This window comes from Hyperolius riggenbachi, chromosome 2 (genome assembly GCF_040937935.1).
Source record: "Hyperolius riggenbachi isolate aHypRig1 chromosome 2, aHypRig1.pri, whole genome shotgun sequence".
Taxonomy (NCBI): domain Eukaryota; kingdom Metazoa; phylum Chordata; class Amphibia; order Anura; family Hyperoliidae; genus Hyperolius; species Hyperolius riggenbachi.
The window spans coordinates 563655611-563799789 of NC_090647.1; the positions used below are offsets into that span (position 1 = coordinate 563655611).

A 144179-nucleotide genomic window follows, 5' to 3' on the forward strand; every position below is an offset into this window, starting at 1 on the left:
CAATTACATTGATACAACTCCTGTATGGAGTCCCTCATTTAAATGAAAAAAGTAAGCAGTTAAGGAAGAACTATAACCAAGGACTGAACTTCATCCTAATCAGTAGCTGATACCCCATTTCCCACCAGAAATCTTTACATTTTCTCAAATAGATCATCAGAGGGCTCTGTATGGCTGATATTGTGGTGAAATCCCTCCCACAGTGTGATATCATGACCATGTGGGAAATGATGGCTTTTGCCAACTGCCAAGCAAGCAATATCTGTCTCTATGCATAGAACTCTCAGTAACGAACATTCTGTACAGATCACCTGCCAGAACTAAAGATGTCACCACCAGTCATACATTTCAGAATGTAAATCAGGGAGAGGAAAGATTTTACAATGGGCAAACACTGACTAAATAATCTATAAATGAATTTTGTAAAAAAAAAAAAAAAAATTCATTATTTTCACTACAGTTCCTCTTCAAAATCTGACAGTACTGACAGGTTTTGGACTAGTCCATCTCTTTTTGGGGGATTCTCAGGGTTTTCTTTGTTTTCAGAAGCATTTCCTGAACGGCAGTTTAATTGCCAAATAGTAAGATACCAGCCAATCTCCCTAATCGCTAGCACACTATTTTGTCAGTTTGATTGAGCAACTGCCATTCAGGAAATGGTTTTGAAAACAAAGGAATCCCAGAGAATCCCTCACAGGGGCATAGCAATAGGGGGTGCAGAGGTTGCGACCGCATCGGGGCCCTGAAGGGCCCTCCCTCAACTGCAGTATTAGCTCTCTATTGGTCCTGTGCTCATAATAGTCACTTCTATAGATGCTTTGATTAACAAACTGTTCCCCCATCCCCTTTTTGCACCTCTGACACTGTAGTTGCCATTGGCAGGTTTTGGTGCACCGTATCAATTGTTATGTATAGAGTGCTTGGGGGGCCCCATTGTAAAACTTGCATCGGGGCCCACAACTCCTTAGCTATGCCACTAATCCCTCATGAGGAGATGGACTAGTCCAGGCATGGGCAAACTCGGCCCTCCGGCTGTTACGGAACTACAAATCCCACAATGCATTGCAGCTGTCTGACAGCCACAGTCATGACTCAAAGGCAAATGCATTGTGGGACTTGTAGTTCCGTAACAGCTGGAGGGCCGAGTTTGACCATGCCTGGACTAGTCCAAAACCTGTCGGTTCTGTCAGATTTTGACTTCTTACTTTTTTTGCTGGAGGGGTCCTTTAACTAGGTGTAAAAATGTTTTGTGGGGAAATCAAAGTTTCAGTTTTTGCAAAAAAAAAAAAAAATATCCTTGTCATAGCATTATATGTGTAGTCTCCTACTTACAGCTGGTTTCCATTCCGGGAAATTGTTTGTAAGTTGAACTTGTTTTGTAACTTGAGTCCTGTGTTATGTGTGGATAAATGATTTACTTCCGGACAGCTATGGATTTGGACAGAGTATAAACTGTATTTTTTATTGTTTTCAATGGGCTTTTAAAGGATACCCGAGGTGACATGTGACATGATGAGATAGACCTGGGTATGTACAGAGCCAAGCACACAAATAACTAGGCTGTGTCCCTTTTTTTCTTTCTCTGCCTGAAAGAGTTAAATATCAGGTATGTAAGTGGCTGACTCAGTCCTGACTCAGACAGGAAGTGACTACAGTGTGACCCTCACTGATAAGAAATTCCAACTATAAAACACTTTCCTAGCAGAAAATGGCTTCTGAGAGCAGGAAAGAGATAAAAAGGGGATTCTCTTATCAGTGAGGGTCACACTGTAGTCACTTCCTGTCTGAGTCGGGACTGAGTTAGCCACTTACATACCTGATATTTAACTCTTTCAGGCAGAGAAAGAAAAAAAGGGACACAGCATAGTTATTTGTGTGCTAGACACTGTACATACATATGTCTATCTCATCATGTCACCTGTCACTTTGGGTATCCTTTAAAGTGTTTTAAAGAGGAACTCCAGTGAAAATAATGTAATAAAAAAGTGCTTCATTTTTACAATTATGTATAAATGATTTAGTCAGTGTTTGCCCATTGTAAAACATTTTAAATCCCTGATTTATATTCTGACATTTATCACATGGTGACATTTTTACTGCTGGCAAGTGATGTAGCTGCTGCATGCTGTTTTGGCAATTGGAAACAGCTGTAAACAGCTATTTCCCACAATGTAACAGGGTTCACAGACATGAAACTGCCAGAAGTACCACGGTACTCAGAACTTCTTGTGGGAGGGGTTTCACCACAATATCAGCCATACAGCGCCCCCTGATGGTCTGTTTGTGAAAAGGAATAGATTTCTCATGTAAAAGGGGGTATCAGCTACTGATTGGGATACAGTTCAATTATTGGTCGGAGTTTATCTTTAAACTACTTATGACAAATATATGTAACACAATGTATTGTATATTTTGTACATGAAGAAAACTTTGTTTCTCTGAAATGTTGTAGTGTGAGTTGTTTGTTTGTTTTGTTTGTAAGTAGAGGACTGTCTGTACAGATCCTCACTGACCTACAGCTGCCTGCTCTCTCCTTTCCTCTGAGTCAGTCTGAAGCCATGATAGGCTATTCATCACTAGGCAGGTGTGGTATAGTCAGAGTGCATTGCTTCAGCCAGAGCCCATACAGATGAACATGCAAACTGCACAGCTGCTTAGAGATATCTACACTAATCCCCAGTTGTAAATGTGCACGGATGCACAACTCAGCTGCCGGACACAACAGTGTGACAGTTGTGGGGCGTGCAGGTACATCTGGTGACACTTGCACTCTGGGAGGCAGGCTTTCGGTGGCGGTGGCATTCACGTTGTAGGTGGTGGTTGTGGTGAGCGCAGGGTTTGGGTGGCGTAGGTGGTGGAAATATGAGAAATACAACTTTACGAGGGAAGAATGGTAAACACTGAGGAAATGGAAAATAATGATAAGTGGATAATAAAACCAGTGAACAAGGGAGGGGGGATGGTGGTGTGGGAAAAAACGATTTGTATGTCTCCGAGCTAGAAAGACAGATAGGAGATTCCGACACTTACACACCACTACCCCCAGATCCAATGGAAGGTTACCAGAATAAGTGGTCTTAATGCAAAAATCTTGGATAAAAAGGAATATGAATATCTACTGTAGATATAAATGATGGAATTGGAGGAGTACGTAGAAATATTTCTTCATCCATTAATGAGTGAAATTACATCATTTTTGAAGGACTCATTAGAAGTTTTGAATAGCCTAAAGGATATAGTGTGGGAAGAGGGAGGTGAGCCATACGTTTTATGTACAGCTGATGTTCGCTCACTTTATACATGCATTCCACAGAAGAAAATGATGGAAGTGATGGAGAAGAAAGAAAGAACTACATCCTGACCAGATAGATTTCATCTTGGAATCTAATGTTTCCATTTTACATAACTATTTTTGGTTCGAGAACAAGTTTTTTTCTGCAATGGAGGGGTGTGGCTATGGGCACGAAATACGCACCGAGCTGTGCAAAAAATATATGGCCGGATAGAAACAGGAAGTTATAGACCAACTACGATCAGGGCCCTTGATTTATTGGAGAAGATTCGTAGAAGACTGTCTGTTCGTTTGGAATGGAAGTGAGGAGGACTTGAAAACTTTTATACAACAAACCATTGATAATGATTGGAATCTGGGCTTTGATGTACATCAGTGATTCTCAACCTTTTCAGTACATGAACCCCTTTGTGGGTCATCCCCAAGCCAATGTACCCCACTATGTTTTACGTAAGCCGAAACATAATTACACATTGGTTGACCCAGAAATACACATAATTGGTAGCATCTCCTTCACAAAAGAACACATAATTAGGCAGTGGTTGCCTCCCGAAATAGGCATAATTAGTGATTTCTCCCCTAAAAAAAACACATTAGGCAGCCTTTCCCTCATAAAATATATGGGGCAGCGTTCCCCTTTAAACTTTTTTCTCTTTCCCCCTAGTTAGCGCTCTAATTCAATGTTCCTTTACCTGGATTCCATGGAGCCCTGGGGGTATATTGGAACCTTTCAGGGGGGCCCTCAGGGGCCGCAGACAAAATGGCAGATCTCGCCCTCAGGTTTGAAGGCGCAGCGTCCGGCACGGCTGTGTGACTCTTGGCGGAAGTCCAGCAGAAGGGCTATGGGAAAAATGGCATCCAAAGACCAGCACGAGAGACACAAATGAGCTCCAGTGCTGGGCTTAGGACGCCATTTTCCCATAACCCTTCTGCCGGACTTCCGAAGAGACTCAAACAGCCATGCCGGACGCTGCATCTACAAACCTGGGGGCGTGATCCTCCATTTTGTTGTAGCCCCTGGGGGACCCCCTGACAGATTTCACTGTACCCCCAGGGGTCCACCGAACATAGGTTGAGAAACAGTGAATCAGAGTAATACAGAGTGCCCTCTGCTGTCTGGCGTAGGGATCACCACAGCAATTCAATTACACAATTGGACCAATCATATTGGACCATACGCGCTCCAGGAGAATCAGTGGACTGCTTGGCTGGCTGAGGGCTCCCCCGTGTTTGTGGGTTTTCTCCAGGCACTCCAGTTTCCTTTCACATCCCAAAAACATAGCAGGTGGTGAGTGGTGGTCCACTTTGCTGCCTGTATGGTCCGATTGCCTCGCACGACTGTAAAGTGGAAATGAGGGTGTGCTGCTTTATGGGGGACAGATAGGCAGTACCTGGTCTCCCTGGGGTGAGTCGGTCACTCAGAGATGGGAAGTGACAGAGTTCGCCAGCAGTCAGGTCCAGTATCCCTCAGTCAGCCTGGACAATGCTTAAAGGATATCTGAGGTGACATGTGACATGATGAGATAGACATGTGTATGTACAGTGCCTAGCACACAAATACCTAGGCTGTGTTCCTTTTTTTCCTTCCTCTGCCTGAAAGAGTTAAACATCAGGTATGTAAGTGGCTGACTCAGTCCTGACTGGAAGTGACTACAGTGTGACCCTCACTGATCATAAATTCCTCTTATCTCTTTCCTGCTCTCAGAAGCCATTTTCTGCTAGGAAAGTGTTACATAGTTACATAGTTACATAGTTACTTTGGTTGAAAAAAGACATACGTCCATCGAGTTCAACCAGTACAAAGTACAACACCAGCCTGCTCCCTCACATATCCCTGTTGATCCAGAGGAAGGCGAAAAAACCCTTACAAGGTAAAAATTCCTTCCCGACTCCAGATGGCAATCAGATAAAATCCCTGGATCAACATCATTGGCATTACCTAGTAATTGTAGCCATGGATGTCATTCAACGCAAGGAAAGCATCTAAGCCCCCTTTAAATGCAGGTATAGAGTTTGCCATAACGACTTCCTGTGGCAATGCATTCCACATCTTAATCACTCTTACTGTAAAGAACCCTTTCCTAAATAAATGGCTAAAACGTTTTTCCTCCATGCGCAGATCATGTCCTCTAGTCCTTTGAGAAGGCCTAGGGACAAAAAGCTCATCCGCCAAGCTATTATATTGCCCTCTGATGTATTTATACATGTTAATTAGATCTCCTCTAAGGCGTCTTTTCTCTAGACTAAATAAACCCAGTTTATCTAACCTTTCTTGGTAAGTGAGACCTTCCATCCCACGTATCAATTTTGTTGCTCGTCTCTGCACCTGCTCTAGAACTGCAATATCTTTTTTGTAATGTGGTGCCCAGAACTGAATTCCATATTCCAGATGTGGCCTTACTAGAGAGTTAAACAGGGGCAATATTATGCTAGCATCTCGAGTTTTTATTTCCCTTTTAATGCATCCCAAAATTTTGTTAGCTTTAGCTGCAGCGGCTTGGCATTGAGTACGATTATTTAACTTGTTGTCGATGAGTACTCCTAAGTCCTTCTCCAAGTTTGATGTCCCCAACTGTATCCCATTTATTTTGTATGGTGTTAGACCATTGGTACGACCAAAATGCATGACTTTACATTTGTCAACATTGAATTTCATCTGCCATGTATGTGCCCATATAGCCATCCTATCCAGATCCTGTTGCAATATAACACTATCTTCCTTAGAGTTGATGATTCTGCACAATTTTGTATCATCTGCAAAAATAGCAACATTGCTCACTACTGTATCCACTAGGTCATTAATAAATAAATTGAAGAGCACTGGACCCAGTACAGACCCCTGTGGGACCCCACTGCTAACAGTCTCCCATTTTGAGTACGATCCATTGACCACAACTCTTTGTTTTCTGTCCATTAGCCAGTTCCCTATCCATGCACACAGACTCTTCCCCAGTCCTTGCATCCTCATCTTTTGCACCAGACTTTTGTGGGGAACAGTGTCGAAGGCCTTAGCAAAGTCTAAGTATATCACATCTACAGCATTCCCAATATCCATATTAGCATTCACTACCTCATAAAAGCTGAGCATGTTAGTCAAACAGGACCTGTCTTTAGTAAACCCATGTTGATGCTGAGAAATAAGATTATTTTCTACTATGAAGTCATGTATAGTATCTCTTAGTAACCCCTCAAATAGTTTGCATACAACTGATGTTAAGCTTACAGGTCTATAATTTCCTGGATCTGATTTTTTGCCCTTCTTAAATAATGGGAAAACGTGGGCTGTACGCCAATCCACTGGGACTCTGCCAGTTGCAAGAGAGTCACAAAAGATAAGATAAAGGGGTTTATCTATAACTGAACTTAATTCCCTTAGGACCCGAGGATGCATGCCATCCGGGCCAGGTGCCTTGTCTATTTTTAATTTATTTAGTCTTGCCTTTACTTCTTCCTGCGTTAAGTATTTAATATTACAGTTAGAAGATTGAGACTCTTCCGCCTCTGTAATTTGCAACAGTGCTGTTTCCTTTGTAAAGACAGAAGCAAAGAAAGCATTTAATAACTCTGCCTTACCTTGGTCATCCACCATTGAGTTTCCACCTTCATCCTTTAGGAGTCCTATACAGTCAACCTTTCTTTTTTTAGAGTTGATGTACTTGTAAAACTTTTTTGGGTTAGATTTGATATCCCTAGCGATTTGATTTTCAGCTTCGATCTTTGCTAGCCTAATTTCTTTTTTACAATTTTTATTGCACTCCTTGTAATTGCTGAGTGCAGCCTCGGACCCCTCCTGTTTTAGGACCTTATAGGCATTCTTTTTCCTCTTCATTTTATCTCTAACCTTTCTATTCATCCATAGAGGCCTTTTTTTATTCCTAGACATTTTGTTTCCATATGGGATATACATACTACAATATTGATTGAGAATATGTTTAAAAGCTTGCCATTTCCCTTCAGTGTCCTCCCCTTGTAGTACATTATCCCAGTTCACCAAACTTAGTGCCTGCCTAATTTGATTGAACTTTGCTTTTCTAAAATTCATAGTTTTAGTGGTCCCGCTGCCCCGTGGCCTATCAGTCACCAGATCAAACGTTATCATGTTGTGATCACTATTTCCCAAATGTTCTTGAACCTGCACATTTGATACATTATCTGGTCTATTCGAAATGATCAGATCCAGTAACGCATTCCCCCTAGTTGGTTCCGTTACCATTTGAGTCAAGTAATTGTCCTGTAGTGCTGCCAGAAATCTGCTGCTTTTACCAGAATGGGTAGCCTCAATACCCCAGTCAATGTCTGGAAAGTTGAAGTCGCCCATAACTATGACCTCATTTTTACTTGCCGCTTTTTCAATTTGCTGTAGTAATTGCAGTTCTGCAGCTTCATTAATATGAGGTGGTCTGTAGCATACCCCAATAAGCAATTGGCAACTTTTATTTCCACCATGAATATTTACCCAAACGGACTCCACATCTTCGCAATCTTCCTCCATCTCATCGTTGAGGACAGCTGTAAAAGAATTCTTAACAAAGAGACAAACCCCTCCACCTTTTTTCCCTGTTCTATCCCTCCTGAACACATTGTATCCTTTTAAATTGGCTATCCAGTCATGACTTTCATCCATCCATGTCTCGGTTATTCCCACAATGTCATAGCCTTTGTCATTAATACATAGCCTTTGTTTTATAGTTGGAATTTCTTATCAGTGAGGGTCACACTGTAGTCACTTCCTGTCTGAGTCAGGACTGAGTCAGCCACTTACATACCTGATATTTAACTCTTTCAGGCAGAGAAAGAAAAAAAGGAACACAGCATAGTTATTTGTGTGCTAGGCACTGTACATACACATGTCTATCGCATCATGTCACATGTCACTTCGGGTATCCTTTAAAAGCCCATTAAAAATCAATAAAAAATACAGTTTATACTCTGTCCAAATCCATAGCTGTCCGGAAGTAAATCATTTATCCACACATAACACAGGACTCAAGTTACAAAACAAGTTCAACTTACAAACAATTTCCCGGAACGGAAACCAGCTGTATGTCATGTCACATGTCACTTCGGGTATTCTTTAATCATGTAATCACTTCTAATTACAACAGAATGATCTATATCTTGTATTTTTGCCACCAGTTAGGCTTTCTTAGGGAGCTACATTATGCTAAGAATTATTTTATTCTCAATGCATTTTATTTTTACACTTAAGTATCCCTTTAAACAATCTGACACCAGTGTTATAATATTATTATTAGTTTTTATAGAGCGGTCATTCAGCGGAGTAACAAGCATGGGCACATGAAGACACAGATAATGCTGTAAACATAATTATAAAAATTGGCAAAAAAATATAAATATATATAATAAGTTACATTTGTATAAAATAGACAGCAACCTGTGATACAAAAAGGAAGAGAGCCCTGCCCTTGTGAGCTTACACTCAGTCTAGAAACCGGGAGGAAACAAGAGGTGGGGCAATTCATGCATGCAATACAATTCTATCTATCCTGTGTAATTCTGTGGCACAGGTTTGTTAAGATTTCTCCATCAGGGTTCTATGTGTGGTCGGGATTTATAGCTTGATCTCACTTCCATCTCCTCAGGACAGGTGTAAGAGTTCTGCTGGAAACCAATGCTGATGGCTGAGATTTTAGTAACGCTTCTGTGAAAATAAAAAAAAATATCACATTGGAAATGATGGAGAAATAGCAGCTCTCGGTTTCTCCAGAAATGTGCAAAACAGTTAAAGCTTAGAGTCTTGTGTCTGAATCAGATGTGCTGGGTTGGTGAATGTCAGGCACAGAGGCATTCTGAATGTTTGGTACAGAGTCAGGCTGTGGGACTGTCACACAACCGTCCTGGGTGACAGGTAGACAGCCATTGTGGGTGACAGTCACACAGTCATTCTGGCCCGTGGGTAGGCAGGCCTCCTGGCTGATGCGCGGGCAGCCGTTCTGGGTGATGCGTGGGCAGCCGTTCTGGGTGATGGGCGGGCAGCCGTTATGGGTGATGGGCGGGCAGCCGTTCTGGATGTTGGGCCGGCAGCCTTTCTGGGTGGCAGACAAGCTGTCATCCTGAGATACAGGACTATATCCATTTTCCATGACATTTAGCGGTCCAGTTACTGGGGTCACATGGCTGCTCTCTCTCCTTCTGCGCTGGATCTGAGAATATAAAAGCCAGAGTGAGAGGTCAACTGACAGCACAGAACACTCCCATAAATCACACAGTATATATACGGCTCACATCTGAATACCAAGTTCTGGGGGCTTTGTCTCATCAGACGAGAGCGGATATCTGTCCCCTTCACTAGCTAGTAGGTCAGACTGCTGAAGCCTCTGCATTTTGTGTATGAGCGGAACTACCACTGGGATGTGTGTGGACCGTACTTGCACATGCCCGTTGTGGATGTGTGTGGACCGTACTCGAACATGCCCAGTGTGGATGTGCACTGACTGTACTCGCACATGCCCAGTGTGGATGTGCACTTACTGTACTCGCACATGCCCAATGTGGATGTGTGTGGACCGTACTCGCACATGCTCAATGTGGATGTGTGTGGACCGTACTTGCACATGCCCAGTGTGGATGTGTCCGGACTGTACTCGACCATGCCCAGTGTGGATATGTGTGGACTGTACTCGCACATGCCCAGTGTGGATGTGTGTGGACCGTACTCGCACATGCCCAGTGTGGATGTGTCTGGACTGTACTCGACCATGCCCAGTGTGGATGTGTGTGGACTGTACTCGCACATGCCCAGTGTGGATGTGTGTGGACTGTACTCGCACATGCCCAGTGTGGATATGTGTGGACTGTACTCGCACATGCCCAGTGTGGATGTGTGCGGACTGTACTCGCACATGCCCATTGTAGATGTGTGCGGACCGTACTCGCACATGCCCAGTGTGGATGTGCACTGACTGTACTCGCACATGCCCAGTGTGGATGTGTGTGGACCGTACTCGCACATGCCCAGTGTGGATGTGCACTGACTGTACTCGCACATGCCCAAAGTGTGTGGACTGTACTTGCACAATGTCCGATGTGTGTGGACCGTACTTGCACATGCCCAGTGTGGATGTGTGTGGACCATACTCGCACATGCCCAGTGTGGATGTGTGTGGACCATACTCGCACATGCCCAGTGTGGATGTGTGTGGACCGTACTTGCACATGCCCAGTGTGGATGTGTGTGGACTGTACTCGCACATGCCCAGTGTGGATGTGTGTGGACTGTACTCGCACATGCCCAGTGTGGATGTGTGTGGACCGTACTCGCACATGCCCAGTGTGGAAATGTGTGGACTGTACTCGCACATGCCCATTGTGGAGGTGTTTGGACTGTACTTGCACATGCCCAGTGTGGATGTGTGTGGACCATACTCGCACATGCCCAGTGTGGATGTGTGTGTGTGGACCGTACTCACACATGCCAAGTGTGGATGTGTGTGGACCGTACTCACACATGCCCAGTGTGGATGTGTGTAGACCATACTCGCATATGCCCATTGTGGATGCGTGTGGACCGTACTCGCACATGCCAAGTGTGGATGTGCACTGACTGTACTCGCACATGCCCAGTGTGGATGTGTGTGAACCGTACTCGCACATGCCAAGTGTGGATGTGCACTGACTGTACTCACACATGCCCAGTGTGGATGTGCACTGACTGTACTCACACATGCCCAATGTGTGTGGACTGTACTTCCACATGCCCGATGTGTGTGGACCGTACTTGCACATGCCCAGTGTGGATGTGTGTGGACCATACTCGCACATGCCCAGTGTGGATGTGTGTGAACCGTACTCGCACATGCCAAGTGTGGATGTGCACTGACTGTACTCACACATGCCCAGTGTGGATGTGCACTGACTGTACTCACACATGCCCAATGTGTGTGGACTGTACTTGCACATGCCCGATGTGTGTGGACCGTACTTGCACATGCCCAGTGTGGATGTGTGTGGACCATACTCGCACATGCCCAGTGTGGATGTGTGTGGACCATACTCGCACATGCCCAGTGTGGATGTGTGTGGACCATACTCGCACATGCCCAGTGTGGATGTGCACTGACTGTACTCGCACATGCCCAGTGTGAATGTGTGCGGATCGTACTCGCACATGCCCAGTGTAGATGTGTGCAGACTGTACTCGCACATGCCCAGTTTGGATGTTTGGACCGTACTCGCACATGCCCAGTGTGGATGTGTTTGGAGCGTACTCGCACATGCCCAGTGTGGATGTGTTTGGACCATACTCGCACATGCCCAGTGTGGATGTGTTTGGACCATACTCGCACATGCCCAGTGTGGTTGTGTGTGGGCTGTATTCGCACGTGCCCAGTGTAGATGTGTGTGGACTGTACTCGCACATGCCCAGTGTGGATGTGCACTGACTGTACTCGCACATGCCCAGTGTGGATGTGTGTGGACCGTACTCGCACATGCCCAGTGTGGATGTGTGTGGACCGTACTCGCACATGCCCAGTGTGGATGTGTGTGGACCATACTCGCACATGCCCAGTGTGGATGTGTGTGGACCGTACTAGCACATGCCCAGTGTGGATGTGTGTGGACTGTACTCGCACATGCCCAGTGTGGATGTGTGTGGACTGTACTCGCACATGCCCAGTGTGGTTGTGTGTGGACTGTACTCGCACATGCCCAGTGTGGATGTGTGTGGACTGTACTCACACATGCCCAGTGTGGATGTGCACTGACTGTACTCGCACATGCCCAGTGTGGATGTGTGTGGACCGTACTCGCACATGCCCAGTGTGGATGTGTGTGGACCGTACTCGCACATGCCCAGTGTGGTTGTGTAGACTGTACTCGCACATGCCCAGTGTGAATGTGCACTGAGTGCACTCGCACATGCCCAGTGTGGATGTGTGTGGACTGTCCTTGCACATGCCCAGTGTGGATGTGTGTGGACTGTACTTGCACATGCCCAGTGTGGTTGTGTGTGGACTGTACTCGCACATGCCCAGTGTGGATGTGTGTGGACTGTACTTACACATGCCCAGTGTGGATGTGCACTGACTGTACTCGCACATGCCCAGTGTGGATGTGTGTGGACCGTACTCGCACATGCCCAGTGTGAATGTGTGCAGACCGTACTCACACATGCCCAGTGTAGATGTGTGCGGACCATACTCGCACATGCCCAGTGTAGATGTGTGCGACCGTACTCGCACATGCCCAGTGTAGATGTGTGCGGACCACCGTACTCGCACATGCCCAGTGTAGATGTGTGCGGACCACCGTACTCGCACATGCCCAGTGTGGATGTGTGTGGACCGTACTCGCACATGCCCAGTGTGGATGTGTGTGGACCGTACTCGCACATGCCCAGTGTGGTTGTGTGGACTGTACTCGCACATGCCCAGTGTGAATGTGCACTGAGTGCACTCGCACATGCCCAGTGTGGATGTGTGTGGACTGTGCTTGCACATGCCCAGTGTGGATGTGTGTGGACTGTACTTGCACATGCCCAGTGTGGTTGTGTGTGGACTGTACTCGCACATGCCCAGTGTGGATGTGTGTGGACTGTACTCACACATGCCCAGTGTGGATGTGCACTGACTGTACTCGCACATGCCCAGTGTGGATGTGTGTGGACCGTACTCGCACATGCCCAGTGTGAATGTGTGCGGACCGTACTCACACATTCCCAGTGTGGATATGTGTGGACTGTACTCACACATGCCCAGTGTGGGTGTGTGCAGACCGTACTCACACATGCCCAGTGTGGATGTGTGTGGACCGTACTCGCACATGCCCAGTGTGGATGTGTGTGGACCGTACTCGCACATGCCCAGTGTGGATGTGTTTGGAGCGTACTCGCACATGCCCAGTGTGGATGTGTTTGGACCATACTCGCACATGCCCAGTGTGGATGTGTTTGGACCATACTCGCACATGCCCAGTGTGGTTGTGTGTGGGCTGTATTCGCACGTGCCCAGTGTAGATGTGTGTGGACTGTACTCGCACATGCCCAGTGTGGATGTGCACTGACTGTACTCGCACATGCCCAGTGTGGATGTGTGTGGACCGTACTCGCACATGCCCAGTGTGGATGTGTGTGGACCGTACTCGCACATGCCCAGTGTGGATGTGTGTGGACCATACTCGCACATGTCCAGTGTGGATGTGTGTGGACCATACTCGCACATGCCCAGTGTGGATGTGTGTGGACCGTACTCGCACATGCCCAGTGTGGATGTGTGTGGACTGTACTCGCACATGCCCAGTGTGGATGTGTGTGGACTGTACTCGCACATGCCCAGTGTGGTTGTGTGTGGACTGTACTCGCACATGCCCAGTGTGGATGTGTGTGGACTGTACTCGCACATGCCCAGTGTGGATGTGCACTGACTGTACTCGCACATGCCCAGTGTGGATGTGTGTGGACCGTACTCGCACATGCCCAGTGTGAATGTGTGGACTGTACTCACACATGCCCAGTGTGGGTGTGTGCAGACCGTACTCACACATGCCCAGTGTAGATGTGTGCGGACCGTACTCGCACATGCCCAGTGTAGAAGTGTGCGGACCACCGTACTCGCACATGCCCAGTGTGGACCGTACTCGCACATGCCCAGTGTGGATGTGTGTGGACCGTACTCGCACATGCCCAGTGTGGTTGTGTGGACTGTACTCGCACATGCCCAGTGTGGATGTGCACTGAGTGCACTCGCACATGCCCAGTGTGGATGTGTGTGGACTGTCCTTGCACATGCCCAGTGTGGATGTGTGTGGACTGTACTTGCACATGCCCAGTGTGGTTGTGTGTGGACTGTACTCACACATGCCCAGTGTGGATGTGTGTGGACTGTACTTACACATGCCCAGTGTGGATGTGCACTGACTGTACTCGCACATGCCCAGTGTGGATGTGTGTGGACCGTACTCGCACATGCCCAGTGTGAATGTGTGCAGACCGTACTCGCACATGCCCAGTGTAGATGTGTGCGACCGTACTCGCACATGCCCAGTGTAGATGTGTGCGGACCACCGTACTCGCACATGCCCAGTGTGGATGTGTGTGGACCGTACTCGCACATGCCCAGTGTGGATGTGTGTGGACCGTACTCGCACATGCCCAGTGTGGTTGTGTGTGGACTGTACTCGCACATGCCCAGTGTGAATGTGCACTGACTGCACTCGCACATGCCCAGTGTGGATGTGTGTGGACTGTACTCGCACATGCCCAGTGTGGGTGTGTGCGGACCGTACTCGCACATGCCCAGTGTGGGTGTGTGCGGACCGTACTCGCACATGCCCAGTGTAGATGTGTGCGGACCATACTCGCACATGCCCAGTGTAGATGTGTGCAGACCATACTCGCACATGCCCAGTGTAGATGTGTGCGGACCGTACTCGCACATGCCCAGTGTAGATGTGTGCAGACTGTACTCGCACATGCCCAGTGTGGATGTTTGGACCATACTCGCACATGCCCAGTGTGGATGTGTGCGGACCGTACTCGCACATGCCCAGTGTAGATGTGTGCAGACTGTACTCACACATGCCCAGTGTGGATGTTTGGACCATACTCACACATGCACAGTGTGGATGTGTTTGGAGCGTACTCGCACATGCCCAGTGTGGATGTGTTTGGAGCGTACTCGCACATGCCCAGTGTGGATGTGTTTGGACCGTACTCGAACATGCCCAGTGTTGATGTGTGCGGACCGTACTCGCACATGCCCGGTGTGGATATGTGTGGACTGTACTCACACATGCCCAGTGTGGATGTGTTTGGAGCGTACTCGCACATGCCCAGTGTGGATGTGTTTGGAGCGTACTCGCACATGCCCAGTGTGGATGTGTTTGGAGCGTAGTAGCACATGCCCAGTGTGGATGTGTTTGGACCGTACTCGAACATGCCCAGTGTGGATGTGTGCGGACCGTACTCGCACATGCCCAGTGTGGATATGTGTGGACTGTACTCACACATGCCCAGTGTGGATGTGTTTGGAGCGTAGTCGCACATGCCCAGTGTGGATGTGTTTGGAGCGTACTCGCACATGCCCAGTGTGGATGTGTTTGGAGCGTACTCGAACATGCCCAGTGTGGATGTGTGCGGACCGTACTCGCACATGCCCAGTGTGGATATGTGTGGACTGTACTCACACATGCCCAGTGTGGATGTGTTTGGAGCGTACTCGCACATGCCCAGTGTGGATGTGTTTGGAGCGTACTCGCACATGCCCAGTGTGGATGTGTTTGGAGCGTACTCGCACATGCCCAGTGTGGATGTGTTTGGAGCGTACTCGAACATGCCCAGTGTGGATGTGTGCGGACCGTACTCGCACATGCCCAGTGTGGATGTGTGTGGACCGTACTCGCACATGCCCAGTGTGGATGTGTGTGGACCGTTCTCGCACATGCCCAGTGTGGATGTGTGTGGACCATACTCGCACATGCCCAGTGTGGATGTGTGTGGACCATACTCGCACATGCCCAGTGTGGATGTGTGTGGACCATACTCGCACATGCCCAGTGTGGATGTGTGTGGACCATACTCGCACATGCCCAGTGTGGATGTGTGTGGACTGTACTCGCACATGCCCAGTGTGGTTGTGTGTGGACTGTACTCGCACATGCCCAGTGTGGATGTGTGTGGACTGTACTCACACATGCCCAGTGTGGATGTGCACTGACTGTACTCGCACATGCCCAGTGTGGATGTGTGTGGACCGTACTCGCACATGCCCAGTGTGGATGTGTGTGGACCGTACTCACACATGCCCAGTGTGGGTGTGTGCAGACCGTACTCGCACATGCCCAGTGTAGTTGTGTGTGGACTGTACTCGCACATGCCCAGTGTGGATGTGTGTGGACTGTACTCACACATGCCCAGTGTGGATGTGCACTGACTGTACTCGCACATGCCCAGTGTGGATGTGTGTGGACCGTACTCGCACATGCCCAGTGTGGATGTGTGTGGACCGTACTCGCACATGCCCAGTGTGGTTGTGTGGACTGTACTCGCACATGCCCAGTGTGAATGTGCACTGAGTGCACTCGCACATGCCCAGTGTGGATGTGTGTGGACTGTCCTTGCACATGCCCAGTGTGGATGTGTGTGAACTGTACTTGCACATGCCCAGTGTGGTTGTGTGTGGACTGTACTCGCACATGCCCAGTGTGGATGTGTGTGGACTGTACTTACACATGCCCAGTGTGGATGTGCACTGACTGTACTCGCACATGCCCAGTGTGGATGTGTGTGGACCGTACTCGCACATGCCCAGTGTGAATGTGTGCAGACCGTACTCACACATGCCCAGTGTAGATGTGTGCGGACCATACTCGCACATGCCCAGTGTAGATGTGTGCGACCGTACTCGCACATGCCCAGTGTAGATGTGTGCGGACCACCGTACTCGCACATGCCCAGTGTGGATGTGTGTGGACCGTACTCGCACATGCCCAGTGTGGATGTGTGTGGACCGTACTCGCACATGCCCAGTGTGGTTGTGTGTGGACTGTACTCGCACATGCCCAGTGTGAATGTGCACTGACTGCACTCGCACATGCCCAGTGTGGATGTGTGTGGACTGTACTCGCACATGCCCAGTGTGGGTGTGTGCGGACCGTACTCGCACATGCCCAGTGTAGATGTGTGCGGACCATACTCGCACATGCCCAGTGTAGATGTGTGCGGACCATACTCGCACATGCCCAGTGTAGATGTGTGCGGACCGTACTCGCACATGCCCAGTGTAGATGTGTGCAAACTGTACTCGCACATGCCCAGTGTGGATGTTTGGACCATACTCGCACATGCCCAGTGTGGATGTGTGCGGACCGTACTCGCACATGCCCAGTGTAGATGTGTGCAGACTGTACTCGCACATGCCCAGTGTGGATGTTTGGACCATACTCACACATGCCCAGTGTGGATGTGTTTGGAGCGTACTCGCACATGCCCAGTGTGGATGTGTTTGGAGCGTACTCGCACATGCCCAGTGTGGATGTGTTTGGAGCGTACTCGCACATGCCCAGTGTGGATGTGTTTGGACCGTACTCGAACATGCCCAGTGTGGATGTGTGCGGACCGTACTCGCACATGCCCAGTGTGGATATGTGTGGACTGTACTCACACATGCCCAGTGTGGATGTGTTTGGAGCGTACTCGCACATGCCCAGTGTGGATGTGTTTGGAGCGTACTCGCACATGCCCAGTGTGGATGTGTGTGGACTGTACTCGCACATGCCCAGTGTGGTTGTGTGTGGACTGTACTCGCACATGCCCAGTGTGGATGTGTGTGGACTGTACTCACACATGCCCAGTGTGGATGTGCACTGACTGTACTCGCACATGCCCAGTGTGGATGTGTGTGGACCGTACTCGCACATGCCCAGTGTGGATGTGTGTGGACCGTACTCACACATGCCCAGTGTGGGTGTGTGCAGACCGTACTCGCACATGCCCAGTGTAGTTGTGTGTGGACTGTACTCGCACATGCCCAGTGTGGATGTGTGTGGACTGTACTCACACATGCCCAGTGTGGATGTGCACTGACTGTACTCGCACATGCCCAGTGTGGATGTGTGTGGACCGTACTCGCACATGCCCAGTGTGGATGTGTGTGGACCGTACTCGCACATGCCCAGTGTGGTTGTGTGGACTGTACTCGCACATGCCCAGTGTGAATGTGCACTGAGTGCACTCGCACATGCCCAGTGTGGATGTGTGTGGACTGTCCTTGCACATGCCCAGTGTGGATGTGTGTGAACTGTACTTGCACATGCCCAGTGTGGTTGTGTGTGGACTGTACTCGCACATGCCCAGTGTGGATGTGTGTGGACTGTACTTACACATGCCCAGTGTGGATGTGCACTGACTGTACTCGCACATGCCCAGTGTGGATGTGTGTGGACCGTACTCGCACATGCCCAGTGTGAATGTGTGCAGACCGTACTCACACATGCCCAGTGTAGATGTGTGCGGACCATACTCGCACATGCCCAGTGTAGATGTGTGCGACCGTACTCGCACATGCCCAGTGTAGATGTGTGCGGACCACCGTACTCGCACATGCCCAGTGTGGATGTGTGTGGACCGTACTCGCACATGCCCAGTGTGGATGTGTGTGGACCGTACTCGCACATGCCCAGTGTGGTTGTGTGTGGACTGTACTCGCACATGCCCAGTGTGAATGTGCACTGACTGCACTCGCACATGCCCAGTGTGGATGTGTGTGGACTGTACTCGCACATGCCCAGTGTGGGTGTGTGCGGACCGTACTCGCACATGCCCAGTGTAGATGTGTGCGGACCATACTCGCACATGCCCAGTGTAGATGTGTGCGGACCATACTCGCACATGCCCAGTGTAGATGTGTGCGGACCGTACTCGCACATGCCCAGTGTAGATGTGTGCAAACTGTACTCGCACATGCCCAGTGTGGATGTTTGGACCATACTCGCACATGCCCAGTGTGGATGTGTGCGGACCGTACTCGCACATGCCCAGTGTAGATGTGTGCAGACTGTACTCGCACATGCCCAGTGTGGATGTTTGGACCATACTCACACATGCCCAGTGTGGATGTGTTTGGAGCGTACTCGCACATGCCCAGTGTGGATGTGTTTGGAGCGTACTCGCACATGCCCAGTGTGGATGTGTTTGGAGCGTACTCGCACATGCCCAGTGTGGATGTGTTTGGACCGTACTCGAACATGCCCAGTGTGGATGTGTGCGGACCGTACTCGCACATGCCCAGTGTGGATATGTGTGGACTGTACTCACACATGCCCAGTGTGGATGTGTTTGGAGCGTACTCGCACATGCCCAGTGTGGATGTGTTTGGAGCGTACTCGCACATGCCCAGTGTGGATGTGTTTGGAGCGTAGTCGCACATGCCCAGTGTGGATGTGTTTGGACCGTACTCGAACATGCCCAGTGTGGATGTGTGCGGACCGTACTCGCACATGCCCAGTGTGGATGTGTTTGGACCGTACTCGAACATGCCCAGTGTGGATGTGTGCGGACCGTACTCGCACATGCCCAGTGTGGATATGTGTGGACTGTACTCACACATGCCCAGTGTGGATGTGTTTGGAGCGTACTCGCACATGCCCAGTGTGGATGTGTTTGGAGCGTACTCGCACATGCCCAGTGTGGATGTGTTTGGAGCGTACTCGCACATGCCCAGTGTGGATGTGTTTGGAGCGTACTCGAACATGCCCAGTGTGGATGTGTTTGGAGCGTACTCGCACATGCCCAGTGTGGATGTGTTTGGAGCGTACTCGCACATGCCCAGTGTGGATGTGTTTGGAGCGTACTCGCACATGCCCAGTGTGGATGTGTTTGGAGCGTACTCGCACATGCCCAGTGTGGATGTGTTTGGAGCGTACTCGAACATGCCCAGTGTGGATGTGTGCGGACCGTACTCGCACATGCCCAGTGTGGATATGTGTGGACTGTACTCACACATGCCCAGTGTGGATGTGTTTGGAGCGTACTGGCACATGCCCAGTGTGGATGTGTGTGGACCGTACTCGCACATGCCCAGTGTGGGCATGTTCACCCATTCATGTTCCTGGATGTCCGGGAACGAAAGCCAGCACTGGGTGCTCTCGTATGTGGATGTGCCCGCAGACGCTCATGCAGCCTTCAACAGAGAATGATTGCTGCAATAGCAAGTAGTGCAAGCATTCGATAAAAGTTAAGATAAAAAAAAAAGGTTTTAGTTATGTTAAATAAAATATATAGGTAATATAGGCCCATATGCAATTCACTTTTTCACCTGAGTTTTCACCTAGGAGATAATTTTTCATCTTCTATTTAAAATAACTTTCCAGTACTTTTAAACTAAAAAAGTACCAAAAGTAAATGAAAAAGTACTATCAAAATTATTTTGAGTATTTTCTTGCTTTCTGCTGGCTTAAAATGGATTTTATCGACAATTTTAAAAATATCACCTAGGAGAAAACTCAGGTGAAAAAGTTAATTGCATGTGGCCCTTAATCTCTTATCTACCCTGTTTTAAAAGAACAGGCAATTGTTTGTGATTTCATGGGGGCAGCTATCTTTGTCATGGGGGCAGCTATCTTTTTGGTTGAATGGAGGTGACAAGGAGCATGAGACACAGTTCCAACTGTCCTGTGTCCTGATAACCTCTCCCAGCTGCACACGCTAGGCTTCAAATCTCAAATTCAACATTAATGTAAAAAAATTTGCACAAAAACAGCAGAAGGGGAACAACATCAGAAATCCCATCATGCTTTGCACAGCATCAGGGGAAAATGCCTGGGCAGTTTTCTTCTGTGCAGCTAAAAATGAGGCTTGGGTAAGAAAAACAAAGCTCTGATGTTGTGAAACTGTTTGAAACTGTAGCTACAGAGGCGCTCTAGCTCACATATGACTTGCTGCTGTGTTCTCCTACCTCAGAATTGCCTGGTGGGGCGGGATGTGTGCCCGTGGAACGCGTTGCACTGTTTTTGGAGACTAATAGATATCTTTTTTACATTGTTTACGGCTTGAATTCAGCCTGGTCATTTTATGTGGGGGTGGTGGATCCACCCACCCCCTCCTTTTATACGTTTTTAACTTATCTTATCCTATTTTGGCGCCTCTATTCACCAATTTTACTCATATCTTGCTGATCTATTTGGCTGCAAGAGTGTCTGAATCACACCAGAAACAAGCATGCAGCTAACAGATCAGGTGTTTCTGACATCAGATGTTTTGTCAGCGGATCAGTGAATAATGGCGCACAGAGCCTATACATAAAAATGGCGCCGCATTAAAAAGATACGCTTATCGCTATTTATCGTTAGTACTGCATAATAATGGCGCACAGGGAAAAAAGAAGAAAAATGGCACACACTAACGTTATTTATCAATAGTGGCACACACTAACGTTATTTATCAATTGTGCAGTTAATTTGCCAAACAGCAGACATTATTGCGCACAGTAACGTTATTTATCAATAGCACCCTACATAAGCCAAACTGCAGACGTTATTTAACTGCAAAAAGGTGATTGGATTTAATGTAACACTGTCAAGGTTAGGGTTAGGCACCGCCAGGGGGTCTTAGGGTTAGGCACCATCAGGGGGGTCTTAGGGTTAGGCACCACCTGGGGTGTGGTTATGGTTAGGCAGCACCTGGGGGGTGGTTAGGGTTAGGCACCACCAGGGGGGTGGTTAGGGTTAGGCACCACCAGGGGGGTCTTAGGGTTAGGCACCACCTGGGGGGTGGTTAGGGTTAGGCACCACCAGTGGGGTGGTTAGGGTTAGGCACCACCAGTGGGGTGGTTAGGGTTAGGCACCACCAGTGGGGTGGTTAGGGTTAGACACCACCAGGGGGGTCTTAGGGTTAGGCACCGCTAGGGGGGTCTAAGGGTTAGGCACCATCAGGGGGGTCTTAGGGTTAGGCACCATCAGGGGGGTGGTTAGGGTTAGGCACCACCAGGGGGGGTTTAGGGGTTAGGCACCACCAGGGGGTGGTTAGGGTTAGGCACCACCAGGGGGGTCTTAGGGTTAGGCACCACCATGGGGGTCTTAGGGTTAGGCACCACCAGGGGGGTCTTAGGGTTAGGCACCACCTGGGGGGTGGTTAGGGTTAGGCAACACCAGGGGGGTTTTAGGGTTAGGCACCACCAGGGGGGTCTTAGGGTTAGGCACCTTCAGGGGCGTTTTAGGATTAGGCACCACCGGGGGGGGTTTAGGGGTTAGGCACCACCAGGGGGGGTTAGGGGTTAGGGATAGGTACAGAGAGGATTCTGTGTTAACGCTAAATAACAATAAGGCTTTAACGCTAAATAACAATAAGGCTTTAACGTTAAATAGCGATAAGCGGCAAACGGATTAGCGGCAACATCATGCGCCATTATTGGCAGGCGCCATTTTCAGATGGATCCTTTGTCAGATCTGTCCGCTACATGCTTGTTCAGGGTCTATGGCTGAAAGTATTAGAGGCAGAGGATCAGCAGGACTGCCAGGCAGCTGGTATTGGTTAAGGGATACCTGAGATGACAAGTGACATGATGAGATAGACATGTGTATGTACAGTGCCTAGCACACAAATAACTAGGCTGTGTTCCTTTTTTTCTTTCTCTGCCTGAAAGAGTTAAACATCAGGTATGTAAGTGGCAGTTCCTGTCAGAAGAACTGGGTCAGACTATAGCAGTGATGGCTAACCTTGGCACTCCAGCTGTGACAAAACTACAAATCCCATCATGCCTCTGCCTCCCCAAGTTATGCTTGGAGTTGTCAGAGTATTGCAATGCCTCATGGGACTTGTAGTTCCAGCACAGCTGGAGTGCCAAGGTTAGCCATCACTGGACTATAGCATAACCCTCACTGAAAAGAAGTTCAAACTATAAAACACTTTTCTAGTAGAAAATGGCTTCTGAGAGCAGGAAAGAGATAAAAAGAGTCAATAGTTCATAGATTTTAGCTCTGGCATACTTCACTAAATGTGTCATTGAGCAAAAAACAATAAAACAGTAAAAACTTAAAAAGCAGATTTAAATATAAAATAATACTGTAGAATATTTAAAAAAGTCGTTTTTAGAAGGAGGATAGATACAATTGTTTATTCCATTAGTATATTTTCACCCCAGGTGTCCTTTAAAGAGACTCTGCAACAAAAATGTCAGCCTTTTTTCTTCTATTCTATAAGTTTCTGTACCTTTTCTAATGTGCTCTGGATTACTGCAGCCTTTTCTAGTTGCACTGTCTCTGTAACATATATAATCTTCTTTTCTTTGTCAAGCTTTGTCGACCCCGAGAGGAATGCACTGCCTCTGCTGTGATAGACGTTATACACGCCCTCTGCACACACCCCTCAGGCTCTGTGTGTGTGATTTATTTATTGCTCTCAGTTTCACCTTGTCTGTAGACTGGAGTGCAGATAATTCACTATGTAATACAAACCTGCAGTACAGTATACTGTAACACGATATAGAAATATATATATATATATTTGTTATAACTGTATACTGTTATATACTGGGTACCACATACAGTACAGCACTAGTATCTGTTCATACATAGCACCAGTATATGATGTTTTGTAAATTTGTATTTGGTGTGTGTTGGAGGAGGGGTAGTCTTGTACAGCGAGTATATCTCAAACGCTATATTTTAACTGGATAAGTTGGAGGGGGTCGTCTTATACGCTGGAATATATACACACACACACGGGGTCGTCTTATACGCTGGAATACACACACACACACACACACACACACACACACACACACACACACACACACACCTTATACACACACACACACACCTTATACACACACACACACCTTATATACACACACACACCTTATATACACACACACACACACACACCTTATATACACACACACACACACACACACACACACACCTTATATACACACACACACACACCTTATACACACATACACACACACACACACACACACACAGTACACGTACACACGCACACACACACACACACACCTTATACACACACACACACACCTTATACACACATACACACACACGGGGTCGTCTTATACGCTGGAATACACACACACACACACACACACACACACACACACACACACACCTTATACACACACACACACACACCTTATATACACACACACACACACACACCTTATATACACACACACACACACACACACCTTATACACACATACACACACACACACAGTACACGTACACACGCACACACACACACCTTATACACACACACACACACCTTATACACACATACACACACACACACACACACACACACACACACACAGTACACGTACACACGCACACACACGCACACACACACACACACACACACACACACCTTATACACACACACACACACACACACACACACACACACACACACACACACACACACACTATACACACACACACAATGTGTGCTCCGCATCGCAACACCTTCCTGGTTAGCAGCCATGTTTTTTGTTTGTAAACACTGCCTAAAACTGGCAATTAAAAGCCAGGATCGCGGTGGGGACCGGCAGAAACAGCACAGAGGGGCCCAGGAGATCACAGTGACTCGATTGGTATGTTTTTTATTGTAGAAATATAGTACAGATTCTCTTTAAGGGCCCATTCACACCTGAGCGGGAATCGCACGATTCCCGCTCGCGGCAAACCGCTAGCGGTTCTGCAAGAACCGCTACACATTGTAGCTAGTGGCCGTGTTCTCACTGCCACGGTTGCGGTTAGCGATAACCGCAACCGCGTTGCATGCAGCGGTTTGCCGGCGACGAGCGTTCCGCGATTTGCGATCGTGATTAGCGTGCATAGCACGCTAATCGCGATCGCTCCAAAACCGCCGCAGTGTCCAGTGATTTTTCCGCGCTAATCGCGGGAAAATCACTCCCGCAGAACGCCGGCGGGAATCGCCGGCGTTCTGCGATTGTAAGTGTGAATGGGCCCTTAAGGGAAATAAATATGGCTGTCTCCATATCCCTCTCACTTCAGGTGTTCTTTAAGATCCAAGGACATATTTAATGATTGCCGCCTGTATCGATCCGATTCAATTATTAGGGTAACAGTTCCGGGGTCCCAATGCCATATATATCGCCTAACAATGCATCTGTACATTATAAAGGGTCCCCAAACGGCCACCCTATCAATCAGATCCTACAAACACGTCTGGAGATACTGCTCATCTAGTAATTAGGCACAAGTGGTGTCAATTAACCACTTGCCGACCGCACACTTATACCGTGCGTCGGCAAAGTGGCAGCTGCAGGACCAGCGACGCAGTACTGCGTCGCCAGCTGCAGGCTGATTAATCAGGAAGCAGCCGCTCACGCGAGCGGCTGCTTCCTGTCAATTCACGGCGGGGGGGCTCCGTGAATAGCCTGCGGGCCGCCGATGGCGGCTCGCAGGCTAAATGTAAACACAAGCGGAAATAATCCGCTTTGTTTACATTGTACGGCGCTGCTGCACAGCAGCGCCGTAAGGCAGATCGGCGATCCCCGGCCAATCAGCGGACGGGGATCACCGCCATGCGACAGGGGACGTCCTGTCACTGGCTGCACAGGATGGATAGCGTCCTGTGCAGCCCCGATCCCCAGAGGAGACAGATAGGAGAGGGAGGGGGAGAATGTCGCCGCGGAGGGGGGCTTTGAGGTGCCCCCCCCCCCGCAACACCCATCAGGCAGGAGCGATCAGACCCCCCCAGCACATCATCCCCCTAGTGGGGAAAAAAGGGGGGCGATCTGATCGCTCTGCGTGCACCCTGATCTGTGCTGGGGGCTGCAGAGCCCATCCAGCACAGATCCCAACAAACAGCGCTGGTCCTTAAGGGGGGGTAAAGGGTGGGTCCTCAAGTGGTTAAAACTGGGACGGAGCAAAAAATATATTTTGAGGCATTTTATAGCAGTGGCACTGCACTGGGGGGACATAAAAATATAAAAAAAAAACATGTATTTTCTGCATTCATGTCTATTTTCCCCTGTAAAGTGCCTATAAAATATTAAACAGAAAAAGCCTGGATTGTCCTGAAAAAAAACAACGCTATATCATTCACTTAGATGGCATAAGTGATTAAAATGTTATTGCTGTATCCATAGTGACACAATGTTATTGCTGTATCCAAAGTGTCATAATTGTCACCTGAACTGCTTAGTAATCCTGTTTCTCCTCGCCTTGTGTGTAAGCACTGTGTTATCTGTCAAGTGCTTCAAAAAAACTGCAAAATATTTCCTTGTACAAAAGTGAGATCAGATGACCATAAATAGCAGATCTGGTGGATGGCCGTGACTTGCCATGCAGCTGCTGTCTCAGAAGAGTGCGAAAGTACAAACTCTCACAGAATAACCACAAAGATTACACAAAACGCTACCCGGCGCCACAACAAAGAGGGCTGAGATTAGATAAAGTGAACATTGCTTATTTTTTAGCAATACAGTAGAATCCCTTTAGGCCTGTTTCTACTAGACGCGTTGCTATGCAGAAACCGCTCCGCATCACAACGCAAAGAAACTGCAACCAATTCACTTCAACGGAGTAGTTTCCATTCACGCGAATTGGCCTATGCGATGCGACACGGGGGATATTATGGATAGCATGCTGCAGTTTTCCGCAGCACGCATCTGAGCCCCCCCATAGCCGCCAATGGGAAAACGCATGACACCACATTCAGTTGTCCGGACGACAATTAGAAGTACCTGCGGAGGGATGCAAGGCGATGCGACAATCACCTTGCATCTACAACGCTAGTGGAAACGGGCTCTTATAGTAAACACCAATGGACCAGGAAAAATGGTTTACTATATCAGAATTGGTCATACATTGTATAGTCATACAGACGCATTTACTGGGACCTGAGGACTGAGTTTACTATATGCAGAGGTTTACTATTTCAGAGTTTACCATAACAAGATTCTGTTGTATTCAGTTATAAATGATTTAGTTAGTGTTCGCCCATTGTAAAATCTTACCTCTCCCTGATTTACGTTCTGATATTTATCACATATACTGCATCCTACTACTGTATATGTCACTGCAGTGCCTCTTTAAAGTGGACCTCACCTCTTGCACAGAACAGAAGGAAAACAGAGAAATGCACCCTGTATGTATTTAGAGAGTTCAGCCTATCTAATTCCCCCTCATCTGTGACTAATCACAAGCTGTGATTTCATCCCTTAGCTGTGTCAGCTGACTGCCATGGCAGAGAAGCTAATTGGTAAACACAGGATGTTAACAATATGTCAGCTTCCATTAAAGCAAGAAGTAGAAACAGTTCAGAGTTATTGTAGGATTTGTATCAGCTGTAACAGACATTTTTTCTTTAAAGGTTATTATGCTGTTATCTTTTAGAGCAGAGAGGAAGTTCTGAGTTCAGGTCCACTTAAAGTGCTGAATAGCAGCGAGTGAAGTGTAAAAAGCAGCCATGGCAACGGGATGTAAAATCTGGTTTATTCAGCTCCCAAACGGAGAAATAATGACCTCCTGAACCTTGCAGCACTATACTATTAGGAGAGTTTTCACAGCCAGACGGACCTTTTATCTCCTGTAATTGGTTTTACAGGAGAGCTGCTGCGTTCAGCTGCAGGTCTGACTGCTGGATTATTATCTCTGGCAATTAAAAAAATAAACAGTGAGCACAGGCAAGTTCTAAGTAGGACCGGTACTATATGTACCCATGTTTTTCTCTCCATGAACTTGATGCATGTCACTGCGGCAATATTGCCGTGGTAACACTCGTTAGTAACATGCATTACTATAGTAACGGTCATATTACTCAAGCACAGCAAAATGCGCTAATAGCGTAGCCCGTGGTACAATGCTACCGGTAGTAATGGTAACATTGCTGTGTGCTGTCTGTGCACGCAATAGTACCACTGTTACGTGTATCAGGACTTTGTCACATCGTGGGCAGCACGGTGGCGTAGTGGTTAGCGCTCTCGCATAGCAGCGCTGGGTCCCTGGTTTTAATGCCAGCCAGGGCACTATCTGCAAGGAGTTTGTATGTTCTCCCCGTGTCTGCATGGGTTTCCTCTGGGCACTCAGTTTTCCTCCCACATCCCAAAAACATACAGATAAGTTAAATGGCTTCCCCGTAAATTGTCCCTAGACTATGATACATGCACTACACAATACATACATAGACATATACTATGGTAGGGATTAGATTGTGAGCCCCTTTGAGGGAGTCAGTGACAAGACAATATACTCTGTACAGCGCTGCGGAAGATGTCAGCGCTATAAAAATACTTAAATGTCACTTCAGTTTCTCTTTAAACTGCCACAGAGATTATTATTATTATTATTTTTTATTTATATAGCGCCAACATCTTCCGTAGCGCTGTAGAGATGCAGCTCATGTAAATTTGAACAGAAACCAAGTAGCGGACAAGCACCATCAAAAATAATAATATAACTTGTTCGGCTAAACCTGTATAGCAGTATAGCAAACGTTGTGTGCAGAAAGGCCAGCCATAGCTGCAGCAATTAACACAAAGAAAAAAGAGTTGGCCCTGCATGAACCGCAGCACAAGGTATTGAAGTACAAAAATTAGCCTTTATTTAAACCATACCAACAATAAAACCATTTAAAAACAATCACACAATAAAAGTAATGCCCTCAACAATTGCACTATAAATACTGAATAGTATAACTATAAACACCTGCAAGGTATATATATTGATAATACAGTTGTATGCCAGTAGCAGTATAGGAGTGAGAGAATGGAACAGAAGAGATCCAAATATAGAAGTGGATCAGCCTGTCAAGGTGAAGTAGGCCAAGTGAAAAGGTGATATACGAGGTGGATAGGACGCCCAAGTGTAGGGGCCAAACGAGGCCAAGAAGTAGAAGGATATGGAACTCAGAAAGTCGAGCGTGAGTGAAGAGCTTACCAGCATACAGCTGTACGGAGGGACTAGCGTGTGGAGGCCATCGCGATTCGCCGCAGTGAGCGGCTTCTTCCGGGCAACTTGCCTCCACACGCTAGTCCCTCCGTACAGCTGTATGCTGGTAAGCTCTTCACTCACCCTCGACTTTCCGAGTTCCATATCCTTCTACTTCTTGGCCTCGTTTGGCCCCTACACTTGGGCGTCCTATCCACCTCGTATATCACCTTTTCACTTGGCCTACTTCACCTTGACAGGCTGATCCACTTCTATATTTGGATCTCTTCTGTTCCATTCTCTCACTCCTATACTGCTACTGGCATACAACTGTATTATCAATATATATACCTTGCAGGTGTTTATAGTTATACTATTCAGTATTTATAGTGCAATTGTTGAGGGCATTACTTTTATTGTGTGATTGTTTTTAAATGGTTTTATTGTTGGTATGGTTTAAATAAAGGCTAATTTTTGTACTTCAATACCTTGTGCTGCGGTTCATGCAGGGCCAACTCTTTTTTCTTTGTGTTAATTGTAGAGATGCAGCTCATCAATGGCAGTCAGAGGAGTAAAATATTATGTACTAATGTGCTGAGTGTTCTCATTCATGAGTTTTGTGGTCATGTGTGGGTGGCGTTTCCTTCCCTATCACCTGACTACAGCTGCACACTGTGATGAGGTTATCTCTGAGTCACCTATACACCCAACACCGACATAACATTCATCAGAGGTTCCCACATTTTCTCGGGTTGTGAGCTACTTAAAAAAAATAAAAATTTAGCAAGTAAAAATGATCTACCTATGTACAACTTTAGGAGCATTATTGTATATACAGAATGGAAAATGTAGTGCGGTCGGGATCTACCATGAAGGCCTTTGTGATGTACTGGTGGATCGCAATCTACTCATGGGGCACCCCTCATCCCTGCTGTATATTCTCCATATTTAAAGTGGACCTGAACTCTTGCACTGGACAGAAGGAAATGCACCCTGTATGTATTCAGAGAGTTTAGCCTGTCAAATTCCCGCTCAACTGTGACTAATCACAAGTGTAAAGTGATCTCTCAGCTATTCCAGCTCAGAAATCTCGGCTGTCCTTGGCAGAGCAGCTAATTGGTAAACACAGTCAATTAACAATATCTGTTTCCATGAAAGCAGGAAGTAGACACACTGCAGATTTATTGCAGGAATTGTATCAGCCGTAACAAAGAAATGTTTTTTTCATTAAAGGTTATCATGCTGTTGCTGATCTTTTACAGCAGAGAGGAAGTTCTGAGTTTAGGTCCGCTTGAAGTCCGCACAGTTATACATTGCACTGACTTCAGAATGATTTAAAGTGCACTGTAGCTGCAATTCAGAAAACAGCCCATACAGCTGTCAGTGTGGCCTCTAAACAGCTGTACACAAGCTTTGTATTCTGCTCTCTGACCCCCCCCCCATACTCCTTCCATGACTTCTGAAGGAGCAGTTCAGTGCAGTGCAGTAATGTTGGATCTTGCTTGTGTATACTCCAGTAACACCTTTATATACTGACTCTGAACACCTTGCCATGGGTCACATGACCGCCGGTACTCTGGCGGTAAAGAAAACCATTTTTTCGCTTTATTGAAGTTGGTAAGTATGTACCATTTACCATGCTTTTAGCAGATAAGAGAATCCAAACACTGCAGTACCTCCGGATGTAAATGTTACTCACCCGATATATAAGGAAGATGATCCCTCCTACCACAAGTATTGCGACCACGGAAACAGGAGCAGCGATGGCAGCAGTTCCTCCTGTACTACTCTGGGGTGGATCAGGCGCTGATAGGGAATAATAAACAAAGTGTTATTTATGTGACAAACATACAGCTCATCAGTGACCTCTACAAAGTTTATTGAATAAATGTAATTCTCAGGCTTATATGTGGACTAATACAAGGAACCGCTGGGCCTCTCACCAGCCTGTTATAGTGTCCCCAAAATGGGAAGGATAAGCTTCAACTCTACTCCCGGGATAACCTATTGGCCAGTGTCCCTCTATAACAAACTCCGCCCTTCATTATATGCCACACCCCTGTCATCCTGCTGGCCAATAGTGAAAGGGAGACAGAAGGAGATCGGTTGGAGACACAATGAGAAGAAGGGGGAATGGAGAGGGATGGGTGGTGCCAGTGGCATAGCTAGCGACTATGGAGCCCCATAGCAAAACCTTCATGGGGCCCTCAGATACAGGCACTCTTGAACAATGCCACCTGCCCTATGGATATTGTGTTAATTGGGCAATTTACATTATCATGCTATCTTCACTGCACATAGTACATGGGCTCTGAGACAAAGTGAGAAACATAAATAAGTTAAAAGTGAAAAATACATCAAGTACCACCTGGTTCCCCTCTGCTCCTGGGCCCCATAGCAGCTGCTATGGCTACTGCTACACCCCTGACCTAGGATGTAGAAGATAATGAGGGGGTGGGACAATTAGACAAGACAAATAACATTTATATTGCGCTTTACTCCTTGCGGACTCAAAGCGCCAGAGCAGAGCAGCAGCCACTAGGGCGCGCTCTATTGGCAGTAGCAGCATTAGGGAGACTTGCCAAAGGTCTCCTACTGAATAGGTGCTGGCTTACTGAACAGGCAGAGCCGAGATTTGAACCCTGGTCTCCTGTGTCAGAGGCAGAGCCCTTAACCATTACACCATCAGCAATTACAAGTGACACAGATAGTGAAGCTGGGTTACTATTCGGTGTCACCCTCACACTAACACTGCGTAGACATGGATGTCACATGTAACACAATGGGCATCATTCACAGAGCTTTTTCACCCGTTTTCCTCAGGTCTTCACCTTTTCTATGTTACATTTTTTAATCTCACAAAGTGCAAAAATATAAAAGATTTAAGGTAAAATGTGTGAATCGCAGCACTTCCTGAATACTGTGATTGGTCGTAATGATGAGCCGCGGTCCCGCCCACGTGACGGCGCTTCCGATCAATGACGGGGCAGCAGCGGGTGCATTTAAATCAGCGTGCATTAGAGAGGAACGTTCCCACTATTAGCGCAATACTACAGATTAGGAATCCTGGCCGGAATCTAATTGATCTAATCACCTGCGGCAACAATCGGGCTCCGTAGACTTGGAAGCCCAATAGCCCCCGGCAGCTATCAGGCACATGAAGCAACCGGATGTGGCCATGGGCGTCCGCAGAAAATTTTCCAGGGGGGGGGGGGCAAAAAGTGGGGAGCAAAAAGCGGGGCGAATCCGGGCTGGTATGCGCGCCAAAAAATGGAGCTACGTGCCGAAAAATGGGTGTGGTCATGAACCAGAATGTGGGTGTGGTCGTGGGTGGAAACAAGTTTACATGAACTAAGCAATGGTGGGACATTAGATTAGGACAGTGGTGGCGAACCTTTTGGAGGTCGAGTGTCCAAACTGCAAAGTCACTTTACTATCACAAAGTGCCAACAGCAATTTAAACTAAATACAAACGTTTTAACTCATACATGAACATTATGGAAAATTAAGTTGAAAATAAACTGTGAAGATAAACAATTTCATCCATCGTACTCCTGAAAAAATTATTCATTTTTTTTTAGAACCTCCCAGTTTCATTTTCTGTTTTAAAAAGCGGAAAAAGTAGGTTTAATGCTATTGTCTCATATGATGATGATCAGTGGCGTAGCAATGGGGAGAGCAGCCATAGCGGTGCTACGGGGCCCTGCGGCAGCCCTAAGTCACAGGGGGCCCGCAGCTGCCTGAGAGTACTTTTTATTTTTTTAATTTTTTTATTATACTGCCGTGCCGTGCCGGGCCCCCGCCCCCCTCCCTCATCTCGACGGGCCCCCCCCCCTCCTTTTTTTACGAGCGGCGGTGGGAGGTGCGGCATATTCAGCAGGCTCCGGCGGGGGTAATCAGCCGCTAGAGGTCCAGCTGCCTCCGGGCTACTGTCTCCTCTGTATGCCGCGCGCACTGCTTCCTGGTTTATTGCGCGCGGCATACAGAGGAGACACCGTAGCCTGGAGGCAGCTGGACCTCTAGCGGCTGATTACCCCGCCGGAGCCTGCTGAATATGCCGCACTTCCCGCCGCCGCTCGTAAAAGGAGGGGGGACTCCGGACCCCAGGTGAGGCAGGGGGGGATAGGAGTCGGGGCCCCTACCCCACTAGCCACCCACCCGCCTAATTAGCCACCCACCCAGCTGCCTAATTAGCCACCCAACCAGCCGCCTAATTACCCACCCAGCTGCCTAACCCACCCAGCCAGCTGACTACTTACCAGCACCCACCCAGCTGCCTAATTACCCACCCACCCAATTACACACCCAGTTGCCTAATTACCCACCCAGCTGCCTAATTACCCACCCACCCAGCTGCCTAATTACCCACCCACCCAGCTGCCTAATTACCCACCAACCCAGTTGCCTAATTACCCTCCAACCCAGCTGCCTAATTACCCACCCACCCAGCTGCCTAATTACCCACCCACCCAGCTGCCTAATTACCCACCCACCCAGCCAGCTGCCTAATTACCAGCACAAAGCCCACCCACCCAGCTGCCTAATTACCCACCCAGCCATCAGCTGCCTAATTATCCACCCACCCAGCTGCCTAATTACCAGCACAAAGCCCACCCACCCAGCTGCCTAATTACCCACCCAGCCATCAGCTGCCTAATTATCCACCCACCCAGCTGCCTAATTATCCACCCACCCACCCACCTGCCTAATCACCCACCCACCCATCCAGCTGCCTAACCACCCACCCACCCACCTACCCACCCATCCAGCTGCCTAACCGCCCACCCAGCAACCCACCCAGCTGCCTAACCGCCCACCCAGCCACCCACCCCGCTGCCTAACCGACCCACCCAGCCCTAACCGACCACCCAGCTATAATTTTTTTTTTGCTATGGGGCCCAGTCATTTCTAGCTACGCCCCTGATGATGATTCAGCTTTTTCCATAGTCTCGCAGTTAGCAATCATGTGACCCCCAACAAGACAAATTCAGCAATCATGAGGCCCCTATCAAGACAAATTCAGCAATCATGTGACCCCCAACAAGACAAATTCAGCAATCATGAGGCCCCCAACAAGACAAATTCAGCAATCATGAGGCCCCCAACAAGACAAATTCAGCAATCATGAGGCCCCCAACAAGACAAATTCAGCAATCTTGAGGCCCCCAACAAATCATGAGGCCCCCAACAAGACAAAGTCAGTAACCATGAGGCCCGCAACAAGACAAATTCAGCAGTCATGAGGCACATAAATAGACAGCTTTTCACATAAATAGGCAGAATGCCCCCTTAATATGTAGACACCTCTCACCTGGCAGCAGTTCCCCAAAATACACTCAATCTGACAGCAGTGGTTCCCCAAAAATAGGTAGCCCCAGGTCTATAGGTGTCCCCAGAATAGGTGGCCAGCGGTATAGATGTCCCCAGAACTGGTAGCCAGGGGTAGAGATGTCCCCAGAACAGGTAGCCAGGGGTATATGTGCCCAGTATATGTAGGCAGGGGTATATGTGCCCAGTATATGTAGGCAGGGGTATATGTGCCCAGTATATGTAGGCAGGGGTATATGTCCCCAGTATATGTAGGCAGGGGTATATGTCCCCAGTATATGTAGGCAGGGGTATATGTCCCAGTATATGTAGGCAGGGGTATATGTCCCAGTATATGTAGGCAGGGGTATATGTCCCAGTATATGTAGGCAGGGGTATATGTCCCAGTATATGTAGCCAGGGGGATACGTCCCAGTATATGTAGGCAGGGGGTATATGTCCCAGTATATGTAGGCAGGGGGTATATGTCCCAGTATATGTAGGCAGGGGGTATATGTCCCAGTATATGTAGGCAGGGGGATATGTCCCAGTATATGTAGGCAGGGGTATATGTCCCCAGAAAAAGTAGCCAGGGGTATATCTCCCAGTATATGTAGGCAGGGGTATATCTCCCAGTATATGTAGGCAGGGGTATATGTCCCAGTATATGTAGGCAGGGGTATATGTCCCAGTATATGTAGGCAGGGGTATATGTCCCAGTATATGTAGGCAGGGGTATATGTCCCAGTATATGTAGGCAGGGGTATATGTCCCAGTATATGTAGCCAGGGGTATATGTCCCAGTATATGTAGGCAGGGGTATATGTCCCAGTATATGTAGCCAGGGGTATATGTCCCAGTATATGTAGGCAGGTGTATATGTCCCAGTATATGTAGGCAGGGGTATATGTCCCAGTATATGTAGCCAGGGGTATATGTCCCAGTATATGTAGGCAGGGGTATATGTCCCAGTATATGTAGGCAGGGGTATATGTCCCAGTATATGTAGGCAGGGGTATATGTCCCAGTATATGTAGCCAGGGGTATATGTCCCAGTATATGTAGGCAGGTGTATATGTCCCAGTATATGTAGGCAGGGGTATATGTCCCAGTATATGTAGGCAGGTGTACATGTCCCAGTATATGTAGGCAGGTGTATATGTCCCAGTATATGTAGGCAGGGGTATATGTCACAGTATATGTAGGCAGGGCTATATGTCCCAGTATATGTAGCCAGGGGGATATGTCCCCAGAAAAAGTGGCCATGTCTGCGTGCAGGAGGAGGGGAGCAGCGGAGAGAAGAGGGAGAGCTATGGGCACTCACCTTAGGGGGCTCTCCCTCCCTCTCTCGCTGTCCCCTCCGGAGTCCGGAATGAAGTGTGCAGCGGCTGGCAGCGGGCGGAACTTACCTCCTCTCGTCGCACGCGCCGGATGGATTAGCCGCTACTCTGGCCTGATCCAGACCAGAGTGCGGCACCAGAACTTCCGGCGCAGGAGCGAGAGGAGGTAAGTTCCGCCCGCTGCCAGCCACTGCACAGTGCACACTTCATTCCGGAGGGGACAGCGAGGGAGAGAGAGCCCCCTAAGGTGAGGGAAGGGGGGGGGGACGTCCGCCCTTCCCCACTGTGCCCATAGCTCTCTCTCTTCTCTGCGCTGTTCCCTCCTGCTGGCTGCACGGGCACGCGGCCAGGGGGGGGGCAGCGGGCGGCCAGGCTCGGGCAGATGCCCGGTTTTGCCATATGTGCGGACGCCCATGGACGTGGCGAAGAGAGAAACGCTTGTTGCCCAGAGGATGGTGGAGATAAGACCAGCCACAGACCGCAGCAGCGATGTCATCAGTCAGCTAATCGCCTACCAAGGCCTGCCCAGCGCCTCAGCCAATTGTGTGTGGAGCTAAGAGTGATTGAGGCAGCCAGGCAGCAGGTTCTACATGCGTGGGATGTCCACATTTACTGCAGGCTTCTGTATCAATGCTGTACTACAGATATCACATGTATCTCTCTGTGTGTGATGTGTATACACAGTCACTGAGATGTGTCTTTAATGTTTTGTTCCATTTCATTATTTATTGTGTCATACAGTATGCAGCATGTTATGTCACTGTGTATGTGGTCCCCATATGTCCAGCTTCATTACATGGCCTGTGCGAGACACACACACACACACACACACACACATACACACACATACCGAATTTTTAGACTATAAGACGCTCTGGACTATAAGACGCACCTAGGTTTAAAGGGCAAAAACCAGGGGAAAAAAAATACTAAACCTGGGTGCATCCATGGTCCAGGAGTGTCTTATGGGCCTTTCCTCCCCCCAAGATGTCTTAGTTACACTGCTAGGCTACACTAACTATACTAAACTACACTGCACTAACCCTTGCTGCCCCCCCCAGCTACACTGCACTACACAGCCCCTGCTTACTCCCACCCGCTCAGCTACACTGCACTACACAGCCCCTGCTTACTCCCACCCGCTCAGCTACACTGCACTACACTACACTACAGTACAGTACAGTACACAACCCCCACTCCAGCTACAATAACCAACAAATACAATAGCATTACATAAGATCTCACCAGCCTGGGTGGCAGTTGCTGGGTCCGGTCTGGGTGTCCATACTGTCCTAATGAGGTGGTGGCATCAGCAGCAGCGTGATCCACAATGTCTCTAATTGGATTAAGAAAAGCAGCTGTTATCCTCCACAATGATTACTCTTTGATGTTGCCCAGCAGCCCCGCAGCAGCGCGATCCAAGCTGACATAGCACATCTTCAGCCGCTATAGCGGCAGAGTCCATAGCGGCTTCCGTACTGTCTTGCGTATTTGCATCATCACATGACCACGGCGCACGTGCACCGGGGTCATGTGATGATGAAAGTAAACAAACCAGTACGGAAGCCGCTGTGGACTCTGCCGCTATAGCGCTAAAGATGTGCTATGTCAGCTTGGATCGCGCTGCTGCGGGGCTGCTGGGCAACATCAAAGAGTAATCATTGTGGAGGATAACAGCTGCTTTTCTTAATCCAATTAGAGACATTGTGGATCGCGCTGCGGGGAACAATGAGGCAGACGGAAGATCAAAAGACAGGCATTGTGAAGACTACAGCGGCTGCTCCAATGCTGCTTAGAAACAAGGGGGATCGCACTGCTAGGTGAGATTACAGATCAATGGGGATGATTACATTGGGGATGATTACAGCAGCTTTCCATATGCAGCTCAGAATGTATTGCGCTGCTGCCTCCCCACTGCGGACCAAGGAAACAAGTACCTGAATGTTACATTCGGACTATAAGACGCAGTAACTTTTTCTCCCCACTTTTGGGGGAGAAAAAGTGCGTCTTATAGTCCAAAAAATACGGTATATATCACCTCCCATGCCAATCATTGGCAACTCCTTGACAAGCCCTGGCATGACACAGCAGGGACACAGGATGACACAGAGGGACAAAATGTACAGGGGGGGATAGAAGAGGTACATAATTATTGGGGGGGGGGGGAGGTATACAGCTCCTGCACCATGGATGCACAAGGTTTAGTATTTTTTTTTTCCTTGTTTTTTTATTCTCTAAACCTAGGTGCGTCTTATGGTCCGAAAAATACGGTAAGTCATTTATGAGAAGTTTTGTGAATAGAGCCCAATGAAACTAGAATATCTCATGACCTCTCCACACCGCCAATACCTTCTTTATCTTGCATTTCCATCTTCAGAGAGAAGTTCTTGGAATCCTCACTGACCGGGTTTGTGACCCTGACCCGGAATGTCCTCTCGGCATCGTCTCTCTGCACACTCGGGATAATCAGCGTCCTGTTGTCATCTATCAGCCGGTATCTCTCAGGGAGACGCCCCCCGTCCAGCTCCCAGGTCACATGGCTCTCTTCTCCAGAGAACTGGACAGTCACAGCAATGTCCTCCCCCAGCCGGCTGCTGGTACTGCTTATGTTGTAGATGAGAACCGGATCTGCAATGATCAGGAGAAGGACACGCCCCATTAGTCATGTGACACCAGCACAGAGACATGGCATAGATTGCTAGCTCTTGTGCCCACACTGATCATGTGATCTGCAGCCCCTCCCCCACATACACTCCCATCAGTCATGTGACACCAGCACAGAGACATGGCATAGATTGCTAGCTCTTTTGCCCACACTGATCATGTGATCTGCAGCCCCTCCCCCTCATACACTCACCATCAGTCATGTGTCACCAGCACAGAGACATGGCATAGATTGCTAGCTCTTGTGCCCACACTGATCATGTGATCTGCAGCCCCTCCCCCCACATACACTCCCCATCAGTCATGTGACACCAGCACAGAGACATGGCATAGATTGCTAGCTCTTGTACCCACACTGATCACGTGATCTGCAGCCCCTCCCCCACATACAGGCTCCAGCACCAGTGGCATACCTAGGGCATTTGACACCCCGGTGCTGGATATTATTACACTTATTAGACACCTCCCCCCCCCCCCCCCCCTGAAAAAAGGAAAGGAGAGAATATGGCATACTAAGTGCGCCACGTCAGGTAATGCCAAATATAGGTGTCACCAGTATAGCTAGTAACGTTGTCCCCAGTGTAGGTAGTAACTTTGCCCCAGGAGGGGGAAGCAGCGCTAGAAGGAGGGGCAGAGGGGACAGCTGCGGGGAGGGGGCGACCTCCCTCACCTGGGTCCCCTCCTTTTGCCTCTCTCCCCTCCATATATTAACGTCAAGCAGGGGCGGCGGGCGGATAATTACTCACCTGACTTCCGCATAGCTCCCAACTGTCCCTCTTTCCTCCTCATTTGTCCCTCTTTCTATGTAAATATATATATTTCTCTACTAAAAAATGTGTTTGACTCTAAACTTTATTCCCTTATTTATTCCTTAGCGGAAGCACAATGAGCAGCATTGAAGGCAGAAAGCTGTGACGATGTGATGCTGCACTCCAGCGCTTGGAATGCGGAAGCAAACCTACCAACTTTTTGAGATGAGAAAGAGGGACACGTAAGCCACGCCCCTGCCACACCCCTGATCACGCCCCATCACACCCCTTGTCACGCATACCATAAAGATTTCATAAGAAAAATATGTTTTATAATTTAAACCACACTGTTCCTTTCTATCCTGGTTCATTTTCCTTCATATTAACATTTTAAAATTAGTAATATATCAATTTAAAGGATGGAAATAAAGTTTAGAGTCAAACATTTTTTAGTAGAGAAATATATATATTTACATAGAAAGAGGGACAAATGAGGAGGAAAGAGGGACAGTTGGGAGCTATGCGGAAGTCAGGTGAGTAATTATCCGCCCGCCGCCCCTGCTTGACGTTAATATATGGAGGGGAGAGAGGCAAAAGGAGGGGACCCAGGTGAGGGAGGTCGCCCCCTCCCCGCAGCTGTCCCCTCTGCCCCTCCTTCTAGCGCTGCTTCTCCTCCAGCTCTGCCGCTGTGGGTGGTTGTGGCGACAACTACCTTCCTGTCAGTCCCCCGGTGCGCCACGCCCCCTGCACCCTATGGTAGGAGCGCCCCTGCTCCATCAGTCATGTGTCAACAGCACAGAGACGTGGCATAGATTGCTAGCTCTTGTACCCGCTGCCCCGTACCTATAAGGCGGAGTAGAAAAATGTTAGTCAGTTTCTTCTGCTGTATCCCCCTCAACATCAACCCAAACCACCACCTCCCATTCTCTCACATATGGGCTCTCACCTAGTACACGGACATCTGTCCGGGCGACTTGTCTCTGGCTGCTGTGAAGAAACTCTGTGATGTACGCACAGGATTCCTCCTTCCTGACACATTGCAGAGTCCAGCAGCCGCTGCTTGCGTTGAGCTGAAGTCGGCCTCGGAACTCGTCGTAGGTTTTGGTGTGCAGGTTGTGGCAGAGAAGTTCCAGCATAGCTTCATTCCTCCCTCCGCATGTTCTGTACAGCTCCAGTACTCCATCATTCTCAGGACACCTCATATTACAGCCTGTGATATCACATCCGCTCTGCACATACTCCAGGGCTCCTGCCACCGATGTGACAACCAGCAAGAGACCAAATCCTACAGAAGAAAATAATGTGTCAATTATCGGAACCCTTCATAAACACAGATGTAACTATCCGTACACAGCCTCAATGCAGGAAACACAGGAAATGGGAGCAGAATCAGACTTTGTGTTCCTGGGCTCAAAGATCACTACAGACAGGAAATGCAGCCATGAAATTAAAAGACGTTTACTCCTTGGAAGGAAAGCAATGGCAAACTTGGACAGTGTGATAAAAAACAGAGATGTCACCTTGTCAACAAAGGTTCGTATAGTCAGAGGCATGGTTATTCAAGTAGTAATGTGAGAGTTAAGAAACAAACAAACACACACACACACACACACACACACGCACGCACGCACGCACGCACGCACGCACGCACGCACGCACGCACGCACGCACACACACACACACACACACACACACACACACACACACACACAGTCTTTTAGGCTCTCACAACTTTTCTTGTGAAACACCTAAACAAAAAATCTCTTGCTATTGTTCAAGCAGCTGATAAGAAGTCAATCCAACAGGGTCCAGCAGTGCAGCCTGGAGGACGTCCGATGACGTCAGCGCGATGGCGTGAGACGCACGTTGGAGCGCACAAGAGCCCGCGCCACCGGAGAAGACCGGGAGCCTCCGGAGCGGCATGGAGGGCACGTCCTGCCTGCCACGGGCTGGAGAAACCCCAGGCACGTGGATTAGTCGTTTTTTTTTTTACCGTGAACCCTCCCTTTAATTGATATATTTCTTCTTTTTAAATGTTAATTTGAAGGAAAATCAACCAGGAAAGACAGGACCAATGTGGTTTGCATTATAAAACAACATATTTTTCTTATTAAATCTTCATGGTATGTGTGATTAGGGGAGTGCTGGGGTGTGTGATTAGGGGTGTGGCAGGCGCGTGGCTTAAGTGTACCTCTTTCCTATTTCCAAAAGTTGGGAGGTATGTCCAATCAGGCAATCTTTAAAGAGACTCTGAAGTCTCCTGAAAACGATCTTTTCATTTAACCTCTTGACGACCAGCTAACGCCGATTGGCGTAAACTGGTTGTCTGCGGGTTTCCATGTCCGTTCATGGAGGCTGTCTCCGTGAACAGCCGGAGAGCCGCTGATCGCGGCTCGCCGGCAAAATGTAAACGCGCGGGGAAAAAATCCCCGCTGTTTACATCATACGGCGCTGCTGCGCAGCAGCACTGTAAAGCAGATCGGCGATCCCCGGCCTCTGATTGGCCGGGGATCGCCAGCATATAATAGGCTGAAGCCTATCCTACAATGCGCAGGATGGATATCCATCCTGCGCAACTCAGAGGGGAAGGGAGAGGGACGGAGCGCCAAAAACGCTGCGGAGGGGGGCTTTGAAGAGCCCCCGCCCGCAAAGCGCAGAGAGCCGGCGGCGATCAGACCCCCCCAGCAGGACATCCCCCTAGTGGGGAAAAAAGGGGGCAAGTCTGATCGCCCTGGCATAATCCTGATCTGTGCTGCGGGCTGGAGAGCCCACGCAGCACAGATCAGACAGAAATTCACTGGTCTACAAAGAAACCCCGAACCAAGCACCACTCAAATATCAATTAGTAATGTGAAAGGATCTTTATTACATATGATCTACCTAATGGTAACACAAATTTACACATGACAGGGATGAATTCCCAGCATCAATTTAAAAACAACATGATAAAACACCCCATAAAAGTACCTCCATGCTGATAAATAATATATTTGTAAATATGTATATGTAGCAGCTCATCAAATATTACAACAAAATACTCCTTAATGTGCAGTAATATAGGTTCTAAATAGGACCCATATCCTGCATGAACCCGGGTTCAGTGTGTGAAAATCCTATAAGCTCAAAAAACAAACAACAACACTCTCCCCAATAATAAAAACCCCCCTTAAACAAATACAACAGTTGGATATATTAGTGACATGATAACAGTGTTTAAAACAACTAGCATGATCCACGCTGTGGAAAAAAGTGCTACAGTGCAAATAGTGAATATGAATTGAGCTTAAGCAGATCGCTAATTCACAGGATACGACAGTGTACAGCCCATAGATAAAGTGCATGAGAATATTGCAGGAGTGATACTTAGCCCGAGTGAAGGGTAGAGTGAGCAGTTCAGCTGGAGAGACGGCAGATCCCCTCAGGCAACCCCACTAGTTCCGCGGGCGCAACCCCGCTTTATCAAGGAGAGGAGGAACCGTGTGTGTCCGCCGCAAAACCGGCGTTTAAATGGAGGTCGGAAGGTGCGTCCGTATCCCATGACGTCATCGGATGTGACGTAGCGCAGAGGAGAGAGGAAGGAGGAAGAAGGAAGCGGTGGTCAGCCCAGAAGCGTTCCATCGCTGGAGCGCACCGAAGGTAAATATAGATCGCTCTCTATCCATCCACCAGGGGGGGGGGGGGGGGGGGAAAGAAAAGGTAAAGAGATAAAACCCTGTATAGCCCAAACAAACTTCTACCTGTTGAAAGAAAAACAGTTAAATTACCCAAATATAGAACTGTTTCATTAAATGTATACATCCATAAATAAGACACATAATATTCATATATACATATCCTGATAATAAATCTCTTAAAGGGGACCAACTATATATGAGAGAATACAGTATAAATCAAAATAATAGAGTCCCAAATGTCTCTAGGAGCGTGTGCAGATCGCCTGATTCCCATAAGTTAAGGCTTTCAAAAAAAAACCCAAAGTTAATTGCCAAAACTAGCCCCATGTCTGACAAGATCCATATTCATGTGTTAGTCCAGCAAAGTCCAAAGGTCCTGTCATGGATTCGCCATAAGGTCCAGTGTTCTTTATGTATTTGTGTCCATGGGGCAGCTCAGGAATACAAAAGGGTCCATCAGGTTTCTGCACATGGCTCCATATCATGTCTCTCAGTATGAACCAAGTACATCTGAATGGTTTTCAAACCCCGTATACTCTATGCATAGAGAATAGAAGGAGAGGAAGTGGAGAAAGGAAAAAAACACGGTATCAGTGACAAAGAAATTTCTGATGTTTATACCTTCTCTTAGATCTATCCACACTCTCAAGACAGGTAGGACATATATCCTTTTCCATTGAACCTTAATATTCATATAGATTTAACCCAAAAATCCAGACCAATCGATTTCTTCATTAATACCATTAGGTGACATGGCATTGAGTTGGTATATCCATCTAGCCTCTCGCTTGAGAAGCTGTTTGGATAAATTACCACCTCTTATGCCCAATTTAATTTGTTCCAGCCCACAAATTTTTGTCCCTACATAGGATCCCCTGTGTGTATCATGATAGTGTGCTGCCACTGACGTAAGACCCTTTCCCTCCTCCAGATCTCTTCTGGCCAACCTAATTGTTGAGAAGTGTTTTTGGATCCTTGTTTTCAACATGTTGGTTGTTTGGCCTACATATATTTTGTTACACGGACATATTATGGCATACACCACTCCTTTGCTCTTGCAATTTATATATTGATGAATTTTATAAGTATTTTTTCTCTCCCTATCCTGTACTTCTCTACAGGGTCGCATATACTCACAAATGTTGCAATTTCCACAGGGGTGGCTGCCACAGAGTCTACCTGGAGTGCGTTGATTACCTGTGGGTCTGTAGTGACTAGAACAAAGTGTATCTTTTAGAGTTGGACATCTTCTTGCGGTTATAGAGGGGTATGGGCTGATAAATTTAGCAATATCTGTATCTGAACATAAGATGGGCCAAGTCTTATTCAAAATTTTATAAACATCTCTCCATTGATTGTTGAAGATTGTGCTGAGCCTTACCATAGGCCTAGAAGTATGTTTTTTCGTGTGGAGTAGAACCGGGCGCTCGGACGATTTTGCTCTTTCATAAGCTTTGGATATGACTTTCCGGGGGTAGCCTCTTTCCCGAAACCTCTCGGTCATTGTGTGAGCCTGTGTGACAAAATCATCTGAATTAGAACATATACGTCTCAACCTGAGAAATTGGCCAGTGGGTATGTTATTTTTCAAAGACCTGGTATGTGCACTATTATAATGTAGCAGTGCATTCACCGCTGTTTCTTTACGATAAAGATCTGTGCTTAAACATCCCTCACGGGAGAGTCTGATTTTCAGGTCCAGAAAGTCCACATCTGTTGATGAAATATATCTTGTTAGTAATATGTTCATCTGATTATGATTTAAGGCATCTATAAATTGATCACACAACTCCCTGGGTCCCCCCCAGAGCATAAAGATGTCATCTATGAACCTATACCACCCCAATATATAGGGGTGGTATGGTTCCATGGTTTGTCCAAACACCACTTCTCTCTCCCAGTAGCCCAGGAAGAGATTAGCTATCGAGGGCGCGCATTTCGCGCCCATTGCTACTCCGCAGATCTGTTTGTAATACTGGTTATTAAAGATGAAATAATTATGGCTCAACACAAAGTCCATCAATTCTAAAAGGAACTCCTGTAGGTCCCCCTGTTGACTATTCTCCATGTCCAAAAAATATTTTACTGCTTTCACTGCCCATTCATGTGTGATATTAGTGTAGAGGGATTCTACATCAAGACATACCATTGTTGTATCTACTGGAACCGTCATGCCTTCCAATATCTTCAAAAGATCTGTGCTGTCCCTCAAGTAAGAATCCAAACTGGTGACATGATGCTGGAGAAAAAAGTCAATAAATTCACATGATGGTGCTGTTAAACTTCCAATCCCGGAGACTATTGGTCTACCGGGTGGGCATACAGGGTTCTTGTGAATCTTTGGAAGTAAATAAAAGGTTGGTACAGTAGGTTCCTTTACAAATAGAAACTCAAATTCCTTCTTCGAAATAATACCTGTATTTCTAGCCAAGATAAGTCTATCCTCCAGCAGAGCACTATAATATGTTGTAGGATTTCCTGGTAGTCGAACATAGTTACTTGGGTTGTCCAGTTGTCTGTGTACTTCTTTTAGGTAGACCTCTCTTGGCCAAAGGACCACGTTTCCCCCTTTATCTGCTTCTTTAATCAGAAAGGAAGAATTATTAGTGAGTTGTTTTAGTGCATGAAATTCCTCCTTGTTCAGATTTCGTCCCTGACTAGGTATCAGGGGCAGGGCCATTATCTCCTTCCATATCATCTCAAAGAAGATCTTTATCACCGGGCATGTGCCAAATGGGATGGTATATTTCGAGGGGGGTCTAAACGTTCGTACACGTCTACTCACCAATGTTTCCTCCTCATTCTCATTCAATAAGTCCATCAGGTCTCCAAACACCTGTCTGTCCAAGGGTTCTACTTGTATATTCTCTCCATGTCCTCCCTCAAAGTATTTCTTGAACAGTAGTTTTCTACAAAATAAATATACATCTTTTAGCAGTTCAAACTTATCTAGACCTCTGCTGGGGGATCTACCATTAGGTAGATCATATGTAATAAAGATCCTTTTACATTACTAATTGATATTTGAGTGGTGCTTGGTTCGGGGTTTCTTTGTTGTAAATATAGTATTATGGTTTGACCCCAGCACACTCAATAGTTTTCACAAGGGTGCGAACATCAAATTCTACTTCTTGCAACTTAAAGAGGAACCTTTATCCTCTTCTTCTGTTCAGCACCTTGTGAAGAGTAATCATTCTGATTGTATTTTGTAGATAGAGATTAACTGTCCACATGGCAGGGCCTGGGCCCAGCATGGAAGGTTTTATGGAGTCATTAGAATCTGGTTGGCAGAGGAGATTGGAATCTTTGTTTGTTACTAATATCCCTCGGCAGGAAAGCGGTATCCCAGAAGGGGCAAAACAAATGTGCAGATCATTTAAAGAGACCCATAGGACCATTCTTAAATTATGGTGGAACATCCACAGCCTTAAACAGTATAAAAAAGATCAAATATATCCCAGAGGTCTCAGGGTACAAATATTCCCGGCATGGGAAGTTGTAGATGATTATAAAGCCACTTGGGAAGAGGGCCTGAGCAAATGCTCAGTCATCATCATAGATATGTTGATCAAACATGATGAAGACCTGTTGATTAAAAAGAAGATTGAATTAAAAAATTTAGAAACAGCACTGAAAGCCTTTGATAGGGATACCGTTTTACTGCCTTTCATGGAACAACTGAAAAAGGATATGAATGTTTTTGAAAAAGTGATTGTTGAAGGTAAACAGAAAAAGTTGGAAAGGGATAGACAGGATTTCGACAGTGGGGCAGCCTATAGATGGAAGCATAAGGGGAATAGGAGGAGATACAGGAGATTTCCTAAGCCCAATAGACCCAGGCCCAATGGACCACCTAACCCAAATCCAAGACCACCGCCAAATCCAATGGGTTCATCAGAACCAAGAGATACTGGATCAACCAGTGAGGATTTTTTATCCTCAGACAGCGATCTAGAAAACGAACCAGAAGGGGTGGTCGGAGATATAAGGCGAAGACTGAACCCAACCCCATTAACACCCAAAGGGAAACGACAGAGGGTTCACGACCTACCGAATTAAAAGTAATTAACCTCTCCAACTATACACTTTCAGAGACAGAACGGAGTGTGTTATCTAGGGGTTTATCCTTTTCCCCCAGCAGAGGTCTAGATAAGTTTGAACTGCTAAAAGATGTATATTTATTTTGTAGAAAACTACTGTTCAAGAAATACTTTGAGGGAGGACATGGAGAGAATATACAAGTAGAACCCTTGGACAGACAGGTGTTTGGAGACCTGATGGACTTATTGAATGAGAATGAGGAGGAAACATTGGTGAGTAGACGTGTACGAACGTTTAGACCCCCCTCGAAATATACCATCCCATTTGGCACATGCCCGGTGATAAAGATCTTCTTTGAGATGATATGGAAGGAGATAATGGCCCTGCCCCTGATACCTAGTCAGGGACGAAATCTGAACAAGGAGGAATTTCATGCACTAAAACAACTCACTAATAATTCTTCCTTTCTGATTAAAGAAGCAGATAAAGGGGGAAACGTGGTCCTTTGGCCAAGAGAGGTCTACCTAAAAGAAGTACACAGACAACTGGACAACCCAAGTAACTATGTTCGACTACCAGGAAATCCTACAACATATTATAGTGCTCTGCTGGAGGATAGACTTATCTTGGCTAGAAATACAGGTATTATTTCGAAGAAGGAATTTGAGTTTCTATTTGTAAAGGAACCTACTGTACCAACCTTTTATTTACTTCCAAAGATTCACAAGAACCCTGTATGCCCACCCGGTAGACCAATAGTCTCCGGGATTGGAAGTTTAACAGCACCATCATGTGAATTTATTGACTTTTTCTCCAGCATCATGTCACCAGTTTGGATTCTTACTTGAGGGACAGCACAGATCTTTTGAAGATATTGGAAGGCATGACGGTTCCAGTAGATACAACAATGGTATGTCTTGATGTAGAATCCCTCTACACTAATATCACACATGAATGGGCAGTGAAAGCAGTAAAATATTTTTTGGACATGGAGAATAGTCAACAGGGGGACCTACAGGAGTTCCTTTTAGAATTGATGGACTTTGTGTTGAGCCATAATTATTTCATCTTTAATAACCAGTATTACAAACAGATCTGCGGAGTAGCAATGGGCGCGAAATGCGCGCCCTCGATAGCTAATCTCTTCCTGGGCTACTGGGAGAGAGAAGTGGTGTTTGGACAAACCATGGAACCATACCACCCCTATATATTGGGGTGGTATAGGTTCATAGATGACATCTTTATGCTCTGGGGGGGACCCAGGGAGTTGTGTGATCAATTTATAGATGCCTTAAATCATAATCAGATGAACATATTACTAACAAGATATATTTCATCAACAGATGTGGACTTTCTGGACCTGAAAATCAGACTCTCCCGTGAGGGATGTTTAAGCACAGATCTTTATCGTAAAGAAACAGCGGTGAATGCACTGCTACATTATAATAGTGCACATACCAGGTCTTTGAAAAATAACATACCCACTGGCCAATTTCTCAGGTTGAGACGTATATGTTCTAATTCAGATGATTTTGTCACACAGGCTCACACAATGACCGAGAGGTTTCGGGAAAGAGGCTACCCCCGGAAAGTCATATCCAAAGCTTATGAAAGAGCAAAATCGTCCGAGCGCCCGGTTCTACTCCACACGAAAAAACATACTTCTAGGCCTATGGTAAGGCTCAGCACAATCTTCAACAATCAATGGAGAGATGTTTATAAAATTTTGAATAAGACTTGGCCCATCTTATGTTCAGATACAGATATTGCTAAATTTATCAGCCCATACCCCTCTATAACCGCAAGAAGATGTCCAACTCTAAAAGATACACTTTGTTCTAGTCACTACAGACCCACAGGTAATCAACGCACTCCAGGTAGACTCTGTGGCAGCCACCCCTGTGGAAATTGCAACATTTGTGAGTATATGCGACCCTGTAGAGAAGTACAGGATAGGGAGAGAAAAAATACTTATAAAATTCATCAATATATAAATTGCAAGAGCAAAGGAGTGGTGTATGCCATAATATGTCCGTGTAACAAAATATATGTAGGCCAAACAACCAACATGTTGAAAACAAGGATCCAAAAACACTTCTCAACAATTAGGTTGGCCAGAAGAGATCTGGAGGAGGGAAAGGGTCTTACGTCAGTGGCAGCACACTATCATGATACACACAGGGGATCCTATGTAGGGACAAAAATTTGTGGGCTGGAACAAATTAAATTGGGCATAAGAGGTGGTAATTTATCCAAACAGCTTCTCAGGCGAGAGGCTAGATGGATATACCAACTCAATGCCATGTCACCTAATGGTATTAATGAAGAAATCGATTGGTCTGGATTTTTGGGTTAAATCTATATGAATATTAAGGTTCAATGGAAAAGGATATATGTCCTACCTGTCTTGAGAGTGTGGATAGATCTAAGAGAAGGTATAAACATCAGAAATTTCTTTGTCACTGATACCGTGTTTTTTTCCTTTCTCCACTTCCTCTCCTTCTATTCTCTATGCATAGAGTATACGGGGTTTGAAAACCATTCAGATGTACTTGGTTCATACTGAGAGACATGATATGGAGCCATGTGCAGAAACCTGATGGACCCTTTTGTATTCCTGAGCTGCCCCATGGACACAAATACATAAAGAACACTGGACCTTATGGCGAATCCATGACAGGACCTTTGGACTTTGCTGGACTAACACATGAATATGGATCTTGTCAGACATGGGGCCAGTTTTGGCAATTAACTTTGGTTTTTTTTTTGAAAGCCTTAACTTATGGGAATCAGGCGATCTGCACACGCTCCTAGAGACATTTGGGACTCTATTATTTTGATTTATACTGTATTCTCTCATATATAGTTGGTCCCCTTTAAGAGATTTATTATCAGGATATGTATATATGAATATTATGTGTCTTATTTATGGATGTATACATTTAATGAAACAGTTCTATATTTGGGTAATTTAACTGTTTTTCTTTCAACAGGTAGAAGTTTGTTTGGGCTATACAGGGTTTTATCTCTTTACCTTTTCTTTCCCCCCCCCCCCCCCCCCCCTGGTGGATGGATAGAGAGCGATCTATATTTACCTTCGGTGCGCTCCAGCGATGGAACGCTTCTGGGCTGACCACCGCTTCCTTCTTCCTCCTTCCTCTCTCCTCTGCGCTACGTCACATCCGATGACGTCATGGGATACGGACGCACCTTCCGACCTCCATTTAAACGCCGGTTTTGCGGCGGACACACACGGTTCCTCCTCTCCTTGATAAAGCGGGGTTGCGCCCGCGGAACTAGTGGGGTTGCCTGAGGGGATCTGCCGTCTCTCCAGCTGAACTGCTCACTCTACCCTTCACTCGGGCTAAGTATCACTCCTGCAATATTCTCATGCACTTTATCTATGGGCTGTACACTGTCGTATCCTGTGAATTAGCGATCTGCTTAAGCTCAATTCATATTCACTATTTGCACTGTAGCACTTTTTTCCACAGCGTGGATCATGCTAGTTGTTTTAAACACTGTTATCATGTCACTAATATATCCAACTGTTGTATTTGTTTAAGGGGGGTTTTTATTATTGGGGAGAGTGTTGTTGTTTGTTTTTTGAGCTTATAGGATTTTCACACACTGAACCCGGGTTCATGCAGGATATGGGTCCTATTTAGAACCTATATTACTGCACATTAAGGAGTATTTTGTTGTAATATTTGATGAGCTGCTACATATACATATTTACAAATATATTATTTATCAGCATGGAGGTACTTTTATGGGGTGTTTTATCATGTTGTTTTTAAATTGATGCTGGGAATTCATCCCTGTCATGTGTAAATTTGTGTTACCATTAGGTAGATCATATGTAATAAAGATCCTTTTACATTACTAATTGATATTTGAGTGGTGCTTGGTTCGGGGTTTCTTTGTTGTAAATATAGTATTATGGTTTGACCCCAGCACACTTAATAGTTTTCACAAGGGTGCGAACATCAAATTCTACTTCTAGAAATTCACTGGTCGGCAAGTGGTTAAAAAATGTGCTTAACATGTTTGCCCTAACTAAACAGCCGCTGAAATCTAAATCCCCCCAAGCTCCCTCTCCCTCTGCCCCGCAAAATCCACGACTTTCTTGGTGGTGTATTTTGCTGCTGTTGGAGGCAGAGCTATGAGCCGTAGCTCTGCCTCCATGCCCCGTCTATCAGCGGCGGATCTCCGCCTCTCCCCGACCCCTCTCAGTGAAGGAAGACAGAGGGGCGGGGGAGAGTCAGTGATGTGGGCTGACAGATGCGCTGAGAGGCAAAGCTGCGGCTCATAGCTCTGCCTCTCACGGAAGCGCTGCCCGGATTGCCCCCCGGGGAGTTAGGGGGGATTTTGTTAGTGTACAGCGGCGGGAATGCAGCGGTTTAGTTAGGGCAAAGATGTTAAGCACATTTTTTAAAGAGAAACTCCAACCTAGAATTGAACTTTATCCCAATCAGTAGCTGATACCCCCTTTTACATGAGAAATATAATGCTTTTCACAAACAGACCATCAGGGGGCGCTGTATGACTGATTTTGTGCTGAAACCCCTCCCACAAGAAGCTCTGGGACCGCGGTACTCTGGGCAAACTGCCACAATGTAACAATGTTCACAGACAGGAAATAGCTGCTTACAGCTGTCTCTAACGGCCAAAACAGCTAGGAGCAGCTACATAACCTGCCCACAGTAACAATGTCACCATGTAATAAATGTCAGAATGTAAATCAGGGAGAGGAAAGATTTTACAATGAGCAAACACTGACTAAATCATTTATACATAATTATGGTAAAAAATTAAGCACTTTTTTTTTACTACATTATTTTCACTGGAGTTCCTCTTTAACCTATTTTGGTTTCTGGACGTAGAAACTACGTCCAGAAACCATGTGCGCTACCGCGCGCCCCCGCGGCCGATCGCGCGCGTGCACGCGCACTCCCGGCCGCGGATTCGGTAGTCAGGGAATCAATGTATCGGACTATGAAGTCCGATCACTGATTCCTCTCCCCCGCTGAAAAAGCGACAGCTTCTCTCGGAAGCTGCGCCTTTTCTGGCCATTCACTTCCTGATGCGCCACTCTAAGCGTATGTTACGCTTAGAGTGACGTCATGTAAACAAACTCATGGCCGCCATCTTGTGGCCAAAAAGTAATACTACACCTGAAAATAAAAATGAATTAAAATCAACACACATTTACATTATAAATCTATTGTTTACCCCCCACCCTCCCAAAACTACCCAAATAAAATGTTTACTATAAATAAAAAAAACCATTACAATAAAAAAAAAAAAAAAACATGTAAATATTTACCTAAGGGTCTAAACTTTTTAAATATCAATGTAAAGATGAAATATTTCTATATTTTTTTTATTTTAAACTTGTTAATAGTGATGGATGCAAAATGGAAAAAATGCACCTTTATTTCCAAATAAAATATTGTCGCCATACATTGTGATAGGGACATAATTTTAACGGTGTAATAACCGGGACATATGGGCATATACAATACGTGAGTTTTAATTATGGAGGCATGTATTATTTTAAAACTATAATGGCTGAAAACTGAGAAATAATGAATTTTTCCATTTTTTTCTTATTCTTCCTGTTAAAATGCGTTTACAGTAAAGTGGCTCTTAGCAAAATGTACCCCCCAAAGAAAGCCTAATTGGTGGCGGAAAAAACAAGATATAGATCAGTTCATTGTGATAAGTAGTGATAAAGTTATAGGCTAATGAATGGGAGGTGAACATTTCTCTCGTGAAAACCACGGAACCTGAATGGGTTAAATAAAAAGATCGTTTTCAGGAGACTTCAGAGTCTCTTTAAATAAATTATCCTTGACTGTTCATTGGAGGGAGCAATGCTGAGGGCCAATGGGCCATATGGAATTCACTTTTTCTCCTGAGTCTTCTCCTAGGTGATACATTTTTCATCTTGTATTTAAAATAACTTTTCAGCATTTTGGAATTGAAAAAGTACCAACAAGTAGTTGAAGAATTACTATCCAAATCATTTTGAGTATTTTCTTGCTTGCCACTCATTTAAAATGCATTTTTTTACAAGTTATGAAAATATCACATAGGAGAAACCCCAGTGAAATGCATGTGGCCCCAAAGCTGAAACACTTTGGTCACATTGGCCCATATGCGATTACCGGTAACTATTTCTCCTTAGGCCCCGTTCACACTTGCGGTTCTCTGCCAAACGGACCGGATGACCTGACCGGATCCGGACCGGATCCGGATCGGAACCGTACGGTTCTGATCCGGATCCGGTCAGGTTGCATCAGGTGTTCATCAGGATGCGATCCGGATCCGTTTGGCAAAAGATAGTAGAAACCGAATAAAAATGTTGGGGTCTGGGAGGTCAGCAGAAGGTGGACCTGTGGAATCAGGCCCTCCGCTGTTTAGCACTCACCTCCACCTCCGACATACTGCCAACATCTCCAGCACGTTTAAAGTCACTGCTGCTCCACTCCAAAATGCTTGCCCATGTGTCCCCATCCAAAATCGCCGCTACAGTACGCATAGGAAGTGGGGTAGAACATCCGGATTTTATAGCCAGTGTGTTGTGCGCTCTCCGGTTCCCATTGGTTTGTATTGGCCGGATGGTGCAGTCCGGCTCCGCCCCGGATACAGCTGCCGGAGGAGCCGGACCAAAAAATAGCGCATGTTGGAACGGACGCCGGAGTCCGGATCCGGTCCGGATCCGGTCCGGCAGAACGGACGCATGTGAACGGACGCATAGGCTTTCATTGCTATGTCGTGCGTCCGTTCCGTCCGTTCTGCAAGCGGTCCGGCTCCGGCACGGCGATTCCGGACGGCCACCGCTAATGTGAACCGGGCCTTAGCTTTCTCCATATTTTCACACCTTGACTATATAATACATTTTTAATCCAGCAGAGAGCAAGAAAATACTCAAAATAATTGTAATAGCACTTTTTCAACAACTTTTTGATACTTTTTCAATTTCAAAGTGCTGAAAAGTTATTTTAAATAAATACCTCCTAGGAGAAAACTCAGGAGAAAAAGTTAATTGCATATGGGCCCTTGAGCCCAATTCATCTTTTCTCCTAAGAGATCATTTTTAATCATATGGTTAAAATAACTTTTTAGCACTTTTATTTGGAAAACAAAAAAAATGAATTAAAAAAGCAATGGTAATCTTAACACTTTGGGGAGTTACTTACAGTAACCCAGACCTGAACACAAATTCTTCAAGTGGAACAATTGAAGATTAACGAGGGAATCGGTATTGACTTGAGTTCTGCATCTAGAGGCAGCATGCAGCTAGTCGAGTTTTAGTGAAGCCTGGTCACATGATCTTCACTCTGTAGCGCCGGCAGTCACATGATCTGCACTCCGTAGTGCCAGCAGTCACATAAACTACATTCTGTAATGCCAGCAGTCACATGATATACACTCTGTAATACCAGCGGTCACATGATCTGTACTCTGTAACGCAAGAGGTCACATGATCTACATTCTGTAATGCCAGCAGTCACATGATCTGCACTCTGCAATGCCAGCGGTCACATGATCTGCACTCTGTAACGCAAGAGGTCACATGATCTACACTCTGTAATGCCAGCAGTCACATGATCTACACTCTGTAGCACCAGCCGATAGGGCCGGGCCTAGGCATAGGCTGGAAAGGCTCCAGCCTCAGGGCGCAGTGTAGGAGGGGGCGCACAATTCATTCAGCTGTCATTCCTAATTGTGTTTGAAGCAGAAAGAAATAAGAAAAGGAGATACATAGCAGTGACTGCAAGCCAGATAACTAGATATTAAGGTGTTGGGGGCCCTGGGGTGCCTCTTAGTCTAATAGCAATCAGTGTGTGACAGCTGGGGTGGGAAGGATGGAGATGTGCACTTTGGTGTCTCAGCCTTGGGTGCTGGAGGACCTTGTCCCGGCTCTGACCAGCAGTCACATAATCTGCACTCTAATGCCAGCGGTAACATGATCTACACTCTAATGTCATCGGTTACATGAACTGCACTATGGGAAACAAAACAATTAACACTACAACAGCACCTGCCATATAACTGCCACTTCAAGATTCCTTTTCTGTGAGTCTTTGAAAGTTACCCAATAAATAATATAAAAACTTTCCACATTCAAATCTCTTCTAAACTCCTGTATTAAAAAAACTACCATAAGAAATAGCATGCATAATACTCACCTTTGAGCATGAAAACCTCCATTACAGAAGCTGCTTGTGGAGTGGTGGCTGCAGATATTCAATGTCAATCTTCATCTGAACTGTTCTTTTATCACTTCAGTGGGTGGGTCAGCCCACACACAATATACACAATATACACAACACATGCTTCCTGTCTAATTACCCATCCTTGGCTTGCTGATGGTGTTACAGATTACAGTACAGTGCATCCCATGTACAGTCTGCAAATTCTTGGCATTCAAATCAAATCAAAATCAAATCAAAGATAGCTTTATTGGCATGACCAAGATTCATACAGGTATTGCCAAAGCAAGGGGAAAAAGGGGGACATGGGAGGGGGTGGGGTAGGGGGACAATGGCTAAGCAGTCTGTGGACATTTTTAGGTTTACAGTTCCGTTATGCTCCTCTCAGTCTGTGGCATGCTGTGACATAGCGTGCAGCGATTGTCACTGTGGATTCCTCTTCTCCCAGTAGGATATATGTTTTTCTCTCATCTTCTAGTGTAAGAAAGTCTGGGAATAGTTCCGACAATTTCTTAAAGTAAGTGTCCCTGGTTGCAGTATATTTGGGGCAGTGCAGCAGGAAGTGGCTTTCATCCTCAAGGGTCTTCTGCTCACAGTGTTGGCATAGTCTCTCCTCCCTGGGTTTGTACGTCTGTCTGTGTCTCCCAGACTCTATTTCGAGGTTGTGAGCACTCAATCTGTAGACACTCAGGATTTTTCTCTCTTGAGAGTTTTGCAGCTTTTCCAGGTATGGGGCCATTTTATATTCTCTTTGTAGAGACTGGTATATGGCTAGCTTTTGTGACTGTTTTATTTCACTCCTCCATTTTTCCACATAGTCTTCTTTGCTCTTAGCTGTGGTGTGTTTTATCTGGACTTTTGTTATGACCTGTGGGCCGGGGGTTGGAGGGAGTATAGAGCTGACCACGACTTTCAGTGCACACGGCTTTTCTTGGTCTTCATTGTGCAGCATGGCTTTGTAGTGGGGTGAGTCAGGGCTGCTGCTCTGTAGGTGGGCCCAGAAGGACAACACTCTCTTCTGTATCTCAAGCAGTAATGGGAATCTCCCCAGCTCAGCTCGGCAGGCATTGTTTGAGGTACTCCGATGGACATGGAGAAGGTGTTTGCAGAACTCAAGGTGGAATATTTCTGTTGGGCTGGATTCCCATTTTGATTGGTCTGGGTAGGTGGTGGGGCCCCATACTTCACTTCCATACAGTAGGATTGGGGTGATGACACTGTCAAAAACCTTCAGCCAGACCTTTACTGGTGGTTTGAGGTGGTACAGTTCTTTCCTGATGGCATAGAATGTTCTGCATGCTTTGGCTTTTAGGGCCTCTATGGCTGACTTAAGGCTTCCTGATTGGTTGATTTCCAGACCAAGGTAGGTATATTTATCGGTTCTGCTGATTTCACAGTCATTGAGTATAAAGGATGGGCTCTGGGCTGACCTGTTTTTCCTCTGGAATACCATGGTTTTGGTTTTCTTTAGATTAATGGGGAGTGCCCATGTTGTGCTAAATTTCTCCAGGATTTCTAGGCTGTCTTGTAGACCTTCTTTAGTTGGTGATAGCAGTAAGAGGTCATCTGCGTACAGTAGGAATTTCACTGTTGTGTCATGCAGGGTGAGTCCTGGTGCTGATGAAGCCTCTAGGGCTGAGGCTAATTTGTTGATGTATATGTTGAAAAGTGTTGGACTCAGGCTGCAACCCTGTCTTACCCCCCGATCCTGTAGGAAAAAAGGTGTTCTTTTCCCATTTACTTTCACACTGCACTTGTTCCCAGTGTATGAGCTCTTTATGACATCATATGTTTTCCCTCCTACTCCGCTCTCTAGGAGTCTCAGGAACAAACCTGGATGCCACACTGAGTCAAAAGCCTTTTTAAAGTCCACAAAGCAGGCAAATATTTTTCCCTTTCTTCGTCTGTGTACATGGTGCTTGATAAGGGTGTGCAGGGTGTAGATGTGGTCGGTGGTGCGATGGTTAGGCATAAAACCTGCTTGGCTCTTACTGATAGCATTGTGCTGTGTGAGAAAGGTGAGGATTCTCTTATTCAGGATGCTGTTGAACAGTTTTCCCAGTGTGCTGCTCACACAGATGCCTCTGTAGTTGGCTGGGTCATAGCGATCTCCACTCTTGTAAATAGGAGTTATGAATCCTTCATTCCAGACTTCAGGGAAGCAACCGGCGTACAGGACCACGTTGAATATTTTCCATATTGCAGCATGGATTTCTGGGGTGCCAGATCTGATCATTTCTGATAGGATTCCATCTGTGCCACTAGCTTTTTTGCCTTTCATGGATTGTATCTTCTCTTTTATTTCCTCCAGTGTGAAAGGTGTGTCAAGTGGGTTTTGAAAATCTTTCACCTTCTCCTCCAGGTTCTTTAATTTACTGAATATTTGTACTTGTTCTGGGCTGAGTTCTTTTATAGGAATATCTCTGTATAGGTCTTTGAAGTATTGTAGCCAGACTTGGCCATTTTGGATGTGCTGATTATTTTGCTTGGGTTTTTTGCCAATTTGTTTCCAGGTCTCCCAAAAGGAGTTGTCTTGCAGGGATTCTTCAAGCCGTTCGAGTCGATTTTGGATGTGATTTTGTTTTTTCTTTTTAATGGTTGCTTTATATTGACGTTGTGCGGCGTCATGTGCTGTCCTCAATTCTATGTTGTTTGGATGTCTGTGTTTTTTGTTTGATATGGCTCGTAGGTTGTTTCTTAGTGACTTGCATTCACTGTCGAACCATTTGTTTGAGTTTTTCTTTGATGGTCTCTTTTGGGCAGTCCTTATGTTGGCCATTTCTGCAATGGTGTGTAATATCTGGTTGAAGTACTTTGCTGCTTGCTGCACACCTTGTTGATCAGGGTTGTAGGTATACGTTTGATAGTCCAGAAGTAGCTGTATTGCTTCTGGTCTGTTGAGAGTCTCCTTGTACTTTATGGTTGATTCTCTGGACCATTTAAAAGTGGGTGGTAGGTTACACAGGCTTCCTGGATGTTGTTGTACAGAGGGTTTGCTTGAGGAATTGATGTATAGTAGGATTTGGTTGTGGTCTGACAGGTGTGATTGTGGGGTGACTATGAGAGCGCGGATGCTTGCAGGGTCCATGTCACTGATGGCATAGTCCACCACACTACTACCTACATGGGAGTTTAGTGTATATCTCCCTAGAGAGTCCCCCTTGGTTCGGCCATTAAGGATGTGAAGTCCTAGACCTTTGCAGAGGTTCAGCAGTTGTTTCCCATACTTATTGACTGTGCTGTCATAGCTGTTTCTATCTTTCTGTATGGTTTCAGGGTACTGGGTCTCAGTTCCAAATATATGGAAATTGCCTTCTGAGGTGAGGTAGTCTTTTTCTGTTCCTGTTCTGGCATTTAGGTCACCATAGATAAGTATTTTCCCCAAGGTTTGGAAGTGAGCAGCTTCCCTTTGTAGGATTTGGTAGCTCTCTGGATTAGAGTATGGTGATTCTGCTGGTGCAATATATGCTGCACAGAGGTAAATGTCAGTCTGAGAAGAGATGATGGGGCTGCTTAACTTTAACCAGATGTGGCTCTTCCCTCTCTTCACTGGTTTGATGTATTCTTGGAGCTCCTCCTTATACCGGTTTATAATCCCTCCTGAGCAGCGGCCCTGCTTGATATGTTTGTGTTTCTGGGCTGCAACAGTGAATTCCCGATAACCAATGGGTACTGATGACTCGTCCTCTGTCTGGGTCCATGTCTCTAAGAGGATCTGTATGTCCACCTTTCTTAGTCTTTCTTCAAAGTCTGGGTCGTTTATTTCTGTGTGCTGCAATTGTCCTGTATTAGTCATTGACTGCTATTCATACAAAAGAGACTCAAAGCCACTTCTGACAAACACATTCTGTATGAGGAGCCCAGGGGAATAAAATATCAGGGCTGGTGCACACCAAGAGCTTTTCTGAGCGTTTTTAAAAACGTTAGTGCTTTGAAAAGCGCTTGGCTAATGTATTTGAATGGGATGGAGCACACCAGAGCGATGTGATTTTTTCGCTAACTCGGGTCCTGCAGCATTTTTGCTGATTTCAAAGGCGATTCAGCCTCAGTGTTATGTATAGGAAAGTGGAAAATCGCTCTGAACAGTGCTAGAACAGAGCGCTTTTCCAAGCATTTTTGTTACAGAAGCTGTTCAGTTGCAACTGTACTGTAATAAAAAATAAAAATGCTGCACCAAAACGCTCCAAAAATCGCCAGGCATGATTAGGAAATCACCAGGCACATGCCTAGAGTCGCCTTAAAAAAATCACTTCAAAAAGCGCTGAGCGTTTGTTTTTATGCTGGAGCTTTTTGGTGTGTACTGGCCCTAAAAGGACACTATTGTAGTGGCTGCTCCAGCTTCAAATTTGGGGGGGAAAGGAGGGGGGCACAAAGGCCGGTGGGGCACGACAGGAACAAATATACTTAACAATAAGCTATTACAGTATGTAAAGTGTATTCAGCATTGAATGCCACTCACATGTCCGGATTTCAGGCAGGCCATATAGGCCATGGCCTAGGGCACCATAAAGCAAGGGGCGGGCTGGCACACTCATGCAGTCAAGCTGCCAAACGTAAACTGCAGCAGTCATGGGCAGCAAGTGTGGGCAGCTTATTTTCTGTGACCTGAGCTGTCACTCATCGTCGGCCACTCTGAGTCCAACTCCGCCCTCCACCCAGCTCCAACCTATCAGAACAGAAAGCATTGATTTGGCCCATAAATGGAATAAAAATTGTAACCAATCCGATCACTTCAGATGTAATTGATCCACAAAAAAGATTGATACAACGACTGACAAATGATTGATTACTGGGATCAATAAAAGTGTGTGTATGTGGTAGGAGGTTTGGTGTTTGTTAGGGGGGCGGCTAGTAATAGTGGCCTTGGGCGGTCAGCCCTGGCCATACCCCATGCAGCCAGGGGAGGGGGGGGGGGGGGGATACAGACTAGTGATGAGCCGAACCGTTCGCCTGGCGAACCTCTCTGGGCCTCTTACTACTTCCGGGTCGCAATGACCCTGAGTAGTGTGCCTGCGTTGCCCGGCGCGCACTCTGCGCATGAGCGTGACGTCGTTCATGACGTCACGCACATGCGCAGAGAGTGCCTAGCAACAGGAGCGCGATCTAGGACGCGCTCCGCCGGGCAACGCAGGCGCACTACTCCGGGGCATTGCGACCCGGAAGTGGTAAGAGGCCCATGGATTAAGAGATGTTCGCCGGCAAACGGTTCGGGAACCGTTCACCACATCTCTAATACAGACCAATACTAACAGCGGCTGAAGAGAGATCCTGTTGTGGAGAGGTAAGTGAGCTCTCCATCACATTGAGAGGTAGGTGAGCTTTCATCACATTGAACAAAACATCACCAAACACAGCTGCTAACCCAAATCTCAGCCCTTAGATGAACATGAAACCCCAAATTAAACTTCCTCTTACTTGACATGACCTTTCTGACCTCACATCACTTCCTTGTTTCCTGCGCCAGCAGTGACCACTGGCAGGGTGTAGCCACACCTGACTAACTACAAAGTGACCAGTGTCACAAACTCTGACCAAATTGTGGTGCTGATGATAGACTGACGATTTCCTGCAGCAACACTCTTGTCCTGTCTATATCTTAAACGGCGCTACAAAGTCAATGTCAATATAGTCCAGTTTCCGTCTATTGGGATAATTGTATTACTGAGCAAAGTTCTCGTGTGTCTGCGCTTCTAGTTGGGTGTAGCCAAACCCTTCTGCACAACTCTCAAATATTAGATAGCGCTCCACTTCGGTTAGTAGATGGAAAGTGGCTGGATGCCCCTTAAGGGACCGCACTCACCCGTCCAAGATGACCACTATGAGACTGGTCAAGGTAGATTCTGATGTGCTCCTCATTCGAGCTCTCCCGCTGTCAGGTATCGGTCACTCCAGATGGGTAGTCCTCCTTTTCAGGCTCTCTCCCCTTCGAATTGAAGTTCCTCAGTGTACCTCATAAGTTTAAATAAGATCCCAATAGCGTGACTCCGTATAAAATTAACAAATTTTATTGTGCTAAAAATATTCACAAGAGTACGAGTAATTGCAGCATTTAGAGTATATAACAGGCTCTCCCCCGTGCCTCCCGGGTAGGCCTGAAGATAGCGCCGTTTCTCCGCCGCCTGGCTGCCCGCTCTCGCGTCCTAGCTTGCTTCCTGGTTGTCCTCCGGCTCCACCCTACGCGTTTCGTCACTCCGCGTGACTCATCAGGGGCGTGGTTAGCCATTGGACACCAGGTAGAGTTAAAGTATCGCGTCATGCGTACATTACGTCGCGTCCGCCCCACTGAGGGCGGATTTACGTCAGTGCCATAGTACGGGCGGTGGGCCTCCGCCTCAGTGATGTCACGCCGAAGCGTATAGGATAAAAGGAGGAACCATGCGTTCCAGCTTGGTTCCTGTACTCTGGTTGAGAGCCCGTTTCTCATAAAAATATACATTTCAATATTGCACTTTAGATTATTTACAAAAAATTATTCAAGATTGGTAATTACATTAAGTTTCACTTGTTACCAATACAATAATAAAACGTGACAGTAACCAATAACCTCTGTTTTATTATTGTATTGGTAACATGTGTAACTTAATGTAATTACCAATCTTGAATAATTTTTTGTAAATAAATCTAAAGTGCAATATTGAAATGTATATTTTTATGAGAAATGGGCTCTCAACCCGAGTACAGGAACCAAGCTGGAACGCATGGTTCCTGCTTTTATCCTATACGCTTCGGCGTGACATCACTGAGGCGGAGGCCCACCGCCCGTACTATGGCACTGACATAAGTCCGCCCTCAGTGGGGCGGACGCGACGTAATGTACGCATGACGCGATACTTTAAATCTACCTGGTGTCCAATGGCTAACCTGATGAGTCACGCGGAGTGACGAAACGCGTAGGGTGGAGCCGGAGGACAACCAGGAAGCACGCTAGGACGCGAGGGCGGGCAGCCAGGCGGCGGAGAAACGGCGCTATCTTCAGGCCTACCCGCGAGGCACGGGGGAGAGCCCGTTATATACTCTAAATGCTGCAATTACTCGTACTCTTGTGAATATTTTTAGCACAATAAAATTTGTTAATTTAATACGGAGTCACGCTATGGGATCTTATTTAAACTTATGAGGTACACTGAGGAACTTCAATTCGAAGGGGAGAGAGCCTGAAAAGGAGGACTACCCATCTGGAGTGACCGATACCTGACAGCGGGAGAGCTCGAATGAGGAGCACATCAGAATCTACCTTGACCAGTCTCATAGTGGTCATCTTGGACGGGTGAGTGCGGTCCCTTAAGGGGCATCCAGCCACTTTCCATCTACTAACCGAAGTGGAGCGCTATCTAATATTTGAGAACACTCTTGTCCTGTCATCTACTGGGAAATGCCACCGATGTTAAATAGCAGCTACATACAGCCAGCCAGCAACAGGAATGTAAATAGGGGAAGGGAGGTCGATGATTACAGATTATGAATTGGGTGCCAACTCTCTATTCATGTCCTGTAAGTAATAACTGGCACTTGGCTGTACAATAGCCGCACACCTGCACTCAAATGAACTGCTTACAAACGTGGAAAGCAGAAGAAGAGAATCAAAGAATCAACTAGGGTTAGACTATAGATTAGGAAAGTGAATGTAACCTCCTTAGCGGTAGCCATGAGTCAGGCTCGGGGTGGAAAAAACAAGCCAGGAGCAGTAACCCCGAACTGGACTCATAGTAGCCGCTGGAGGTCTCTGCAGAGCTATGTGCGCAGCGGGTGTTTTCACTCACCTCTCTGGGGATCCCAACATCTTCCTCCACACGGAGGCTCTGCATCACCCTGGTGAGATCGCCGTCTGTCGTCATGACGACAGACTGCGATGTCACTACAAGGTTACAGCGTCACCTGGAGGACAGAGGGAAAACTGCAGCGCTGGATCCCAGGGAGGTGAGTGAGTGCTGGGGCTGCTGCAGATCCCACTAGCAGCATGATTTCTGCTCTGCACCGCTCAGAGGAACTTCAGGGCACTGCAGAGATAAGAGGCGGGGGACCCCAAGGAAAACGAGCAGTGCCCGGACACCAGAGGCGGGACAAGGTCCTCCAGCACCCAAGGCTGAGACACCAAAGTGCGCCCCTCCATCCCTCCCACCCCAGCCGTCACACCCTGATTGCTATTACACTAAGAGGTGCCACAGGGGCCAAAACCTCCCCAACACCTTAATATCTAGTTATCTGGTTTGCAGTCACTGCCATGTATCCCCTTTTCTTATTTCTTTCTGCTTCAAAAACAATTAGGAATGACAGCTGAATGAATTTTGCGCCCCCTTCTACACTGCGCCCTGAGGCTGGAGCCTCTCCAGCCTATGCCTCGGCCCGGCCCTGCCGGACACTTATGAAATCTGGCCACTATGGGCTTCTATATTTTCTCAATTCAAGGGTACTTTAAAGGGGAACTGAAGTGAGAGTGATATGGTGGCTGCCATATTTATTTCCTTTTAAACAACCTCAGTTGTCTGGCTGTCCTGCTGATCTATTTGGCTACAATAGTGTCTGAATCATGCTAGAAACAAGCATGCAGCTAATCTTGTGAGATCTGACAACAATGTCAGAAACACCTGATCTGCTTCATGCTTGTTCAGGGGCTATGGCTAATAGTATTAGAGGCAGAGGATCGGCAGGGCTGCCAGGCAACTGGTATTGCTTAAAAGTAAATACATATGGCAGCCTTCATATCCCTCTCACTTCAGTCGCCCTTTAGGCCTCTTTCACAGGGGGACGTTAAAGTCGCACATTAGAAAATTTTATAACGCAGACTTACGCACAGCAATACAAAGTCTGTGTGACATTCACAGTGTACACGTTGTGTTGTGTGTAACATGTAGCAATATTTAGAAAGTGCTGCATGCTGTGCGTTTAGCAATACATTTGCTGCGTTGTGTGTTGCACGTGCTCAGTAAGGTTTTTTTTTTTTTTTTTATGTAACGCATGCGCTGTTTTAGCTCCATCACTGTGCGAGGAAAACGGCACACCAAACGTAGGGCTAAATAACATCCAAGTTATAGTCTTTCAATGCATTGCATTAGGGGCACGTTATGCGACCTTAACGTCGCATCAAACGCAACGTCCCTCTGTGAAAGAGGCCTTAAAGTGACACTGAAGCCTCCTGAAGAAAGATACTTACCTGTTTAGAGGCTCTGGATCTCATAGAGCCTTCTCAGTCCTCTCTCCGTCCTCTCAATCCACCACGTTGTAGGTATTATTACAAATGGTTGAATGGGGCGCATGCATAAGGTTGCCACCTTATCCCTTTAAATACGGGCACATATGAATTATACATGCCTTGTGGCTAGTTAGATGCAGTTTAGGCACTGGTTATAGGACACCTGAAGAGAGAGGCAGGGGTCGAGTCCTGCGTGGACGCGGGTGAACGGCGTTCACCCACTTTTTCTTCAGAGTGAACGCCGTTCACCCTGGCTTGTGTGGAGGGAGCAGAGCAGAGAAGGCGAGCTATGGGGACAGTGGGGATGGGCGGACATCTCCCCCCCCATCCCTCACCTTTGTGCTCACCTCCCTGCCTCTCTCCCCTCCAGCGTTGTTAAGTGTCGGGCCGGCGGCGAAAGTGGGCGGAGACTTTCCGCCTTCTTCCAGCCGCAAGGGACGCTCCGCTCTGTGTGCGGCTAGAAGACCAGACTAGCCGCACACAGAGCGGAGCGTCCCTTGCGTCTGGAACGAGGTAAGCCTCCGCCCACTTTCGCCGCCGGCCCGACACTTAACAACGCTGGAGGGGAGAGAGGCAGGAAGGGGAGCACAAAGGTGAGGGATGGGGGGGGGAGATGTCCGCCCATCCCCACTGTCCCCATAGCTCGCCTTCTCTGCTCTGCTCCCTCCGGGTGGGGGGCTGGGGGCACACCTGGGTAACATGGGCACATATACCCCTGCCTACATATACTGGGGACATATACACTTGCCTACATATACTGGGGACATATACACCTGCCTACATATACTGGGGACATATACACCTGCCTACATATACTGGGGACATATACCCCTGGCTACCTGGGCACATATACCCCTGCCTACATATACTGGGGACATATACACCTGCCTACATATACTGGGCACATATACCCCTGCCTACATATACTGGGCATATATACCCCTGGCTACATATACTGGGCACATATACCCCTGGCTACATATACTGGGCACATATACCCCTGGCTACATATACTGGGCACATATACCCCTGGCTACATATACTGGGCATTTATACCCCTGGCAACATATACTGGGCATATATACCCCTGGCAACATATACTGGGCATATATACCCCTGGCTACATATACTGGGCATATATACCCCTGGTGACATATACTGGGCATATATACCCCTGCCTACATATACTGGGCACATATACCCCTGCCTACATATACTGGGCACATATACCCCTGCCTACATATACTGGGCACATATACCCCTGGCTACATATACTAGGCAACTATACCTCTGGCTACATATACTGGGGACTACTATACTCATGGCTACTTATACTGGGGACACCTATAGACCTGGCTACCTGGGGGTACCTATTTTGGGGGAACTGCTGTCAGATTATCTGCATTTTTGTGGAACCGCTGTTATGTATTTTGGGGAACAGCTGCCAAATTATGTGTATGTTAGGGGAACGGCTGCTGCCAAATTACGTGTATTTTAGGGAACTGCTGCCAGATTGTGTATGTTTGGGGGACCACTACTGCCAGATTATATGTCCTTTGGGTGTTACGTGTATTTTGGGTGATCCGCTGCCAGGTTTCGCGTATTTTGGGGAACTGCTTCCAAATTATGTGTATGTTGGTGGAACTGCTGCTGCCACATTGTCTATTTTGGGGGAACCACTTCCATATTATCTGTATTTTGGAGGAACTTCTACCAGATTATGTGTCTTTTTGGTGAAATGCTGTCAGATTACATCTATTTTTGGGGGATACACTACGGCAGAGCTCAAACTTCCTCGGCAGACCTTTTACATCACTGCTAAGTAGGCCTGAACGATTTCAGGAAAAGATTGAATTGCATGATTTTTGTCCGAAATTGCGATTTCGGTTTTGTACACGATTTTTGCTATACAACGATGGATCAGATCGCTCCGACCATCCAGTCACTCTCTACCTGGCGGGGGACAGTCTGGGACAATTACTATTACTACGTGCCCCTCTCTGCCTGTCCCATGTGTGCTGCTGGTTAGAGAATGATAGTGACAGACGCTGAAAATGTCACCTCGCTGCTGCTGGCTGGACAGCTTCTACTAATCACCCAACCACTGCTTCACACAACTATTACACTCATCATCTCCCCTGAGCACTGATAGGTTACATGGGGAGTCACTGCTGTCATGCCACACAGTACTGAGCAGTGTATAGATAAGAAGGCAGGTAGATATATGTATATGATATATATATTCCCCTACCTCAACATAATATATCTAGCTGCCTTCTTATCTATACACTGCTCAGTACTGTGTGGCATGACAGCAGTGACTCCCCATGTAACCTATCAGTGCTCAGGGGAGATGATGAGTGTAATAGTTGTGTGAAGCAGTGGTTGGGTGATTAGTAGAAGCTGTCCAGCCAGCAGGGCCGGGCCGAGGCATAGGCTGGAGAGGCTCCAGCCTCAGGGCGCAGTGTAGGAGGGGGCGCAGAATTCATTCAGCTGTCATTCCTAATTGTGTTTGAAGCAGAAAAAAATAAGAAAAGGGGATACATGGCAGTGACTGCAAGCCATATAACTAGATATTAAGGTGTTGGGGAGGTTGTGGGCCCTGTGGCGCCTCTTAGTCTAATAGCAATCAGAGTGTGACGGCTGTTGTGGGAGGGATGGAGGGGCGCACTTTGGTGTCTCAGCCTTGGGTGCTGGAGGACCTTGTCCCAGCTCTGCCAGCCAGCACCAGGGAGGTGACATTTTCAGCGTCTGTCACTATCATTCTCTAACCAGCAGCACACATGGGACAGGCAGAGAGGGGCACGTAGTAATAGCAATTGTCCCAGACTGTCCCCCGCCAGGTAGAGAGCAGAGAGCGGACAGAAGTTTTAGTTAATTACTGTGTTAATGGCTCCCTGGGCAGCGATGTGTCTCCGGCTCTTTTCATCTTCCGGGCAGGGCCGGGCCGAGGCATAGGCTGGAGAGGCTCCAGCCTCAGGGCGCAGTGTAGGAGGGGGCGCACAATTCATTCATCTGTCATTCCTAATTGTGTTTGAAGCACAAAGAAATAAGAAAAGGGGATACATAGCAGTGACTGCAAGCCAGATAACTAGATATTAAGGTGTTGGGGAGGTTGTGGGCCCTGTGGCACCTCTTAGTCTAATAGCAATCAGTGTGTGACGGCTGTGGTGGGAGCGATGCAGGGGCGCACTTTGGTGTCTCAGCCTTGGGTGCTGGAGGACCTTGTCCCGCCTCTGCTTCCGGGGTAGGGGCGGGACCAGCCTTTCTTCCCCATTCACCAGCCTGACTCATCCTGAGAGGGGAGGGGGCATGGTCCTCCTCTCCAGTGCCTACAGGGGAAAGTTTCTGTTTTGTTTACACACACAACTGAGGAGGGAGCAGAGTAATGTACCAGCGGCAGAGAAAACCGCAGCAAAACCGCAGCTCTGACGATCTCAAGATCGTCTTACCCTTGATCACGATTTTCGGTTTAAAACCGAAAATCGTTCAGCCCTACTGCTAAGGTCATGTATATTTGGCCCCACCCATGACCACGCCCACGGGGTGCTTGACCACGCCCATTTCTTGGCGCGCCGCAGAAATTCTCCGAGTGAGTCCACTCACTTCTTTTCCCAGGACTAGACCCCTGGAGAGAGGTATATGGAGGCTGCCATGTTTATTTCCATGAATAACACCAGAAACAAGCATGCAGCTAATCTTGTCAGATCTGACAATAATGTCAGAAACACCTGATCTGCTGCATGCTTGTTCAGGGCCAGGGGCTATGGCTGAAAGTATTAGAGGCAGAGGATCAGCAGGACTGCCAGGCAACTGGTATTGCTTAAAAGGAAATAAACATGGCAGCCTTCATATCCCTCTCACTACAGTTGTCTTTTGAGTGTGAGTAGCCCCAGAACCTGTAAAATTAATATGTGTCGGTATCTAAAGGGATGAGGTGGCAACCCTGAGCATGTGCAGCACCAGCAGGAACAGATTTTTGACGTTCATCCTGAATACAGTGACCAGATTTTTCTGGGTCCAACCTGGGATGGGAGGGGGTGTTCGGACACCTTGCGTGGGGGGGGGGGGATGATAGGGGGGAGTGGCAAATGGGAGTGGCCATGACATTGTATGGGCGGAGCGTAACCGTAACCCCAAAGCAGCAAATATAGCCAACTATGACCATTAGATAATAAATGCAGCAACAGTTACCCCAGACACCAGAAAATAAACGCAGTGGGCAACATTTCACCAGAAAATAAACACAATGTGGGCAACATTTTAGCAGAAAATAATGCAGTGGGCAACATTTCAGCAGAAAATAATGCAACATTTCACCTGCAAAAAAGGAATGTACTCACCTGACAGAAGTTCCCTCACCCGGCCGGCCTTTGGCGCGCAGCTCCCCGGACGATCCTCCTGCAGTCTCCCATGCTGAGTTGAATAGCAGGGCTACGGGAAGATGGCGCCGAAGCCCTGTACTGAAGACACAAATAGTCTCCAGTACAGGGCTTCGGACGCCATCTTCCCGCAGCCCTGCTCTGCCTTCCGGAGACTATGCAGGCTGGAGCGGGGCTGCAGGCTATGAACTGGCACAGCGTCCTGCGGCTAAAAGCGTGACGTTTCCCGGGACCTCATGCAGCCTGGGACAGGGGCCCCCGAATCCGTGACCTGTCCCGGGTAAAGCGGGACGCATGGTCACAGTAATCCTGAAGCGGATGGGCAGCCAGTGGAGGGCTTTACAGAAAGGAGTATAGGATGGTCTCGAACCCCCTTTTAGGGCCCATTCACACTGGGTAATTTGTGTGCGTTTATCACAGATTGATGACTATTGCTTTTAAAAGCGCAAGTGTAATGTAAAAAGTGTATGGCAGTGGTCTCACTGCCCCGATCAACGGCGATTGGCAATAAACATAAATGCGGTGCATGCAGCGCTTTTTCACAATTTTTGAACGATCACGATGTTAAAAAAACAGATCGCGATCACTCAAAAATCGCTAAAATGTTCAATAGAAAATATGAGAAAACAATTGCTGTTGTAAAATGCTATCGATAATTGCTAGCGTGTTGTGACCCCCCAGCATGAATGGGCCCCGACTATACAGCTAGACGTTGCTGCTTTTATGTTACCCTCTAGCAGTTATAGTTCATGTTGAACTGTTTAGGCTAAATCCCACTGGGCGCTTAATCGTGATTCCATGGCCCAAATCTCGCCTTTTACACTTGTGATTCCCGTTTCATAGAACGAGAATCACAGTGCGATTGTCGCCAAAACACTGTAGTGTGAATGTATCCATAGGGACATATCAGTAGCAGCGCTATGCTGAATGCTGCACAAGCATCAGGCCTCGTTCATATCATACATGCTTCCGTGTGCATCCGAAAGCGCGTATGATGTGGTAACATGCCAGAACCGCAGAAGGGTATAGACAGCCCTTCTACCGTTCACATGAAAGGCACTGCACAGCAATATGATGCGCTTGCGTACTACTGCTGCATGCATTCTGCCCGCAAGCGCAAAGCTGACCCATTCACTGTGAACGGATGGGATCAGCAGTGCAGCGGGTAGCAGCACAGATGGGGGCGATCCTACGCATTGCGTTCCAATTGCACGGCCATCTGCGCTGCATAGATGTGAGCGAGGCCTCAAGTGTGAACCAGCCTTGTACTTGCGAGGCTTTATATAAGCCGTGTGTTCATGTTCAGTATATTATACAGCCGACTATAACAGACATTGCCACTAGGTGGCAGTGCTGGACTATCACTGCAGCCTGCCTGGATGTCCTAATCCCAGTTCAGGGGACAGGGTGTGGCTGAGCAGCTCCAAAAGAGTCACAGCTGTACGTTATCTGATGATCAGACATATGCGATCTCTGAGCAGCAGCCAGGCCACGTGCAGAACATGTGACGGCTCAGCAAAGTTGCCATGGATACCACACAACGCCGCGCCTCTCCCATACGTACAGCACAAGGGTCGGGATTGTAGACTCTCCTTTACTCGGTGGTTCATTTACTGCTGATTGGCGCGCACAGGGGGTTGGATTAGAGACACGAGGCTGATTGGCGCGCACAGGCGATGGGAATACAGACACGACGCTGATTGGTGCTGGGAAGAGGCGCGTCCGTGGAAGCACTCTGCGGCGTCAGTCCTGTTTACTCGTTCGCTGTACGGGGCTGGGATGTGTGGCTGGGGATTCCCGGTTGTGCTGCGGCGCGGCTGATGCAATACAGCTCGGAGTCGCGCAAGACAAGAGCCCGAGTGTGACGTCACCGCACGAGTGCCCGTCCAGCCAATGGGTGAGAGCTGTGTCTGCAGCCGCGATGCCTGTGGGCGGGGAGAGCCGCGTGCAGTAACCCATAGCAACCAATCAGCGCTCACTCTCAGGGAGATGCTGGGGAGTGTGGTTCTGATTAGTGGTTAAAGTACACGTGAGGTATATGGAAGCGGACATTGATTTCCTTATTAATGCACATTTCCTGCGCAGTGCAGCTTCATCAGATTTTTCAACTGGTTGTATGAACATTAGAAAGTACAACCTACACAACTCAAGTGAGAGGTATATAAAAGCTGCCATATTTATTTCCTTTTAAGCAATACCAGTTGCCTGGCAGCCCTGCTGGTCTATTTGGCTGTAGTGGTGTCTGAATCACACCAGAAACAAGCATGCAGCTATTCTTGTCAGAAACCCCTGATCTGCTGCATGCTTGTTCAGGGGCTATGGATGAAAGTATTTGAGGCAGAGGATCAGCAGGGCTGCCAGGCAACTGGTATCGCTTAAAAGGAAATGAATATGGCAACCTCCATATCCCTCTCACTACAGTTGTCCTTTGAGTGTGAGTAGCCCCAGAACCTGTAAAATGAATGCTATTATCAGAAAATGCAAGCTAACTTAACCTTATTCTCACAGAGAACCCTTCTCAGACAGGCAAATAATATATAACAACTAGTGATCTAAGCCGATTTAAAAACGGGCTCCCGGTATATCATAACTGCACACACGGCGGCACACCCGCTGGTTGCACGCTCTCTCACCCACCCTGCGTCCTGGCCTAAGGGGTGTCAGTGCTTGACATGCGCAGTAGCAGAAAAGCACTGACAAATGGACAGGACACAGCCACTTGTAAGCCTGTGTGGGCAGCATTCCTTATATCCACCATTCTCCTCCATGCCCCTCGTCATTGCCCCAGTAAATCACACTACAACGCAAGTGCTGGCCTGGTTCTTTATTGCACTGTTCAACAAGTCATTAACTAATGCGCAGAGCAGCCATACAAACGGAAGGATGTGAGCTGCTAGGCCCATGCTGGCACAGTAGTGTATGACCTGACCAACCCGACATGACTTACGGGGGCATTTACAAGAGAACGGAGGGAGTTGTGGGAATAAGTTTGTACAAATAACTTTGCCTTAAGCATCTTTTAAACAGTTCCTGCGCTTAAAGGAAATCTGCAGCAAGGAGGCTATGCAGGCTGCCATATTTTTTCCCTTTTAAGCAATACCTTTTGCTTGGCTGTCTTGCTGATCCTTTGCCTCTAGTACTTTTAGCCATAGGCCCCGAACAAGCATGCAGCAGATCAGATGTTTCATACATTGTCAGATCTGATATTAGCTGCTTGTTTCTAGGATCAAATGACAACTTGTGAGTAGTCACAGATGAGGGGAAATTAGACAGGCTAAACCAGTCATGGGCAAACTTGGCCCTCCAGCTGTTAAGGAACTACAAATCCCACAATGCATTTGCCTTTGAGTCATGACTGTGACTGTCAGACTCCTGCAATTCATTGTGGGACTTGTAGTTCCTCAACAGCTGGAGGGCCAAGTTTATCCATGCCTGGGCTAAACTCTCTAAATACATTCAGGGTACATTTCTTTATAGTTTCCTTCTGTCCTGTCCAAGAGTTCAGGTCCCCTTTAAGGCTAATGCTTTTGTTACCCTTTGCGTCTTTTCCTGTTGCATTAGATCTTAAAGGATTTATAAGGTTAATCGCTCAAAATCCGCTTTACTCACCTGGGGCTTTCTGCAGCCCCTTACAGCTAACTGTCCCACGCCAACCGCTCCACTCCCAGCCACTGTCCCAGTCTCCGTTCTCTGTCTTCAGGCCGACCGCGGGTTCGGCCTTACTGCGGCTGCACAAAGCACCACTGTCAATCATGGCCACATGGGCTGCAGCGAACTGTGCAGGTGCAGTAGTTCTGCGCCATGATTGACAACGGCGGGACGGAGACTGGGACAGTGGCAGGGAGTGGAGCAGTCGGCAGCAAGGGGCTGGAGAAAGCCCCAGGTAAGTAATGCTCATTTTGAGCGATTAGCCTGATAACTCCTTAAAGTGTACCCGAGGTGACATGTGACATGATGAGATAAACATGTGTATGTACAGTACTAAACATATTAATAACCAGGGAGTTTTACTTGTTTTATTTTGCAGCCTGAAATAGTTAATTTTTAAGGCTGGAAATGACAGCTTCTGTCTTGTCAGGAGCTTGTCAGGAATATAGTAAACATCACTGATAAGCAAATTACAGCCATAAAAGTTTTTTGTAACAAAATACATTTTCTACATATTTCTGAGAGCAGATGGAGAGAGAAAGGGTCAATATAGTTCATGTATTTTCATTTAGGGACACTTAAAGGGGAACTGAAGAGAGAGGTATATGGAGGCTGTCATGTTTATTTCCTTTTAAACAATACCAGTTGCCTGGCAGCCCTGCTGATCCTCTGCCTCTATTACTATTAGCCATAGCCCCTGAACAAGCATGCAGCAGATCAGGTGTTTCAGTGGTTCAGACTGATCTGACAAGACTAGCTGCATGCTTGTTTCTGGTTTTAATCAGGTACTACTGCAGAGAAATAGACCAGCAGGGCTGCCAGGCAACTGGTATTGATTAAAAGGAAATAAACAGGACAGCCTCCATATACCTCTCTCTTCAGTTCCCCTTTAATAGACTGCAACTGAGCAGAGACAACAAAACATTCAATCGACTTTCTAAATGTTTAAATATAAAATAAAATCCTGGGATGTCTTAAAAAGTCATTTTTAGGAGTAGGAGGATAAATATAATTGTTTATCTCATCAGTTTATTTTCACCTCGGGTTCACTTTAAGGCTGCTTTCACAGTTAGACGTTACAGGCGCACATTAGTGCAGCCTGTAACGCAGCCCACCGCACAGTAATGAAAAGTCAATGGGCTGTTCACAGTGCCCACGTTGCGTTACATTATAACGCAGCACGTCAAGTTAAAGTGCTGCGTGCTGTACGTTATAAGCGGCTAAGCCACGTTAGACTGTTTGCACATGCTCAGTAGTGTTGGAGGAGGTCTCCTCCTCCTCGGCCAGCCACATGGCTAATTAATATTCACTGCACGGTGTGACGTGCAGGGTTTACTTCCTGGAGCGGCCGCTCTGTGCGGTTATTGGCCGGGCAGGACCACGTGATGCTGCATGCTTCCAAGAGTACGCATCACGGACGCCAGAGTGAGCTGCACAACGCGGCTCACTCTGACGTCCACATCCAACACCACCAGGCGTTATGCGACTATAACGTCCCCTAAAATGCCACGTCCTGGTGGGAAAGTAGCCTTAAAGAGGAACTGTAACATAAAAAGATCCCCTGGGGGGTACTCACCTCGGGTGGGGGAAGCCTCCGGATCCTAATTAGGCTTCCCACGCCGTCCTCCATCCGTCAGGGGTCTCGCTGCAGCCCTCCGTGGAGTCCGGGCAGCGGTGACGTCATTATTTACCTTCCTGGCTCCTGCGCAGGCGCTCTGATGGCTGTCGGCTCCGAACTACACGGAAATACCCGATCGCCGTCGGGTCTGCTCTACTGCGCAGGTGCAAGTTTCCTGCGCCTGCGCAGTAGAGCGAACCCGAATGAGATCGGGTATTTCCGTGTAGTTCGGAATGGAAAGCCGCCACAGCGCCCCCGCTGGAGCCAGCAAAGGTAAATATTGAAATGACAGTCGGCACAGTCGCCGGCTGTTCGGAGGGCTGCGGAGAGACCCCCGTGGGACAGAGGACGGCGTGGGAAGCCTCATTAGGATCCGGAGGCTTCCCCCACCCGAGGTGAGTACCCCCCAGGGGATCTTTTTAATGTTACAGAGTCTCTTTAAAGTAAACTGGGACTAATCTCTGTCAAAAAGAAACATCTTTACTAGAATTAGGGATGTTCAATGACATGCAAATATTTCCAAGTTCATGCAGAATTATGTACATTTTTATGCAACTAGATGCAGCTTGAAATTGGACCAATATTTGCATCTCATTGATCATCCGTAATCCTTACCTAGAGGGAAGTCCCTGCATCCTACTCACCCCAATGCTGCCTGGGACCCTCCTGAAGATCACAAATGCATACCTCTTCATGCACAAGTACGGCTGTGCTGCACCCGTACAAGTGTGGCCACATTTGCACAGTATGATGCACGAGGAGGGCTGTGCTGCACCTGCACGGCCACATTTGCACTGTATGATGCACGAGTACGGCTGTGCTGCACCTGCACGGCCACATTTGCACTGTATGATGCACGAGTACGGCTGTGCTGCACCTGCACGGCCACATTTGCACTGTATGATGCACGAGTACGGCTGTGCTGCACCTGCACGGCCACATTTGCACAGTATGATGCACGAGGAGGGCTGTGCTGCACCTGCACGGCCACATTTGCACTGTATGATGCACGAGTACGGCTGTGCTGCACCTGCACGGCCACATTTGCACAGTATGATGCACGAGGAGGGCTGTGCTGCACCTGCACGGCCACATTTGCACAGTATGATGCACGAGGAGGGCTGTGCTGCACCTGCACGGCCACATTTGCACAGTATGATGCACGAGTACGGCTGTGCTGCACCTGCACGGCCACATTTGCACAGTATGATGCACGAGGAGGGCTGTGCTGCACCTGCACGGCCACATTTGCACAGTATGATGCACGAGTACGGCTGTGCTGCACCTGCACGGCCACATTTGCACAGTATGATGCACGAGGAGGGCTGTGCTGCACCTGCACGGCCACATTTGCACAGTATGATGCACGAGGAGGGCTGTGCTGCACCTGCACGGCCACATTTGCACAGTATGATGCACGAGGAGGGCTGTGCTGCACCTGCACGGCCACATTTGCACAGTATGATGCACGAGGAGGGCTGTGCTGCACCTGCACGGCCACATTTGCACAGTATGATGCACGAGTACGGCTGTGCTGCACCTGCACGGCCACATCTGTACAGTATGATGCACGAGGAGGGCTGTGCTGCACCTGCACGGCCACATTTGCACAGTATGATGCACGAGTACGGCTGTGCTGCACCTGCACGGCCACATTTGCACAGTATGATGCACGAGGAGGGCTGTGCTGCACCTGCACGGCCACATTTGCACAGTATGATGCACGAGTACGGCTGTGCTGCACCTGCACGGCCACATTTGCACAGTATGATGCACGAGGAGGGCTGTGCTGCACCTGCACGGCCACATTTGCACAGTATGATGCACGAGGAGGGCTGTGCTGCACCTGCACGGCCACATTTGCACAGTATGATGCACGAGTACGGCTGTGCTGCACCTGCACGGCCACATTTGCACAGTATGATGCACGAGTACGGCTGTGCTGCACCTGCACGGCCACATTTGCACAGTATGATGCACGAGTACGGCTGTGCTGCACCTGTACAAGCGTGGCCACATCTGCGCAGTATGATACAGGAGCAACTCTGACTTACGTGTGCAGGTGTGGCCACATTTGTGCATGGAGGAGGAGCGCAGTCTCTCTGCTCGCTTTCTGGGGGTCTGTGCATGGCATCGGTGGGACATGGGAAGCCTCTGCAGGATCCAGTGGCTTACTTCTACCTAAGTATCTGTTTTGCTGCAGGTTTTGCCTTAAGTACAGTTTAAATTGTAAGCAGTTAGTTTTCAGCAGCATGCACCTTTCCTCCTGCGTCACTTCTGTGTGAGGTTTGTCTCAGGACAGTCATTTCTATTACTGAATATACAGAACTTTGTAACTTTTTTTTTTTTTTTCATTATCGATCACCTCCATGTGACAGATTACCCAGCAAGCTCATGGTGAAGCAGAACTCCCAGGAGTGTGTAAGGGGCTACAAAAGACCAAAAAGCCCTCTTACTAAACTCTCATGCAAAACATTTTAGTATGAGGGCTCTTTGGTCATTTTTAGCTCATTACACACTGCTAGGAGATCTGGTGCACTATGAGCTTGCTGGGTGATCTGTAACTCTGGGAGTTTCAAGTCCTGCCGCATTGAGCCAGATTAATCCATGCCATGCACTGAGGAGGATCAATCAATCCGAAACCGGCTGTATGCATGTTGGATTAGTGTGGCTCTGTAATATTAATAAGCTGACACATCACTTAACTCCAGCGGATCTGGAGGTGTGGCTAGCTTACAGGGACAACAATGGATAATTAGCATAATCAGCAGTAATGCATTGTGGGAGACATCATATGCTCACTCCAGCCTGAATAATTGTACAAGTTTTTAAAAGGCAAACTTTTTTCAATTTAAAAAAAACAAAAACAGAATTCTCTTTTGAACGCTTTGGTCAGAGTGGGACGGTCACCCACCATTTCCTGGAGCAGACACTGATCCTCTGCCTGTAAGGGCCAGTTTCCACTAGCCAGCGTACGTCTTGCAGGATACATGCCGGCACTTGAAGCTATGTGAGCACGATTCTGGTGTGTTGCAGAAATCTGCAGCATGCAGTCCAGATTTGCAGTGGGATTCAGACGGCAATCAATTAAAAGTCTAGGTAGAGTTTCCCCATCCAACTTGCCTGCAGGAAAACTATGCGAATTCAGGACGCCTTTGGCCCTAGTGCAGGCATGGGCAAACTTGGCCCTCCAGTTGATAAGGAAATACAAATCCCACAATGCATTTGCCTTTGAGTTATGACTCTGCCTGTCAGGCTCCTGCAATGCATTGTGGGACTTGTAGTTCCTCAACAGCTGGAGGGCCAAGTTTGCCCATGCCTGCTCTAGTGGAACTGGCAGTAATACTTTTAGCTATAGACCCCAGATAATAGTGCAGATCAGATGTTTGATAGAAATCATAAGTCTAGCTAAATACAAATACAGACGTACCATGTATTCCTGGCATTACTGACAAGTTTTGGACTAGTCGTCCAACTCATGGGGAGTTCAGGTTTCTGATACTCTTTTCAGAAGCTCTCCCTGGCAAGGAATTTGTCAGCTAGCTTGCATACCTGGCTCCAACTATTCTGGCAGTTTGGCTGAGCTACTGCCAGAATCCCCCATGAATACATGCTATTGGCCCAAAACCTGTCAGCGAGAGGTTCAAATTATACCTCCTGTAAGTACAGCAACATGGGAAGTAAGAAAACAGTTCAGTCTGGGACAAATGTACATGCAGATATATATTTTGAATTTCTAGTTCTCAAAGTAGTGCCCCTTTAAAACCGACCTGAACTCAAAACTTCCTCTCTGCTCTATAAGATACGCAACAGCATAATAACTAAAAACATTTGTTACAACTGATACTAATCCTGCAAAAAACTGCAGTGTCTACTTCCTGCTTTCATGGAAGCAGACATTGTAAACTGTTTACAAATGAGATCACTGCTGTGGCAGTCATGTGACACAGGGGAGACATCAAATTACAACTTGTGATTAGTTGCAGATGAGGGGGAAATCGGACAGAATAAACTCAATACATACAGGGTGCATTTCTCTGTTTTCCTTCTGTCCTGCGTGTTTATCAATTATGACTCTTAAAATGGACCGGGACTCTTGCAAGCATTGATCTAGCATCCATAGAGAGCAGCCAGGCATCAGGCTTGGACCAGCATGCATCACACAGACTAGCAAACTATGCTTGAATGTTTCGTTATTGCACTTTTCCTTGCTACTCCAAGGCATGGACTCGAATGGTTGTAGTTTTGTTAGTTAAACATTGAAACAGTTTTCCATTTCAATGTAACACAGGAGGATATAAGTATTGCTTGTTTCTGATACAATGTTTACACACTGAACAAGTTAAGGGACTTTTAGATTTTTTTAAGTTTGGTCTAATTTTTTTGTTTCAGCCCACTCTGCTAGTTTGACATCTCTGCTCTATAGTGAAGTCATTGTTAAATACAATATATTCATGCTGTGTTTGCACTCACCATTAAGCAGGAATCCTCCTAGGTAAGCCATGGCTGGTGCTGCTTGTAGAGGGAAGGATTCAGGTAACCTCATGCACTGCAGAACTCAGACTGAATTCATTCATTGCTCTCTTCTCAGCCTCCTAAACGAAACTTAATGTTCACTTCTGACACCTAGTTGGCGGTCAGTGGATTGCAGCTTGTTTGTGTTACAAAACTAAGAAAATAATTCCACTGCTTATGCGGTAGTTTTCTGTACAGCACTAATACTGTAGGCCTTACTTCAGAAGGCAGAAAGCATCCATGAGGAAAAAAAAAAAAAATCTATGAGGAACTTACTACTAAATCTAGAACACATTCTTGATAACATTTGTCAAATAAATCTTAATGCTTGTTACTCTCTCCCACCCACTGTGGTAAGAAGCCCTCAGTTTCCTCTGATAATGTATGAACTTTGACAGATTTACTGTCAGATCGATTTCCAACACGTCCGTTCGTATTTCCGATCGATTTTCAGAAATCAGATCAGACATGTTGGAAATAATCGATCTGACAGTAAATCTGTCAGAAAATTGTATCATGTGTACCTAGCACAACTCTGCAGCTAGCTTACTATTTGTACAGGAAATTAAACAGTTTTTAATTGTTATCAAAAACACAATTTTATACCTACACAGAACTTTAAAACTTAACTTTTACTTAAAGGGACACTTAAGTCAAACAAAAAAAAAAATTAGTTTTACTCACCTGGGGCTTCCAATAGCCCCCTGCAGCTGTCCGGTGCCCTCGCCGTCTCCCTCCGATCCTCCTGACCCCGCCGGCAGCCACTTCCTGTTTCGGTGACAGGAGCTGACAGGCTGGGGACGCGAGTGATTCTTCGCGTTCCTGGCCACAATAGCGCCATCTATGCTGCTATAGCATATATCATATACCATACAGCAGCATAGAGGGTGCTAATGTGTCTGGGAACGCGAAGAATCACTCGCATCCCCAGCCTGTCAGCTCCTGTCACCGAAACAGGAAGTGGCTGCCGGCAGGGCCAGGAGGATTGGAGGGAGATGGCGAGGGCACCGGACAGCTGCAGGGGGCTAGTGGAAGCCCTAGGTGAGTAAAACTCATTTTTTTTTTGTTTGACTTACAGTGGTGTGAAAAACTATTTGCCCCCTTCCTGATTTCTTATTCTTTTGCATGTTTGTCACACTTAAATGTTTCTGCTCATCAAAAATCGTTAATTAGTCAACGATAACATAATTGAACACAAAATTCAGTTTTAAATTATGGTTTTTATTATTTAGTGAGAAAAAAAACTCCAAATCTGCATGGCCCTGTGTGAAAAAGTGATTGCCCCCCTTGTTAAAAAATAACTTAACTGTGGTTTATCACACCTGAGTTCAATTTCTGTAGTTGGGGTGACTGGCCTGATTACTGCCACACCTGTTTCAATCAAGAAATCACTTAAATAGGAGCTATCTGACACAGAGAAGTAGACCAAAAGCACCTCAAAAGCTAGACATCATGCCAAAATCCAAAGAAATTCAGGAACAAATGAGAACAAAAGTACTGTAGTTGAGATCTATCAGTCTGGTAAAGGTTATAAAGCCATTTCTAAAGCTTTGGGACTCCAGCGAACCACAGTGAGAGCCATTACCCACAAATGGCAAAAACATGGAACAGTGATGAACCTTCCCAGGAGTGGCCGGCCGACCAAAATTACCCCAAGAGCGCAGAGAAAACTCATCCGAAAGGCCACAAAAGACCCCAGGACAACATCTAAAGAACTGCAGGCCTCACTTGCCTCAATTAAGGTCAGTGTTCACGACTCCACCATAAGAAAGAGACTGGGCAAAAACGGCCTGCATGGCAGATATCCAAGGAGCAAACCACTTTTAAGCAAAAAACATTAAGGCTCATCTCAATTTTGCTAAAAAACATCTCAAAGATTGCCAAGACTTTTGGGAAAATACCTTGTGGACCGACGAGACATAAGTTGAACTTTTTGGAAGGTGCGTGTCCCGTTACATCTGGCGTAGAAGTAACAGCATTTCAGCAAAAGAACATCATACCAACAGTAAAATGTGGTGGTAGTGTGATAGTCTGGGGTTGTTTTGCTGCTTCAGGACCTGGAAGGCTTGCTGTGATAGATGGAACCATGAATTCTACTGTCTACCAAAAAATCCTGAAGGAGAATGTCTGGCCATCTGTTCGTCAACTCAAGCTGAAGCGATCTTGGGTGCTGCAGCAGGACAATGACCCAAAACACATCAGCAAATCCACCTCTGAATGGCTGAAGAAAAACAAAATGAAGACTTTGGAGTGGCCTAGTCAAAGTCCTGACCTGAATCCTATTGAGATGTTGTGGCATGACCTTAAAAAGGCGGTTCATGCTAGAAAACCCTCAAAGCTGAATTACAACAATTCTGCAAAGATGAGTGGGCCAAAATTCCTCCAGAGCGCTGTAAAAGACTTGTTGCAAGTTATCGCAAACGCTTGATTGCAGTTATTGCTGCTAAGGGTGGCCCAACCAGTTATTAGGTTTAGGGGGCAATTTCTTTTTTACACAGGGCCATGTAGGTTTTGAGTTTTTTTTCTCACTAAATAATAAAAACCATCATTTAAAACTGCATTTTGTGTTCAATTAGGTTATATTTGACTAATAGTTAACGGATTTTGATGAGCAGAAACATTTAAGTGTGACAAACATGCAAAAGAATAAGAAGTCAGGAAGGGGGCAAATAGTTTTTCACACCACTGTAAGTGTCCCTTTAATACATATTAACCACTTCCGGGTTTCGGGTGGTTAGGATGATCTGTGCTGCGGGGACTCTTCAGATAGCAGGCAGGGCGATCAGACTTCGCCCCCCCCCCCCTTTTTTCCCCACTAGGGGGATGTCCGGCTGGGGGGGTCTGATCGCCGCCGCGCTGCTGTGCCTAGCGGGGGGGGGCTCCTCAAAGCCCCCCTCCGCAGCGCTATTCCTCCCTCTGCCTCCTTCCCTCCCTCCCCATTATGGGCTGCGCAGAACGGAAATCCGTCCTGCGCCGCCTCAGATAGGCTTCAGCCTATCAGATGCCGGCGATCCCCGGCCAATCAGAGGCCGGGGATCGCCAACCTCCTTTACGGCGCTGCTGTATGTATGTAAACAGCGGGGAAGATGTTCCCCGTGTGTTTACATTTAGCCTGCGGGCCGCGATCGGAGGCTCGCAGGGTGTTCACGGAGACACCCTCTGCGAACTGACATGGAACGGTTTCCATGGAAACCGCTTCAGGATTCAGAGGCGTACTTATGCGTACGCAGAATCCTGAAGTGGTTAAAGAGTATAAAAGATAATAAATAGTAGGCCTTCAAGGATGGATGCTTAATAGTAGGTTCCCTTTAAGCTGCATTAGAGAGACTCAGAGCTGGATTAAGAGATTGATATATATACGTAAGGCTTCCTCCAGCCCCATACACTCCGAGCGCTCCCACACCGCTGTCCTCCTCCTGCCCGCAGCTTCGGTACCAGGTCCCTGCACTGCCGTCAGTCGGAGCCAGTCTGACATGAGAAGTGCACTCTTTGCCCATCTCTCCAGCGTAGAGGTCACACTTCTGCGTAAACTGGCTCCGAGTGACGGAAGTGATGGTACCTGGTACCGGACCTGCGGGCAGAGGAGGATGGCGGCGTGGGAGCGATCCGAGTGGATGGGGCTGGAGGAAGCCACAGGTATGTATGAAACAACGTTTTGTTTAATCCAGCTCGGAGTCCCTTTTAAGTATGCATCATGGAAAACCTACTATTTATTATCTTTTGTACTCTTAATATGTATTCAGTAAAAGTTTTAACGTTCTATATAGGTATAAAATTGTGTTTTGTATTCCTACAGACACACAGTAACAGCTTATACTATGAATATTGGTGGTAGCAGAGATCAGCACACACAGCAGCTACAGTGGCTTGCAAAAGTATTCGGCCCCCTTGAAGTTTTCCACATTTTGTCACATTACTGCCACAAACGTGCATCAATTTTATTGGAATTGCACGTGAAAGACCAATACAAAGTGGTGTACATGTGAGAAGTGGAACGAAAATCATTCATGATTCCAAACATTTTTTACAAATAAATAACTGCAAAGTGGGGTGTGCGTAATTATTCAGCCCCCTTTGGTTTGAGTGCAGTCAGTTGCCCATAGACGTTGCCTGATGAGTGCTAATGACTAAATAGTGCACCTGTGTGTAATCTAATGTCAGTACAAATACAGCTGCTCTGTGACGGCCTCAGAGGTTGTCTAAGAGAATCTTGGGAGAAACAACACCATGAAGTCCAAAGAACACACTAGACAGGTCAGGGATCAAGTTATTGAGAAATTTAAAGCAAAGCCTTGAACATCCCACAGAGCACTGTTCAAGCGATCATTCAGAAATGGAAGGAGAATGGCACAACTGTAAACCTACCAAGACAAGGCCATCCACCTAAACTCACAGGCCGAACAAGGAGAGCGCTGATCAGAAATGCAGTCAAGAGGCCCATGGTGACTGGACGAGCTGCAGAGATCTACAGCTCAGGTGGGGGAATCTGTCCATAGGACAACTATTAGTCATGCACTGCACAATGTTGGCTCTTATGGAAGAGTGGCAAGAAGAAATCCATTGTTAACAGAAAAGCATAAGAAGTCCCGTTTGCAGTTTGCCACAAGCCATGTGGGGGACACAGCAACCATGTGGAAGAAGGTGCTCTGGTCGGATGAGACCAAAATGGAACTTTTTGGCCAAAATGCAAAACGCTATGTGTGGTGGAAAACTAACACTGCACATCACTCAGAACACACCATCCCCACTGTCAAATATGGTGGTGGCAGCATCATGCTCTGGGGGTGCTTCTCTTTAGCAGGGACAGGGAAGCTGGTCAGAGTTGATGGGAAGATGGATGGAGCCAAATACAGGGCAATATTGGAAGAAAACCGCTTGGAGTCTGAAAAAGACTTGAGACTGGGGCGGAGGTTCACCTTCCAGCAGGACAACGACCCTAAACAAAGCCAGGGCAACAATGGAATGGTTTAAAACAAAACGTATCCATGTGTTAGAATGGCCCAGTCAAAGTCCAGATCTATATCCAATCGAGAATCGATGGCAAGATCTGAAAACTGCTGTTCACAAATGCTGTCCATCTAATCTGACTGAGCTGGAGCTGTTTTGCAAAGAAGAATGGGCAAGGATTTCAGTCTCTAGATGTGCAAAGCTGGTAGAGACATACCCTAAAAGACTGGCAGCTGTAATTGCAGCAAAAGGTGGTTCTACAAAGTATTGACTCGGGAGGCCGAATAATTACGCACACCCCACTTTGCAGTTATTGATTTGTAAAAAGTGTTTGGAATAATGTATGATTTTCATGCCACTTCTCAGGTGTACACCTCTGTGTATTGGTCTTTCACGTGGAATTCCAATAAAATTGATTCAGGTTTGTGGCAGTAATGTGACAAAATGTGGAAAACTTCAAGGGGGCCTAATACTTTTGCAAGCCACTGTATATTACTATCACTACAGGAACAGAGAAACAGCTTATACTGTACATACTGGAGGCAGGAGAGATCAGCACATGCTGCAGCTAGTTTACTATCAGTACAGGCACAGAGTAACAGCTTATACTGTACATACTGGGGGTAGCAGAGATCAGCACACACTGCAGCTAGTTTACTATCAGTACAGGCACAGGGTAACCGCTTATACTGTACTTACTGAGGGTAGCAGAGATCAGCACACACTGCAGCTAGTTTACTATCAGTACAGGCACAGGGTAACAGCTTATACTGTACATACTGGAGTTAGCAGAGATCAGTACACTGCAACTAGTTTACTATCAGTACAGGCACACAACAGCTTATACTGTACATACTGGAGGCAGAAGAGATCAGCACACACTGCAGCTAGTTTACTGTCAGTACAGGCACAGAGTAACAGCTTATACTGTACATACTGGGGGTAGCAGAGATCAGCACACACTGCAGCTAGTTTACTATCAGTACAGGCACAGAGTAACAGCTTATACTGTACATACTGGGGGTAGCAGAGATCAGCACACACTGCAGCTAGTTTACTATCAGTACAGGCACAGGGTAACAGCTTATACTGTACATACTGGAGGTAGCAGAGATCAGTACACTGCAACTAGTTTACTATCAGTACAGGCACAGGGTAACAGCTTATACTGTACATACTGGAGGTAGCAGAGATCAGTACACTGCAACTAGTTTACTATCAGTACAGGCACACAACAGCTTATACTGTACATACTGGAGGCAGAAGAGATCAGCACACACTGCAGCTAGTTTACTGTCAGTACAGGCACAGTAACTGCTTATACTGCACACACTGGGAGGCAGCAGAGATCAGCACACACTGCAGCTCCAGTATTAGCAATTGTGTATCAATTTAAAAAAAACAAAACCTAGAAATCTCTTTTGAACGCTCTGGTCAGAGTGGGACTGTCACCCACCATTTCCTGGAGCAGACACTGATCCTGTGCCTCTAAGGGCCAGTTTCCATTAGCCAGCGTACGTCTTGCAGGACACATGCCGGAACTTGAAGTGATGCAAGTACGCTTCCACATCGCTTAGCGGTGCCATGCATGGCTAGGGATTCTGGTGTGTTGCAGAAATCTGCAGCATGCAATTAAAAGTCTAGGTAGCGTTTCCCCATCCAACTTGCCTGCAGGAAAACTATGCAAATTCAGGCCGCCTTTGGCCCTAGTGGACCTGGGCAGCAATACTTTTAGCTATAGACCCCAGACAAGCATGCAGATCAGAGGTTTCTGATAGAAATCAGATAAGTTTAGCGACATACTTGTTAAGCCGCGTACATACGCCGTATTTTTTACAAATGACGGGTCCGTCAGACCCTCCTGCGGGGCGCTCGCTCTGCCGACAGTTGCACGTGAGTACAAGCTGTCGGCAGACTGATAACACTGTTTTTGACAGATCTGCTCGGCGACAGCCTGTACTCATGTGCAACTGTCGGCAGAACAACCGCCCCGCAGGAGGGTCTGTCGGACCAGTCTTATGTAAAAATACAGCGTATGTACGCGCCTTTAGAAGTGTGTAATTCAGTCCCTATTGCAGCCAGAGAGCAGCAGGACTGCCAGGCAACTGGTATTTTACATTAAATAAATATGGCAGCCGCTGGTATGCCTCTGACTTCAGGTTCCTTGTAAAGCTTGCTCTACACTCCAAGCATGTGTGTCAAACTCTGACCCGCAGTGTCATCAAATTTACCCCGCAGGCACTTTTCCCCACCTACATTATATTAGCACATGAGCAGTGTAGCCCGAGAGTCCCCAGTCCCCTCATTTAAGGCGCCACACCCTGCACCAAATAATTTGTTTTACCGTGACTATCCTGCCAAACGTGACCCACAGCTGGGGCACAATAATTCACTGGGCCGTGATTTCTCCAATTGCTTGAAATGTCATTTCTGGGTTTCCACTGCAATGTAACCGAGGAGAAGCTTTGCTTGTTTCTGATTCAGCGTTGAAAGGGCACTCTGGTGAAAATGAGCTAAAACTTAAACCTTAAAGTGGAGCTGAACTCTTGCGCAGGACAGAAGGAAAACAGAGAAATGCACCCTGTATGTATTTAGGGAGTTTAGCCTGTCAATCCCCCCTCATCTGTGACTAATCTGAAGTATCATTTGATCTGTCAGCTGGCTTCCTCTGCAGAGCAGCTAATTTATAAACGCAGGATGTCAACCCTAGGTCTGCAACCATAAAAGCAGGAAGTAGACATTGCAGATGTATTGCAGGATTTGTAGCAGCTGTACCAAAAATGTTTCTTTAAAAATTCTTATGCTGTTGCTTATCTTTTAGAGCCAAGACAACTTGAGTTAGCTCCACTTTAACATGCATACAACTGTCCCAGAGTTAAATACTGAACATTTGCCTTTCTTCCTGTGCCGCTGTAACTTACAGGTTTTAGAGTGGACTAGAGCGCTTTCACAGGTCAAAAGGAAGCAGAAATGCACCCTGTATGTATTTAGAGAGGTTAGGCTATGTTTCCACTTGTGCGTTTTGTGTCAGTTTTGCTCAGAAAATTTGCATAGATTTGAAAACTAATGTAAGTCAATGCAGCCGTTTCCACTACATGCGAATTTGTTAGCGTTGGTACGCGTGAAAAAAATCTGAGGTTCTGCATCATTTTTGGACGTCGCGTACGATTCGTGTACAATGCTTTGTATAGGCAATGCGAAAATTCGCATTAGATCCATGGTTACAGGAAATTGTCAGCAGTCATGACTAAGCTGTTACTAGGCAGATTATGTATATTTAGCTAATGCAAATTTTCGCATAAAAATGCATACAAATTTACATGCAAATTTTCACCAATCAGAAAAATCTTATACGATTTTTTGCAGGCGAAAATGTCACGCTACAGTGGAAACGTAGCCTTGGCCTGTTAAATTCCCCCTCATTTGTGTCTAATCACTAGTTGTAATCTGATCTCTCCCTTGTGTCACATGACTGCCATGGCTGATAAGCCTATGTGAAAGCACAGGCTGTAAACAATATGTCTGCTTCCATGAATCTGAAGTAGAAACTGTGCAGATTTTAGGATTTGTATCAGGTGTAACAAATGTTTTTGTTTAAAGATTACGCTGTTGTGTATCTTTTAGAGAAAAGAGGAGGTCGGAATTCAGGTCCACTTTAATAGAATAGCTCTGACCTCTTATTGACAAGTTTTGGACTAGTAGTCCAACTCATGGGGAGTTCAGGTTTCTGATACTCTTTTTCAGAAGCTCTCCCTGGCAAGGAATGTATGTCAGCTGGCTCCAACTATTCTGGCAGTTTGGCTGAGCTACTGCCAGAATCCCCCATGAATACATGCTATTGGCCCAAAACCTGTCAGTGAGAGGTTCAAATTATACCTCCTGTAAGTACAGCAACATGGGAAGTAAGGAAAGGACAGTGCAGTCTGGGACAAATGTACATGCAGATATGGATTTTGAATTTTTAGTTCTCAAAGTAGTGCCCCTTTAAAGTGGACCTGAACTCAGAACTTCCTCTCTGCTCTAAAAGATACAACAGCATAATAACCTTTACAGAAACATTTGTTACAGCTGATGCAAAAATCTGCAGTGTCTACTTCCTGCTTTCATAGAAGAAGACATTGTACATGGTTTACAAATGAGATCACTGCTGTGGCAGCCAGCTGACTCAGTGGAGACATCAAATGACAACTTGTGATTCGTCACAGGAGGGGGAATCAGACAGGATAAACTCTCTAAATACACACAGGGTGCATTTCTCTGTTTTCCTTCTGTCCTGTGCTAGAGTTTAGGTCCATTTTAAGAGTCAATTGCTAAACACAAACATTGATCTTCTAGCATCCACAGAGAGCAATTATATTATGGCAAAGGACTTATTAGTTCAAAAATCGAGGAACTACAGTGCAATCAAAAAATCTTATAGAAAAACTTTATTGGTATGAAATAGAAAAATTGTTAAAAAAAGCTTCTTCAATTCCACGTGATTAATCTTCATATAATTAATTGTATACCACAAGAATAAATGATTGAAGCTGCTTATGGTAGACATTAAATTCTGGCTTGATGCAGCTTTAAATAGATATTGTCTTTTACAGGCAACGACACATGTTCGTTTCGGGCTCTCTATATCGTATATATGCCCTTCATCAGGCCACAATACAAGTTTCTGTGTAGCACAGTCAATCAGCACAAAGGCCAGAGAAATACATATAGTGGCATCAGGCCTACCAGATGCACCAGGAAATACTTCCAAGGCGTGAAGAGATAGACGCTGCAAAGGTGGAAGTCCACTTCCACCTTTGCAGCGTCTATCTCTTCACGCCTTGGAAGTATTTCCTGGTGCATCTGGTAGGCCTGATGCCACTCTATGTATTTCTCTGGCCTTTGTGCTGATTGACTGTGCTACACAGAAACTTGTATTGCGGCCTGATGAAGGGCATATATACGATATAGAGAGCCCGAAACGAACATGTGTCGTTGCCTGTAAAAGACAATATCTATTTAAAGCTGCATCAAGCCAGAATTTAATGTCTACCATAAGCAGCTTCAATCATTTATTCTTGTGGTATACAATTAATTATATGAAGATTAATCACGTGGAATTGAAGAAGCTTTTTTTAACAATTTTTCTATTTCATACCAATAAAGTTTTTCTATAAGATTTTTTGATTGCACTGTAGTTCCTCGATTTTTGAACTAATAAGTCCTTTGCCATAATATAATTGAAGTCTTGTGGGTAAGGTGGACTGCCCTTAAAAGGACTTTGTGTTTTTGATCCTTCACTTTATAAAGGATGGTACCCTATTAAACGTACTCATCCACAGAGAGCAGCCAGGCATCAGGCTTGGACCAGCATGCATCACACTAGGACTATAGCAAACTATGCTTGAATGTTTCCTCATTATTGCACTTTTTCTTGCTACTCCAAGGCATGGACTCGAATGGTTGGATTTTTGTTAAACATTGAAACAGTTTTCCATTTCAATGTAACACAGGAGGATATAAGTATTGTTTGTTTCTGATACAATGTTTACACACCCAAAAAAATATCAAAAAGTAAAAAAAAAATCCTACATATGAACTTTTCAATAAATATCGATGGCCCTTAACTTGTTCTAAGTTTGGTTTAAGTTTTTTTGTTTCAGCCCACTCTGCTAGTTTGACATCTCTGCTCTATAGTGAAGTCATTGTTAATACAATAGATTTATGCTGTGTTTGCACTCACCATTCAGCAGGAATCCTCCTAGGTAAGCCATGGCTGGTGCTGCTTGTAGAGAGAAGGATTCAGGTAACCTCCTCATGCACTGCAGAGCTCAGACTGGGAAGGGAGCAATGAATGAATGGTTCAGCCTCCTAAACTAAACTTAGTGTTCACTTGAATCACTTCTGACACCTAGTTGGCAGTAAGTGGATTGCAGCTTGTTTGTCACAAAACTAAGAAAAGAATTCCACTGCTTATGCCTAGTTTTCTGTACAGCACTAATATTGTAGGCCTTACTTCAGAAGGCAGAAAGCATTGATTAGGAAAAACATCTATGAGGAACTTACTACTAAATCTAGAACACACATTCTTGATAACATTTGTCAAAGAAATCTTAATGCTTGTTACTCAATTTATTAATATACACAACCTAGCAATTTTGTCAGTTTCCAATCATTTTTATCATGATTGGGGAAAAATTGAACATAAGTGTGTGTGGTACATTGGTCATATTTTTGAAATGTTACAATCAGTCCGAAAAATTTATTGCAATTCTTAAATTCAGATATTTAAAAAAAAATTGTATGGTGTGTGGCTACCTTTAGAGTACAAAAGATAATAAATAGTAGGCCTTCAATGATGGATGCTTAATAGTAGGTTCCCTTTAAGCTGCATTAGAGAGACTCAGAGCTGGATTAAGAGATTGATATATATACGTAAGGCTTCCTCCAGCCCCATACGCTCCGAGCGCTCCCACACCGCTGTCCTCCTCTGCCCGCAGCTTCGGTACCAGGTCCCCACACTTCCGTCAGTCGGAGCCAGTCTGACATGAGAAGTGCGCTCTTTGCCCATCTCTCCAGCGTAGAGGTCACACTTCTGCGTAAACTGGCTCCGAGTGACGGAAGTGATGGTACCTGGTACCGGACCTGCGGGCAGAGGAGGATGGCGGCATGGGAGCGATCCGAGCGGATGGGGCTGAAGGAAGCCACAGGTATGTATAAAACGTTTTGTTTAATCCAGCTCTGAGTCCCTTTTAAGTATGCATCATGGAAAACCTATTATCTTTTGTACTCTTAATATGTATTCAGTAAAAGCTAAGTTTTAACGTTCAATATAGGTATAAAATTGTGTTTTGTATTCCTGCAGACACACAGTAACAGCTTATACTATGAATATTGGAGGTAGCAGAGATCAGCACACACAACAGCTAGCTTACTATCACTACAGGAACAGAGCAACAGCTTATACTGTACATACTGCAGGTAGCAGTAAACTAGCTGCAGCATGTGCGGATTTCTCCTGCCTCCAGTATGTACAGTATAAGCTGTTACTCTGTGCCTGTACGGATGGTAAACTAGCTGCAGTGTGTGCTGATCTCTATCAGTACAAGCACAGAGTAACAGCTTATACTGTACATACTGTAGGCAGGAGAAATCAGCACATGCTGCAGCTAGTTTAGTATGTACAGTAAAAGCTGTTACTCTGTGCCTGTACTGATAGTAAACTAGCTGCAGCATGTGCTGATCTCTGTTACCTCTACTATCAGTACAGGCACAGAGTAACAGCTTATACTGGAGGCAGGAAAATCAGCACATGCTGCAGCTAGTTTGCTATCAGGACAAACAGAGTGATAGCTTATACTGGAGGTAGCAGTAAACTAGCTGCAGTGTGTGCTGATCTCAGCTTATACTGTAAATACTGGAGGTAGCAGAGATCAGCACACTTATACTGTATATGCTGGCGGTAACAGATCAGCACACACTACAGCTAGTTTACTATCAGTACAGACACAGAGTAACAGCTTATACTGAACATACTGGAGGCAGCAGAGATCAGCACACACTGCAGCTAGTTTACTATCAGTACAGGCATAGAGTAAAAGCTTATACTGAACATACTGGAGGCAGCAGAGATCAGCACACACTGCAGCTCCAGTATTAGCAATTGTTTATCAATAAAAAAAAAAAATAAAAAAAAAAAAATCTCTTTTGAACTCTCAGGTCAGAGAGGGGCCATCGCCCCCAACCATTTCCAAGGCTTAACGGGACGTGCAGCTCCACACCGCCGCTACACGTAAATACAGAGCGTCGGGTAGGAAACCCATGATGCTGCAGTGGTATCCACACTAGAGACCTCTGGCATACTCCCTTAGTTGATGGGGACAACGGAAAACACCCTTGATGACGGCGCACCCCTCCCTCCTGGTGAAGGCTGCGGATGTGAAGGCTCAGCAGGTGCAATTTTAAGCATAGGAGCCACTTGGACAGCCCATATTGAACAATAAGGAAGGTGGTGGTAAGATAAACTGTTGGAGAAAGAATAGAGAATTGCCTGAAAGTTTTCTTAAAGCGGACTCTACCCTAGTTTGAGTTCAAGCTGAGGAATATGAGCGCATTAAGACTGCATAGAAACAGAGGCTGCTGATGGGACATTGCCCCTATAGATAGAGGAGGGACAGGTGCATGCCACAGTGTAGGGTGTATGTTCAAGGTGGTGGGCAATCCATAAGCTATTGTTGCAGTGGTGTGGGAGTTTTGCATAGGCTAGTGCCGGGTGATCGCAACACAGTAACTGCAAAGCTTGTGGTGTTTCATTGAGCGCGCTATGCCAAAAAAGCGATTTTAATTGTTAAATGTAGTGATATAATCAGGGCTGTGGAGTCGGTACAAAAATCTTCCAACTCAGACTCCTCAGTTTCTGAAACCACGACTCCGACTCCGGGTACCCAAAATGGCCCAGACTCCGACTCCTTAGTCTAATACTTAACAGGGCTGTGGATTTTGTACAAAAATCATGCGACTCCAGACTCAGACTCCTCAGTTTCTGAAACCACAACTCCAACTCAGATTCTGGGTGCCCAAAATTGCCCCGACTCCACAGCCCTGGATGTAATACCCTGCTATGGCAATATTAAAGTGGTTAATGTTGTATGTGCAAAGGAGACAGTTGTGAGATTTTTGCTTTTGCCATTTCCTGGAGCAGACACTGATCCTCTGCCTGTAAGGGCCAGTAGCCAGTGTGCGTCTTGCAGGACACATGCCGGCACTTGAAGTGATGCAAGTACGCATCCACATTGCTTAGCTGTGCCATGCATGACTAGGGATTCTGGTGTGCTGCAGAAATCTGCAGCATGCAGTCCAGATTTGCAGTGCAGTGAGATTCAGACGGCAATCAATTAAAAGTCTAGATAGAGTTTCCCCATCCAACTCGCCTGCAGGAAAACTGAATTCAGGCCGCATTTGGCCCTAGTGGACCTGGGCAGCAATACTTTTAGCTATAGACCCCAGACAAGCATGCAGATCAGAGGTTTCTGATAGAAATCAGATACCTTTAGCAACAGGCTTGTTAAGGCGCGTACACACGCCGTATTTTTACATAAGACAGGTCCATCAGACCCTCCTGCGGGGCGGTCGTTCTGCCGACAGTTGCACGTGAGTACTAATGACTAATCTGCTCGGCGACAGCCGGTACTCACATGCAACTGTCGGCAGAACGACCGCCCCGCAGGAGGGGCTGACGGACCAGTCTTATGTAAAAAATAAGGCGTGTGTACGCGCCTTTACAGGTGTGCGATTCAGCCACTATTGCGGCCAGAGAGCAGGACTGCCAGGCAAGTGGTATTTGACACTAACTATGGCAGCCTCTGACTTCAGGTTCCTTGTAAAGCTTGCTCTACACTCCAAGCATGTGTGTCAAACTGACCCACAGTGGCATCAAATTTACCCCGCAGGCACTTTTCCCCACCTACATTATATTAGCACATGAGCGGTGCAGCCCGAGAGTTCCCTCATTTAATGCGCCACACCCTGCGTCAAATAATCTGTTTTACCGTGACTATCCTGCCAAACGTGACCCACAGCTGGGGCACAATAATTCACTGGGCCGTGATTTCTCCAATTGCTTGGAATGTCATTTCTGGGTTTCCACTGCAATGTAACCGAGGAGAAGCTTTGCTTGTATCTGATTCAGTGTTGAAAGGGCGCTCTGGTGAAAATATGAGCTAAAACTCAAACCTTAAAGTGGAGCTGAACTCTTGCACAGGACAGAAGGAAAACAGAGAAATGCACCCTGTATGTATTTAGGGAGTTTAGCCTGTATTTACCCTCATCTGTGACTAATCTGAAGTATCATTTGATCTGTCAGCTGGCTTCCTCTGCAGAGCAGCTAATTTATAAACACAGGATGTCAACCCCATGTCTGCAACCATAAAAGCAGATTTATTGCAGGATTTGTAGCAGCTGTAACAAATTTTTTTCTTTAAAGATTATGCTGTTGCTTATCTTTTAGAGTAGAGAAGCGAGTTCAGGTCCAATTTAACATGCATACAACGGTCCTAGAGTTAAATACTTCACATTTTCATTTCTCCCTATGCAGCTGTAACTTACAGGTTTTAATAGAATAGCTCTGACCTCTTCCTGACAAGTTTTGACTAGTAGTCCAACCTCTTATGGGGCATTTTTAAGGTTTCTGATAATCTTTTCAGAAGCTCTCCCTGGCAAGGCATTTGTCAGCTAGCTTGCATACCTGGCTCCAACTATTTTGGCAGTTTGGCTGAGCTACTACCAGAATCCCCCATGAATACATGCTATTGGCCCAAAACCTGTCAGCGAGAAGTTCAAATTATACCTTCTGTAAACTTACAGCAAGTAAAACTTGCAGGAAGTAAGGAAAGGACAGTGCAGTCTGGGACAAATGCACACACACACAGAACCTCCCTGGCGGTAACCTTGAGCTATGCTCGGGCTAGCCACCGGGTGCTCAATGCAGAGCAGGTGTAATGTCTGCTTGTGTTGCCCGGAAGCTCCCTTCCACACTGAGTAGCGCGCATGCTCAGTGTGAAGTTAATGATGCTGCTGGTGGTAAAATATCTTCACTTCCACACTCCTCAAATTTTAGGGTCTTATCAGGTGGGCAAACTAAACACGCCCGATTTGACTTCCAAACGACCAGACGTTCAAACCACCGGGTTGTTTGGAAAAATCCAACGTGTGTATGAGCCTTTATGCCTCTTTCACAGTGTGACATTACGCCCTAATGCAACGCATTGAAAGACTAACTTGGACGTTATTTATCCCTTCGTTTGGTGCACCGTTTTTGGCGCACAGTGATGGAACGAAAATGGCGCGTACATTTTTTTAAAGAAAAAAACCTTACTGAGCATGTGCAACACAACGCAGCAAATGTATTGCTAAACGCACATCATGCAGCACTTTCTAAATATTGCTACACGTTACACACAACACAACGTGTGCACTGTGAATGTCGCACAGACTTTGTATTGCTGTGCGTTTGTCTGCGTTATAAAAATGTGCAACTTTAATGTCGCTCTGTGAAAAAGCCCTTAAAACCATCTGTAGACTAGTCTAAACTAGTGAATTGAGGCAATTGTTAACCTCCTGTGCTTTTAAATGGCCTTATCTGCCATCTGCCATCTGCAGTCATGTGACACAGGGGAGAGATCAGATTACAATTTGTGATAAGAAATGATGGGGAGTTAAACTCTGTAAATACATACAGGGTGCATTTCGCTATGTATTTCTTCAGGCCTGTGCAAGAGTTCAGGTCCACGTTAAACATTGAAACAGTTTGCCATTTCAATGTAACACAAAAGGATACACGTTTTGCTTGTTTTTTTATTCAATGTTTACACACAAAATTAAAAGTAAAAATCCTAAATTTGTTTTCAATAAATATCAATGTTGCCCCTCAACTTATTCTAAGTTTGGTCTAAGTTTGTTTATTTCAGCTCACTCAGTTTGACACCCCTGCTCTAAAGTGAAGTCACTGTTAAATATACTGTATATATATTCATGCTGTGTTTGCACTCACCATTCAGCAGGAATCCTCCTCCTAGGTAAGCCATGGCTGGTGCTACTTGTAGAGAGAAGGATTCAGGTAACCTCCTCATGCACTGCAGAGCTCAGACTGAACTTCATTCATTCCCAGCCTCCCAGACAGAACTTGTACTGCCATCTGCAGGCCACAACCAGCTACTGCAATTTGTTTGTCTCAAAGCTGTAAGAAAAACTCCAGCCAGACTGCTTATGCCAAGCTTTCTGTACAGTGAATATTGTAGGCCTTACATCAGAAGGCAAAACACCTATGAGGAACTTACTACTACATATAGAACTTTGTCAAATAAATCTGAATGTTTGTTACACTACCCAACACCATCATCTCTTCTCATCCATCCTCCCCCCCCCCCCCCCCCCAATTATTATTATTAATTAGATTTATATAGCGCCAACATATTACACAGCACTGTACAATAAATAAGGTTACAGACAATGATAACAGGGGTGACAGAACAATACAGGTAATAGCAAAAAAATACACAACACAATACAGACAGTAGTACAATGCCAGATCATAAACTGGAATGGTAGTTCCAAATTCTGGGTAAAGTGCACACAGTCAAGTATGATACACAAGGGGAGAGGGCCCTGCCAAAGGCTTACAATCTAGAGGGCGGGGTTGGTGACACAAAAGGAGGGGGTGCAGCAAGAAGTTATTGGCAGAAAGGATTAGGGCAGTGTTGAGTTGATGTAGGCCTCCTTGAAGTGAGTTTTGAGTGCTTTTTTTGAAGGTGGGAGCGAGCCTGATGGGCAGTGGGAGAGAGTTCCACAGGATGGGGGCAGCTCTAGTGAAGTCCTGCAGTCGTGCATGGGAGTGCGAGATGCGTCGGGTGGTTAAGAGGAGGTTGTTGGAGGAGCGAAGTGGGCGGCCAGGTGTATATCTGCTGACCAGGTCAGAGATGTAGGTTGGGCAGGACTTGTGTATGGATTTGTAGGCCAAACATAGGATCTTGAAGCTGATTCTGAAGTGAATTGGAAGCCAATGAAGGGATTTGCATAGGGGAGTCGTGGAGACAGAGCGGTGGGAGGAGTAGATGAGTCTGGCTGCTGCGTTCATGACGGATTTTAGGGGGGCGATGCGGTTTTGAGGGAGGCCTGACAGGAGGCAGTTGTAGTCCAGGCGGGAGATGAGGGCATGGACAAGGAGTTTGGCAGTGTCTGGGGTCAGGAAAGGCCGGATCTTGGAGATGATGCGTAGGTGGAAATAGCAGGCCCTAGCTACGGTTTGGATGTGGGAGGTGAAGGAGAGGGCCGAGTCCGGAGTGACACCCGGGCAGCAGGCTTGTGTGGTTGGGTGAATGATTGTGCCATTGACAGTGGCATAGAGGTCAGTGGGGGGTGAGGCAGCACGGGGTGGGAAGATTGACACTGTGGTAAGAAGCCTTCAGCTTCCTATGATGATGTATGAGCTTTTGACAAATTTACTGTCAGATTGATTTTTCCATTCACTTCTATGGAAAACATGTTGGAAATAAGCGATTGGAAATCAGCTCACACGTTGGAAATCGATCTGCCAGTAAATCTGTCAGAAAATTGTATAATGTGTACCTAGAATAACTGTGCAGCTAGCTTTCTATTTCTACAGGAAATTAAACAGCTGATTAAGTTATCAAAAACAATTTTTACCTATATAGAATGTTCAAACTTAACTTTTACTTAAAGAGACTCTGAAGCGAGAATAAATCTCGCTTCAGAGCTCATAGTTAGCAGGGGGATGTGTGCCCCTGCTAAACCGCCGCTATCCCGCAGCTAAATGGGGGTCCCTTACCTCCCAAATCCACCCCCGCAAGACTTGGTCGCAAGTTGGTCGTAAAAAATTTTCTCTTCCTGGAGGCAGGGCTAACGGCTGCAGCCCTGCCTCCAGTCGCATGTATCAGACGCGCATCGCCACCTCTCCCCCGCCCCTCTCAGTGAAGGAAGACTGAGAGGGGCGGGGGAGAGGCGGAGATACGCGTCTGACAGACGCGCGTGGGGCAGGGCTGCGGTGGTTAGCCCTGCCCCAACCAGGAAGCGCTCCCCCGCTGCACGGAGGGGATTTGGGGGTGAAGGGACCCCCGTTAAGCCGCGGGATGGCGGCGTTTTAGCAGGGGCACACATGCCCCTGCTAACTATGAGGTCTGAAGCGAGATTTATTCTCGCTTCAGACTCTCTAATACATATTAAGAGTACAGAAGATAAATCGGTTCCCTTTAAAGGCAACCAGAGATTAGGACATGAAAATGATGTTATACATACCCGGGGCTTCCTCCAGGCCCATACACTCTGATCTATCCCACGCCGCCGTCCAGCGCTGCCCGCAGCTACAAGAACTGGCAAAGATCCGTTCCTGCATTTTGCAGGAACAGATCTTTTGCAGATACTGATCTGTTGAATGTGTACGAGCATCTTTGTGTGCAGCATCTTGCAAAGATTTTTATCTGATGGGGAGTTCAGCTCCATAGAATAGACTGTAGGTATGGCTCTCATACTACATGAAGGGTGGTAAAATTGGTCTGTGATCTTTCATTTTCAAAAGACTATAGTCTGATGTGTGTATGTAGCATAAGTGTCCCACTATCACTCAGTCCCTGTACGCAACCAAGTGGCCAGTATTAGCAGTGGGATCTCCACTGTGCTGCAAAAGACCAATGGGAATCTTTAGCAACAGGGAGAACTCTCATTGGTTTATGGCAGACCAATCAATATTCTCCCTGTTGCTAGGTAGGATAGGTCTAATGTAGCCCAAGGAGAGCCCCATGCTTCTGCCACCCTCCAGGCTGGTTCCAGTCACTGTACTTGGTATTTCACAGAATTTCCAATGTCTGCAGTACAATACTGATTCTCAGGGGTGTAACAATTGGGGATGCAGCACCTGGGGGGTGCAGCAGGGGTCGCAGCATGAGGGGAGAGCTTAGCCACACATGGGGGGCGGGGAGGGACAGTCCCTCCCCCCCCCAAGCCTCAATTGGTGTCTGAAACCTACCTTCCTGCGTCCCACCGCCGGAGCTTCCTCTCGCTAAGTGTCTGCCTCACGTTACTTCCTATTTAAACAGGAAGTAGCGTCACTTAGTGTTCGGACCTCTGCGGTGGACAGAGTTTTGTGCTCCTGCTGCCACTAATTGATGCTGAGGGGAGAGCTCGAGTTGAGGGGGGGGGGGAACGACAGTCCCCCGCCGATGTGAGGCCAAGCACTCCCCCCTTATGCTGCGACCCCTCCTGCCCCTAAAATGGCCCTGAGCGGGGGGCCCATCCAAATTTCTGCAGTGGGGCCTGGTGATCTCCAGTTACGCCCCTTCTGATTCTCCAATTGGCCCGATAGTTCTTAAGCCAATCGCAGGATTCAGAAGTGAGTCTTGGTAACATGGTCTCTCCCCCCTCCTCAAGTCCCTCCCAAGAATGCTCTTTTTTTCCCACCAGCTTTCTCTAGACGAGAGAACTTACCATCCCGACACCCAGTCTGAGGACAGAATAACAGAGGTGCAAATAAATAGTTTATTAACACACAAATGCACAAGTCACATTATGGAACAACATTGGAGGAGGCGTCATAATGAGAAGGTATAAGGTTTGTGACTTGTCACCCTCTACGCTGCACTGATGGCCACGCCCAGATCCGCCTCCATGTGGCATAAGGGGGTGGTGTAATAAAGTCACTGGTATCGCCCTCTGTACGCTACACTGATGGCCAGGCCAGGTTCTGCCTCTGTTTGGCATAACGAGATGCTGTAATACTGTCCCTTGTATCACCCTCTATATGCTGCACCGATGACCACTCCCAGATCTGCCTCAGTCTGGCATAAGGAAGTGGTGTCATAAGGTCAATGAGGGTCACCCTCTGTATGCTGCACTGATTGCCACGCCCAGGTCCGCCTCTGTCTGGGTAATCTCCTGTGCGATCTGTTGTAAGAGAGCCTGTGGACAGAACACAAGGTGGTAGCCATACACATTAGATGGAGATCAGAGACAAGAGTGTCTCCATCACACAATAGAGGTATCTAGAGATAAGATACGGATTCTGAAATGCAGACAAACGGACACACACCATACAATTAAAAACATTTTTCACCAATTCGATCATTTCAATAGAGTTTTGTTTTTAATCGATAAATCCGATCGAATTTCATGTTTTTCGGAGATTGGACATGTTGGAAATTTCAGACCAACCTTGTATGGTATGTGATGGATTGTCAATTTTTTGAATTACAGTTCCAATCAATTTTTTTCTGAGCTTTCAATTATTGTATTCATGCTTAGGGCAAAATTGAACATAGGTGTGTGGTACATTGGTCAGATATTTGAATTTATACAGTCAGAAAAATGGTTTGCCATGCTTTAATTCAACATAAATTTGAAAAATAGTATGGTGTGTGGCCACGTTAACTGTATACGGTTTATGGTAAGTTTTTCAAACGTTAAGGATATACTTGAGTGTCCTAAAAAAAATCGTTTCACTTACCTGGTGCTTCTACCAGCCCCCTGTCGGTCATCAATGATCCTCCATTCCCCGCGCCGCCAGCTAGTTTCGTTTTTGCCGACTGAGTCTCTGGGCTACTGCGGCTCTGGCAATGTGTATCCTTGTCCGTGTTGCCGTCTGCATGAGTGTCGCCAAAACAAAACTAGCTGGTGGCGGGAGAACAGAGGATCGTGGAGGACCGGCGCAGGACAGGAAGGCTGCAAGGGGCTGGTAGAAGCTCCAGGTAAGTTAAACACTTTTGTAGGACACTTAAAGGGAAGATCCACGCTGGTAAAAAACAAAAAAAACAAACTGCACTTACCTGGGGCTTCTTCCAGCTCCTGGCAGTTGATCGGTGCCCTCAGCGCAGCTCCTCTCCCTCCCGGCGTCCAGCGATGAAGAAGCCGACTTTGCCAGGTCGGTTTCCGGGTTGGCTTCATGTGCACTCCATGGCGCGGGTCACGTGGTGTAAGTGACATCATTGGTCTCTACTGCGTAAGCGCAGTAGTTCTGCGCCTGTGCAGTAGAGGCCCGATGACGTCCCTACACCACATGACCCCCCCCGCCGTGGAGCGCACAGAAGCCGACCTGGCGAGGTCGGCTTCTTCACTGCTGGACGCCAGAAGGGAGAGGAGCTGCACCGAGGGCACCGATCGACTGCCAGGAACTGGAAGAAGCCCCAGGTGAGTGCAGTTTGTTTTTTTTACCAGTGTGAACCTTCCCTTTAACATTTGGAAAGCTTGCCATAATCCATATATAGTTAGACCTCGTTCACATCGTGAAGCGCAGATGGCCGCTAAAGGTATCACCAGAATCCTTGTATGTTGGTTTGATATCTGCATTTCTGCTCCTCAACACCAGACCACATTTCACTCAATAATTCTGAACTGATACTAATTTATGCAGCCAGGAAATGGGACTGATCAAATGCAGCAGATCCAGTCCACTTCATCAACTTTGTCAGTGCTGAGACACCAGAAAAGCTCCCCAAACGCTAGAGGTTTCAAAAGCTCTTCCCAATGTAATGCTATGGGGGGGTTTAACAAAACCTCATCGCTCCAGTGTGCACAGACACATAGGATAACATTAGCAGGAGGTTTCAAAACTCAAAACGCTCAGAAAAACTCCTCTGGTGTGCACCAGGCCTCAGAGACCATCCCTGGTGCCATCTATACTGAGTCATCCATGACCAGCAGGGTTTATGGCCTGGTGCACACCAGAGGAGTTTTTCTGAGCCTTTTTATGGCCCGTACTCACGGGCTGCAGAAGTGGCCTGTCGCCAGCACACGTGAGCGTGCTAGCGACAGGCCGGCGACAGCTTCTCTCCAGGTCCCTCCGCGTACACACGCGGAAGAGGGACCAGCGGCGAGACGGAAGCTGTCGCCGACGTTCCTCCTCCCCCCGCCGGAAGCTTCATTCACCTCTATGGAGGTTGCTGTCGCTAGTCCGCGTACTCACGCGGACTAGCGACAGTTGCGGCAGAGGTGCGGCGGCGACTGTTGCCATGCGATTGAAACTTTCAATCGCATGGCGACAAGAGCGGCGGGCGACAGTTCGGGGTGCGCGCGCGTGCGACGGCCCATACTCACGGGCGACCTGTCGCCGCAACACGCGCGCGCCGCGTGTTGAGGCGACAAAAGTCCCTCGTGAGTATGGGCCATTAGTTTTTGAAACCTCCTGCTAATGTTATCCTATGTGTCTATGCACACTGGAGCAATGAGGTTTTGTAAAAAAAAACCCATAGCATTACACTGGGAAGAGCTTTTGAAACCTCTAGCATTTGGGGAGCTTTTCTGGTTTCTCAGCCCTGTCTGCTGGTCAAGATGGTCTTTGTGAACCCTGCTGTGCAAGGTGGCTGACCAAAGAGTTAACTGTTGAAAAATGTGATGTATAGGTGGTAACTAGGCTGGACAAGGGAAATATAAAGTGATTTCTTCATTCTTAATATCACAAAAGCCTCACTAAACATAGTACTGCAATAGACCCATCATTATCCTTGTTTTTCCCCTTATGGCCATCTTGTAAGAAGTCTTAAAGTGTACCAGAGACGTTAAACTCTAAAGATTTGATACTTACCGGGGGCTTCCTCCAGCCCCATAAGCTCCTCTGAGTACCTCGCCATCCTCCCGCTGTCTGCCGTGATCAGCCACAGGGAACAGGCTCAGTCAGGTCCAGTCTGGGTCTACTGCGCATGTGCGGAAGCCCGGGGTAAGTATCAAATCTTTAGAGTTTAATGTCTCTAGCTTACTTTAAGCATGGTACAAATCTGCAATTTTGATTGGTCAATTTTACCACCTCCATGTACTATGGAGTGCACCTACACAATCTGCTCAGGGCATTCAAAGTCTGTGGGCCTTCATACTACATGGAGATGGTAAAATTGGTCAGAGATTGAGCAATCAAAATTGGATGTGTGTGCACCATCACTTATCACAGAGTGTAGCCTCAGGCTGATTCAGTTATAAATGTAGGTAAAAGGCCAACACATCCCATAAAGTTCTTAGTTTCATATGAAAATTAAAAAGCCAACGTTTCGGTGCCATGTAGGGCCCCTTTATCAGGGCACGTTTTGCTCTTAGGCAGCCGTCTGCCACACAAGAATAAGCAGTTATTCCGGGGTAGTCAGAGCTCCTCTTGGCACTCACATTGTAAGAAAACTGGGGTGCTTAAGCTGGCCACTAACTGTCCAATTTCTAGCAAAAAATCGTTCAAGCGATCAGAAATTCTGATCGGATTGGTTGTAAATAATCTCCATTGGTGGACACAATCGATTATGAACGAGTGAAAAAAATGTCGCCTGAATGAATTTGTCGAACGAAAATTTGGATTTTCTTGGTGGTCGTGATAGATAGGAAGCAATGATTGGTTAGTTGATGGTGTAGTGAACGATTTTTCGTCCGATCAGAATTTCTGATCGCTCGAACGATTTTTCACTAGAAATTGGACCGTTCGTGGCCAGCTTAAGTATGCCCATTGCTCAGTAACCGTTAGACATTCTCCCTGCATAGGAGCAGAAAAAGCTTATTGCGATCCACGTTATTTCACCACCCTGCAATCTGGATCTCATACTCACGTTAATCTGCTCCTGGCACTGGAAGATCCCGGCCTTGGCACGTCTCTCCCGATCTCTGCTGCCCTGCATAGGGCGATACCAGTCTGACTGGCTACCAGCATCTTCTGTCCCGCCAGACTCTTCCTGCATGACAAACCCCATCAAAGAAATACATTATACATCAGATGTAACAGAGCATACACCCCACTCCCTGCAACATAGCATATGCCCCAGCCCATTGCGTACGCCCCACCCCTGCACAATACTTACCATACGCCCCCACCCCTGCAACACATTACTTAATCCAAGACTGCTCATGCTGTACGTTCTCTTTAGGGTCTCTCGGTCACCTTCACCCTACCACAGCCTCCCAGATGTTTTTTTTTCTAAATATTTATTAAATTTTCAAATTAACCCATAACAGACATTGAGGATCACCACATCTTTTGCATTAAGCAGATAACATTTGAAAGAGTAGCATACAGGGGCGCCTCTAGCCATATTGTCACTCCAGGCCAGAAAACCTGTAGCGCACAGGCACAGGGGGACAAAAGGAGGCACACAAAGGGACAGAATGAGACAAAAAAGGACAGTGAGAGGCACAGGGGGACTGAAGCAGGCACACAAGGGGACAGGAGGCACAATGGGGAGGCAGAAGGAGGCATGATGGGGACAGGAAAAAAAAAATCAAAGTGGGACGCAGAAGAAGGCACAAAAGGGGGCACAGGAGGAAAGGAGGCACACAGGGGACAGGAGGAGGCACAAAGGGGAACAGAAGGATGCACAAAGGGGAACAGGAGCCACAAAAGGGTGACATAAGAAGGCAGAGGGGGATGTAAGGAGGCACAGGAAGACAGAAGGAGGCAGAGGGGGACAGAGGAAGGTGCAGGAGACAGAGGTGGCACATGGGGATTGAAGAGGCACATGGAGACAGAATGCACATGAGGACAGAAGGAGGCAGAGTGGGACTGAAGGAGGAATAGGGGGGCAGAGGTAGCACAAGGGGACAAAACGAGGCACAGGGGAAAAGGAGGCAGAGGTGGCACAGGGGGATTGAAGGAGGCACATGGAGACAGAAGGAGGCACAAAAGGGGGAGGGATGTACAAGGCACAGAGGGACACAGTGGCAGCTGCCTGCAACTTGCGCTAAGCAGATGCAGTAGAAGCAAGTAATAGAACACCAGTGGGGAGGGGCTTAGCCAATGGCACTCCAGGCAATGGCCTGTACTGCCTATGCCTAGAGGCTCCCCTGGACTAGCATAACATGTCAAATTAGCCAAATACATAGATGATCCTCAAAATCTTCCCTCCCCCCTCAAACTCCTCCTCCCCCCCCCCCCCTTCCTCTCAGCGTTTAGCCTGTCTAAGCATAGCATTCGACCCTTAGCGTAAAATAGTTTATTCAATTCACTACACAATATAAATTTCCCTTACATTATTTGCTCCCAGATGCTTTTAGCCGCGACAAGTAGGCATACAGTGGCTGGATCAGGGGCGTCGCTAGCCCTGTTTTAGGGGGGCACGTGCCCCCAATCTTTCCTGGGGTGCCACGGATCTCCGCCCGGCCGCCCCCTCTGTCAAGACTCAGCGGCTCCCTCCAGCCGCCGCGTCACTGACAGTCTCAGACCTCAGGATCAGGCGGCGAGCCGGCGACCAATCGTGCGGGCGCTAGGACCCAGCGCCCGCACTGATATGCGGAAGTGACATCACTTCCGCATATCGAGCGGGTGCGTCCAGCGCCCGCTCGTACATCTGGTCGGGTCGCCGCTGATCCTGAGGTCTGCTGAGAGGCAGGGGGGGAGCGGCGGCGGCGGCGGCTAGAGGGGGGGCCTCCCTGTCACTTACTCACTCACCAAAGGGGCTCCCTGTCACTCACTCACTCCCTAAAGGGGCTCCCTGTCACTCACTCACTCCCTAAAGGGGCTCCCTGTCACTCACTCACTCCCTAAAGGGGCTCCCTGTCACTCACTCACTCCCTAAAGGGGCTCCCTGTCACTCACTCACTCCCTAAAGGGGCTCCCTGTCACTCACTCCCTAAAGGGGCTCCCCTGGCACTCGCTCACTCCCTAAAGGGGCTCCCCTGGCACTCACTCACTCCCCAAAGGGGCTCCCCTGGCACTCACTCACTCCCCAAAGGGGCTCCCCTGGCACTCACTCACTCCCTAAAGGGGCTCCCTGTCACTTACTCACTCCCTAAAGGGGCTCCCTGTCACTCACTCCCTAAAGGGGCTCCCTGTCACTCACTCCCTAAAGGGGCTCCCTGTCACTCACTCCCTAAAGGGGCTCCCTGTCACTCACTCCCTAAAGGGGCTCCCTGTCACTCACTCCCTAAAGGGGCTCCCTGTCACTCACTCCCTAAAGGGGCTCCCTGTCACTCACTCCCTAAAGGGGCTCCCTGTCACTCACTCCCTAAAGGGGCTCCCTGGCACGCACCCACTCCCTAAAGGGGCTCCCTGGCACGCACCCACTCCCTAAAGGGGCTCCCTGGCACGCACCCACTCCCTAAAGGGGCTCCCTGGCACGCACCCACTCCCTAAAGGGGCTCCCTGGCACGCACCCACTCCCTAAAGGGGCTCCCTGGCACGCACCCACTCCCTAAAGGGGCTCCCTGGCACGCACTCACTCCCTTAAGGGGCTCCCTGTCACTCACTCCCTAAAGGGGCTCCCTGTCACTCACTCACTCCCTAAAGGGGCTCCCTGTCACTCACTCACTCCCTAAAGGGGCTCCCTGTCACTCACTCACTCCCTAAAGGGGCTCCCTGTCACTCACTCACTCCCTAAAGGGGCTCCCTGTCACTCACTCACTCCCTAAAGGGGCTCCCTGTCACTCACTCACTCCCTAAAGGGGCTCCCTGTCACTCACTCACTCCCTAAAGGGGCTCCCTGTCACTCACTCACTCCCTAAAGGGGCTCCCTGTCACTCACTCACTCCCTAAAGGGGCTCCCTGTCACTCGCTCCCTGTCACTCACTCCCTAAAGGGGCTCCCTGTCACTCACTCCCTAAAGGGGCTCCCTGGCACGCACTCCCTAAAGGGGCTCCCTGGCACGCACTCCCTAAAGGGGCTCCCTGGCACGCACTCCCTAAAGGGGCTCCCTGGCACGCACTCACTCCCTAAAGGGGCTCCCTGTCACTCACTCACTCCCTAAAGGGGCTCCCTGTCACTCACTCACTCCCTAAAGGGGCTCCCCTGGCACTCACTCACTCCCTAAAGGGGCTCCCTGTCACTCACTCACTCCCTAAAGGGGCTCCCCTGTCACTCACTCACTCACTCCCTTAAGGGGCTCCCTGTCACTCACTCCCTAAAGGGGCTCCCTGTCACTCACTCCCTAAAGGGGCTCCCTGTCACTCACTCACTCCCTAAAGGGGCTCCCTGTCACTCACTCACTCCCTAAAGGGCCTCCCTGGCACTCACTCACTCCCTAAAGGGGCTCCCTGGCACGCACTCACTCCCTAAAGGGGCTCCCTGGCACGCACTCACTCCCTAAAGGGGCTCCCTGGCACGCACTCACTCCCTAAAGGGGCTCCCTGGCACGCACTCACTCCCTAAAGGGGCTCCCTGGCACGCACTCACTCCCTAAAGGGGCTCCCTGGCACGCACTCACTCCCTAAAGGGGCTCCCTGGCACGCACTCACTCCCTAAAGGGGCTCCCTGGCACGCACTCACTCCCTAAAGGGGCTCCCTGGCACGCACTCACTCCCTAAAGGGGCTCCCTGGCACGCACTCACTCCCTAAAGGGGCTCCCTGGCACGCACTCACTCCCTAAAGGGGCTCCCTGGCACGCACTCACTCCCTAAAGGGGCTCCCTGGCACGCACTCACTCCCTAAAGGGGCTCCCTGGCACGCACTCACTCCCTAAAGGGGCTCCCTGGCACGCACTCACTCCCTAAAGGGGCTCCCTGGCACGCACTCACTCCCTAAAGGGGCTCCCTGGCACGCACTCACTTCCTAAAGGGGCTCCCTGGCACTCACTCACTTCCTAAAGGGGCTCCCTGGCACTCACTCACTTCCTAAAGGGGCTCCCTGGCACTCACTCACTCCCTAAAGGGCCTCTCTGTCACTCACTCCCTAAAGGGCCTCCCTGTCACTCACTCCCTAAAGGGCCTCCCTGTTACTCACTGCCTAAAGGGGCTCCCTGTCACTCACTCACTGCCTAAAGGGGCTTCCTGTCACTCACTCACTGCCTAAAGGGGCTCCCTGGCACTCACTCACTGCCTAAAGGGGCTTCCTGGCACTCACTCACTGCCTAAAGGGGCTCCCTGTCACTCACTATCGGGGTCCCTGTCACTCACTACCTAACTGGAGGCGCCTGTCCCTCACTAGCTAACCTGGGGGTCCCTGTCACTCACTACCTAACTTGGGGGGGCTACCATATTAAGGGGGCATTCTGCCTATTTATGTGAAATGCTGTCTATTTATGTGCCTCATGACTGCTGAATGTGTCTTGTTGGGAGCCTTATGATTTGTTGGGGGCCTCATGATTGCTGAATTTGTCTTGTTGGGGGCCTCATGATTTGTTGGGGGCCTCATGATTGCTGAATTTGTCTTGTTGGGGGCCTCATGATTGCTGAATTTGTCTTGTTGGGGGCCTCATGATTGCTGAATTTGTCTTGTTGGGGGCCTCATGATTGCTGAATTTGTCTTGTTGGGGGCCTCATGATTTGTTGGAGGCCTCATGATTGCTGAATTTGTCTTGTTGGGGGCCTCCTGATTTGTTGGGGGCCTCATGATTGCTGAATATGTCTTGTTGGGGGTCACATGATTGCTAACTGCGAGACTATGGGAAAAGCTGAATCCTTATCATATGAGACAATAGCATTAAACCTACTTTTTTAGCGTTTTAAAACAGAAAATAAAACTGAGAGGTTCTAAAAAATTGAATACATTTTTCAGGAGTAGGATGGATGAAATTGTTTATCTTCACAGTTTATTTTCAACTTGGATTTTCCATAATGTTCATGTATGAGTTAAAACGTTTGTACAGTATTTAGTTTAAATTGCTGTTGCCACTTTGCGATAGATACCAGTAAGTGACTTTTGGGTTGCAGTTTGGGCACTCGGCCTCCAAAAGGTTCGCCACCACTGTCCTAATCTGATGTCCCACCATTGCTAGGTTCATGTAAATTTGTCTCCACCCGTTACCACACCTATATTCTGGTCCATGGCCCACCCATTTTTTGGTGCGGAGCGATAAGCACGCCGCACAACGTGATCGTCATATTTTTGGCACGCTAGCTGCAGTGTGCTGAATTCTGCTGCCTACAGTATGTACAGTATACGCTGTTCTCTAGTGCTTGCACTGTGTGCTGATTTACCTCCAGTGTGTACAGTGTAAGGTGCTACTCTGTGCCTTTGATTGTAAACCAGCTGTATTGTATGCTGATCCCTGCTACTTTCAGTATGTACAGTATTAGCTGTAAAGCCTGGTACACACATACAATTTTGATTAGCCAATTTTAGCTCTGTTCATAAAATTCATTGTCTGTTGGCCCACTTACTGCACGGGGGTGGGAAATTGGGGGTCAGTGATTGACCAATCAAAATTGTATGTGCGTATACATCTTTGATCTATGCCTATACTGATTGTAAATGATCGAAATAAAGGACAGGGGGCTCAGTCCAATCTTTCGATGGGCAGGCCCGTTATCCGTAGCTTACACCGCTGCTAAGTTCATGTACATTTGGCCCCACCCATGGCCATGCCCACTCACCGCATGGCCACGCCCATTTTTTGCCGCTGCGCGCGCCGCATGTACCTCCCCGCCTGGTGCCCACAGGTGCCACTGATCTCCAAGGACCCTAGAAACGCCCCTGGGCTGGATAGTGTACTGGTGAAGAGCTCCGCCTTTGACATGGGAGACCATGGTTGGAATCCTGGCTAGGGTCAATATTCAGGAAGGAGTTCAAGGCAAAACTCCCTAACACTGCAGGGTGGCCTCTTGAGCGCGTCCCAGTGGCTGCAGCTCTTGAGCGCTTTGAGTCCGACAGGAGAAAAGCGCTATACAAATGTTTGGATCGGATTATGATGGGGGGGGGGGGGGGTGTTGAGAGTTTATCCACCTATAGCTGATGCACTTCACTCCAATAGTTCCTCCTCCTGGGTTTGGAGAAGAAAATATCGGAGTGACGTGAGTGTGATGGAAAGCAAGGCGGAGTGCATCGATCAGAGGTGGCTAAAAGGCCAAGACTACATTACCCCCAGCCCCCCCCCCTTTCAAATTTTACTCGGATCTGAATGGCAAAGCTCTGTGGAACTCATGCCTAGCGATTCTGAATTGCACATGTGGAACATCAAAACCGCACATGCGCAGTGAAGGAAAGTGTTCCTGCAAGAGTACCTCCTCTTGCTGCCCACATTCAGAACTCACGCATGCATTCTGGAACGCTCAGCCTCAACCAGAGCACTTTCTACAACTACTCAATGGAGGGAGCCAGATATAAAGAGGAGCGGGGGGGGGGGGGGGGGGCGCACATAAGATAGACATGGACACATAGTAGTTTGTCCTAAGAACTTAACCGAGGTCCATTTATTTTCTACTTACAAGGGTGCTTTATCTATGAAAATCAGGACATGTAAAGGCACGGAATTCATCAGCAGCTCATAAAATGTAAACAAACAAAATGCTTACTTTATCAGGATTGTTTCTTCAGCTGAATGGAATAAAGTTCAAAAGTCATGACTTCTGTTTCCAAGCTGAATGAGGCAGTATTTGAATCCTAAACAGCCATGCGGGTATGATGGATTCTTAGAAATCCAGCCTTTAGTGCTGTCCTGGAGTTAGCTTTGTACTCATGAGCAGGGCCGATTTACCATAAGGCATGGTAGGCACGTGCCTATAGGCATACAGCAATAGGAAATGCGCTGGATGTCATTATGTTGTAATAAAAGATTTTTTAGACCTATAGGTCTTTAGACAATCTCTAAAATTCCTTGGGAGACATCTCAAACTCACTCCAACCTGAATTATCGCAAATTCTTTCTGTTTTAGGAAAGCAAACTTGTTTTTCTAAAATCACACACATGCACATATACATATACATTCACACAAAGCGTGCTGGTTCCCCTTAAAAAATTTAAATATAAATACAAAATTAAATCAATTATAGTATAATCCTGGGAAGGGGATTAATGGTACTATCAACCAATATTTTTTTTTATCTCAAGACAAAGGGATAGGGAGGGGGGTAGGCAGAGGAGGAGGGGGACTAGAGGGGGGGAGGGGGAGGATTAAGGCGGTAACCACTGGGGATAATTCTCAAAAAACTGATGTACAGAGGGGTATATACAATCTGAGTGGGGTAGAGTTAAAGGAAGTTGAGAAAAAGGTGTTGGAAAAGGGTCTAAAATTTGCCCCAACCACGAAATTGAATAAATTTGAGACTTATGTAGACATTAAAAAATATATGAGGAAATTATGCTTAAAGACGTATTTCCCCAAAAAAAATCTACAGTCCCTAAACAAGTCAGCTCAGTCTTCCAACACACGGGCTTAAAGAACCCATCAAGGTTCAAACCTATAAACGAAAACAGCAAAGAAATGCATATATTTGAACATAATGTTAAGGATTTGAAAAGAATCAAACCCCTACCCACAAACCTGAATAACTTATCTAGTAAGGAATTCAGAGCCATAAAGGATTTACAACGCAATAAAGACATTATCATACGACCGGCAGATAAGGGGGGGGGGGCGATAGTCGTTCAAAGTAAAACTGACTATAATAAAGAAGCCCTCCGTCTGTTAAGTGATACAAGCACATATAAACGTTTGAAGGGTGACCCTGGTGGCAAATTGGGAGAGGAACTAGAACAATTGTTAAAGAACGCCTACCAGGAAGGTATCCTGAATAAAAAAAAAAGAATTTGAATTTGTGAATATAACCTATCCAAGAACACCAATCTTACCACCTACCGAAGGTACATAAGGGCCTGGTTGATCCTCCGGGGAGGCCATTTCTTGAGTGGGTTCGGCTACCTCTAATTTGTCGAGGTATGTCGACACCTTTCTTCAGAGGTATGCGAGATCCACTCCGGCCTTCCTGGAGGACACCAGGCATGTTCTGAACATCCTGGATGAGATAGTATGGGAACAGTGTTGGCTTTTTGCCACCTTAGATGTGGCTTCACCATACACAGCAATACAGCATGATGAGGGATTGAAGGCAGTAGATTACTTCTTAAATTTGGACCCCATTATGAGGGGAGAACAGAAAACATTTATTCTACGTGCAATAGAATTTATATTGACGCGGAATTACTTCAGATATGGGGAGGATTTTTACCTCCAGACGAGCGGGACGGCAATGGGGACCAGGTTCGCGCCGGGGTATGCTAACCTCTTCATGGCCCATTGGGAAAACACCCATGTATACGGGCGTGGGGGACCCGGCGCGGACCTGGTCCTCTGGAAAAGATTTATTGATGACGTCCTGCTCGTCTGGAGGGGCTCGGAGGAGTCTCTAAGGGGATATATAGCTGAATTGAATAATAGTGTTAATTTGAGATTCACGTCTGAGATAAGTGACATACAGATCAATTTTCTGGATATAAATATATATGTAGAGAATGAACGTTTGAAAACACGTACATATACTAAACCGACAGATGTGAACAGCTATATTTTAACCACCAGCTGCCATTTCCCCCCATGGTTGGACACTATCCCTAAAGGTCAGTTTATCCGCCTAAAAAGAAATTGTACAGAGGGTATGGAGTACCAGAGGGAGGTGGAAGGTCTGTCAACAAGGTTCAGGGAGAAGGGCTATACAGAGAACATTATAGAGAAAGCTAGAAAGGAAGTAGAGGGACTAGAACGAAAAGATCTTCTAGTTAAAAAAGTGGGAGGGACCCAACAGGACCACTCCCTGAGACTAAGTTTAAGGTATGGTCCAAGAAGCAAAATGGTACAAAAAATTGCCAAACATTGGACAACCTTAAGACAGGACAAATTCCTTCATGAAATTTTACCTAGAAACCCCCCAATCACTTATAGAAAATCCAGCAACATAGGTCTGAGGGTGGCAATGGCGGCTGGTGAGTATATAGATACAACTGGGGACAAAAAGAATGGGGGATTTGTAAAGTGTGGGAGGTGTGTTAATTGTAAGAAAACAAAGTTATAGGAAGATAACTGAGATTGAAGGAGGGGGGGGGGGGGGGAGAATTTTAAGATCAGGGAACTGATTACATGTGACACTCGAGGAGTGATCTACTGCCCGATTTGCCCGTGCAGGAAAAAGTATATAGGCCGCACTAAGAGGACATTATCTAGTAGGGTGGGTGAACACCTGAACAATATAGGGAAAGGATGGGAGGGACACCCACTGTCCAAACACTTAAGGAACTTCCACAATTGTTGTGTTTGGGATGTAGTGTACTTTGGTCTAGAAGTGGTACATAAGACATGAGACATAAGGGGTGGAGATTATATAGCCAAAATGTCGAGACAGGAGAGTAGGTGGATTTACAATCTAGACACTTTAGTACCAAAGGGACTGAACGAGGAATTGGAACTTTTTGGCTTTATGAAATAGAATATTAATTGGAGTATTATCGACCCCCCCCCCCCCCCCCCCCCATCCTTTTTATCTTGGATTTTTGATCGAGTGTTCTGGCTCCCCATAGTATGCTGGTTCCCCTGATATGTATTCTTGGGCAGTTTTAATACGGAGAGATTTTTATTGTGAAACTTTTGAATGTGGATTTTTTTCAATAATGTTGCTGCTGTATGATATGGAACACGTTGGGGAGAATATTGAGAGTATAAATATATTTATTAACTAGAGGAAAAAGGACATAATAGCTGCTAAACGTTGATCGTGGAAAGAGATTTGTATGATATGAAACTCCACAGAGGATAACACTTTAAGGACTTAATAGTGGGAGTAGCCAAGTGCTGGACAACTGCATATATTAATGGCGACTCTATACCGGCCTCCAGATTCTGAGGAAGGCTGCCGTGCCGTTGAAACATGTCAATCGAGTACTAAACAGTTGTAAGGGACGCCCCGCTTTGACTGTAGTACGGCTAATCCGCTTTCTTCCCATCAAGTTCCAATAGTCTGAAATGAGCAGAGAGGACTGTGGAGGGCGGAACGCAAGGAAATAGCCAGAGCACCTTGAGTGAGACGCACCAGGAAGTGACGTCATATCTCAAGAGTGGAGGACCGGAAGCCGCAGCTGAAACCGGCGAGAGTGAATAACTCCGGCTCGGAGCGAACCACCGGAACAGCGTGACCGAGGTAAGATCTATGTGGAGGAAACAAATCTGCAAAATCCCGCTGAAGATTCGAAATTTGTAAGTTGCACCCGGACAGTATCATGGGAAGTGGTGAGACCTGTGATAGACTGGTAAGCAGTGTCAGCTCGCATAAGCCGGAACTTTTACAGTTGGTAGGCTAAACAGCCATATATTACCATTAATGGGACTGTGCAATACCTGCAAGTAATATAGTAGTTTTAAATATCAGCAAACCAGCGAGCAATCAATTTTTGGGAGGAATAAGGGAAACAAAATCCCTGAATAATTCTATTTCCCGAGTCTTGTCGTTACTTTAAAATTTTTATATACATATTTTTTGATTTTCCTATGCGCTATTGATCACTAGCCTTAATTAACCACGTGGTTTGAGAAATTTTTTTTTAAGGGGAACCAGCACGCTTTTTGTGTGAATGTATATGTGCATGTGTGTGATTTTAGAGATTGTCTAAAGACATAGGTCTAAATAAAAATCTTTTATTACAACATATTGACGTCCAGCGCACTTCCTATTGCTGTATACATTTTGACCTTTGGTAAGATAGGGAGTAGGGGGTATCCCTATCCTGGATAGTTGCAGCAGGAGGCAGACCATTTTGCAGAAAAACTGACAAGAACAACTTATAATAATTTGTCATAACGGAATTTTAGGCAGCGCCCTCCAGTACCCTTTATAGACGTGCCTATAGGCACCTGATAGAAAGGCGGCTCAGGCTAACTCCTCCCCTAGTGCCCCCCTTCCTATGCAGAGTCCCGAGTAGAGCATTCCACTGGCAAGATCTCCTTTGAGTCGGGGTACTTCTAGCTAGCCGAGGTAACTTCTGGCTACCTAATACTAAGGGGCACCTTAGTATTGGTACCTATGTACCTATGACAGGCAAGGGAAATGGGGGAGAAGTGACAGCTGAGCCAGCACACTTACGGTGCGGTTCGGCGGGTGTGTGTAGGTTCATGAAGGGAGAAGTCTAGGGTGCCAGGACATCTGTGCCTATAGGCTTTTCTGATGTAAAGCCTGGCCTGCATAGGAGGACTGTCACCGCAGAGGTTCAAAACCAAACCCCTCAAGAGACTCTACAGCTCAGTCACTAGCTTTGACCAGTGGCTGGATTAAAATCTCGGTTCAGTAAGCCAGCACCCATTCCCAACATTGCTACTGCCTACTAGTGCCTGAAGCGTTGAGAAAAGTGTAATATAAATGCTCTGTATTCTCTGTCTTTTGTTGCTATGGGGGGGGGGGGGGGGGGGCGTTCACTGACCTGCCAGGGTGGACATCTGGGGACCCGGGCACACATGTCAAGTTCTCATCTGAAGCAATGTTAACCAAGGACAATCTAGCATGTGTACAAGACTATTGATGTACCATGTGCATCCAAAATCTGATAGCTAGCTGCATTGACCCTGCCCTTGATAAAACACAGTGGACCAACACCAGCAGCTGACATGGCACCCCAGACCATCTGACTCTGGGTACTTGACACTGGACTTCAGGCATTTTGGCATTACCCTCTCCCCAGTCTTCCTCCAGACTCTGGAACCTTGATTTCCGAATGACATGTAAAAGTTGCTTTCATCCGAAAAAAGTACTTTGGACCACTGAGCAACAGTCCAGTGCTGCTTCTCTGTAGCCCAGGTCAGGCGCTTCTGCCGCTGTTTCTGGTTCAAAAGTGGGTTCATGTTCCATCTGCTGAATTGCTTTATGGAGATGAAGATTTCATTTTTCAGCACGACCTGGCACCTGCTCACAGTGCCAAAACCACTGGTAAATGGTTTACTGACCATGGTATTACTGTGCTCAATTGGCCTGCCAACTCTCCTGACCTGAACCCCATAGAGAATCTGTGGGATATTGTTTAGAGAAAGTTGAGAGACGCAAGACCCAACACTCTGGATGAGCTTAAGGCCGCTATCGAAGCATTCTGGGCCTCCATAACACCTGATCAGTGCCACAGGCTGATTGCCTCCATGCCACGCCGCATTGAAGCAGTCATTTCTGCAAAAGGATTCCCGACCAAGTACTGAGTGCATAACTGAACATAATTATTTGAAGGTTGACTTTTTTTGTTTTAAAAACACTTCTTTTATTGGTCGGATGAAATATGCTAATTTTTTAAGATAGGAAATTTGGGTTTTCATGAGCTGTATGCCAAAATCATCAATATTAAAACAATAAAAGGCTTGAACTACTTTAGTTGTGTGTATTTGAATCTAAAATATATGAAAGTCTAATGTTTATCAGTACATTACAGAAAATAATGAACTTTATCACAATATGCTATTTTTTGAGAAGAACCTGTATACTGGGGACAGCTATACGCCTGGCTACATATACTGGGGACACCTAAAGACATGGCTACATATACTGGGGACACCTATAGACCTGGCTACATATACTGGGGACACCTATAGACCTGGCTACATATACTGGGGACACCTATAGACCTGGCTACATATACTGGGGACACCTATAGACCTGGCTACATATACTGGGGACACCAATAGACCTGGCTACATATACTGGGGACACCAATAGACCTGGCTACATATACTGGGGACACCAATAGACCTGGCTACATATACTGGGGACAGCTATACACCTGGCTACATATACTGGGGACAGCTATACACCTGGCTACATATACTGGGGATGCCTATAGACATGGCTACATATACTGGGGACGCCGACTGTCATTATGTGCATTTACTGGGGAAATTATGCAGGAGAACAGAGGCGCCAAAAGGATAAAAGGAAGCTAAATGAGCTTAAAAACCAAATTCTTGGTAAATAGAGGAGGTAGTGGTGGACTTACCTCCTCCAAGTAGACACACAACGACTGTAGTAAACAGTCAATAAATTTTATTTATGAACTCCAAATATGCAACGCGTTTCGCAGGTTTGATCCCACTTCATCAGGCAGTAACAACGGAGCAATAGCATATGTGGTCAGTAGAAGAGCCAGGCACCTCTGAATGGTACTTCTACTGACCACATATGCTATTGCTCTGTTTAGCTTCCTTTTATCCTTTTGGTGCCTCTGTTCTCCTGCATAATATTGAGTCCCCCCTGGGTGGAGGGTTGAACCCCCTTTTTCTCATCTACAGAGAGCGACTTCTTATTCCTGAGTGGGGTCAGGAAAATCTCCCCACCTGCCTTTACAGTGGTTGCCTAATGGTAACCCTGGTTTGTGAGTATTAATATTTACTCTATCTAGTAACCATTTACCAGTACATATTACACTATTGGGGCTCTTGGTGTTCCTTGTTTTTATTTACTGGTGAAAAGCTGTGTCATGTGCATTTATTGGTGAAACGCTGTCTGTCATGTGCATTTAGTTCATATTTTTTTTATTAGCTGGTATAACTACTTTAGTTGGCCCCACCCACATGATGTCATGACCATGCTTCGGACACCGCACTACTGTGTCTACAAAAAAAAACAAAAAAAAAAAAACATGATGCCCCCTTCACATATCTGACTGCCCCCTCAATATATGCCTGTCTAGAATCGGCCCTGCTGGCAGCTGAAAATGTAAGTCATGGAGAAGGTGTGAAAGCAAGAAAAACCGCCTGTAACGCGTCGACGCAAACAAAGCCACATCCAGAAATGTGTGTCTAACATCAGAGACCGGCTGACCTGCTGTAAAGGAGGAATGTAAAGTCTCAAACAATCTCAAAAGTCTTTTGAACACACAATTATCAAACAACTTTGGTTGTTGAAACAATAAAAAAAAAAAGTTTGCTATCATTCAAACAACCGATAAAGCCATACAGCTAGCGATTTTGATCCAATCAACAAAGCGATCAACTTTACTGAGGAATTGACTTCAATATGGTTGATTGAAAGTCAATCTACTAGTGACCCACTCACTACAAGCGATTCCTCTTCACCAATCAATCTGACCAATGTTGTGTCAATGCTCTGAATGGGGAAAAAAAAAATGTTCAAGTGATATGTCAACAGTAGCAGATTCCTGTGCAGTCGACCTATATCTTGCACCCAGCTCGATAGAGTAAGCTGGTAGATTCAACATGCTATCAGCCACTTTTTATCGATTGGGAATTCTGGAACACTATTCCTTCTCGATTCGATCAAATGATCCAATTGCATGGTCGATCGTACTGCAAAATCGCTAGATGTATGGGCAACCTTAAGACGCAGTTCAACTCAAACCAACAGTTGGATTGACTTGAGCGGCGTCTTATCAGTTGTTTGAACAATAGCAAACTTGTTGAAACAAACCAAAGAAAAGTTGTTTGATAACTGTGCATTTAAAAGACTTGAGGGTCGCTGGTTTGACAACTCTGTAAAGGAACTAAAGAACTAAAAAACTAAAGAAACAGGGACGAAGACTGGAACGAAGGTGGCGCAAACACCAGTCCCCCGATGACAAACTTTCCCTAATTGCTCACCTTAAAAAATATCTAACGACGATTAACAAAAATAAGTCCTTATTCCTGTCTCACGAAATTGCAAATGCAGCCAACAGACCTGCCCAACTCTTCTGCAAGGTTGACAGTCTCTGCAATCCAGAGAAACAAATAGTTCCTGGAACTCAACAGGTATAGTCATTATGAAAAACCACAAGGTGGGAGCATAGGACTGTGAAAGTAAATACTAGGGGTACAATAGTAGACAGACGCTGCTTCCAATTCAAAAATGGAAAGACTTTATTCAAAATTGTAAACACTATCGACACTAAATGCCACTTTAAAATCATAAAACACTCACTGCAGTTAATAGCGCAGCCGGCTGGGCTCACACTAACAGCAAACTTCACTCAGCAAGCACACCTGGGATCCCACCATACTTATGCTTAGTAATGGACACTGATAGCTAGAGGTAGCAATATAAGCGCAAAAGAAATCCCACAGATAGCTCTCCGCGACAGCACATAGAGGTCTCAGCAGAAAGAGAGGCTTCACATAGGTCCGCAGTGTTTAGTGCATCAGCACATGCAGTTAGTATAAACAAGCTGCCTCACTGAGGCTCTCACCACTCAGTAGACCAGTAATACGACTGTCGTTTGTCCAGCTGCTATGAGGGAATGAATTGCATCAATAAATAGCATCCTCCACTGCAGTCAGCTCACATGCCCAGGACAGTGGTGGGAGTCCCTCTGATGTCCTTGGAGAGACGTGTGCACACGTGTTCAGCCAGCCCTGGATGTACTTAGCCACGTAGCCCCTCTTGTATATTGCCTCCCGGATAGGTCAGCCGGCGCCAGGCTCCTCCATAGGCTTCAGGCAGGGTTAATGGCCAGGCAGCCATCTTGCAGGAAATCCAGCATCAGACCTTCACAGGAACTGTGCGAGAAATGTGCCCACTTCTTCTCAGACAAAGTCTCCTCCATACGATCTGCCATTCAATTCACAGCCCCAGAAGCCCATGCAGAGCCCTATAACAGGTGCGAAAATAGCCTACCACCATGGTCTGATTTTAAAGTAATCACTGAAAAAGACATCCTGGATATCCTCTCAAACCTTCGCCAGACTACCTGCGATCTGGACCCTGGCCCCACTAAGTTCATGTTGAAATGCCCTGAACTATTTACACCGGCATTCCACAAAATAGTCAACGGCTCCTTACAAGAAGGGTGGTTTCCCTCTACTCTGAAAGAAGCAATCGTCAGGCCACTACTCAAGAAACCATCCTTAGACCCAGATGATCTAAACAGCTACAGACCTGTCTCTAACCTCCCCTTTCTGGGAAAAGTTATTGAAAAGGCTTTCTACCTCCAACTTGAAGCCAGGCTCTCCATAAACAACATCCTTGACCCTCTTCAATCTGGCTTCAGGAAATATCACAGCTGTGAAACAGCCCTCACCCAGATTTGCAATGATCTGCTCATTGCAAGAGACAAGGGTCAATGTTCCATCCTGATTTTGCTCGACCTCTCAGCGGCTTTTTGACACAGTCGATCTTGCTCAACAGGCTACAAGAGTACTGTGGCATAGATGGCATTGTTCTCCAGTGGTTCAACTCCTTCCTGGCTGGCAGAACACAAAGGGTAGCCTTAGGGCCCTTCCTCTCCAACCCTGTACCACTAAAATACGGTGTACCTCAGGGCGCAATATTATCCCCTTTACTCTTCACCATATACATGCTGCCACTTGGAGAAATCATACAAAAACATGGCCTGACATATCATTGCTATGCTGAGGACACCCAGCTATATTTGTCATTCAAACCTGGCATCACAGACCCTACTCCACAAATAAACTTATGCTTAGCTGAGCTTCAGGAGTGGATGAATATTGATTGGCTAAAACTTAATGCTGACAAAACAGGTTCTTGTTATCGAGGGCCAGGGCTCAACAGCAAAGCAGCCCCAGTCTCAACCAACACCGCTAAGGATAGGGAGCTCAGACCTGAAAAACTCAGACTGTGTGCGCAGCCTGGGAGTACTGATTGATGGGAAATTAAGCTTCAGGAATCAAATCTCAGCTGTTGTGAAACATTCCTTCTTTCATCTAAGGAATATTACAAAGATTAAACACCCAATTCCTTTAGAGGATCTTCCAACCCTAGTTCATGCCTTTGTCACATCAAGGTTAGACTACTGCAACGTCCTCTACACAGGCCTGCATAAGAAAGACTTACGCCGCCTGCAATTAGTACAGAACGCCGCCGCAAGGCTGTTAACGAGCCAACCCCGCCATTGCCACATAAAACCAACCCTGAGCTCACTCCACTGGCTACCAATAAAACGGAGAATTCTGTTTAAGATTGGCTTACTGACATTCAAATCCTTGCACAATCTGGGCCCTGGATACCTGAAGGACTTGTTGCAACTGCATCACACCCCCCACAATCTTAGATCAAAAGGACATAACACCATGGTCACCCCCAGAGTCCACCTCAAAACCTTTGGAGACAGAGCCTTTTGTCATGCTGCCCCTACACTTTGGAACTCCCTGCCACACCCAATCAGGACAGCTCCATCCCTGGAAGCATTTAAGTCTAAACTGAAAACCTCTCTCTTCAGTTTGGCATTCATGAACATCTGATTATCTCCTCTGTAACACAACCCAGCCTGCAACCCTGTATTAATCTGAAACACAACTATGCGCTTTGAGTCCTATGGGAGAAAAGCGCTTTACAAATGTTATTGTATTGTATATGGTTGTAACTTCCACATTCTAATCCAAAGTAAACTTTAACATTGTTTATAGGAATTGTAAAAATGCATTAAAGTGGAGCTGAGCTTTTGCACAGGACAGAAGGAAAAACAGAAACGCACTATGTATTTAGAGAGTTTAGCCCGTCTAATCCCCCCTCATCTGTGATTAGTCACAAGTTGTAATTTGATCTCTCAGCCATGTTGGCTGACTGCCACAGCAGTTTAGCTTATTTGTAAACACAGGATGTTAATATAAAAATAGGTCTGCTTCCATTAAAACAGGAAGTCGAAACAGTGCAAATTTATTGTAAGATTTGTATCAGCTGTAAAATGTTTTTCTGATAACTAAAGATTATTATGTTGTTGCGTATCTTTTAGAGCAGAGAGGAAGTTCTGAGTTCAGGTACACTTTAAGTACATGGCAGTGCAATTGTACTCACAGATTTTACTAAACCCCCTAGACAAAACTGTAATCATTCCCTTGTGCAGGGCTGGCACTTCCATAGAGGCAAACTAAGAGTGCCCTGACCCCCCCCCCCCCCCCCCCCCACACACACACACACACACACACACACACACACAGTGTATAGTGGTCCTCAGAGCCCCTACAGAGTATTCAGCTGCAGAGCAAGCTCACCTGTCTGGCCAGCCCATCAGTCTACATGCTCCCAGTCTTCACCCCCTGCATCTTCTCAGTGGGCCGGTGGCAGGTTACACATGGCTAGGTCTCTGAGATGATGGGGCCAGCAGGGATGAGGATGGGGGGTAACAGACTGGTGGAGAAATACACCGGCTGGAGAGGAGAGTTTACTCTGATGTTGAATACTCTGCAGGGGCCCCGGGGACCACTCTATACATTTGGACAGGGCTGTGGAGTCTGAGTTGGAGCAATTTTAGGGACCAGGAGTTAGAGTCGGTGGTTTCATAAACTGAAGTGTCTGAGTCAGATCTTTGTACCAAATCCTTAGTTCTGGTAAGTATTAAACAAAAGAGTCTGAGCCATTTTGGGTTCCTGGAGTCGGAGTTGGAGTCTAAGTCGGAGGTTTCAAAAACTGAGGTGTTAGAGTCGGATGATTTTTGTACAGACTCCACAGCCCTGCATTTGGAGGGGAAGGGGTGGTGGGAGGAGGGGACCTAAGGGGTCTGCTAGCCATCTCTGTGGCTCAGGGGAGGGTCAGAAACAGGGCTTAATGCAGCTTACAGGGGGAGTAAGCAGGGCTCCCAATGTCATTGTTGCCCAGGGCCCCATTAGGCCCAGCACCGGCCCTGCCCACGTGCATCTGAGTGACTGCATGTAGCCCCTTACCGGCTGCTGGACCGGCTCCCAGTGTGTCCTCTGTGCCTGCAGAGCGTCTCTCCATGTGGCGTCTTCCCAGAGACAGTCCTGCTGATCCACCAACGTCCGCACAGCGACACTCCCGCGCTTAATGGCCTCCAGCTCCAAATCTGCCAAAAACAAAACAATTACACATAGCTGAGCTATAATCCTGTGTCACACAGCCGGGTGCTTCTGGGAAACCTGTGCCTGGGGTGCTGCTCCTCTTCCTACAGTGGGAGCAGACCACATGCAGCCCTCCTGTTCATATGTAAACAGGTCTATGTGGCCCAACACCTCTTAGTGGCAGGAAGAGGCAGTGTAGCTGGTTTCCGCCCTGCATATTCTGGTACTGCGGATGCAATTTGCACATTCTGTGCCTTATAATGGCCGTAGAAAGGCCCCTCTGCAAAATTAAAGGACACCTGAAGTGAGGGATATGGAGGCTGCCATATTTATTTCCTTTTAGGCAAAACCAGTTGCCTGGCTGTCCTGCTGAAGCTCTGCCTCTAATAGTTTTAGCCATAGCCCCTGACCAAGCATGCAGCAGATCAGGTGCGACATGCTGCATGATTGTTTCTGGTGTGATTCAGACACTACTGCAGCCAAACAGCCAGGCAACAGTGTTTAAAAGGAAATAGGTCAGCCTCCATATCCCTCTCACTTCAGGTTCCAGGTAAGCCGGATACTTACCCAAGGAGAGAGAAGGCTCTGGGTCTTAATGAGCCTTCCCGCTCCTCTCAGTCCCTGTTCCAGCGCTGGCTCCCGGGAGCAGCATTGAACAAAATTAGTCAAATGCTGCTCTGATCCCCGGCCGACCAAAGGGAGATTTGTGAAGTCTTGTGAGCCTGAGTCCTTCTAAAGACGGGCCACTCCATACTGTGCGCTCGCCAGCACCCTCTCTCGCACGCTCGTATGTGCTCAGTATGGAGACACCTGTCTTCAGGAGGACTCAGCTCCCAAAGACTTCCAAAGTCCCCCATGGCGAGGGGTTCAAAGGGGGGAGCTGCCGCTGCAAACGTGGGGACCGGGAGATGAGATGGAAGGCTCATTAGGACCCAGAGCCTTCCCTCTCCTTAAAGAGACTCTGAAGCAAAAAAAAAATGATGATAATATGATTTGTATGTGTAGCACAGCTAAGAAATAAAACATTAAGATCAGATACATCAGTGTAATTGTTTCCAGTACAGGAAGAGTTGAGAAACTCCAGTTATCTCTATGCAAACAAGCCATTAAGCTCTCCGACTAAGTTAGTCGTGGAGAGGGCTGTTATCTGACTTTTATTATCTCAACTGTAATTAAACTGATTACTTTTCCTCTGCCAGAGGAGAGGTCATTACTTCACAGACTGCTCTGAAAGACTCATTTTGAATGCTGAGTGTTGTGTAATCTGCACATATTATAGAATGATGCAATGTTAGAAAAAACACTATATACCTGAAAATAAAAAGATGAGAATATTTTCTTTGCTGCTAATCTTCTAGTAATTATTCATAGTACACAACCAATTCATTATATCATTTTTTTTTTCGCTTCAGTGTCTAAGTATTTTACAATAGAATCCCTAATGCTTTAAAGCCCAGTGCTGCTTGCTCATGAGCTCACACCAGGCTACTCCTCTGCTACTATTGCTAAGAAGTTAGAAGGCGTGTGATTTCAATCTTTTGCAGGGCCAGTTTCACCTAAAAATCTGCCAAGGATTGTAAAACTTCCTATGGTTACCAGAATCTTTTTAGCTTACAATGTAGAGACAAATTCTCTCTTTCTTGGTTTCTGTTTTGTTTTGTTGTTATGATATTAGTCCATTAACCACCCTGGCGTTCTATTAAGATCGCCAGGGCGGCTGCGGGAGGGTTTTTTTTTAAATTAAAAAAAACTATTTCATGCAGCCAACTGAAAGTTGGCTGCATGAAAGCCCACTAGATGGCGCTCCGGAGGCGTTCTTCTGATCGCCTCCGGCGGCCAAAAGTAACACGGAAGGCCGCAATGAGCGGCCTTCCGTGTTTTGCTTACTTCGTCGACATGGCGACGAGCGGAGTGACGTCATGGACGTCAGCCGACGTCCTGACGTCAGCCGCCTCCGATCCAGCCCTTAGCGCTGGCCGGAACTATTTGTTCCGGCTGCGCAGGGCTCAGGTGGCTGGGGGGACCCTCTTTCGCCGCTGCTCGCGGCGGATCGCCGCAGAGCGGCGGCGATCAGGCAGCACACGCGGCTGGCAAAGTGCCGGCTGCGTGTGCTGCTTTTTATTTCGTAAAAATCGGCCCAGCAGGGCCTGAGCGGCAGCCATCGGCGGGGATGGACGAGCTGAGCTCGTCCATACCGCTAAGATGGTTAATGGACTATGTTATTCTATCAAAAGTCAAAAATGTGGTGTTATTCCTCTGCTATGTAATATGATTTATTGCAATGATATGATCAATGCCACAATAAAATATTTTGAAAACGAAAACACTAATTCACACTCCTCAGCAGGCCTGCTTATTATATTATCAGACAGGAAAAAAAGTCAGCCCAAGCTTTCTGAATATCTTCAGATATCCCAAGAGAGGCTTTTAGTATACGTGCCATATAGACTGCTGGCCAATGGCCTGCGCAGGAATCAGATCTTTTTTCTAGGTTTGTTCATGTTACGTACAATTTTACCACATTTAACCACTTCCTGCCCGCCCATAGGCAGCACAAAGTGGCCGTGCGCACCCGCTACCAACCCCTCCCCTCCTCACCTCGGCACCCACGGCTGCCTCCTGATCCTTTGCCCTGCAAAAAACAGTTTTAAAACCTCAGTTTTGCAGGAAGTGGTTAAAAAGTAGCCATTTTTTTCCCCCACACATTGGCCTTTATGGAACTCTTGTTTTTTCCAGGGTGAGATTTTCACATCTTCCCAATGCCCTCTTATCCCCCAACAAGCGAGAAAATAAAATACTCAGAAAACGTTTGACAGTACTTTGTCACCTACTTTTTGGTACTTTAAATTGTAGGGCATACCTCCCAACATTTTAAAATTAGGAATCGGGACACAGGCCACACCCCTAACCACACCCCAAGTCACGCCTACCATAAAGTTTTTTTTTTGTAATATTGATGCCCTTATATTTAATAAATATATCCCTCATATACCCTGCCCGTGGGTGGGGCTAACTGTAATGTAGTTATACCAGCTAATGTAGTTATGAAGTAAATGCACATAATGACAAACAGCCAGTTGTCCCTAGTATATGTAGCCAGGGGGTATAGGTGCCCAGTATATGTAGCCAGGGGGTATATGTGCCCAGTATATGTAGCCACGGGGTATATGTGCCCAGTATATGTAGCCAGGGGGTATATGTGCCCAGTATATGTAGGCAGGTGTATATGTGCCCAGTATATGTAGCCAGGGGGTATATGTGCCCAGTATATGTAGCCAGGGGGTATATGTGCCCAGTATATGTAGCCAGGGGGTATATGTGCCCAGTATATGTAGCCAGGGGGTATATGTGCCCAGTATATGTAGCCAGGGGGTATATGTACCAAGTATATGTAGGCAGGTGTATATGTCCCCAGAATAGGTAGCCAGGTTTCCCCCCCCCCCCCTCCCGGAGGGGAGCAGCGCATAGGAGAGCTGTGAGCGGCAGTGGAGAAGGGGGGCCATGTCCCCCCCTTCCCTCACCTTAGGGTGCTCTCCCTCCCTCGCTGTCCCCTCCGGAACGAAGTGCGGTGGCTGGCAGAGGGGCGGAACTTACCTTCCGTCTCCCTGCCTGGTCTTGTCACCGGCGCGGGTTGATTTGCCGCTACTCTGGTCTGATCCAGACCAGAGCAGCGGCACCAGAACCTCCGGCCGGCGCATGGAGCGACACGGAAGGTAAGTCCCGCCCGCTGCCAAACGCTGCCACACAGTATCGGAGGAGAGAGCGATAGGGAGGGAGAGCACCCTAAGGTGAGGGAAGGGGGGGGGGGAGATGGCCCCCTTTTCCTCCGCTGCCCACCGCTTTCCCTCCACTGCGCTGCTCTCCTCCTGCTACGGGGCTCATACCGGGATAGACCCCCAAAATCAGGAGAATCCCGACGAAAATGGGACGGTTGGGGACTATGGTAGAGTGATAGTTATTTTAAACAAAAGATGAAAAAATGATCTAGAAAAAAAAGTTACGAATGTGAAGTGTGACCAAAAAGAGACCCTCAAAACAACGAAAACACATACCTAAGGAGAGGGAAGGCTCTGGGTCCTACAGAGTCTTCCCATTCCTCTCATGGTCCCAGTGTTCCCCTGCAGGCTCCTCTGTTCAAATCTCCCACCATGGTAGCCTTTCGGGAGCCTGAGTGCTCCTGAAGACTGGCAGCTCCATATTGCACACTTGCGCATGCGCAGTATGGAGCTGGCAGTCTTCGGGAGCCCAAGTGCTCCTGAAGACTTCCATTAGTCAGAGACTGCTAATGGGAGCAAGCGCAGGACGAAGGGACGAGGAGAGATACAGGAAGGCTCAATTGGACCTAGAGTCTTCCCCCTCCTTAGGCAAGTTTTTTTTTTTTTTTTGAATTATGCTTCAGACTCTCTAACCTCCCTAGCGGTAATCCAGAGTCAGGCTTCAGATGGAAATCTGCAGCTCAGAGCGGAAATCCCGTGCCGAGTGAGTTATAGGCAGGAGCTGATTCAGATCTGTTTTTTTTTCTTGTTTTCATGGTCTAAAAGCTTGTGAAACAATTGCACAGCTTTTTGACCCTAAATCTGGAAAGAATAACGCCACAGAGGTTAAGCGAAAAAATGAATTACATAAGGGCCATTGTGTCAGTTTCTAATACAAGTTTCTTCACAAGAGCAAAATGTGTTCCCTGCCTCACACATCCACACTGATTAATGTACGGCAATCTATCATGTATAGGAGAACATGGGGGAAGTCGCCATATAAGGGTCACTCAGGGGTCGCTTCCTATCCGTACTGGTAAATGTACGGCTATAGTGGATCACGTGTGTATGAGAGCATGGGGGAGTCGGCATATCTGGGTCACTTAGGCTCACTTGCTTCCTGCAGTCGGTGGGTGACGCTCTCGGCTCGCTGCTCCAGGCTGGACAGTCGGGACTCGATGTGGGTCAGACAAAGCTGCTGCTTCTCCACATCCAGCTTCAGGGCAGTTTCTTGCTTCTGGATGGAGGTAAAGTGACCCTGGAGAAGACAGGAGAGGTCAGATCAACACCAATGCAAGAGTCCCTCACTGGGGCCAATTCACTTCACATCTTAACTATGCTAAAAATGAACAACGCAAGCTCTGACACTAATCTCGCTGTTTGTTCATCTTTGGAAATAAACTTTTCAAATTGAAGAAATCCATAGCTCCCAACTGTCCCTCTTTCCTCCTCATTTGACCCTCTTTCGGGACTGTGTCCCTCTTTCTACATGAATATATATTTCACTACTAAAAAATGTGTTGGACTCTAAACTTTATTCCCATCTTTTAACATTTTAACCACTTCACCCCAAGGAGGTTTTACCCTAACGGACAAGAGCGATTTTTACCTTTCCGTGCTCATACCTTTCATTTCTCAATAGCTTAATCACTACTAATCACAATGAAGTGATCTACATCTTGTTTTTTTCACCACCAATTGGGCTTTTTGGGGTTGATCTTGGTTTTCAGTAATTACTTTATTTTCTATGCATTTTAACCACTTCCCGACCGCCTAACGCACAGGGGCGGCCGGGAAGTGGAGCCCGCAAGGACCAGCTCACCCACGGAGGCGGCGGTCCTTTTAAGGGCATGGGCGGAGCGATCGAGTCATCCGTGACGCGATCCTCCGCCGGCGCCTGTCTCCGTTCACCCGCCGCAACATCCCGCCGGCCATACGGAAGCGCAGGCGGGATGTTAACCCGACGATCGCCGCATACAAAGTGTATAATACACTTTGTAATGTTTACAAAGTGTATTATACAGGCTGCCTCCTGCCCTGGTGGTCCCAGTGTCCGAGGGACCACCAGGGCAGGCTGCAGCCACCCTATGTCGCACCCAAGCACACTGACCTCCCCCCACCCTGCCCCCTGATCGCCCACAGCACCCCTCAGACCCCCCCCTGCCCACCCCCAAGACCCCTGTTTACACCCAATCACCCCCCTAATCACCCATCAATCACTCCCTGTCACTATCTGTCAACGCTATTTTTTTTTAACCCTAAACTGCCCCCTGGGGACTCCTGATCACCCACCCCCCCCCCCCACCCCTCAGATTCTCCCCAGACCCCCCCCCCCCCCCCCCCCCCCGTGTACTGTATACCTCTATCCCCCTGATCACCTGTCAATCACCCATCAATCACCCCCTGTCACTGCCACTCATCAATCAGCCCCTAACCTGCCCCTTGCGGGCAATCTGATCACCCACCCACACCAATAGATCGCCCGCAGATCCGTCGTCAGATCACCTCCCAAGTGCAGTGTTTACATCTGTTCTCTCCTCCAAACACCCACTAATTACCCATCAATCACCCCCTGTCACTGCTATCCATCAGATTAGACCCCTATCTGCCCCTAGGGCACTCAATCACCCGCCCACACCCTCAGAATGCCCTCAGACCCCAGCCCTGATCACCTCGCCAGTGCATTGCTTGCATCTATTCCCCCCTCTAATCACACCTTGAGACACCCATCAATCACCTCCTGTCACCCCCTAGCACACCTACCCATCAGATCAGGCTCTAATTTGCCCCGTGTGGGCTCCTGATCACTCGGCCAAACACTCAGATCCCCCTCAAACCCCCTTCCGATCACCTCCCCGGTGCATTGATTGCATCTATTTTCCCCTCTAACCACCTCCTGAGACACCCATCAATCGCCTCCTGTCACCCCTCTAGCACTCCTATCCATCAGATCAGGCCCAATACAACCTGTCATCTAAAAGGCCACCCTGCTTATGACCGGTTCCACAAAATTCGCCCCCTCATACACCACCTGTCATCCAAATTTGCAGATGCTTATACCCCTGAACAGTCATTTTGAGACATTTGGTTTCCAGACTACTCACGGTTTTGGGCCCGTAAAACACCAGGGCGGTATAGGAACCCCACAAGTGACCCCATTTTAGAAAAAAAAGACACCCCAATGTATTCTGTTAGGTGTATGACGAGTTCATAGAAGATTTTATTTTTTGTCAAAAGTTAGCGGAAATTGATTTTTATTGTTTTTTTTTTTCACAAAGTGTAATTTTTCACCAACTTGTGACAAAAAATAAATTCTATGAACTCGCCATACACCTAACGGAATACCTTGGGGTGTCTTCTTTCTAAAATGGGGTCACTTGTGGGGTTCCTATACTGCCCTGGCATTTTAGGGGCCCTAAACCGTGAGGAGTAGTCTAGAAAACAAATGCCTCAAAATGACCTGTGAATACGACGTTGGGCCCCTTAGCGCACCTAGGCTGCAAAAAAGTGTCACATGTGGTATCGCCGTACTCAGGAGAAGTAGTATGTGTTTTGGGGTGTATTTTTACACATACCCATGCTGGGTGGGAGAAAGATCTCTGTAAATGGACAATTGTGTGTAAAAAAAAAAAAAATCAAACAATTGTCATTTACAGAGATATTTCTCCCACCCAGCATGGGTATGTGTAAAAATACACCCCAAAACACATTATACTCCTGAGTACGGGGGTACCACGTGTGGCACTTTTTTACACCCCAAGTACGCTAAGGGGCCCAAAGTCCAATGAGTACCTTTAGGATTTCACAGTTCATTTTGCGACATTTGGTTTCAAGACTACTCCTCACGGTTTAGGGCCCCTAAAATGCCAGGGCAGTATAGGCACCCCACAAATGACCCCATTCTAGAAAGAAGACACCCCAAGGTATTCTGTTAGTAGTACGGTGAGTTCATAGAAGATTTTATTTTTTGTCACAAGTTAGCTATTAGTTAGTTAGTTATTGGTTTTTTTTTCACAAAGTGTCATTTTCCGCTAACTTGTGACAAAAAATCTTCTATGAACTCACCGTACTACTAACGGAATACCTTGGGGTGTCTTCTTTCTAAAATGGGGTAATTTGTGGGGTTTCTATACTGTCCTGGCATTTTAGGAACCCTAAACCATGAGGAGTAGTCTTGAAACGAAATTTCTCAAAATGACCTGTGAACTCCTAAAGGTACTTATTGGACTTTGGGCCCCTTAGCGCGGTTAGGGTGCAAAAAAGTGCCACACGTGGTATCGCCGTACTCAGGAGAAGTAGTATAATGTGTTTTGGGGTGTATTTTTACACATACCCATGCTGAGTGGGAGAAAGACCTCTGTAAATGGACAATTGTGTGTAAAAAAAATTAAAAAATTGTCATTTACAGAGATATTTCTCCCACCCAGCATGGTTATATGTAAAAATACACCCCAAAACACATTATACTACTTCTCCTGAGTACGGCAATACCACATGTGTGGCACTTTTTTGCAGCCTAACTGCGCTAAGGGGCCCAAAGTCCAATGAGCACATTTAGGCTTTACAGGGGTGCTTACAAATTAGCACCCCCCAAAATGTCAGGACAGTAAACACACCCCACAAATGACCCGATTTTGGAAAGTAGACACTTCAAGGTATTCAGAGAGGTGCATGGTGAGTCCGTGGCAGATTTCATTTTTTTTTTATCGCAAGTTAGAAGAAACGGAAACTTTTTTTTTTGTTTGTCACAAAGTGTCATTTTCCGCTTACTTGTGAAAAAATAATATCTTCTATGAACTCACTATGCCTCTCAGTGAATACTTTGGGATGTCTTCTTTCCAAAATGGGGTAATTTGGGGGGTATTTATACTATGCTGGAATTCTAGCCCCTCATGAAACATGACAGGGGGTCAGAAAAGTCAGATGCTTGAAAATGGGAAAATTCACTTTTTGCACCATAGTTTTTAAACGCTATAACTTTTACCCAAACCAATAAATATACACTGAATGGGTTTTATTTAAATCAAAAACATGTTTGTCCACATTTTTCGCGCTGTATGTATACAGAAATTTTACTTTATTTGAAAAATGTCAGTACAGAAAGTTAAAGAGAATCTGTATTGTTAAAATCGCACAAAAGTTAACATACCAGTGCGTTAGGGGACATCTCCTATTCCCCTCTGTCACAATTTTGCCGCTCCCCGCCGCATTAAAAGTGGTTAAAAACAGTTTTAAAAAGTTTGTTTGTAAACAAACAAAATGGCCACCAAAACAGGAAGTAGGTTGATGTACAGTATGTCCACACATAGAAAATACATCCATACACAAGCAGGCTGTATACAGCCTTCCTTTTTAATCTCAAGAGATCACTTGTGTGTTTCTTTCCCCCTGCAGCTATCTTCCACTGAAGTGTCAGGCTGTTTCTTCCTGCAGAGTGCAGACAGCTCTGCCTGTATGTAATTCTTCAGTATGTGAAAGCCCAGCCAGCTCAGAGGAGGATTTATCCAGCTTGTAAAAGATAATAGAGCAGAGAAGCTGCACTAATCTAAATAACACACAGGCAGTGTGCAGAGAGGGGCCTGGAGGGGGGAGATGCATCACAGAACCACAACACTGAAGAACTTGGCAGCCTTCCAGACACAGGCTGACAAGTCTGACAAGAGAGAGATAAGTTGATTTATTACAGAGATGGTGATAGTAGAACGTGCTGCAGTAAGCCAGAGCACATTAGAATAGATTTTGGAACTTGTAGGATGGAAGAAAACCAGATGAAATTTTTGTTACGGAGTCTCTTTAAAGTAATTTTTTTGCCAAATGGATAAAAGGTAATAAAAATGTTAAAATTTGCTGGGAGGCAGTGGTGGACTTACCTCCGGAAAGCAGACTCAAAATACTGTCTGAATTAAACAAATAAATTTATTAACTTATTTATTAATAAGATAGGGGACAAACAGTAGCTCGTCAGTAGCACGAATAGCGCACAGAGTCGCTATTCGTGCTACTGACGAGCTACTGTTTGTCCCCTATCTTATTGCCTGATGAAGCGGGCTGTGCCTGCGAAACGCGTTGCATCTTTTGGGGTACCAATAATAAATTTATTTGTTTAATTCAGACAGTATTTTGAGTCTGCTTTCCGGAGGTAAGTCCACCACTGCCTCCCAGCAAATTTTAAAATTTTTATTACCTTTTATCCTGCTGGCGCCTCTGTTCTCTTACGATAATACTGTGTCCACCCCTGGTGGAGGGGTGACCTACCCCTATTTTCCTGATCTACAGAGAGCGACATCTTAATCCTGAGTGAGGACAGGTCTAATCTCCTCACCTTCATCTACAGTGGTTGCCTAAGAGGTAACCCATGTTTGTGAGTATATTCATCTCACACTTACATTTATCCACGGTTTCCAATACATACTACACTATATTGGGCTCTCGGTGTTTCTTATTTTTTTGCCAAAATTCATGTCTTTTTTGATGAATATAATAAAAAGTAAAAATCGCAGCAGCAATCAAATAGCACCAAAATACTCCTATTAGACCTACCGGTAATGGAGTTTCTAAGCGTATTCCGGGACAACAGGAGATCCGGTCCCTCCTCCGGATCTGGGGAAACCACAATCAAGAAGCATTAAAAGCTCCCACCCTCCCTCATTCCACAGTGCATATAAAAGTAGAGCCGACAAAAAAACCACCGGAAATGAAGAGAGAAATCTATACACCAACACGTGCTCCATACTGACCCCCCATAGAAAGGTGCCCTCTAGACAGGGCCGGGTTATAGGCGTTGTCCCGGAATACGCTTAGAAACTCCATTACCGGTAGGTCTAATAGGAGTATTTCTCTAATTGTCTTCCGGGACAACAGGAGAGATAGACAAGAAGTCTTTCAAGAAAAAAAAAGACCCACCTAGGGAGGGACCACTGCCTGGAGCACCTTTCTGCCAAACGACTGGTCTTGCTGAGACAACACATCCACTCTATAATGCTTGATAAACGTAGATGCCGTCAACCAGGTTGCCGCTTGACAGATTTGTTGTATTGTTGCTCCTGCGCTCTCCGCCCATGATGTGGATAATGAACGTGTGGAGTGGGCTTTAATATCCTTAGGTATAGGATAATCACTATTCTGATAAGCCAAAATTATAGCCTGCTTAATCCGCCTAGCTATAGTCTGTTTCGATGCCTGCTGACCCCTATTTTTGCCCACAAACAGTATAAACAAATTACTGGATCTCCTGAATTCCCTAGATCTAGATAAATATACCAGAAGTGTACGTCTCACATCCAAACAGTGGAAATCCCTCTACCTACTATTGGATAAATTGGCACTGAAAGATGGCAAAATAATTCCCTGAGAGCGGTGAAACTCTGAAGAGACCTTAGGGAGATAGGCTGGATCTAATCTCAATCGAACACTGTTGGGACATATAATTAAGAACGGATCCTTAATGGACAATGCTTGTAGAGGCCCGCACACACGCCGGACTGGAGGCAACGACGGGTCCGTCGTTGCCTCCCGCTGGGTGGGCATGCCAACGACAGTCCGGCGTGTGTACGCACTGTCGGCGGACTGATACGGCTGTTTCTGAGCGATCCGCCGAGCATAACCTATTCTTTGAGGTCAAATCCCCTTCCCAGGTTTTCAGCCAATTCGCCTGCCTGGCAGAATTAATGAGCGCAGTAGTGCGCGCCGTAATTCTGACCATCTCTGTAATAGCATCCGCTAAAAAGGCAACCGCTCTTAGCACTACCGGTAAGGAAGCCGCATTATCCTTTGCAGGAGCCCCTTTAGAAATTTGAGAAATTAGATTATCCATCCAATTCCTTAAATTCCGTGAAATACACGTGGCTGAAATCCCTGGTAGGAAAGCAAATGCTGCCGACTCCCAGGCTTTTTTCAAAAGGCCCTCCACTCTCTTGTCCATAGGGTCTGAGTGCCTGCATCCTCAAAGGACAAATCAGAGTCCTTCGAATATTTAGCCAAAGCTGCATCTAATTTAGGACATTTAATCCACTTATCAATCTCTTCCTGGGCAAAGGGGTACTTCCTTTTAGCTGATTTAGGTATAAACAAACGTCTTTCAGGATCCTGCGATTGCGAGGAAATAATCTCTTGTAAAGATTTATGGATAGGGAATACTCGCCCAGAGGGCCTAGCTAAACCCGAATAAACCAGATCCTGGGGAGTAGGCTCAGACACTTTCTTTAATCTGCTCCGTAGCATAAACAGCCTTGAGTAACTCAGAAGATTCATCTGGGGAGAACAAAAACCTTGGGGTTCGGACTAACTGCTCTGAGTCCGATTCCCCGGATTGAACTTGCTCCCCCTCAAGAGAAATAATCTCCGACATGTCTTCCCCCTCCTCCTCTAATTCTTCCTCCCCTTCCACCCCCAAAATATCAGACATGGAGGAAGGACGAGACAAAAGCCCTGAAGGACCCGGGAGGGAAGCAGAGGAAGGCCCAGGCCTAGGCTCTGCTGCTGGAGGGATAAATGACTCCTTAAACTTATCTAAAGTGTCCTGCATTTTAATGTTTACTGATTCCATAACACCCTTTAAAATGCTGGAAGTCTCAGAGGCTATTAAGGCATCTATGCAGGCTTGGCAAGCGTTTTTAGGGGCCTCAATAGGAATTTTAATACTACAGAATCCACATCGCTTATACTTTTTTTCAGGAGCTGTAGCGGGAGTCTTAGGCTCAGATTTTGCCTATAACAGAGATAAAAGACAATCCACTGAGTCCTATTCTGTTATAATATAAAAAATCAGAACAAAATTCCTCCAACGGAGGACTCACCCCACCAGAGGCCGCTGCCGCCGCCTGGGGCTGAGGCTGGCTGGAAGACTTTGCCACCTGTTGTGTCTCCATGCTGTCTCGTGTACACGGAGGACGCCAGAATCCGCTCTTCCTCTCTCTGGGTCTCCGTTTTTGAGCCTCCCCTTCCGCCGCGTGTGACGTCAGTGCCCCCCTGCCTGCCGGCGTCTGACGTCAGGACTCCTCCTAGGTACGCTTTCCCGGAAGTCCGTGCGGCAAACAGACACGACCAGGATCCTCCACACCTGGCGTTCTGCGCGAGAGGCCGGAGAGCAGCGCTGCACCATCCACAATCATGCGCTCTCATCCGCCTGGAAACCTAGGCCCGCCGAATCCCCTCTGGAAAACGGCCAGGACCTGGCTTCCCTGTGAGAACCTCACCCTCTGGCAAAGTACAAAAAATAAAAACAAAAAAATGGGAGCTGCTTCTTGACGGTGTTTCCTGGAGGGAAACACAGATGAACTGTGGAATGAGGGAGGGCGGGAGCTTTTAATGCTTCTTGATTGTGGTTTCCCCAGATCCGTAGGAGGGACCGGATCTCCTGTTGTCCCGGAAGACGATTAGAGAAAGAAAGCTTTATTAGTGACAAGAAAAGGAGCTAAAATTCATTTAGGTGGTAGGTTGTATGAGCGAGCAATAAACCGTGAAAGCTGCAGTGGTCTGAATGGAAAAAAAGTGCCTGGTCCTTAACCCTCCTGGCGGTTTGACAAAATCCGCCAGGGGGCAGCAAATACGTTTTTTAAAAAAAAATTTTTTTTTTCATGTAGCGAGACGAGGTGATAGCCGGCGTTCAAAGAACGGGATCTCTTGAAGGGCTTCCCCCGTCGCCATGGCGACAGGGCGGGATGACGTCACAGACGTCGTGACGTCAAAGGGAACTCCGATCCACCCCACGGCGCTGCCTGGCACTGATTGGCCAGGCAGCGCACGGGGTCTGGGGGGGGGGGGCGGCTGCGGCGCGACGGGTAGCGGCGGATCGGCGGGTAGCGGCGGCGATCGGACACTGCACGCAGCTAGCAAAGTGCTAGCTGCGTGCAGCAAAAAAAAAAAAAAAATTATGCAAATCGGCCCAGCGGGGCCTGAGCGGTGCCTCCCGGCGGCATAGCCAGAGCTCAGCTCGGGCTTACTGCCAGGAGGGTTAAGGGGGGTAAAGCCCACGGTCCTCAAGTGGTTAAAGGGGAAAACCAGGGGGAAAAAAAAAAAAGGAAAAACCTGAGCGGTATGGACGAGCTCAGCTCGTCCATACCGCCGCAGGGGATCGCATGGCCCCGGGTGGTTTTTTTTTTATAAAAATGGTTTTAGATCATGTAGCCAGCACTTGGCTAGCTACATGTGTCCCCCGATCACCGCCGGCACCCTTTGATTCCCCGATCGCCCTTATACATATGACAAAAGCTGTTCGGGGAAGTTGCGTTTCTCGTGGGATCGCGGTTAGGTAAATATTTAGCCGGCGGCGATCGGGGGATCAGAGCTGTGTCCCTAGTACAAAGTATGGGGACAATATAGTATTTGGAATTAAAGGTGTAATTTATTTGGGGTGTTTTTGAAATCATTTTCACGTGCACGGAGTGCGCGCACAGCAGCAGCAGCGTATGAAGTTTTAAAACGTCCTGGAGCCATTAAGAGGCTCCAGCAGGACGTTTCAATATGTCTAAAGTTGAAGAGAAATCGAGAGCCCAATATGGTGTAGTATGTCAAAATTGATTGGATAAATGAAACAGTGAGATGGTAATACTCACAAACACGGGTTACCACCTAGGTAACCACTCATTAGGCAGGAGAGGAGATTAGACCTGTCCTCACTCAGGATGAAGAAGTCGCTCTCTGTAGATAGGAAGAAAGGGGGTAGATCACCCCTCCACCTGGGGTGGACTCAAATATATTGGTAGGTGAACAGAGGCGCCAGAAGGATAAAAGTACATAACATTTTTAAAAAATTGCTGGGAGGAAGTGGTGGACTCGCCTCCGTTAAAGCAGACACCAAGGACTGTAAATGTATAGATATACACATTTATTGAAAATACCCCAAAGATGCAACGCGTTTCGCGGGCACAGCCCACTTCAGGCAATAAGCAGGGGATAAACAACAGCAATTCAGTGCTCTGGTGCTCTGCTTGCTATAACTGAATTGCTGTTTATCCCCTGCTTATTGCCTGAAGAAGTGGGCTGTGCCCGCGAAACGCGTTGCATCTTTGGGGTATTTTCAATAAATGTGTATATCTATACATTTACAGTCCTTGGTGTCTGCTTTAATGGAGGCGAGTCCACCTCCTCCCAGCAATTTTTTAAAAATTTTATGTACTTTTATCCTTCTGGCGCCTCTGTTCACCTACCAATATAGTTTTAATATGTCTGCATGTCATGGATTTAAATTTAGTAATATATCAATTTAATGTGAAGGAAAATGAACCAGGAGAGAAAGGACCAGTGTGGTTTGAATTATAAAAACATTTTTCTTAAGAAATCTTTATGGTATGCATGACGGGGGCGTGACTAGGGGTGTGATGGGGCGTGACCAGGGGTGTTGCTTAAGTACCCTTTCTCATCTCAAAAAGTTGAGAGGTATGGGAAACCCTAGTGTATACCTCTGCTTGCTGCAGTTGTGCGCACCTATCCGTACAGTCTTCAAACCCAGAGACTCATCACCCACTTCCTGTGAACTACTGTCCCACCTCATAGACATGGTATCTTCCTCCACTGGGTGTTATATGGTGTCACCTGCCTAGCCGCTACCTTTAGAGAGGAGAGGAGACGAGCTGTACTGCAGTAGCGAGGTAATTCTACCACTTTACTTCTCCACACTGAATAAACTTAACCTGACCACAATTAGAATTTTCTCATGTTAAATTGTGGGTTTAGTTGGATCTTAAATGTGCTTAAAAATAACTAACAGAAGGCCCATTTGCTTTTTCTAATACAATGCCTGCACATGCATCCCAGTAGGAGAGTTAATGCTGTTGCACCATGATTATACTGATTGTAAGTTAGCTGCAGTGTGTGCCTATCAAGACAAGAACATTTATATTATGCGTTTCTCCTGGCGGACTCAAAGCGCCAGAGCTGCAGCCACTGGGACGCTCTCTATAGACAGTAGCAGTGTTAGGGAGACTTGCCCAAGGTTTCCTACTGAATAGGTGCTGGCTTACTGAACAGAAGCTCAGTCCTACAGTCAGACTTACTTTCTACATCTTTTTAAGCAAGAAAATCTGCAGAAACATGGTACAGATGCACTGGTTGCTCATGAGCAGCAGCAAGAAACCAATTTTAGCATAGAAATAAATACAAGTACATTGCATGATCAGCCTTATTTTAAAATTTGAAGTGTTAGTTCGGCCGCCTCACTTTAAATTTTTCTTCGTGCAAGTAGTAAATTCAGCGGACCTGAACTCAGAACTTCCTCTCTGCTCTAAAAGATAAGCAACAGCATATTCTATACATATACCTTTAAACAACATTTGTTACAGCCGATTCAAATCCTGCAATAAATATACAGTGTCTACTTCCAGCTTTCATGGAAGCAGACATATTGTTATCATCCTGTGTACACAAATTAGATCTCTGCCGGGGCAGTCAGCTGACAGAGCTGAGAGATCAAATTACAGTTGTGATTAGTCAATGAGAAGGAATCAGGCAGGCTAAACCCTCTAAATATACAGGGTGCAGGTCTATAGGTTTTCCTTCTGTCCTGTGCAAGAGTTCAGGTCCATTTTAACGCACAAAGGGTCCAGAACGGCAGCTGGTGAGGTGTTGGTAGCAGCTGTGAATTATTGGTGCTGTTACTGTGTGTACTCCCTCCCACTAATGGCCTTACCGATCACCAAGGATGGAAGCAAGCAGTGGTTGAGCACAGATTGGAGAAGAGGCACAGGAAAGAGTGGGTAAGAGTGCATGCATGGAAACAGAGGAGGGCAAACAATCAGCTGCTTTATGGCTACAAGAGCAACACTGCCTAATCATGCTACCTGGGGGACCTAGCTGTCCAGTCGTGTTATTAGGACAGGAGAAAGGAAATAAGCAAGAGAAAGGATGCCGCAGAGATAAGCAAATAGAGAATTCTGAAAACTTTCAACGTGTAGAAAGCAACAAACAGGGGAAAAACCAAGCATAAGAGGAGAACATAGAAAACTACTCCAACACAAAGTAAGAACTTGGCACAAGACCTGATAAGACTCGTCAGAATGACTCAACAATTCCAGATTCACACAGTACAGGTGTGAACTGTATGAGACACAGGAACTTTAAAGCAGTGTATACAGGGAACATATACTACCACTAAGATTGGAACAGCAATCAGTTAAAACAGGATTTTTTTCAATAGGAAGCTCCCTGCAGTATGATATACAGGTGATATAACTAACTTCAGAATCAGAATTTCTTTCCGCCAAGCACAGAGCAGGGCTTTGATACAGGAAATGACATACACCAAACTAACACGATAGCATGCATCAGAACACACACACACACACAGCCACACACACAGCCACACACACACAGCCACACACACACAGCCACACACACACAGCCACAGCCACACACACAGCCACAGCCACACACACAGCCACAGCCACACACACAGCCACAGCCACACACACAGCCACAGCCACACACACAGCCACAGCCACACACACAGCCACAGCCACACACACAGCCACAGCCACACACACAGCCACACACACACACAGCCCCACACACACAGCCCCACACACACAGCCCCACACACAGCCCCACACACACAGCCCCACACACACAGCCCCACACACACAGCCCCACACACACAGCCCCACACACACAGCCCCACACACACACACACACAGCCCCACACACACAGCCCCACACACACACACACACAGCCCCACACACACACACACACAGCCCCACACACACACACACACAGCCACACACACACACAGCCACACACACACACAGCCACACACAGCCACACACAGCCACACACAGCCACACACAGCCACACACACACACACACACACACACACACACACACACACACACACACACACACACACACACACACAATAGATCTGCAGTGCAGACATGCTTAAAAAGACTATTCCAGCTAGTAAAGTAAAGCACGAGCGGCCACTCTTCCTATGGTGGTGGGGGGGGATGAGTGAGTCCAGAGAGTTCAGTGATTTGACAGCTGAGGGGAAGAAGCTGTCCCTGTGCCTAGAGGTCCTGGTGTAGATGGACCAATACCTCTGGCCTGAACGAAGCCGCCTGAAAAAGCTGGAGCCTGGGTGCGAGGGATCGTTTGCGATCCACAAAGCTCTGGAGTGCAGTCTGGTGTTGTAGAGGAGGTCCAGAGGGGGAAGTGGTTTTCCGATAATCCTCTCCGCTGATTTGATGACCCTCTGTAGTTTGTGTCTATCACTGGCAGAGGAGCCAGCATACCAGACTAGGATGGAAGAGCACAAGACGGATTCGATTATGGCTGAGTAGAAGCTTGTCAGTAGTTTCTGGTCCATGCCAAACTTCCTCAGTTGGCGGAGGAAGAATAGTCTCTGCTGGGCTTTCCTCTGGATGGAGGTGGTGTTGGCCTTCCACCTCAGGTCGTTGGAGATAGTTGTTCCCAGGAGACGAGCGCAGGTGACCCGTGTGACTTCCGTGCCGTCAATAAGGATTGGGGGTGGAGTGGGGGAACGCTTCCTAAAGTCAATGATCATCTCGACTGTTTTTGTGGTATTGAGGACCAACCCGTTCTCCTTACACCAGTTGCAAATACTTTCGACCTGATGACTAAGCCTGCTCATGTTTACATTCCTCTGTTGCTGCAATTAGTATACATTCCTGGCAGTGCTCAAGCTAATAGGTGCCCACATCAGAGAGCTCAGAAGTGATCACTGGGTACATTACAATATATAAATACAACAGCTATGAATAAAATGCAATGGCAGCTTTCAGAGCAGATAAACTGTACTTTGGGAACTTAATTTGTAAATGAATTTTACTTGTGCACAAAAGGAAATCGGATAGCTGTATGGGTTATAAAAAGTAGGAAAACACATTTTTATTGACTTATGTCAAAGTATAATTCCGCAGATGAATAAAATTTTAGTGAAACTCCCAAACAGGGGTTAAAAACTCCTAAAACCAGACTTGAGCTGAAACCGGACTTTTTGCAGGAACATCGGGGAGTTGGTTGACAGTTAATCACCTGGAAGCTACTGCTGGGTTATGGAATAACACTGAACAAACAATGCAAGAAACATACAGGGGCATAACTACAATTTACCAGGCTCCCAAACAAAGCTGCTGGCTGGGCTCCCAGCACCCATCTTCCAGCCCCCTTCCTTGGGGTCTAGGGAGTCCCCCTCCCTTGCAGGCTAAGGGATCTGCTCCTGTAAGCAAACAGAGCAGTAGAAGTGGGGCATCATACGTTAACTGCTTCCAGCGGCGTGACAGGTCCTCCTCACTCCTTTAGTGCAGCCTATCTATGGGGCTCCTGTCTCTGCATGTCATGTGACAGGCATGAGCTGCATGGTGATTGGCTGGCAGGTGCTGAGGAGGAGTGAGGAGGATCGGTCCCCCCACCGGAAGGAGGTAATGTATGATGCTCCAAATTTGCTCACAGGAGCCCCTGGACTATAGCACTGAGGGGGGCACTGAGCCCTCCAGTTATTCCAGTTTATGCCATACGAGCTCGGCAAATGTCTGCCTCCTCCTTTGCAGGACAGCCAGGCAACATGCATTGATTAAAAGAAAATATGACAGCCTCCATATTATTCTCACTTCAAGTGTCCTTTAAGGATATGTGCAGAAGCTTGGGGAAATGTATAACTGCAGTGCCATATTAGAATTGGAGGCATTTCCAGCAATACGCGATGGCAGCTCTAACCGTGTCAAAAAGCAATTGGGGTCCTGTAAATCTTTTGGGGGACAGTTAGTGGTTGGTGAAGTTTCAGGTTTGCTTTAAAAGTGGTGTGCAACACAAAATTAGATTTTTGCTCTAAAACAGTAAACAAAAACACAAACAAACAAAAGTAAAGGATAGGTCTAATGCACAGGTGTCAAACTCTGAGCCCGCAGGCCATCAGGTCTGGGCTGAGGCAAGAGAGGCTCCAGCGTCAGGGCGCAGTGTAGGAGGGGGCACACAGAACTCAGCCAAATACTTTTGTTTTGTTTTAATACTCCAATTCCCTATAAACTAAACAAGCCTCGCCACAGCTTCTCCAAAACGCCAAGGCACTCAGACCCATGTAGCAAGGGCTTATGGGAGCTCAGTCCGGGCAGGAGGAGGGGGGAGATATTACTAGCTAGAGATTTCAGAGGGGAGGGGGGAGTGAATTTTTCACAGGCTGAGGGCTGGAGATGCCTTTGCAGATTACCTGTGTAATAATGACAAACAGAACATGGACGATCTCATTGTATCACAGGAATAAACCATAAAAAAATGTTGAAGCTGTTTGTAGCTAGATTTTCTGTGTAAACTATCTAAACTTTAGATAAGATATATAGACAAGTTACTTGTTATAGTTTTTCATCTCAGATCCGCTTTAAGGGGTTGGGGGCCCTTAAGCTACGTACACGCTTGATTTCTTTAAGCGACTGTTCGTCAAACCCGCCCACAGAGCAGCCGTTCTGATGACAGTTTCTCCGTGTGTACAGCCTGTCGGCAGGTTGATAAGGTTGGTTTTGACAGATTCATGAGTAAAATCTAATTTTGAGTTCACTAAGGTGTTATTGGTTTGTTGAACGTTTTATTGATAAAACATTCGATAAATCTATAACACCTTAGTGAATTCAAAATTACATTTTACTCATGAGGTAAATTATCAAACGTTCGATAAAGCTTAGTGAATTGAGGCCTCTGTGTCATTTCAAGACAGGTTTACACCTTCCTGAAGCCAAATGATAACATTGCTAGTTGCAGGTCAAGTCATCCATATATACACACACAGCAGAGTGCCTCCTCTAGAAACCAGGTAGCTTGAAAACCAAACAGCAGAGGGCACATCCACTAAACTCCTATTCCAAGTTTAAGGTACACCTCAATAGAGTAAAATGAAAGCTCAGAGGGATGAGGGAGCTCAGGGAGGCTGCCGGTGCAGAGAGGTTGATGTTTTGTCAGGACAGCTTGCCCCTACTCTGCACTGGTGTTAAATGGCAAGGACAAACACGCATTACCTGTCACTTGCGTGCCGGTGTCACAAAATAGCCTGCATTGGTCAAACTAACCTACATCCCATAGACTTTACTATCCCATCCCCTCCCTAACCCTCCTGCCTATGCATTTGTCACGGAACATAGGAAGATTTGATGGGTAGGCGATTTAGTCGGCAGACCAGCTCCAATTCCCTGGAGAGCAGAGGAAGTGAGCTGTACTGCAGTGGCAAGGCAAGTCTACCACTTCTATACACGGTTTGAATAAACTTAACCTGACAGCAATTTGAATTTTTTTCATGTTCAAATGTGGGTTTTGTTGGACCTTAACTGATGAAAGTTTCAGGAAGTAGATTATATGTCCTAATTAGCCCTCCTGTGTGTTCTAGGACGTAGAATCTACGTCCTGCATTAATTCCCGCCTTCTGCCGCAAGTACACATGCGCGTGGACACTCATGCACAGTCACCTGAATGGTCAAGTGAATGATTGTTGCTGTTAGCTAGCAACAATCATTCAATAAAGGTAGAAAAAAAAAAGTTTTAAAAGTAAAAAAAAAAAAAAAGTAAAAAAAAAAAAACCAGTCCCAAAATACATTTTTTAAATTCCCCATTAATTTTAACCCAAACCTAGCCTATTAACCCATTATTAACCCCTACCACACCTAAACCTGTTTATAAGTGCTTAATGACTGCCACCAGTAGCAATCTGATGCAATCGCTAGGGCGAAAGCTTCAGGCCCCAATGCTCTACAGATGTAACACTCTGCCATTGCCTAGTGATGCCTCTGTACAGCACTCTGGCCCCCGAACTGTCGCCCTAGCGAACGCATTCGATCGTCACAGACGCGCAGATTGGGGATAACGGTCTACCACATGCTCAGCTAGAAGTAAAATGTGGCATGTGGGGTATCATTTTAATCGGGAAGGGCCAAATTGATTTGTAAATGTTTTATATCTGTGGGATGTGTGATGTGAAAATTAGGAAGGGTGAAACGTGAAAAAAAGGTTTTCTGCATTTACGCCTAATTTTCCCCATACATGGACTATTAAACAATAGTTTTGGGAGAAAAATATTACCCAAAGAAAGCCTAGATTGTATAAATAATAAAAAAAAAAAAAACACACGTATCACTAAGATGGCATAGATAATTAAAAAGTTACTGCTGTATCAAAACGACACAGCTAAAGTGTAAAAAATGTCAGGAACTTTAAGGTGTAAAAAACGTGGAACAAGAAACATGTGCAGCCCTAACTAAATTTGCCTTTTCTGTACCTGTACAAATCTGGAATGTGAGTCATTCTGACAAGTCTTCGGTTATATGCCCAGCTCTTCCTTGTTGTACAGAGACCTACCTACTTTATGCTTGTTTTTTCCTTGTGAGTTGCTATCACATGTGATTTAAGTTTTCAGAACGGTTTTTTCTCTGCAGCATCCTTTTTTTTGCCTATTTCCTTTTCCTGTCCTAACACTGAACAGCTATGTCCCCCAGGTAGCATAGTTGGGCAGCGCTGCCCAGAAGTCAGAGCAGCTGATTGTGTGCCCTCATCTCTAACCCACTCTTTCCTGCGCCTCTCCTCCAATCTGTGCTCAACCACTGACTGCTTCCATCCTTGGTGATAGGTGAAGCTGTTAATGGGAGGGAGCGCTGAGCAGTAACAGCACGAATAATTCCCAGCAGCTCCTAACACCAACACCTCGCCAGCTGCCATTCAGGTACACGTTAACACACAAAGGGTCCAGAACTCTTGCACAGGACAGATGGAACAGAGAAATGCACCTTGTATGTATTTAGAGAGTTAAGCCTAACTCATAGCATGCATTTATAGAGAATTTGTCTAATTCCTCCTGACTAATCACAACTGTAATTTGATCTATCAGCTGGATGCCTTGGCAGAGCGGCTAATTTGTACACACAGGATGTTAATATGCCTGCTTTCATGAAAGCAGGAAGTAGACACTGCAGATGTATTGCATGTTTTGCATCAGTTACAAATATTCTTTAAAGGTTATTATGCTGCTATCTTTTAGAGCAGAGAGGAAGTTGTGAGTTCAGGTCCGCTGAAGTTACTAATACTTGCACTAAGAAAAATTGAGACTGAGGCGGCCGGACTAAGGGCCCGTTCACACTGCACGCGTTTCCAGCCGCGTTTTGGAAACGTGTGCGGGAGACCGACACGCACAACATCAGACAGTGCATAGACTGCACTGTGATGTTCACACTGCATGCGTTCCGGACCTGTGCGGTCCGGAACGCATGCTGCACGCAGATTTTGTAAAAACGCGCGGCTGTCCCATTCACTTTTCAGTGATGGGATCAGCCACGCAACGCACACAAACGTGGATGGCATGCGTTCGTACGCGTTGCGTTCCGCACACATGGGCATCCGCATTTGTGATCTGAATGGGCCCTTACACTTCAAACTTTAAGATAAGGCTGATGGATCATGCAATGTACTTTGTTTCTATGCTGACATTGGTTTACTCATGAGTAGCCAGTGTACAGTATATGTACAATGTTTTTGCAGCTAGCTTGCAATCAGTATAATGATAGTGTAGCAGCATAAACTGTCTACTGGGATGTATGCATTGGCATTGTATAGAAAAAAGAGCCAGAGGCAAGGGGACTTACTTTTTAAGCAGATGGCTAAAATGGATTGATAAAATTAAGTGAAATAA

At 46.8% G+C, this 144179-nt stretch overlaps 2 protein-coding genes across 10 annotated transcripts in view; both read right to left on the reverse strand.

Moving 5' to 3' along the window:
* Window positions 1-8529: 8529 nt before the first annotated feature.
* On the reverse strand, window positions 8530-94544 carry LOC137547393 (uncharacterized). 3 transcript variants are annotated; one of them, XM_068270951.1, is made up of 7 exons: window positions 94488-94544; window positions 88683-88775; window positions 77972-78093; window positions 39667-40005; window positions 37657-37935; window positions 30360-30466; window positions 8530-9456 (listed from the first exon to the last, which is right to left on the reverse strand). In XM_068270951.1, the coding sequence occupies exons 3-7, from the start codon at window positions 78042-78044 to the stop codon at window positions 9043-9045; spliced, it is 1212 nt and encodes a 403-aa protein (XP_068127052.1). In that variant the 5' UTR covers window positions 78045-78093; window positions 88683-88775; window positions 94488-94544; the 3' UTR covers window positions 8530-9042. The 3 variants fall into 3 exon arrangements, with proteins under 3 accessions (XP_068127052.1, XP_068127051.1, XP_068127053.1); XM_068270950.1 differs by lacking the exon at window positions 77972-78093; XM_068270952.1 differs by lacking the exons at window positions 77972-78093; window positions 88683-88775; window positions 94488-94544 and adding an exon at window positions 69797-70058.
* A 3462-nt stretch (window positions 94545-98006) lies between these two features.
* Window positions 98007-144179, reverse strand: part of LOC137547392 (uncharacterized) — a 93917-nt gene continuing 47744 nt past the window's right edge. For all 7 annotated transcript variants that reach the window (XM_068270949.1, XM_068270943.1, XM_068270942.1 and 4 more), the window contains 4 exons: window positions 125683-125827; window positions 120680-120819; window positions 102019-102141; window positions 98007-98404 (listed from right to left, as the gene is read on the reverse strand). In XM_068270949.1, coding sequence (XP_068127050.1) covers window positions 98321-98404; window positions 102019-102141; window positions 120680-120819; window positions 125683-125827 — 492 coding nt within the window. In that variant the 3' untranslated portion in view covers window positions 98007-98320. The remainder of the gene's footprint in view (window positions 98405-102018; window positions 102142-120679; window positions 120820-125682; window positions 125828-144179) is intronic.

Coding starts and splice junctions, on each gene's coding strand:
- LOC137547393 (XM_068270950.1), bottom strand. CDS start 88,758: ATGAGGAGGTTACCTGAATCCTTCTCTCTACAAGCAGCACCAGCCATG. Junction 40,006..88,682: donor AGGAGGATTCCTGCTGAATG/GTGAGTGCAAAC, acceptor TTTCTTCTGTAG/GATTTGGTCTCTTGCTGGTT. Junction 9,457..30,359: donor TCATCTTCCTTATATATCGG/GTGAGTAACATT, acceptor TTATATTCTCAG/ATCCAGCGCAGAAGGAGAGA.